The 120,888-nt window shown below is 37.5% G+C and overlaps 4 protein-coding genes across 4 annotated transcripts; 2 read left to right on the top strand and 2 right to left on the bottom strand.

The window, feature by feature from the left end:
• Positions 1-15,860: 15,860 nt before the first annotated feature.
• On the top strand, positions 15,861-78,344 carry LOC117915346 (protein NO VEIN). The gene is made up of 13 exons (XM_034830903.1): positions 15,861-16,388; positions 19,030-19,367; positions 22,244-22,928; positions 24,755-24,859; positions 36,329-36,506; positions 38,855-40,629; positions 44,998-45,210; positions 58,424-60,691; positions 73,632-73,744; positions 74,829-75,231; positions 75,318-75,635; positions 75,868-76,125; positions 76,660-78,344. The coding sequence occupies exons 1-13, from the start codon at positions 15,864-15,866 to the stop codon at positions 77,761-77,763; spliced, it is 8,283 nt and encodes a 2,760-aa protein (XP_034686794.1). The 5' UTR covers positions 15,861-15,863; the 3' UTR covers positions 77,764-78,344.
• Positions 78,345-78,808: 464 nt separating this feature from the next.
• On the top strand, positions 78,809-84,548 carry LOC117914932 (translation initiation factor IF-2). Its single transcript, XM_034830452.1, has 2 exons — positions 78,809-79,249; positions 84,205-84,548. Exons 1-2 carry the CDS (start codon positions 78,830-78,832, stop codon positions 84,373-84,375), a joined length of 591 nt encoding a protein of 196 aa, XP_034686343.1. The 5' UTR covers positions 78,809-78,829; the 3' UTR covers positions 84,376-84,548.
• A 317-nt stretch (positions 84,549-84,865) lies between these two features.
• Positions 84,866-93,924, bottom strand: LOC117914931 (alkaline ceramidase-like). Its single transcript, XM_034830451.1, has 3 exons — positions 93,752-93,924; positions 93,386-93,548; positions 84,866-85,732 (listed from the first exon to the last, which is right to left on the bottom strand). Exons 1-3 carry the CDS (start codon positions 93,765-93,767, stop codon positions 85,219-85,221), a joined length of 693 nt encoding a protein of 230 aa, XP_034686342.1. The 5' UTR covers positions 93,768-93,924; the 3' UTR covers positions 84,866-85,218.
• A 1,602-nt stretch (positions 93,925-95,526) lies between these two features.
• LOC117914244 (probable methionine--tRNA ligase) lies at positions 95,527-120,398 on the bottom strand. Its single transcript, XM_034829488.1, has 17 exons — positions 120,142-120,398; positions 118,389-118,533; positions 116,554-116,707; positions 116,223-116,378; positions 115,682-115,912; positions 115,388-115,531; positions 110,704-110,794; positions 110,358-110,464; positions 110,143-110,257; positions 100,029-100,147; positions 99,862-99,927; positions 99,591-99,719; positions 99,333-99,476; positions 99,115-99,235; positions 96,653-96,885; positions 96,444-96,545; positions 95,527-95,963 (listed from the first exon to the last, which is right to left on the bottom strand). The coding sequence occupies exons 1-17, from the start codon at positions 120,275-120,277 to the stop codon at positions 95,733-95,735; spliced, it is 2,424 nt and encodes an 807-aa protein (XP_034685379.1). The 5' UTR covers positions 120,278-120,398; the 3' UTR covers positions 95,527-95,732.
• Positions 120,399-120,888: the final 490 nt, after the last annotated feature.

The following is a 120,888-nucleotide window of genomic DNA, read 5'->3' as shown; positions in this document are numbered from 1 at the left end:
TTGTGCAAACCCGTGAGCATCTAAGTGTCACATCAGTTTAATTCTCAGACTTTAGGACACAGGGACACTACTAAATATCTTACTTTTCAATTCCTCCCAATATATTTCATAGGCCAAACAGAAGGTTTTTCAATTTTTGATGGGTAAACTTTTGCGTTGGGACTCAAATCTGAAACCTCCCACAAACCCTTCACCATTTGAGTCAAGCCTCTAGGCAGGCCAAACTGCAGTAATGACTAAGATAGAATGTCAGTTACAAGTCTAAGCTTATGATTAGATAGCGGTTTGTTCTTCTGCTCCATTGACATACTTGTCAGTTCCATATTCATATCCAATGCAAGTTCTCACATATTTCAAAGTGTTTATGTAACATAAATGACCACAAATTGCATTGTTGATACCAAAGGGAAATGTCAGGTCTATTAACCTCACCATGCAAGATATTTACCTGGCCAACATTTAATGCTAGGTGTTGAGTTATTATCAAAAGGACATGGCATCTTACAAACTTTATAGTTAAATAATTTGTGATGAGATATAATCAAATTAGAAAAATAAGAACCAAACAAGCAACTTGAAGGCAAAAAAAAAAGACCAAGAAAATTGCCAAAACCATAACAGATCTGCCCTTGATCCCGAGACCTTAGCTTGGGGCCACATTAGCATAGTTCCAAGAGATATTATAAAGTATTCAAATTATGATACAAAAATGTGATAATTTTTTTATGGAAATCTATACGTGTCATATCTTATAAGTATATCTTCGGACACATATATCAGATACATGATACACAAATATGCGATACTATGATACAATGATTGATATATGTATATATATATATATAGAACTATTTTCATAGTTTTTAAGAGAAAATCAAATTTTAAAAAAAAAATCTTAAAAGGTTTATTATATTAATTATTTAAAATGAACTTTAAGGTTAGAGATTGATCATAAAATAAATGGTCAGGGAGAGGGAGAGGGAGAAAGAGAGAGTGAGGGAGGGAGGGAGGGAGAGAGTGAGAGGGAGGGAAAGGTAAAATAATTCTACATAAGAAAGATTCATATTTGTTGTCAAAGGCACACAAGAAATGTTGAAGGTTAAATAAATTTATTCTTGAATGAATATTAGAGAATTGTCATTTGACTTATTAGAATATTGACAATAAAAATGATGATGATTGATGATAAAAAACTTTCGATTAACATATTTTGCCTTTTGCATTTACTTTTTTCAATGAGAGAAATGATCAGAAATATGGAAACTTGGAACATGGAGCTGACACACAACACATAAATACATATGCCTAGCTACAATTTGGAACCAGAACTCAAAAAATAAAAATTGATGCCACTATAAGAACAAGGGAAAAGGCTAAAACCAGCATTGATTTGATGTAAACGAAGAAATCATAGCCAACAATTTTACAAATATTGTGCATACAAGCAAAGTTGACATAAGACTTTACTGGGTTGAAAATTATTCCTCTCCCCTCCCCTGGTAGATGAATCAGTTTTATTAGGTTATTTTCCTTGGAAAATAGTTTGATACAATTTCTAGTGTGTCATCTTAAGGCTAATGGTTCATCAAAAAAAGAAGGCTGTATAAGATTTTATAACATGATATAGTATAGTGCAGCAACAAAAATAAAGCCGTGATATCAATCAACTTGGAAGAGAATGAAATAATTTTGACGTAAGACAAATAACAGATCATTTTGAACCATCCAGAACCAAGAATTTTCAGATACCAACAAGTCCAAGATATATGGAATCAAACCCACCTGAAAGACAAACCTCTCATCCATACCCTGAACAGAAAGGAGACCTTTCATCCGATATATATCTTCACTACGTTCCAACAACAATGTACCCAACCATATGTTAACCTGAAAAACAAATAAGGAACCAACTCATCAGTCCAATATTATCAATATGCTATGCCCTGAGATAAGTAAAATCTGAATTGGAAAAAATGCTCCTCGAAGGAGCTTCCATAGAAAAGGAATAAATGATTTCTCATCATTCATAAACTGACATAGATCAGGTCAAGGATATAAAAAATTTGGACCATAATTTTAGATGCAGTTATGAAGAAACTTGCATATAAACTGCCTGCAAAAACACTAAAACCAACCTTCTCAAGGTCCAAGCTCCCTTCACAAACTATGTTGACTGAAGAAACACCTGGGTCATGAGTATGATCATGGGAATGGTGATCATTGTGCTCTGCATGTCAATGTTGAAAACATCAATATTTTATTATTACTCATTTCTGACATTAGAAGTATAAGAGCCATAGAGATTTGTTGAATTAAGAACCCAACAATAGACCAGATATTCAGAATGCTATTTGTTCTTCCTTGTGGGAGTAGCCAAGGTGTGAGAGCAGAATGTGGAGGAAGATTGTTGGAACCCTAAGTTCACAAGACATTCACAATTAGGAGTTGGGTGAGGTGGAGACTTTTTTTAAGAGATACAAGCGTAAACGACATTAGGGATATAGAGGATAATATGATCTGGGAAATTCAAAGTGTGTCAAATTCACAATTAAATATCTATATTCCTTCTTCTCAAAGGGAGTAACGGAGGCTTTCCCCTCCTGCAGTATTTGGAATCCACAGGTCCCATTATGTAGCGAAGAATATTGACATTGGATCAACTTAGAAAGAAGGGTTGGAGGATGCTGAATAGATGCTACCTATGTAAAGGGGAAGAAAAAAATGAATTATCACATCCTTCTTCATTGTTTTAAAGTAGTTATACTACAACAGTTAAAGTCTTTGTATGGGGCCTTACAGCCGGTTTCTCTTATTTCTTCCCCTTCGAAGATTATTTGGAACTCTTGTGTGCAACCCAAATTAAGTTTCTTTGCTTGGAAGGCTTCGTGGGGAAGAGTTCTAACTTTGGACCATTTGCAAAAGAGGGGTTAGGCTTTGGCTAATAGATGTTTTTTGTACCAAACGTTTGAGGAGTCGATTGATCACCTCCTTCTTCATTGTGAAAAAAATAAGGGAAGTGTGGATGTTGCTCCTTTCTTTATTTGGAGTATCTTGGGTGTTTCGGTAAAGGAAACCCTTTTAGGATGGAGGGGCTCTTTTTGGGTAAGAAGAGGAAGGAGGTGTGGCAAGTGGGACCATTATGCTTGTTGGGTCATTTGGAAGGCAAGGAATAAAATTGCTTTTGAAGATAGCGTGTTATCCATCCAAAGGCTGAAAGCTTCTTTTGTGTATTTACTTTGGTCAGAAATCAAATTGTGGATAAAAGATGGTCCTTCGACCCTAATAGGTTTTGTAGATTGGGTGGGTTCACGATGAGGGAAGGTTTTTTGTTTTTCCTTGTTGTTTTGAGTCCAATTGTAAGGGGGTGGGTATCTCTATTTGTAATTATGTGGGTCACTATTTTAGCGCCTCTTTGCAATACAATTTTTTTCCGTATTGATCAAAAAAAAGAAAAAAAAAACAGTTAACATATGCTCTTTTCGGAGTGTAGTGGGTGATGATGTTCTCAGTTAGAGATGCCCTTTTATGTTGACATGGATCCTTTGTTGGGAAGAGGAAGAACACTTGGAAAGCAACTTCTATGTATTATTTTGGGCAATATGAAATGAGAAAAATAGGAGAGCATTTGAAAAATAAAAAATACGAATCAAGCAATCATTTATATCTAATTTTTTGGAGTAGGTTAAAGCATACATATACAATTGCTGATTATCAATGGTAAACTTCATTTATTAATTGAGCTCTAAGCAAGGTGAGAGTGTTATTTTTTGCGTAACCCTTTGTTGTGTTTGGCATTTTGGCAACTTGTATGCACCATGTATGCTTTCATGCGCCCTTTTGTTAGGAGCTATTAATATAATTGATCTTTTCCTATCAAAGAAATAAAAGAGAAGAAGACCACTGTTGATATTTATCAGTTAAAAGATGAGTTTCTCCTCTTAGAAGCAGTCTATTTATTGCTTTCATTGCCTACATGACAATATTGGAACATCAAATTTTTTATGGATATGCCTCTCTCATTGACTTAGTATTTAAAAATTTAAGACATTTTTTTGTATCAAGACCAGCTTGGGGAAAGTGGATATTCTTTCCCTGCCATCCAAAAGCCAAAATGGATAATAGCATGTGTTTGCCAGCATTAAGCAACCATTCTCCACAGTTAAATGTGTTTCATGAAACTCACGGACCATATCATCATGTGGACTTTTAAGTGAACTTTTCTCTTATCACACCTCTTCAAATAGATTTCATTTTTATGACTGATGTTAGCTGATTCAATTTTCAAGCATAATTAGATAGGTACAATCTTATTCTAAATTTTAGAAAATTCCTCACAGGAAAAAAATTAAATTATTTCAAATAGTTAGGAATTTTTTTTTTTTTTTGAAAAACCTTAATGCAATAACTTGATTCATTCATTAGATCGTCTCATTCTAGTTTAAAAAACAACAAATTTCAATATCAACATCCATGCCCATCCAGTATGCATATAAACAAAACAGAGCAAGCTTTACAAGAGCAAAAATAGAAACAAGAGAGAATCCAAAAAATTCTAACAGGCAAGAAATCAGAAACTACCTGTGTCATGGACTATCTAATCTTTGCCAACAGATAACAGGAAGCCATCATTCACACACATTAAAAGCAGTAAGAAAACTAAATATAAATCACAATTGCTACAAAAAAACATGGCTGAAATCAAGAAGGCAAAACTGGGTGGCATGCAAGAACAAACATCTTTTGCCTGGATACTGAAAAAATATTTAGAGTTCCCTGTCCGTGGTCATGTTCATGATGATGATGATCATGGTGATCATGGTCATGATCATCATCGTGGCTGTGAGTGGCATGATCTTCCTTCACACCTTCTGAATTGACAACACTCTCAATCCTGGCAAGGTTCCTCCAGATGTTAGCTTACAACCCCAAGTCACAAAAAATGCTCAAAAGGCCAGAAAGAGAGTAAAGAAGTCTTCATGAAGCCAAACAGTAAAGTACTCCATCTGTCAAGAGCATAGAACCATTTCTTCTTTGTTGTTTCATTGTCCCTTTTTCATGGGTAAATCCTAATGCCAAAGGTAAATACATGAGGCCATAAGTAGACCAAAAAAAGAAAAAAAAAATAAACAAAACAAAACATAAGAGAGGAACTCTCCAACCTTTTTTTCTTTTTGCTTTTTTTGATAGGCACTCTCCGATCTTTACTCTCATTCTTTTTCAAGAACTTTCTTTGCCACCAAGCAAGAACATTTTTACTAAGTCATGGTACACTCATATGGTCTGCTTCAATTGGCCATGGAAAGGATTTTACCCCAAGTTGCTTCTCACTCAAAAAAATTAATTCGGAAGGAACAGCTGCCAACCAAACCTCAATAACATATTCCTGAAAAGCATATTAACAGAATCTTCTATCCGTATTGAGCTTCCAACTTATAGTATCTTTTCTGGCTCTGCCCACCAATATCTCATATAGCAGACTCATAAACTCAACCAACTCCTCTAGCTACCAGCCCTTAAACCTCCAAATGATAATAAGGGGCTACTGATCGCCAGTCCAACCCTCACCAAATAATCACACATCATGTGTCCTCATTCGGCACAATACTAAACAAGTCCTGAAAAAAATACATCAAGGTAGTATCCCCACATGAAAAATTACAACAGTATCTGGCTCTTCTCCCATCAACTATTCAGAACTGAGTGAAACTGAGAATATCAACTAAAACATCATTTCTATTCAAAAAGTTAGGAAATAAAATAAAATAAAATAAAATCCTATGTTCCATGGGAACTTAATAAGGCCAGGGAACTATGATATGCAGAGAGAATTATGAACCTAATAAGAATCCAGATCAGGAGTTCTTTCAAGCATCAACAAGCTACTAAAGCTCTATAGAGGACAGAAAACAGGGTAGATCCCTTGTTTAGCCAAAATGGGATACCACCAAAAAATATCCAAAATTGTTATGACATCCTGCCAAATTCTCCAAAGAAGCACCACCTAGGAGGCACAAGTGAGCCCATTGGATATAATTGTCCAAGAGAGGCATGTTTTTGTTCCTTTCAAGCTCCCACATCTGCTCGACAGCTTTTACCTTCATTTTGAAACTGATTTACCAATACCAAGCTGGAGAGTGGCACAAACTGTTATGAGGAACAGAGTAACTAGAGTCTGCATCCATCTGCCGAAATACATTGTAGATGAAAATGGCGTTAACCAACTTCACTTCTCACCATAATGACAAATGTTAGATGACAAGCATCCCCTTTGCCTTGCAAAAGGTTTTTTTTTTTTGATAAGTAAAAGATAGAATATATTAAAAAGCGCTAACACAACGGCAAGGCAACGTACACATGGAGTATACCGTACAGGCCATAAGGCTAGAAAGAGAGAGGGGGGAAAATACCTACCCCCTAAAACAACCCAAAGCTTAAAAACACTGCTCAAACCATAAAAGACCCCAAAAGCTTAACAAAAATCCGCATAAACCTCCAGTATCCCAATCCCTGCAGAATTTAGGAATTAGGATAATTTAGCTCATTTGAATACTTTAGTATTTTCCATAATCTTTCCAACTCTTCCTTTACAATCCATTTGCTATATGTTAATGGTAGGTCCAAGTTCAGTCTGAGTTTTTAGAAGATGAGCTACTGTCTGTTGTTATAATGAAGGTAGGCTTTTTTTTTTAACTTTTAAGCATTGGGTTCTTCTAACTCCTCTGGTTGTATCAAATGATATGTTTGTGTTATATTTGTTTGTCTCGCAACATACATTGCATGTGAATTCTTATTTTCCAACTAAAAAAATCATATATGTTGCACTTGCTAAACGTTCTTATCAGTAGTTATTTACAATCATCTATGTAATAATTTTGTTAAAATACTTCTTCAATTTTTTTTCTATCTCTTTCTCTCTTTCTTTCATTTTTCTTTTTTGTGTTGGTGGTAAGGGTTGAGAGAGTAAAGGAAATGAATATTATTATTGAGCAAGGTTGACAGAAGAGAAAAAAAAGAAAGGATACTAAAGTTCTACTTGCATCACATTTGCCACTAAAATATTGCATCCATATTGGTATTCTTTTTGGCCAAGAAAATCTCCTTTGATGAATTATGGTTCTTGATGATAAGTTAGTTCTTCAACCTCTCTTAAGCAAACTAGAGTCACCATTAGCATGAGATAAAAGTCATTAAAACTCAGTGAGTCACCTTAGAAGATTTGCTCTTATGAAGGATTGGCTTCAAGCTTTCTTGGTCATCTTTTTAACCGTTGTAATATAAGGGAGATCAGCATTAACCTGCTAAGCTGGAAAAAAAGTAGTTCCATATGGATCCCTACTACAAACTCAAACTTTTAAGACCCATCTGACCTGAATTATCCAATTGTAAGTTGTAAATAAAGTTCTCCCAAAGCTTTAGTTCCAAGTCTTTCTCAGTCATCTTGTTGACATCCCCTATTTGAAGAGAAGAAGCTCAGCATGACATGGCATCCATTTACCAGCTACAGCAGAAAGGACAGAGCTGGATGGCACCATCGTTATTCCAGCACCAGCTTTCAACTTCCAAATTCAGAGCTGGATGGCATTTTGCTGGCCATCCTCTTTTTTCTTAGGCCATCCTCTTTACCAGCCATCCATAATAATCTTAAGAATTCAAAGGTGCAAACTTGGCTATTTGGCCAAAGAAAGGAACATCGCAAAATTTATCCTTGCTCTTGGTTTAGGTGATGTGGCATGAAGGGACACTCAGATTTTCAAGGAAAGTTTAACATCGGTGGTAGAGATTTTGAATTGAAATTTTTTTCCTTATCTTCATAAATGTGGTGCAGATGGTTGAGACATTAAAAACAACTCCTTTCATTCTCATCAGTTGAGTTAAGACAGGAAGGTGAAGCTTTTGCGGATATCTTACTAAATGAGTTAGCTTGTAGACTAGTCTGTTAGGCCAGGGGAAGATATGAGAATGATATACAGATCAGTAAGGAAGTGGATTTTTTGTTGAAAAGGGGAGCCTAGCCTTTAGTGATCATCCTTATCCTCCTTGAAGGTGAGGGGTTTGGTTTTGGTCCTCGGTTTGTGTTTCAATTCTTTTAATTTCTTGGTTCTAGGAGGTGCATTTCTTGTGCAACCCTTTTTGGTTTCATTTCTTTTTTCTTTTTTCTTAAATTGATTCTCATTTTTTTTATTGCATTACTTTTTCGTGGTTTTCAATATTTTTTTTTTCTTATTAGAAAAAAGAGGGAACTTAACGGCCTTTATTTTTTTTTTTCCTTTTTTTTTTTGAAGTGAGCTAATATAATTTCAATAGAAAAACCTTAGTTTGTGTTCGAAATTAAGAAATGTAAGGGAAAGTAGAGTAAAATCTTATTAAGCTCAAACATATTTTTTATTTTCCTTAACCTTTTCTATTATGTTTTTCATTATACTTTGCTGCATTTGGAGAGATGGAGTGAGGAGGCGGGATGCTCGCGCTTAGGAAGTTCAGCAAAAGGAGTGTGGGTGACGGTGGTGGGTCTCCCGCTTCACTGTTGGAGTGGGGAGGTGTTTAAAAAATTGGTGACTACTGTGAAGGTTTCGTTGTAGATGAAAAAACAAAAAGGTTTTCTCAAGTCCAATGGGCCAGAATGAATTTTGGTGAAGACAGTGGGGGAAGATTTTCCGAGGATGATGCATTTGATGGTGAATTCTTATTGTTATGCAGTCCAATTGTGGTGGGATGTGCCGCCGAGGGTTTCTACAGTGGTGTCAATGAATTAATTGAAAGGGAGTGAGGGGGAAAAGGTTAGGGAAGAGAGGGAAGTGGGTTCATGCGGGGAGTAGTGGTGGTATGAGGAAGGATATTTGGTGTGCAATAGAGGGTGATGGGGCATGTTCAATTAGAAAGACCAGGGGTGAAAAGAAAGGTGATGGAGACGGGACAGCAAAAATCGTTGATGGTTGTTTAAGCTTTGAGAAGGGGATTGGAGAGAAGAGATGTGTAGGGGTGGGCTTAAGAGAGAATAGGGGGTTAGCTGTGTTTAATGAATGTAGGCCCATTTGTTTGGATGCTCAGGCCCAAGAGAATGTAAGCCTATTATTTGAAGGCCTTGTAAACCTTTTAAGTTTTGGGCTGGGTTGTGCTTTAAAGGAAGATGAAAAGTACAGGCCCAAGTCATTTTGGGAGGTAGGGTAGTCCAGTAAGGTAGCGGAGCGGATTTTGGATCCAAATAGGGTTTTCTTGGGCGAGCCTTTAAAAATGGTAGGGCATTGGGATTTCGAATGCTTTCTAAGGGGTGGATTGCAGAAGAAGATTTGGTCGGGGGAAAGGGTTTTAAAGAGGCAGAAGGGGTTTTAGGTAGGTTTTCTCCAGCTAACGCGTGCCTTATGGAGAAAGCTTCCAGGTACTCCATCTTTTCGCCTCCTTTTGTTTGTGTTTGGGAGGGACGAGACTTTTTTTCTTCTCCTTTCTCTGGAATGGAGGGGGCTTTGATCGAGGTAGAGGAGGGCCATGATGTTGTTTGTCAATCCGTTGAGGGTGTTGTTGGTGGAAGAAATAGAATTTGAGAAGGGTGGTGGCAAGTCTTTCCCGATAAGGGATGGGAGGGATAAGAGGGTTAAGGAATAAGAAGGGGAGGGATGGGAGGGTTGAGGAAGAGGGAGGAGATGTGGATTCTTGGAGATATAATTGCTTGGCAAAAATTTTTCATTGTTTCGGAATGCCCACTAAGGGATTTGAAGGAGAGATTCTGAAGCTTCTTAATAGAATGAAGAAAAAAAAGAGAAGGATTTGAGAGGGTAAGCGGAAAAAAGAGGAAATGATGGAGATCCTCCATATTTGACCAAGAGCTAAAGAAACTTGAATGTTCGGTAAATTACAGTGGGTCAAGAAGGGATCGGGGTCAATCGGAGTGTGTTAGATGAAGCTTCAAATCCATTCGTGGAATGTAAGAAGGGCAAATGATAGAGACAAGAGAAAATTGATAAAGGATGTTATTAAAACTTAGAAGGTGGATTTAGTGTGCTTTTAGGAAACAAAAATTCAGAAGATGACTAGTGGGATTATGAGAAGTCTCGGGATAAGAAGATGTTTGGAGTGGGGGGCTGTGAATTCAAGGGGTGAGTGGGGAGGGGGGTGGTGGTTTCTAGGATAACAGGATGTTACAGATGGTGGAGATGGAAGTAGGCAAATTTTCAGTCTCTTGTCTCTTCAAGAATTATGAAGACGATTTTTGTTAGATTTTCATAGGAGTGTATGGACCCACTCTAAAGGTGGATAGAGAAGATTTTTTGAGTGAGCTGGGGGCCATTAGAGGTTTGTGGAGTGAGCTTTGGTGCATAGAGGGAGATTTTAACATGACAAGATTCCTCTCTGAGTGTAGTAGAGGAGGTTGTCTGTCCTCGGCAATGAGGAGATTCTTAGAGGTGATTGAGGACTTAGAGCTAAGGGACTTGCCTATTCGAGGGGGTTGTTCACTTTGAGTGGAGGATTTAATAATCGGTTAAAGTCGAGAATTGATTGGTTTCTTATTTCTGAAGATTGGGAAGTTCATTTTCAGGGGGTCATTCAAGTTGTTCTGGCTAGGCTGGTTTCTGATCACTCTCCGATTCTTCTTGATGGAGGAGAGATGGGAAGAGGGCTCACGCCATTTAGATTTGAAAACATATGGCTAAAGAAGGAGGGCTTTAAGGAGGTGTTGAGAAAATGGTGGGAGAGGGGAGGGGGATTCAAGTTAGCAAGTCAGCCAACTTCATTTTGGCTGAAAAGTTGAAGGCCTTGAAATCGATTATGAGAAGTTGGAATAAAGAGGTTTTTGGTAAGGTTGAAACTAAGAAATAGAGTGCTTGGAATCTGGTGGATTTTTGGGACAAGGAAGAGAGTGCTCGCTCACTATCCATGGAAGAAGGGGAAGCTAGGAATGAGGCAAGAAACATTTATAAAAGGTAGGTCCTTTTAGAAGAAGCGTCGTGGAGGCAGACGTCTAGAGAAATTTGGTTGAAGGAGGGGGATAAAAATACAAGGTTCTTTCATCAGATGGCTAATGCTCATAGAAGAATGAATCAACTAACTAGAGTAAAAGTCAATAGGAGGTGGTTCATTGAGGAAAGTGAAATTAAAGAGGAAGTGAGCAGAGCTTTCCAAGGTCTGTTGTTAGATTCTGGTGGATGGAAGCCCAGTATAAATGGTTTGATTTTTGAGAGGCTGGAAGAACTGGACGTGGAAGGGTTGGAGAAGCCTTTCTCGGAAGAGGAGGTCTTTGGTGGGTTGTCAAGTTTCTATGGGGAGAAAACGCCAGGCCCTGACAGTTTCTCAATGGCTTTTTGGCAGTATTCTTGGGACTTTGTAAAGGTGGATGTAATGAACTTTTTTAGACAGTTCCATGAGTTTGGGAGCTTTGTAAGGAGTCTTAATGCAACTTTTCTAGTGTTGATTCCTAAGAAAGGGGGGGTTGAAGACTTGAAGGATTTTAGGCTAATTAGCTTGGTGGGAAGGTTGTACAAGTGGTTAACCAAGGTGTTGGCTAACAGATTGAAAGGGGTGTTAGCTAAGGTGATCTCAACGTCTCAAAATGCGTTTGTGGAGGGGCGGTGGATTATGGATGCAGTGTTGATTGCTGATGAAACAATAAACTCAATTTTGAAAAGCAATAAATGGGCGATTCTTTGCAAATTGGACATTGAGAAAGCCTATGATCATGTGGATTGGTCTTTTTCTTTTAGCGGTGTTGGAGAAGATGGGGTTTGGGGAAAAGTGGCGTAGATTAAATCTGGCTGTCAGTAATTTGTCTACCTCATCCTGCATGATTCTTTGTCTATCTAGATGAAACTGTCGTACCTTATGACGGATAGGTCTTGAGGATGGCAGGATGTTAAGTCGGTGGGAGGCAATTGACGGGTGAATCCCGGGCATGTTAGAGTGTGTCCATGCAAAGACATCTTTGTTTCGCTGAAATGTCCCTTCAAGGTGTCGTGCCTCGTTTAGTTCTAAGAGGGAACTTGCGTAAGTAAAGTGATCATCGTCTTTTGAGATCTGAATGGTTTGCAAGGGGTCGCCCACCGGGGGATCCTTCTCCACCGGGTACTGTAATTGCTATTGATCGGTCATGCTTGCACGTTCGGGAGGAAGCTCACGATCATTGTTGGATTCGGCTTCCCGCACCACTTGGTAGCACTGTTGGGCTGCTAGCTGGCTACCATAGAGATCAATCTGTCCATTTTCGGTGAGATAACTCATCATCTAAAGATATGTAGAAGGGATGACTTTCATGCCATGTAGCCAGGCGCACCCTAATATGGCGTTGAATGGGGATAGATCCTCTACTACTGAGAACTGCATGTTCAGGGTAACAGGGTCGACTTGGACGGGCAACACGATGTCACCCAGAGACGTTGTAGAAGCTCCATTGAATCCTGACAATATATGCCCGGGATTTTCCATATTCGAGGGCAAAAACCCCATTTGCTTAATCACAGATTCCTGTAAGAGGTCGGTTGAGCTACCCAAATCAACCAAGATCCGTCTTACATTGTACGTAACCAAATTATAAGATTTATGGACCTTGATTTGTCTTGGAAAATGCGAGATTTCATAAATTCAAATCCTTGAATATGTCTTGTGTAATGAGCATGGTATGAAAAGAATTTAGCCTTGTTGTTTCTTCCTTCAGAATTTGATGAAATGATTTTTCACGATAAGGTATTTTTTAAAAAAAAAAACAAAAAATGGCAGCATGAATTGGATTTTTGTTCTTAAGTGGTGTTTTATTTATTTATTTTTAACTTAATGCTGAATATAATTTACTTTCAAATTTTAAATGATTTATTTTTAACTTATGTGTTTACTTATTATTTATTTATTTTTAAATCTATTAAATAAAAAATACTAAAATATTTAACTTTTTATTGAATGTTAAAAATAAATTTTTAAAACAACCAAAAATACAACTTAATATGACTCTTACCCTATTAAAACTTAGTACTTAACAAAAATAAAATAATAATAAAATAAATAATTTAATCATTAATACTATTAAATTATATTTAAAGTTAAGTTAAATTAAGTTATATTTAAATTCAAGTAAAAAAAAACAAACATTACATTAGTTTTGTTCAAATAATTTGAAGGCAAAGGCGAATTGGAGGGATTCTTGCTAATTCCGTCAACCTGATTGATACATGCATCTTTGGATTTTAACATTGGATTCTTGGAATTCCATTTTGATTAGATTTGGGCCGACATTTTCTAAAAATCTTTTGAAAAATAAATGAATAAATCTTGAAGGCCTTACTGAGATTGATGTCCTTTATATAATTCAATTCATGCAATTCCTATACTTTTCTTTCCATTTGTGACCCACTGTATGCATTTTATTACTTTCTTTTTCAGATTTGTGCTTATCAATTAATTGATAGATTATTAAGAGTGCTTCAATTATTTAGTATAGACCTATTTGATTTCGGGTTTAATGGGCTAAAACTCTTCCACTAAGCAACCTAATTCTCAAACCTATATTTGATATGTAGACTTTACCTTCTCTTTATTTTATTTTTTTCTTTATTTTTTTCTTTTTTTTAAGGAGTAAGTGAGAGAAAGCATCAATCAGTGCAGAGGAAATTTGGTGATTCCAAGAGTACTCAACACGCAGACTTAAGTGGTGTTTGTTTTTTTTACTTAATTCTAAATAGAACCTTAATATTTAATAGTGTTAAATATTAGGTTGTTTGTTTTTGTAGTATTTTATTTCTATTAAGTATTAAAAAGTAAAAAAAAAAATTAATATGTTATTTTTTTTATTTAGAAAAATTTACATATTTTGACTTTTTATATTTAGTAAAAAGTTTATAATAAGTTATGAAAAAGTAGAAAAACAAACAATCTAAATTCTGAAAACAAATTGCTTTCAGGAAAAAACAAAAAAAACAAACACTACCTTAGTCAACATTGACTTGTCCCTTTCCTTGTCCCTTTTAGGCGAACCTAGCTAACTATTATCTTCTCCTTGGTCGAGGGTATTGAGCATTCATTCCCTACTTTTCACTTGGGATCCTTAGGATTTCATCCACTTAAATTTTATTTTTTTTATTATGTTTTTATTAAAATAAATAAATAAAAGAAGTGGCCTTCAAATGGATAAAAAAAATCATTTTTTAAATAAATAATAAATCCAAAAATGGTTTGCCATAACATGGATGCACAAAAAAAAAAAAAAAAAAAAAAAATTACAAATCTACAAAGTGCATTATCAACAAAATGATAGTTTTTCAAAAGGTTATGTATGTGAAACAATTGAACCTTCAAAGTAACTTTAAATATCACTTTGATAAGAGCCTACACTTTACGATGGATCAATTTGGTTCAATTCTAAACTAAAGGAAGATTAAGAAAGAGTTATAAAAAGAGGTTTTACACAATATAATTGATTGTGGAGGATCATAGAACTTACAAGACAATAACATTGTAATTTTGATTGATTATAGTATAATATTTTATCGAGAAGAAGACTAACTTCACCTAGCAAAAAGATTTTTCATGTAAAAAATCGTGGCGACTTATTTGTATATGTCTTATATTTTTTAACACATCGCAACACTTCACTTAAGACATAGACCGTAAAATCTTATTGCGAAAATTAGATCTTAGACAAGTAATTAAATGGGTAACTTATGTGGAACCTAAAGGAACTATATGAGTTATTAAGATAATTAAATCATAAGGATTCAATAGTTTAGTCACAATGACTTAAACAACATCCAAATAACTTTCCTAGGGACATAACCTTAATCACTCATCCTAAGGTGGGTTTTCTCAACATCTCTTCATCAATTTAGGTTTGAGGCTACTCCAAATTGATTGCATCATTCATAGTCTTGAAAATATACGCAAAGATACAATGCTTGTACAATAATGGTTTTAATAAACATTTATCAAAAAATAGTTTTTAAAAACAATTTTTTATGTTTTATAAAATAAAAGTCTATTAAAAAACTTAAAATATTCTCACTTATTTTTCATGTTTTCAAATATTTTATTGTTTTATTTTAATCATTCTTCATATTTATGTAATTATATTTTAAAACAATTTTAAAAAACACAAGTGAAATTAACTTAAAATAATTTAAATATATTATAAAAAATGCGCTATTTTAAAAAAAAGTTCTCAAAACATTGTTTTTTGTTAAAAAAAAATTATTAAACCTATTTTTGAATATGGAAAATAATTTTATAGTTTTAGAAAAAAAAACTTTTAAAAACAATTTCCAAACTGACTCTCTCTTTATATATATTGTGAAGACAAAAAGCTAGTAGAATGATATCGGGTTTTGACTTAAAGACTTAAGTTATTGGTTAATAATGGACTAATATTATGTTTTACATTAATTGGGTAAACCTTAAAAGCATTTGTTTTATTTATTAAATTTTAAATTCATAAATTATTTTTATATATTATTTTAAATTTATTTTATTTATTTATCATCCTCTTAAAATTTATATAATTAAAAAATACATAGATTTTTAATTAATTTTAATTATATTTGATTATTTTTAATATTTTCACTATAAAATCAAATATGAAAAAGTAAGTTTTTTTAATTATTATTTTTCCTTTCTTAACACATTTCAAATGAAACATAACTTATGTCTTTAAATAGACTAATATTAATGAAAAATGTATAGAAGAATATAAAAACAAATTTATAATTTAAATAATTTCAAATTTTGAATAGTTTTTAATCAATGTTATTTAATAAAAGAAATTAGTAAGAAAAAAAAGAAGTAAAATTGGCTCAACATAGCAACTTTTCTTTTTGCTGACGTGGCGAGATTCCAGTGAATATATATATTCAAAATACCCCGCTTAATGTTTTCCTTTCTCTTCAACTGATTTCGCCATGTACGGACACAACCCTCCTGGCCACCGCCCTGCCGCCGCCGGCGGTGGCAGCGGTCGAGGTGGGGCAGTGCCGCCACTACAAGCACTACCTCCGACTCCTAATTATTTCATCCAGAACGTAAATCCCTACTTCCAAAATCCTACTTTCCAGGCCAACCTCGGCCTCCCATACCTCCAAAACCCTACTTTGCCAACGCAAAACCCTACTTTGCCATTGCAAAACCCTAATTTGCCAATGCAAAACGCTAGTTTTCCATTACAAAACCCTAGTTTTGCAATCCAAAACACTAATTTCACGGGGTTCAGGCCTCAACCCCCAAAGCGGAACAAAGAGGCTTTGGACAGGGTCGACGGCGCCGTTGTCAAGGCTCGCCGAGACGTTATTGCCGCCGGTGAAAGCGTGTCGGCGTGGAAGGTGTCTCAATCAGCGTTGTTGGCGCTACAGGTTGATTCCTGGGAATCGTTGGGGTTTCCGATGCAGGAGGTTCCGTCTCTTCACAGCCTTATAGTCATAGAGGGAAAGGTAATGCAAGTTTTTTTTTTTTTTTTGTTTTTCTTTTTGGTTGCTAAGAAAGTATAGGAAAAGTAACCAACTAATATTTGAAAACTAAGAGGTTGTTGGGTTCTCCAAACTATTAAACTGAGTAAAGATTAGTTAAATTGTTGAGCAGTTGTAGGAAAAGCAACAACCAATTTTGAAAGCAAACTTATATTGAGGATTATGGATAATAAAGCCTCTGCTACATTGAGCTGACTTAAGTTTTATCGTTCAAGAAACCAAAAAATTTGATCCATCAGTATTTTTTTTTTGATAAGTAAAAAGTAAGTATATTAATCAAAAAGAGGAAACACCAAAAAATCAGTGCTCTTGAAGTATACAGGGAGTATACCCACCGCCTTCCCTTACTAAGAGCCTATCCAATCTAAAAAACTTACAAGAGAAGAAGGGCTCTCTACTAAGGAAACCCTGACCCAAGACCAAAGATTACATACAAAAGAATATTTCAATATTTGAAACGAGAGTTCCTCATTCCCAAAAGTTAGTCTATTTCTCGCCTTCTAGATTGACCAAAATATACATAAAGGAGCCATTTGCCAAGCCCTCTTGCGTCTTTTCCCCACAAACACTTCATTCCATCCAAGAAGGGTTGCCTTCACTGTACACGAAAGAGTCCAAGATACACCAAAAAGGGAGAAAAGAAGGTTCCACAGGACCCGCGTCTTAACACAATGAAGTAAGAGATGATCCACCGTTTCTGCTTCGGAAAGACAAAGAAAGCACCTGTTTGCCAAAGAGAACCCCCTCCTTTGAAGATTCTCCAAAGTTAAGACTTTACCCCAGGAAGCCTCCCAAGCAAAGAAAGCTACCTTTGGAGGCACTTTTACCCTCCAAATTCTTTCGCTAGGGAACATAGAAGAACCCCCTTGCTCCAACATAGAATAAAGAGACTTAACTGAGAAAACACCGTCATTTGAAGCTTACCAGATCACTCTATCTTCCTCCTCCCTTTGAACCCTAAAGGCATGGATCTTCTGCAACAAATGCTCCACCAAATCGATCTCCCAATCTTTAAATGCCCTTGCAAAAAGAGGAGTCCAACCATCCCCATCTCCAACGGGACTCCAAACCTCCGAGACCTAAGCATTTTTAGACATGGAAATGGAGAAAAGAGAGGAGAAGGACTCACAAAGTGGCCCATCTCCGCACCACTTGTCTTTCCAGAATCTCACTCTTTGCCCATTACCCACATGGTAAGCTACCCTACCATCTAACAGCCACCACTTCTTCCTGATTGCTTTCCAAAGCCCAACACCGTTTCTCCCAATTACATCCCGAGTACGCCATCCCCCTTCCTCTTCGCCATACTTGAGGTTAATTACACGCCTCCACAATGCCTCTCTTTCATTAGCATACCTCCAATTCCATTTGCACAAAAGAGCACTATTCATCAAAGCTAAATTTCTCACACCTAGCCCACTTTTCTTTTTTTCCAAGCAAACCAAGTTCCATCTGACAAGGTGAGGTTTTTGGACAAGAGCTCCCCCACCCCACAGAAAATCCCTTTGGTCAATGAAAGAACATATTTAATTAGTTTCTATTTATTCCCTTCGTTTTCTTGGCAACGAAGTAGAGGGTGAAGTTGTGTTTGGTTGTTGAGGAAGTTTAGAACAAGAAAATAAATTAAAATATAGGAAGTGAGTGTTTTGTGAGGAAATTATAAAGAGAGTGACAAAGGTTCTGTTTCGTTGCTTAAGAGATGTAGGTTAAGGAAAGAAACGTAAAATTTTATGCTAGAGCTTTTAATGTCTTGCCTTTTACAGAACTATGAACTCTCGCCCAACTTTGTGGCATTCAAATCTGGCTTAGTTGAATAAGTTCTTCAGTTTCTGGAAGCCAAAACAACAGAAAACATAATACTATTCTTTTGTTTTCCCCAGTTTTCTAGCATGCAAACTTGAGGTTAACCTTGGTTGGCAGTGAAAAATGAATTTATTGGATTGGACGAACAGTAGTTAGAATTTTGAATTTGTCTTCATTGTTTTGGAGATGAGCACAAAGAGAGAAAATGAATGAGGCTGTTTGTATACAACGTGTATACCTTTTCATGCTCTCTTATTAGGTGCTTTTAAAATTTTCTTTCTTTGACCTATCAAAAAAGAAAAGAAAAGAAAGAGTGAGAGAGAGAGTTTGGAGATGAGCACAAGGAGAAAAAATGAGGTTGTTTGTATACAACGTGTATACCTTTTTGCACTCTCTTATTAGGCACTTTTAATATGTTCTTTCATTGACCTATCAGAGAGAGAGAGAGAGAGACTGATAAAGCCGTATGTAGGGAAATATTCAAGAATCCTGGTCCAGCAAAGATAAGTTGGACCCTGCAAAAATGTTCTTGCATTGTGTCACAAATGTTATACACAACACTTCTTTTGAAACACTGCATAAACTTGATTGGTTGTGTGACTCAGACTACCAAATGTACATGATCCTTACGCATTTTTAAATGTGTCTTTATTTTTTAGAAATGAAAGCAAAAGAAGATAAGAATCAAAATTCTGCGGTCAAAATTTTCTTTCTTTTTTAAGCAATCAAGTGAAAATTTTCTCATGTTAACATTCTTTCATCCTCTTTATTTACTGTTTGATTTTTTTATTGTGTAATTTAGATCAATTCATTTATCCACTGCTTTGTTGGGGTTCGAAGAATTACTTCATTGTATGATTTGGAAATGGCAATCTGCAAGAATGAGGGGGTTGAGCAGTTTGAAGATCTTGAATTGGGTCCTTTGGTACGGCATCCACTTATCATGCATTATTTTTCGATCAGTTCTGATGCATCAGGAGTATTTAAGATAACTAGCGCAGAGATAATATCTTGTCTTGATGAGTTTATGGAAGCTTGCAAAGATAAACATATTATTATTGAAGAATTCCTGGAGTACATTGCCAAGAAGCGATCCCTCACAGGGAGGGAAAGGCTTGGTGTGCGAATTCAAAGCTTGGGGTATGCAATACATTTCTTACTATTGCTACATTTTGATATAAATAACACATTTTTTGAGAAAGTTTGGTAGCAGCATTAATAGAGTTTAGTCATTTATGGTGTTAGTGTTTCTCATTGTGGCATTACAGCTAATGGTTCAATTTCCTTGTAACTGTTCCACAAAATATTTGAAGCATTTAAAAAAAGAAATACTTTGGAGTTGGTTGTTGTAAAGCGCTGGAAGCAGTAGTGAAGGGTAAATGAAACTACCGACAACTCCATAAGCATACCCTATAAGTTAGATCAGTCTACATATGTATTCTTTAAGTGTATGGTATTTTATATTTAATGACATGTTTAAAGAAAAGAGAGTCATTCCCTTTCCCTCCATTCCAAGTGTTTACTTAAACTTGGAATCAGTGAAAGGTGTGGGATTGACCTAATCTTAAAGAGTCTCATTCTTCAAAGTGGAGTAAGGGTTTCCTTGAAGCTCCTTAAGGAAATTCCTATTTCCTCATGAATGAAAATTGGACAAAAATTCCCTTGAGATTAATGTAATTACATATTTAATTATGTTAAACTTATATATTAATTTGACATGATAACATACTAAAAACAATAAAATATTTTCTAAAAAATTAAAAATAATAGCATAACAACTAAAGATAAAAAATTATTTTAATTAATTTTAATTGAGATAATAACATTTTTTTTGATAAATAAAGACTTAAATTAGAGAAAAGAGCCACCAGAAAAACGACCCAAAGGTATACAAGAAAACAAACCTCCCTTCATCATCAAAGCTCAACCAACAGAGTATAGAAAGAACCTTAACAATCTCGACAAGTACCCAACCATTCAAAAAAACCTATGGAAGTCAATGGTCACTTTTCTAGAAACATCTTAGACTTAGACCACAGAAAACAAACAAACTCCCTCTTCAACTTTTGAAGAGAAAAAATCTCATTAAAGAAAGTAATGTTGTTCCTGGCCTTCCACAATTCCAAAATAGACACAAAGAGCTTGATTGCCAAACCTTTTTTCACTTTTTGCCCACAAAAGAACCATGCTAACCTAACAAAGCATCTTTAACCGGCGAAGAAAACACCTAAGACACTCCAAAAAATACAAAAATTATCTTCCATAAAACCTTTGTCATTTCACAATGGAGCAACAAATGATCAATAGATTCTTCATGTCCAAGGCATAAGAAACACCGATTTGCTAAAGACCAGCCTCGTCTCTGAAGTTGATCCAAGGTTAGAAATTCACCCCACACTGCGCCCCAAGCAAAAAAACAAACTTTTGGTTGGACCCACGAAATCCAAATTCCACTCATTGGAAAAGATCCATCGAAGTCTGGTTCCAAAACATTGTAAAAGGACTTAATTGTAAACTTGCCACTCTGTCACTGACTAAATCAAAGAATTTTCCACATCCCTACAAACTCGTTGCCCTTACAAACAAACCAAAAAACTCTCTATGTAATCCACCTCCCAATCATTACAAGATCTAGAGAAACAAAGATTCCAAGCCTCGCCCCCCTTTCAGTAGAAGAATTCCAAACATCCATAACCCACACATCCTTAGAGACAAACAAAGCAAATAACGAAGGAAACAACACACACAATAGGTTATCCCTGCAACACCAATCTTTCCAAAAAAGTACACTTCGCCCATTATCCACCACAAAGGAATTCCTAAAACTCACAATCCTCCGATCCTTCCTTATTGCTTTCTACAACCCAATCCCATATCCCTTCTTTACCTCTTGATTTGCCCACCCCCTTCTTGCTTTCCCATACTTACCACGGATATATATGTGTGTGTGGTTCTATTGGTTATGTCCTTTTTTTGGTTCTATTGGTTGTTTCAGCTTATGTTATATTGTGTATATATATATGTGTGTGTGTGTGTGTGTATGTATATTAAGGGAGGGGGGTATTTTTTGTAAGGGTTATTTGATTCAAAGGGATGAAATCATCCCCACCTTGTAAACTAACCCTCTGCTTTTTTTCACCCTAAAAAATACCCATTTTGAATAAAAATGTCCTCATTTTTGTCTTGCAAAAATAACCTTTTCTTTTAAAACACACATGTAAATAATGGAAGTGTTGAAGGTATTTATGTTAAAAATGGGTTACACTTCAAGTTTTAAAAATGGGAGAGGTTAGTTTTACAAATTTGGGATGATTTAATCCCTTTTAATCAATTAATCCTTTTTGTAATCCCACCTTGATTGCTCCTTGGCTCATTTTTTGTTGTTGTTTTCTTAGGCGCACTTTGTATACTTTTGGTGTGCTTTGTTGTGCTCTTGCTTTTTAATGAATTACTAATTTACGTATCAAATATATATATAGGTAAATTTTTTTTTCCCCATTGGGACTTGAACTTGGAACCACTTGAGCCAGGCCTTAAGGGCTCAACTTATATTTTTTTTACATGTTCTTTTTCTTTTATTCATGTGCGTAAAAATACCCACACCTAGTAGTAAAACTAGTCACCAACCCCTTATGAATCATACTTTTTCAATGCATTGGCCATATTTTTCCTAATTTTTATGTACCAAATTCTGTATCTATATATGATGTCCATGTCTAATTTAACAGCTAAAAGGATAGGACTTTCATTTTCAAAAATGGATTGCTTCTGCAAATTTTATCTTTTTATGATTTGAATTTCATAGTTTAGTTAAGTTTCTTATGGTATTGTAGTTTTTGAGAACAGAACTTGCAGTGGATCAGAATGCAACCTCTTATGCCTTTTTTTTTGAGCATTGGTGGTGTTGTTCATTGTATGTGCTGGTGCACTTGTGTTCATCATCTGCCATAATGAGTGCAAACTCAAAATTATTCAAATATTGGTTATCTAATTGAATTACTACTTTTTGATCATAGGATGCATATTAGTTTCATCCGTGAAGCTAGGAAGCTAGAACATGTGACTTTAAAGAAGAGTCAAGGGTCACTTAAACAGATTCCTGATAAGAAAATCAGGGAACACCCTCTTCGGTCTTCAGAGAAAAAGAAGTTAGATGAACGCTTCAGTGCCATGTCCCAGCGTGTCAAGTCATTTGCCTCAGCACACGACGATTTTGGTGGTAAACACACAATATTTGTTTCATCATGTTCAGAGGAGGATGGTAGTGATGATCATAAATATGAAGAGAGTGAGGAAGACATTGATGGGTGCAGCAATAGCAAGTTTTCATCACCAAATTCCAAAACTCGTGACAGAGTGAGTAGCTGCCCCTACCCATCAGCAATTGAAGAGATGACCCGACTTGGATTGAAAGGTGAAACAGAGGGAAACCCTTCTGCTAGTGGCAGTTCAATGCACAGTGAGAATACTGGGCCCTTTAAAAGGAAAAGAAAGTCCAGCAACCGAAGTTGCACTGTTTCAAAATACCTCAAATTGCCTAAAAGAAATAAATTAGAACTAGTTCCTCTTTCAGTGGACCATGAGAATGAGAAAAAGGAGCTTAACAATCTGAATGAAGCGGATTTTTTGCTTGCTAATGATTCTATGAGGATGTTCATCACAACCTGGAAGGAGGCATGTCGAGAGCACACCATAGCTGAGGTTTGTTCATGCTCCTACACTCAAGTATGAATTAATGGCCAGACTATATTTTCAATTAATTTGCATCATCTCTTTCTTTGTAGCTTTGTATTTCTTTTGGCACTATGCTTCTCTTGATCTTATGTTTATAAATATTAACGAAGGCATCTATTAGTTCAAGTAGTCTTGTGTAAAACTGATAGCATGAAAATCCAAAAGCTCCATCTGTAGAGGGTTTGATAGTTGTGGCTTCTAGTGAACTAGTTCTTTGTATATATCTGTGCAAAAGAATACCTTCCTATTTGATGTAGTAAAATGTAAAAATAAAACTTTAAGTTTGAAATCTGCTTTGAGCTCTTCTGCAAAAGAACTTGCCTCCAACTGTTTGGAATGGGCTTTTAAGCTCCAAATATCTTCTACTAAAGTACTTTATGCTTCGAGGGCTTTAACAGTCAAGAAAAGCTTGTAGACTATGAGAAGCTTGTCAAATGGAGCTTAGTTATTGAGTTTTGATATATGTCCTCTTGAAGTTAAAAGATAAAGATACCTACATAGATGTGATCTTGCATTTTAAAAGGCACGCATAGCTGACGGTGCTACTATAACCTAAAGACCTTTATACTCCTCCAAGCTAGAAAGCCATGGTGTCATGAATATGTGAGGCTGCATGCCCTTTGGCTTGCAAGAGAAGGTGGTGCTCTTTTATTTTTCTTTTGATACCTGCCTACAAGTGATGGAGCCTAAGGATCTTAGTCTAGCTTTTAGCTTTTTGACAGCTAGCATATACTGAATTAAGGGTGGTAAAGTTTGATATGATTTGCCAACATAACTTAGATCTAACATGCTTTTTGTGGGTTTGGATCGAGTATAATTGGGTTTGGGTCAAATTTGTGTCGACCTGCATAACTCGTTTAATAAATAGGTAGTTTTTGTGTCAACTTGTATAACATGAATTTGACCTGAATTGACCCATTTAATAATCCCGTTAATTAACTTAATTATAACTTTAGACCATTTAACCCATATTTGATTCATTTTAAAGTTTGTTTTTAGATAAATAGGTCAATTGATCCATAAAAATGTTTAGTTGAGATATTAATCATATAGACTTCTATAAGACTTAACCAAACCTAATTATCAAATAGGACTTGATAATAAAGGGGTTACATGATGTGTTACTTGTTTAATAATAGGTAGCATTTGGGTTTGTGTTTTTGACAAAATTATTATTCGTGTCGGTTTTAGGTTAAACTATGTAGTAGAATACCCAGGTTTTGACACAACATGAACATGACCTGCCAACATGAATTGCACCCCCGTATTGAATGGTGCATTCTTGGTGTTTGGATTAGGTAAGGGACATATCTCACTCCTTATTTTGGTGTTGCATTGAAACATCCAAGGAATAGGAGATTGGAACAATATCCTAGGTGTAACCTAATTGATAACTAGTGTGTGTCTTTCCTCTCTAGCTGCTAGTATCCGTTTGAGGTAAGGGATGTGCTTAATTCCTAATTTTGATATTGCCTGCTTCAGCTCCTAAATAGAAACTAAAACAATATCCCATGTAAAATCTAAGTGATTGGTTAGGCGTGAATTTTTGACATTTTTTTACTTGTATTATGTCTTTTTCATTGTGGTTTTTTAAGGTAAACATTTCATTTTCTAATTTATTATATCTTTTTGTTATTTATTGTTTCCTGTTTACTATTTTTTTTTTCTTTTGATAAGGAACCTAGTTAAGGTACATAAGCACAGGCTACAGCTGGATGCTTCATATTTGTGCAACTTTTGTCCTTTGAAAGATGAGATGCTATTTCTCAATGGATGTCTTCTTGTACTTGTAGGTTCTTGAGAGGATGCTTCAGTTCCACGGCACACAAACTAAACAAAGAAAGATAATGAAATCAATGCTTTCATCTTACCCATTTGTTGGGTTGCTAAATGTTGCTGTAAGTTGATTGGACATTATTACGTTGTAGTAAGGGTCATGCTATTCACTCTTGTTTCTCTAAATGAATATGTTTTGACTAATAGAAATACGTAAGACTATTATATACTTTGTTTTGTTGGATGATCGTAAATTCATTTTTTCTGCATCTCCTTTTGCCTAATTTTTTCCTGTTTATATGATCTTGCATATGTGGTGGTTCACTCAAAACTTACGAAGCATTATGACATTACTTATGGGCTAAAAACAACAAAATAATGTGGTAGTTGTAAAGTACTGCTAAAAAGTTCACTAATGCTCTTGGGCTAATAGGATGTCATTTGAAGTTTCTTATATCATGAACAGGAGCTATGCTTTAGCACTATGATATGTTGTCTCTTTACGAGTTACAATATTGAAAAGTGTATGGAGGATTAGTGGATGAAACTTATTATTATTTTTTTTTGATAGGTATTAGTGGAAGAAACTTATGCCAAGCTAAGATATGGGTAGGAGCCAGATTGTCATGGTCTGACAATTCCCTGCAGTGGAGAGAAATCTTTTTGATATTAAAGAAGAAAATGGTGGTGGAGACTTGGCTCCCCATCGCAGAGAGGAGTTGTGAGGCATTGATTACACTAGGCTTCAAGAAGGATGAGATTTCTTGGCTCAATAGCATCTAGAAAGGAAAAAGCAATGTTTTTTGGGTAGATTCTTGGTTTCTATTGGAAGTTTAAATGTAAATCTAGGGTCATTTACTTGAAACTTGTTGTAAGGTGTGGAAGGTAAATTTGAGGGAGTTTTAGATGAATGAATAGGAGACTCTTTTCCATGGTATTATTGAAGGGGTCCAACTGTAGTGGCTGGACAATTTTTTAAGAAGGATGAACAGTAAACTGGCAAAAATGGCATTTGAAGGTTGAATAGTATGCCTTTTCTTCTAGCACATATGGGAGTATGGTTCACAAGGAGGGTCTAAGCAATGGAGGAGCCAAGCTGCTGTGTGCATATGAGCGGGAGCAGTGATCTGCAAAATTCTAAGCACAACAGGAGAGTCGGTTTCAGCTGCATGAATGATGCAGAGGCAGCATGTAGGATATGGTGTGCATCACACCATTTTTCACCATTTAAGCAAATATTTATTGATTTATTGAATAACGCATATCTTTTTGTGTGGGATTGGGTTGCCGGTGTTAGATAGTCAGGTTCATTTTTGGAGATAGCTGTTAAAACTAGTAAGTTCCTGGAGCACTTAAAGCTGGGTTAATCAGATGGCCCATTGTTGAAGCCTGTAAATATTTCTTGAGGGAGCGTCAAGGGGAGTTATTTCAAAATCTCTTGCTGATGTCTGTTGGAGTTGCACTTAGGGCATGGATAGAAGGAAATTGTTCTTGACCCGAGTGTGTTGCACTTAGGGCATGAATAGACACAAATCGTTCTTGAGCTGAGTGTATTGCACTTAGGGCATGAATAGAAGGAAATTGTTCTTGAGCCGAGTGTACTTGATAGGTTAATGTACTTAACTCATTCCCTCTTGGTGTTCATAGGGGAGGAAAAATTGGTTCAACGTTAGGAAATTTGATGGAGTGTGGATGAGTGGTAGGAAGGTAGACATATTAGAAAACCAGCTGTCCTTGACCTAAATCTACTTGAATTAGATTCAAAATGTTGATTGCCCAATCTCAAATGTTATTGGAATTAACCTAGCCTGTGATTAAGGCCCAAATATTTGAAGCAAGGTCTTACAGACTCAAAGATGCTCAATTGCCCTCTCAAAGAATTGAGTTCATAGCAAGCCACTTTTAACTAGGAATTATACTTGTCGTTGTTATAAGTAAAACAAACATATGAAAACAAAGACTATGAAAAACCACCAGGACTTCTCAACCACCAAACTTAAGGGAGTATGAGATCCCAATGAAGTCCACAAAAGATTAGCTCCTTATTTGGTCAACTTATCAGCTTCCAAGTTTGTTGGTCTAGATCTCCTGAGGCTTAGGTGCAAGGTGTAACCTAAGGCAAGCTTAAGCGAAGTGTGACAAAACTTAGAGAGCATGTGCAGTATTGTACATGCTAACATTTGTCATTGATTCATATATCACTAAGTAACAAAAATTAGTTTTTATGGTCACCAAAGTCAATGCAACTGAAGCTAGTAGGTAGAGATGTAAAAATGGGGCAAATTGCTGGCACGGGGTTGAATCAAAATCCTTTGAGATTTCGAAGGAGATGGTTAAATGCAGGGAAGTTGACATGATTGTGGAGGAAGGGCAAGGCCTCTCCTCTTGGATCAGATTGGCGAGAGGGGCCTATCTATGTTGTTGGAGGGCGCTGAAGTTTGGTGTGTTGGTAAATTAGAAAGCCTTTAAGGATGGAGTGGAAAGATTGTGGAAGAGTTTATTAATTGGAACTTTGTAGTTTATTGCTACGTTTTGTTTTGTTTGCAAAGGGGAAAAGATTCTCCTTAATCTTTTAAAAGGAAGGGGCTTTCTAGGGGGATGGAGGACCCTAGCTAGTAAATTGAAGAGTATTGGTGTTTTCCAATTGCCTAAACCTACAAAGGAGCCTACAGAAGATGATTGTGAACTACGGGAGTGTGTAGAAGAATCCCCTCACAAAGGGGTCTTTTATGCGGAATTTGAGAACACTAAAGATGTTGAGAGGTTGTGGCATATAGGTTTTGGCTCTTTCGAAGGAAAGGGATTGCAATTGGATTAATGGAGGTTAGAAACTCAAGCTGGGTGTTTAAGGGAAGGGGTTTGTGCAAAAGAAATTTGGGTCAGAGTGGTTGGGTTGTCATTGTACTTGTGGGAAAAAAAATTCTTTAAGATGGTGGGTGATGTGTGTGGAGGATTTGTGGCTATGGATATGGATACAATGGAGACTCCATCTGCAATGGGCTAGAATCCTAGTAAGTTCTGATAGGAGGAGGGTTCTTGCATGTGGCAGCCAAGACTTTAGTCTACGTTGTTCAATTATGGTGGGAGATCCGACATGGATGTTGATGGTTTCTCTGAAGGAGGATTCTAGGATGTAGGAGGTTAGGAATGACAGTGAGGGTAGGCCATGCGTGGATGGGTTAGAGGATGGGAAGCGTGTCAAAGTAAAAAGGTATGTGGCACTCTCGAAGTCAAGGCGTGGTGTCCAAGAGGGGCGGGACTAGCCTTTTTTGCTTGCAGTAGAGATGTGGCATTAAGTGGGCTAAGTGGGGGAATGGCCTCTAAGCTTCTATTTATGGTTCCTGGTGGGCCAGTGGCCTAACTTCTAGCCCTTTTTCTCTTTTGTTGCCCTATCCCAGTCCCCATCAATGGGCTTTTCCTCTCTCATTGAAGGTGAGCCCCTCGTTGCATTGGGCTTGGCCTTGACAGCCGAGGACTCTTGCAGGCCTGGAAAATTATGGTGTGGGCTAGCTTAGAGCCGTCTTTGATAGACCTATTTTGCTGTGTGGTTATGGAAGCTTGGGCGTCCAGAAGCTTCTCCTTGGTCTCTGCATCTTGCAAGAGCTAGGTGGACAGAATGCCATCTACTAGTGCGACTCTCTTGTTCAAAGCAGATAGTTTTGTAGGTAAGCTATTGTCAATTGCTCTTTCGACAGCCTCCTATTTCTTCTCCTTCTTTCTCCAACGATGGGGGCTCATCACTGGTGATTCCAATTGCTTGGTTCTGTGGAGGGAGCAAGATGAGGGGTTTCCAGTAGATTGCAAGGGTGGTGGTTATGATCCTTTGTGAGTGATTTCTCATGAGGGTTTAGTTGTGGACTTCTGGGAGCATCAGTCTAAAGATTCCAAGAGTGTAGAACTAAAAATGAGTTGTGAGGAGGTGGCTTTAAGAAATGGTAGTCCCAGTTGGGATGTTATGGGAGATGGGGGAATCTTTTGGATCTATCTTTTGGGACTTTTGTCTCTTTAACAAGTTTTTGGGATTACCAGTGGATGGTTATGAAAATAAAATTGTGTCCTTGTTGATGAAGATGGAAGCCAAAAAAGGTTGTAGGGTGGCAACCTTTGAGCAAGAAGAGGATGCCTTTCTCTGCCTCTTGTTTTGACAGGGAGCCGTGGAAGCTAGAGGGCTTGGTTAATTACAGTCAATCAAGAGGAAAAGAGAGGAGTTGGAAGTGTGGTTGGAAAATAATTTCTCAGTGTTCATGAAGTCTCGGTTTTTTGGAGAGCCTTTAGTGGATTAAGAGGTGAAGACTTTGGTTCTCCTTAGATATATGAAGGCTAGAAAAGAGGTGAGGGACCAGGAAGGTGGGAAGAGAAGGAGGTTTTTGGATTGGAATTGCTTGTAGACTAATTTGAACAAAATCCCTAATACTGAATACTAAAGTTTCAAAGACAAAGTCTATATAGCATGATGATAAAGGCAAAGTCGATATAGCATGATAATAATTATATTTGGAATTTTAGAGCTTGAAATTTAGTAATGGATGCATATATAGCATCTTAGAAAATTGTTATGTTTATTGTAGAACCCATGCACCAACTGAAATAAATTAAAATATTGGATGGAAAATTTCCCCTTTTTGTAAATTTGAAAAAGAGGACATGCATGAACAGCATAAAGTAGTACTGCTACATTAAATTAGCCAAAAAAGATTCAAAAAGAGAAAGAGGACATGCATGAACAAAATAAAGTACTGCTACATTGAGTTATCCAAAAAAAGAATCAGAGCTAGAGAGAGAGAGAGAGAGGAAACAAATTTAATAGAATCAGGAAGCTTGAAATTAAATATTTAAATATTAAGAAAGATGACTGCCAAAATTAGTTCATAAATTGTGTAATTCAGGAAATTTCTATCAACAAAGTAAACATTTATAAATAGATTTGAAAATTAAAATCATGACCCCAGTCAAGTGTAATGCTTTTATGAGTAGTATTGAATTGGAAATTTGGGTTCAAGCAAGCAGTCCTAGTTGAGATGAGGCAAGATGGAAAAGAATTTGGAGCTGTGTGAACTAAAGAAAAAAAGCACAAAACATGGATAAAATTAGAATTTTGGATTTTGGAAAATTATGAGAAGGTTCTACCATATGGTTTTTCACTAAATTAGCCAAGAATTTGTATAACATTTTAAGTAAAGTAAGATTAGTTATTTGGAATGCTAAAAAAAATGTCAAGATGCTGTAATTATTCATTGATCCAGTAGTTTAAGCTAGTTCCATAAGTTTTGTCTTTGAGTGTAAATCCTGTATGGTACCAATTTTATGGTTATCTTAGGAATTGATAGGGATTTTTTTTTGGATAGGAAACAACAAAGAGATATATTGATAGAAAAAGAAGTACAAGAGAAGGATGAGAAATCCTCCCACCAAAGAAAACTAAATTACAAGAATACAAACACAAGAAAGTGCGCAGTAAAACAAGCGAACACTCTAGGTTAGACCAATCCTTAGGGATTACACACCACTAACCAGTCAAGTTATAACACATTAAGGGGAGTCGTAACAGAAAGCCCAAAGAGAAGTAAGGAAAAAAATAGAATCCCAAAGATACTCTGAATTCCTTGTTTTATCTTAAAAAATCCTCGCGTTTCTTTCCCGCCACACAACCCGAATTAAAGCGATACTCTCAGCTTGCCACAAAATTATCCCCCTCATAGATTAACCAAACCATTAAATTTGATGGACATCATGTCAAAGATGCTCCTCGGGAGAACCCAATCCATCTTGGCTAACTGAAATAATCTGTGCCACAACCCCATCGTCAGAGAGCAATGTAGGAAAAGATGATCTGCTGATTTCCCATGCTTCATGCACAGAATACAAATATCAGGAGTAAGAGCTTTGTAGGGTCTTCTCAATTGTAACATGTCATTAGTATTTACCTTCTTGTGCGCCACTAACCAGACAAAGGACTTCACTTTGAAAGGGACTTGAGATTTCCAAATGAACTTAGAAGGAAAACCTGAGGAGAACCAAAAAATTGGGATAAGGCTAGAAAGAAATATTTGACTGAAAAAAGCGCTGAAGGAGATAAAGGCCAAGATCTAGCATCTAAAACCGGAGGTGATAGATGCAAACCATCAAGTGACCGCATGAGGCCTTCTAAGTCTTCTATCTCAGAATCTGAAAGGTTACAGAGGAAATTAAAGTTCCAAGAGAAAGGACGAGTAGAACCGAGAATTGAAGAAATAGGAATATTTTTATCCAAGACTACTCTAAATAGTCTTGGATATTGGGATCCCAAAGGTTGGTCCATCCACCACAAATCTTCCCAGAAACGAATTCTTTCCCCATTTCCTACCACAAACTGAATAAACATGGTAAACTCTTGAAAGACTTGTGTAATAGCCTTCCAAGGACAACAATGTGACCATTTAACTAAAGTGTTAGCATCCCAACCATTAGAGTGTGATCCATGAATGCTTAAGATGACCTGATGCCATAGAGTTGAACCCTTTCTAGGGTACCTCCACAACCATTTCCCTAAAAGAGCGAGATTCCTTAGAGATATCTTCCCAAAACCCAATCCCCCTTTTGCCTTCGGTTTACACACTACATCCCAACTAACTAAATGATCTTTTTTGTCTTCCCCAATCCCTGACCATAAAATATCCCTTTGCAACCTCTCAATTTTTGCAGCCACTGAGGCGGGTATCTTAAACAAGGAGAGGAAGTAATAGGGCATGTGGGTGAGGCAAGATTAGATAAGAGTTATGCTTCCTTTGAAAGATAAGTAAGTCTTTTGCCACCCATCTAATATTCTTGAAATTCTCTCAATTACTGGATCCCAAAAGCCACACGCCTTGGGATTCCCTCCCAAAGGAAGGCCCAAATAGAGTATAGGCCAACCAGAAGCCTTGCAATCAAGTAACTCAGCCAATCCAGAAAGATGATTCTGATCAAGATTGATGCCATAAATATTGCTCTTGTCAAGGTTGACCTTGAGCCCAGAAATATGCCCAAACACTAGCAAAAGACTCTTGAGAGTCTGCAGTTCTTCCTCCTTAGTGTTAGAAAAGAATATGGTATCATCTGCAAATTGCAGATGGGACACCCTAGTTCTGTTTCTACCCACTCTGAAACCCTCCAACAAATTTCTTTCCTCTACTCTCAATAGCATCCTGCTCAGTACATCTGCGACTAAAGTAAACAAAAAAGGGGATAAAGAGTCTCCTTGTCTTAAGCCTCTAGATGCCTTAACCCACCCTTTAGTGTTTCCATTCACCAAGACTGCATAAGAAACCGAGGACAAACAACCACTCATCCATTTCCTCCATTTAGGACTGAACCCTTTCTTCTCCAACACATGATCCAAAAAATCCCAACTCACATGATCGTAAGCCTTTTCGAAGTCAATTTTGAAGACGACACCTTCCTCCCCTAATCGTTTTCTCTCATCCACTATCTCATTGGCTATGAGAACCGCATCCAAAATTTCTCTCCCTTGAACAAAAGCGCCTTGAGTAGAGTGAATGGTTTCATGTAGAACCCCTCTTAGACGTCCTGAAAGCACTTTGACTATTATCTTGTAGAGGCTAGTGATCAAACTAATGGGTCTAAAATTTGAGATTTTCTTTGTCAAATTCCTTTTGGGTAATAGAACTATGAAGGAGGCATTAGTGCTTTGATTGGTAATTCCGCTCTTGTGAAACTCTGCAAACACTCTCACTAAATCCTCCTTGATCACATTCCAACAATATTGAAATACTGCAATGGTAAAGCCATCAAGCCCCGACGCCTTATCCCTATCCAACTGAAAAATGGCCTTAGAAATCTCTTCTTCAGTGAAAGGAGAATCCAACCTAGATGCGTTCTCTTCTGAAATAGGGGACCAATCTAATCCTTTAACACTCCAAGACTCTCCTGTAGGACTCGCGTAGAGCTTTTCAAAGTAAAGTAAAATCTCCTTTATGATACTCTCGGCATTATTCAACACTAATCCCCTTTCATTCTCCAACACCTTGATAAATTTCCTATTTTGCCTGTCATTAGCCATTTTATGAAAAAACTTTGAGTTATAATCCCCTTCCTTAACCCATTTCACCCTAGCTTTTTGTCTCCAATGAATTTCTTCCCTCAAAATGAATTCCTCTAGCTCCCCTTTTCTTAAGGCTCTTTGAACTAAAAGATCAGAAGTGAGACCCACACTTGCTCAATGGCATCAAAGTTAGCTAAATCATTGAGGATGCTTTTTTTCCTTTCCTTTAGCTCTCCAAAAGAAACCTTATTCCACTCTTTCAAATTGGTTTTAACAAATTGTAATCTCCTCATGAACTTGTGACCTTCCCACCCATTTCCTTGAAAACCTCTCCACCAATTTCTAAAGTTCTCCTTGAAACTAGGATGTTGCAACCACATATTCTCAAACCTAAAAGGTGTTGGGCCCCACTTGAACGGGTTGGTATCCAAAACAATTGGCCAATGATCCGATGTCTTTCTAGGAAGGGCTTCTTGAAGGCCTTGGGGAAAGAGCTGCCCCCATTCATTTGAGTAAAGAAAACGATCTAATCTCTTACACACGGAAGACTCTTGGAAGTTTGACCAAGTGAATGATGCATTCTGTAAAGGTGGATCAAGCAATTCACATTCTCTTATAAAACTATCAAAGTCCTTCATGCTTGAAGTTAGACTAGAACCCCCCAATTTTTCTGAACTTCTCCTTATGACATTAAAATCACCGCCCACACACCATAACGGAAAAGATAGGCCAAAAATGTCTAAAAGTTTCACCCAAAAATCCTTCCTAAGTGAGGGGCTGTTTGGGCCATAAACTGCGGATATCCAAAGAGGTCTGCAACCATCCAAAGCAAACTTGATTGAGACGGAGAAGGATCTTATTACCACCTCCTCACTACGCAGTTTTTTAGAGTCCCAAATGATCAAAATCCCACCTGAAGCCTCACACGCCGGAAGAGCAGCCCAATCCTTATTTCTGACCGTCTAGACACTACCCATAAACCTTCTGTCACACTTCTCCTTTTTTGTTTCCTGAATCATCACAACATCCGGATTCTCTGACCTTAGAAAATCTTTAACCACCCTTCGCTTATTCCTTGATCCCAAACCCCTGGTGTTCCAATTGATAATTTTCATGGAGAAACTCACAGACCCTAAACCACCAAACCAGTGCCAACAGGTCTCAACTACCTGTGGAGCATCTGTTCTTCCTCCTGGAATAAACCTTAATATCCAGAGAGCATAAAACCTCTCGCACTTTAGCCATTTTCCTGGGGGACAGGCCATCTATATGGAACTCGCCCGATGGGGAGACCACAGTATCACCCTGGCTACCTGTAACCAGGTTGGAAACCTCCTTAGGCAAGCTGGGTTTAGACTTACTGGGGGTAAAACTCTCGGACATCTGGTTTGATAAAGCAAACTGTTTCTCCTCCTCATCACGGACAGGAATGCCAACATAATTTTGAAAAACAGTGCCAACAACGTCTTTTTTAGAAAAAATTTCAGAAATTACTCGATTTTCCATAGGAGACTAAGAAAGAGAGACTGAACTAGGAAGATCTGAACCAAGGGGACTTGGCAAAGGAAGTGCCAGACCACAAGAAGGGATAGAAGAAGACTCGGGTGGCTGAGAAGGTGAAGACAGACATACCTCCAAGTTTTCCACTCCCGGTATTTCACAAATCCCCTCAAAGATGAGCCCTTTACCTTTGATTTCTGGACTAGAAGGTGAATCCGTGACTGATGAACCACGAAGATCAGACCCCACTCGGCCCAAAAAACCTTCTATGTCTTTTTCGAAATGGGGATTGCGCAAAGTCGCTTCGCCTCTTGACGACGAGGTCCCTTCCCCCGAACACCGTTTTCGATTCCTTGAGAAATGACAGTGAAAGAGAGGACTCGCTCTGAATCCTCGTTCCATCTGAGATCCTGTCCCGATATCCTCTTCCAATAGATGAACTTCGCTAACTGACGATGACTTCCCAAGGAAAAGAGGCTCGCTACGACTCCGAAGTCCTTGTCGGCGATCGAAACTTGGAGGGAAGAGGGTGATCCACATCTTCTTTGAAACTACCTTCTCTTCCTTCTGCGCAGAGCCTCTCGTCTGAACCTCAGAAGCTTTCCCCTTTCTCACTGCATCATCTTCTTCCCTTTGAGACCAACCTTTCTTAACAGAGGACATCGTTCCTCCTATTCTTTGGCCCAACCACAACGGGCCTTTAAAAATACAGCCCACGATTGCGTCTGAAGGTGGGCTAGGGTTGGGAAGAGACAGGGCCTTTATCTCAAAGGCCCGAGCATCCTCTCCAGAGAAAGCCTCGTCGCCGACCCTAACTTCGACTGGACCTTGAGAGCGTGCAACCAACGGGACCGCCATTGCAGAAGATCCAACTCGCTGGAGTGTTGAAGACGACATCGCTATAGTCTCGTGGGCTTGAAAAACAACTGGGCTAGCAGTTGCCTATCCCTGTTCATGCATTCATAAATATTCTTTCCATTTTTCTTTCGGGTCTGTGGTTTTTATTTTTTTATTTTATCAATTTTTTTATTATAAACAAGAGATGTGTGTATTAATGTTAAAGAAAACATAAGAAGGATGAGAAGTCCTCCGCACAATTACAAAAAATCTGATCAAAATATGATTGAACTCCTCCGCTGTACAAGGAGTCTATACAAAAGGTTTAGACTACAACACAATATACAAAGATGTTTTTTCTCCTGAAATTCTGACTAAGCTCCTCTCAATAATGTCAAAAGCCTTTTGATTTACACATTGAATGCCAATTGAGTTGAATAACACTGAGAGGAATGCCTTTAAAGCTTTGGTGCATGAGGATGAGGCTCAAAAAGAGGAATAGAAGTGAAGTAAAGTCCACAACCTCTCTACTTGAAAAAATTTGGCATTCTCTTGCCACTCAATCCAAGCAAAGTGAGACAAACAATTTGCCAAAGGGTCTTTCCTCTAATGGAGTCCCCAAACCCTTATATGAAATGAACATCATATCACATATACTCCTTGGTGGAACCTATTCAATCCTTACTTTTGTGAATAGATAGTACCAAAGCCTAAAGTTATCAGACAATTTTGTTATTTTACCATAGCTACGACCTTTTACCACAATGGTAATTGTTAAAATATTACCCTTGGCTATTCGTAGACATTGTACAGTATGAAAATAGCTACATGAACTCCTTGCAAATCTTGTTTGTTAACCACTGAACCTGCATTCAGAATGATGATATTGTATTGTCAATAATTCTTGTTTAATTACCTATACCCAGCATTCCAAGCTCACATTTTCTCTTGACAATGGGATCTTGATGAAACGTTATCCTTTTATGGAAGGGCACTGTTTATTCTTCTTTTGTATGGCGAAGTATGGCCTTCAAAAATCAGTTTATGTGTTTCCAAAGACTAGAGTGCTTATGTAATTACTAAACTTTGCTTATGCTTATTTGGTTCTCTGCTTTATTGATTGTCACAAATGTTTTTTATCTATATTTTGTATTAACTGACCGTTGCTGTTTTAGTTGATTGTGATGTGGCTATTTGTGAACACAAATGATAAGTTGCTTGTTACATATTGCAGGTGACATCTATTAAAAGTGGAATGTGGGATAGCATCTATGATACTTTCCAAGCCATCAGTCAAGATGAATTAACTAACAAACTTCCTGATAAGCATTCTGAATATGAAAGCATAGATGTTGAGCCAAGCGAAAATGATACAGTTGCCATCACTGACTGCATTTTGGAACATAGACACAGTGAGTACTCTTTAGTTTGTAAATCAGGGTTTACTGAGTTATATAATTTATGTTCACTATCTCAAAATATAAGGTTGTATCACCATTCAGCTTCTTATGCAATCATTACTAGCAGAAAAGGACTTAGGATAGACAAAGTAGGAAAGTTGAATTGCAGTTGTGGAGAGGATAAAAAGTTTGGCCTCATATAGGATGGAAGCTACCATTGGGAGACCTCTTTGACATGTTTCTGTTCATGTCCATATTTGTATCCCTTGAGATGATATAGAAGTTTGCTGCTAATTCTTTAACACCAATTTTGAACCTAAAATTTCTGTAAGTGTGCGACTGGTGTCAACATGCCCCTTGCTTTCTGCTACAAGAGAAAACCAACTTGGTGGCAGCTTCAAAATTATTGTGCCTGATAAGAAAAAAAAATAAAAAAAATCCTGCACTGCACTGCAGCTCATACAGCTTGATTAAACCGAAAACTGGTCAACCAAGGTTTGGGTTTCTCAAACTGTAGCAGAACTTGTCAACCGAGTATTTTCTGTGTTATAGGATTTATTTATTTATAAGCAATGAAATATGTATAGATACAAAAGGAAAGATGTACACTAGAATACACAGGCCATATACAACTGGCACAAAGCAACAAATCCACAAAAGAGAATCAGAAACCAACTCTCTCTCTCTCTCTCTCTCACACACACACACACACCATGATCCTAACTCATCAACAAAATCAATCAATGGCATTGAACATATGCATCCTAACCTAAGCTAATAATAGAGTACTTAGGAACAACCATTTCAACTTATTCTTAGACTAATCTTCATTTCCAAACTTTCCATGGTTTCTCTCCTTCCATGAAGTCTAAAAATGTATAGAGGAGTCACTCACCAAAACTTCTTCTGTTTTCTCTGTATAAAAGAGCCTTGCTAGCTTAAAAAAGTTTGTTTGACAGTAGAAGGAAGCACCCATAATTCACCAAGTAGGGAGAACAACAATTGTCATAGAACCCTTGACATGGTGCAATGAAAAAGAATGTGATAAGTTGATTCTCGTTTGATTTTACGCAGATAGTGTTTGTTTGCTAGCGGTCATCGTCGTCTTTGAAGCTAATCTAATGTCACAACTTTTCTCCAACTTGCTTCCCAAGAAAAAAAAGCTCCCTTTAGTCAAGAGCCAAGAATTTCAAATAATGCCCAAAGTGAAGGGGTTTGACACTTTTGAGGGTTCCACCCTGCACCATGTGTCCTCTCAAAACTTCACCCTTCTACCATCACCCACTTCAAAAGCAACCCTACTATCAAGGAGGTCCCACCCTTCTTGATAGCTTTCCACATTTTGACCCCATACCCATCTCTCACGTTGCAAGACTTCTAACTCCCTCTTTCCTCCCTACCTATCAAAAAAAAAAAAAAAAAAAAAAAACCCTCTTTCCTCCCCATACTTACCCTTCTACAACTTGTTTCCAAAAAATCTTCCCCTTTTGAAGTGAATCTCCAACTCCACTTTTCAAGAAGAGCATGATTAAGAAATGAAATACTTATGATGCCTAGCCCCGCTTATTCCTATCCATACACACAAATCTCATCTTACAAGATGCAACTTATTCTCCAAAGCCCCACCTCCTCAAAGAAAATCTCTTTGCAATTTTTCTAGTCTTTTGTGAGACCTCTCTTTCATCCTATTCCCATGCTGATTTTGATTTGAAAGGGGCACCCAATGGTAGACCTAGGTAAGAATAAAGAATCTCTCCCACCTACAATACAACTCCATCACCAAATGAATGTGAGAATTTCTGGGTTTCCCAAAAAGCCCAAAAATAAATGTGGAAGGTGATGGGGGCGAAGGAGGGGGAGAAGGAAGAAGGAAGGGTCCTAGAACTGGTCAGCCATGTTTTCAGGTATCACAAACAGCTGTAGGAGTTGGGATTTACTAATTGATATGCCAAGTTTTTGGGTACCACATACAGCCGTGTGAGTTAGGATTTTTATTAAATGAATGTGAGAGGTTTGTGTATTTCCTAAATGACCAAAAATGAGCGTGGATAGAGGGAGGGGCCACCAAAAGGGCTTTTGTATGGTAAGGAAATCATTAGTCGAGGAATGAGAAATAAAGGTGATTGGTAGGTTTTGGGATGGGAAAAGAGCCATAACAGAAGAGATGGATGGTGTTTTTCTTTTTCTTTGTAAGATGATATACAACACGATCCACTTTCTGCACTTTCACTCCTAAATGAACAGAACAAAATCACCATGCACATTTGGGGTTTATTTTTATTTTATTTTCTATTCTCTTTCTCTGTTTACCTCATTGATCTTCTATATCTTGACACATACTTCTCTAATGCATCTCACAGGTGTCACTGTTGAAGATGTTATGAGGAATTTAGTTACATTTTTTGAGCTTGATCATGATATTTCACACAGTGGAAAATCACCGCTTGAAAAGAAGTTTCTCCTCTTGAGGCAGCTTTCGAATTGTGAGTTTTGGCTTGCAGAAAAATTTTCTGTTAAGGAATTTAAGTCCCTTGGTTTCGGAGATTTTTTCACATTCCTAGAAAAACATGCCTCTATACTGCCTAATGAACTGCACAAGTGCTTGACCAGTGACACATATGAGAAGTCACCTTTGGAGGTTTGCATGCTCCAAAAACAGTTGGTTGTATTGTTATCACAAGCTTCAAATAGTTTATGGGAGAATGAAACTTTAACCAAACAGAAGATTTCAATGCTCCTTAAGAGGCAATTTCCATCAGTAGGTTTCAAAATATTGGAAAATGGTTGCATGGACGATTTTCTAGATATTGTGAGAGAGCAAAAGAGCTGTGTGGTTTCCACCTGTGTCTTGTTTTCTTCAACACTTTTAGGCACATATTCTATCAAAGACTCGTCGGTTCATAATGAGGAGTCATTGGAAAACGCAGGTACCAGTACTGACATAGGCCAGAAAGCAGGAATACTCGGTCCTGTTACAACTAAGGATGCAATTGAAATCTTAATTAGGGCACCCATGTTGTCTGATCTAAATTCATGGTCACATTGGGACCTTATATTTGCTCCCTCTCTTGGTCCTCTTGTATGGTGGTTGTTGAATGAAGTCAATACCAAAGAGTTGTTGTGTCTGGTGACAAAAGATGGTAAAGTAATGCGAATTGATCATTCAGCTACTGTGGATTCGTTTTTGGAAGCTTCACTTCAAGGATCTTCTTTCCGAACTGCAGTGCAACTTTTATCTTTGTTTTCATTATTTGGGGGAAAAAGACACGTTCCATTCTCACTTTTAAAATGCCATGCACGTCAAGCATTTGAGGTCATTTTAAGGAATTCAGTGGAAAATATGGAAGTAAATGAGAGTCAGGACTCTCTGATGCATGGAAAACCTTTATTCCAACGGGAAATGCTTGATATAGATGCTACTAGTAATTTGAGCAGTGGATCACAGAGAAACATGAGCAGAACAAGTAAAGCGGTTCCTGTTGCATCGAGGTTTCTCCTTGATTGTCTTGGTTATTTACCTTCAGAGTTTCGAAGTTTTGCTGCTGATATATTGCTCTCAGGGCTGCAACCTTTTACAATAAATGGCCCTTCAGCCATTCTGGATGAATGCAATCAAATGGACCAGCGAGTCATGCTTCATGAAGTAGGTTTATCTCTTGGTGTAATGCAGTGGATTGATGATTATCATGCATTTTCTTCTGCTGCTGCTACCAACTCCTTCGTGTCCTCTGGGGCTTTGTGCTTGCAAGCTGCAAGTTCTGAGCTCAGAAGAGGGACAAAGTTTACTCAAAATGCATTGGCTAAGTTTCCCTCATGTGAAGGGGAAATGATAATTTCTGATGGTGCATGTGGGCATAATGAAGAACATAGTGAAATTTGTCAGACGACTGGTAGTGAGGGAGTTTCTGTTGATAGGTCTGGACATGGTTGCATACTATATGCACCTGAGCTTAATGAGCACAAGGATGCAACCCTAGTTATTGAATCTATTAGGCGAGATGAGTTTGGTTTGGATCCAACTCTCTCAAGCATGGAGAGCAGCATGTTGAAGAAACAGCATGCTCGATTGGGGAGAGCACTCCATTGTCTTTCACAGGAATTATATTCTCAGGATTCACATTTTCTTCTTGAGCTGGTAAGTGCACTATTATCGTTTTCTTAATAATGACATGTAGGTTTAAAATAGCTAATAAAGAAGGACCGTCATTGTGGATCACTGGCTATCATGCTTCTTATTTTGTTTAGAACTTGAAAAATATGATCTGTTGGCATTATTATATAATTTCCACTTACTGATTTGGTCCATCTTTGGTAGCATGATACATGGTTATGATCTAAGGTTTCTGTATATTTCTGCAAAGTTGTTTCTGGTGCCTAAATATTGCTGAACTTGGTAATATTAGTAATCGTTGTAGTATTATCTGTAGTAGTGTTTGTGTTTTTTTTTTTTTTTTTTTTACCTTCTCCTTTTTGCTTATTCCTTATTCCTTATTCCTTTACCATTGAGAAGTAGCTTGTGCATTGTACTTTTTGTGGAAATCGCTTGGAGTAGTCTGAAATACAGCATAAGATTTAAAATATCACCAAATCATGTTCCTTTGTGTTCATATTTTGGGAGACAGTTGGAAGCAAGTTCAATGCCATTGAGATATATGCCTTAGGAGGAAAACAGTGGCGATGGAGTCTGGTTCACCATCGTAGGAAGAAGCCATGGTGCCTCCATATTGCTCAGGTTTGAGCAGCATATTGCATAGCTCATGAAGTAGCCAAAGTGGTTCTGTTGGTTAGGAAAAGGATTTAGGTTTCATCAAAAGGTTGAGATAAGCCTTGACTAGAATGGGAGGTTCATTGCAATTTCAGAGTTCTTGCTGAATAGAAGAATTCTCTTTTTGCTGATCCCTAGGAAGCTTCTTCGTTTGTTCTTATTTTTGCTTCTTTGGGGCTTGTTCTTTGGATGGGCTTGGTCCAACAATCTGGGCCATTGTTGTGAAAGGTGTTCCTAAAGTGCGCCTAAGCTCAAGGTGGCGCGATGCCATGCTCCAGTGCCTCGCTTAACTCTAGGCGCCACTCATTGAAGGAGGCACCAACCATTTGAATGCATGGGCCATAGTTGTGAAAGGCGTGCTTAAAGCATGCTCAAGCTCAAGGTGGCACAACATGCTCTACTGTGGCGTGCCTAGGCATGATGCGATGCTTCGGCGCCTCGCCTAACTCCAAGCGCCACTCGTTGAAGGAGGTGATTCTTCTTCTCTTCTTCTCTGACATGAATGAGTTGCAAAGGTGAGATTAGGGTGGTTTTTTTATTTTTTATTTTTATTTTAAAAAAAAAGAAAAAAAGGAAAAAAGGGTGAACACGGTGTTGTTTTGCAAAAGGGCATGAGCCAACCTAACACCGGCCCTTTAAATGATTTATTAACCCTAAACTCCATATCAATCTCTAATATTTTTAAGAAGTATCCTACCCTTGGAGATTCTCTTAACCCTAGTTGATAGGGAGTCCTACCCATGTTAAGGTCTAGAGGTGGCAAAAAGTGCCTTGATCCATGTAATAATCTTCCATGGTTAGGCTTCTCAGGGAGGATTGAGGTTCCATCTCCAAGAGCTGTAGACAGAGGATATCTCAACCAATATTTTAAAAACAGAACTGGACCAGTCGGTTCGATTGGTCAAGTTGTTGACTAGACCTTGGTCCTGTTCGATTCATTGTTTGGGCTGAGAAGGACTTTGAACTAGCCTTGAATCGCACTGACCGATGGTTGGACCCTAAGTTGGTGAACTGGTTACTAGGTTCTGGATTGGCAAAATTGGCAAGCCCATTACATTGGGTTGATTGGTCATCATGGGCCACTTGGGCCTTAAGCATCATAGCATATTATGCTTGAATCAGAGTAATTAAAGCTTCTTTAGTCCTTTAGTTTTGATGTGGGATTGACGCTAGATGATTTCAAACAAAATCATCATAAATGATGGATGAGGGCTTGGCATTGAGACTTTAGATTAAAGGAGTGAGAAAGATACCACTAGGCTACTAATGCTATATTGTTTAAATTTGCAGACTAATAAAAAAATGACATAATTCATTTAAATTTATTTTGTAAAAATAAATATATAAATGATATATGTAAATAATATAATATTTAAAAAAAATTATAAAATCATAGAATATATAATTATATAACTTCCAATATATAAGAAAAATTAAATAATAGAAATTTTCTTTCATTTCAATATATATATTTTCACATTTAAATATTATATTTATTTTATTTAATAGCATTTAAAATATTCATACATTTAAATTGATAATATTAAAGATAAAAAATAAATATTATTGATTTTTAATTTCTTTATTTATATACATATAAATTAATTTTTTATAATTATTTTTAATTTTAATAATGTAAAAAATAATATATTTATAATATTACCGGTTCAACCATGGTTTAACTACCAATCTTAACCATTAAAACATGAATCGATAGCTTCTCTGATTCAATCATCGGTTCGGTTTTTAAAACATTGGTCTTGATTAACAATGTCAGGTTGGCCTAAACTTGCCCTGATATATGATACAGGGTCTCAGTTAGCCGCATGATATTTCTTCTACTTTGGCATTGATTAGGGTGGATGAGCTGGAGCTCATAGCTCATCAAGGACAGTTATCGTGGTGACAGAACCCAGTTGGGACATTGGTCAAGAAGGTGGATCTTTTTTAGGATAGCACATGGGCCAAGACTTTCTTAAAATCACACCCTTTTCATTTGACAGTCTAGATAGTGCCTCCTAAACTCACTACCTCATAGTAGATCTTGATTTATTTGATTCTAGAACTCTGAAGCTGAGTTGGATGAGAATGGACAGTTTAGGAATTTCTTCTTCTAATTTCTATCTGTGTTGTTAACCTCTCTGCTTTGGAATTTGAGACAACCATTTATACCACTTGCATCACTTTCTCCTCCCTCATTTTGGGATTCAAGACCTCAATTTTGGCAGTTCTATTGCAAGGACAATGGTGGAACCTCAAGTTCTAGTAACCCTATGGTGCACATTGTCACTTCTAGGTTTCTCTCCAATGTTGCTAAGGCAGCTCTTTCCTCTAGATTCTATCCTCTAGATTCTATCCTATAGATCCTAACCTTTCTTCCCCCGAAGGCCTGCCCACTGAGGGTCTTGTTCCCAATAAGATTTTTGATGTTGTATCTCTTCTGCCTTCTGTGAACCTCAGCCTTATCAACTGCAGGGATAAAGCACATGCTTTGGGCCATGGGGCTAGGATGTATTCTAGGATAGGCTGGATCTAAATCCTTAAGTTCTATGTTGCTTATTAGCTGAATCGTATGCAGGTTAGGGTATAGGAGTAAGAGGAGTATTTAGGAACTTTCACAAGGAGTTTAGAGGAGTTCCTAAGTGTTTTACAACTCAACTGGATTGTGGTTTGCGCTTCAAAAGTTTGAAGAATGTTGGGGTTTCTCTTTGTTTTTAGATTTCTATTGTTGGGAGTTTTCTCTTTTGTTCAGTTTGTGTAGGAAGGACCTCTCATCCTTCCCTTGGTTTCTTTTCTCCTGTATATTTTCTTCTATTAATATATTTTTCTTCGTTTCTGATCAAAAAAAAAAAAAAGGAGATCCTGAATGTTGTATTGTTCAAGAAACTAAGATGTAATTGATTGATAGGAAGCTAATAGAAGTGTATTGGAGGCTAAGAATAATGAGCAGATAGATTTATTGCCTTGACATCATGGAGGTTTTTGCTCTATCTTCAGTTCTTTCCTGAATAGTTTGAGGCTTAAGTCCAAGGGAGAACCTTTTTGGCCTGACATACCCAGCATGATATATGGGAGATACTTTAATTTCATCAGAAGCAGTTCGGAGAAATCTGGATATTCTTTTTTACCCTGAGTATGAGGGATTTTGATAGTCATTATGATTGTGATTTTTGTAGTAAAGGTGAAACATAACTACTCTATCTAAGCCATAATGCTTTGCTAAATGCATGTAGAATGGTTTTCAAATGCTAGGGTGCTTGTATTTAGTTCATATGTTGTCTTTCATGTAATTATGTGATATTTTTGAATGGGGTTGCAGAAGTAGTTTTGTGATAAAAAATTCCATTTATATGGCTAATGCTTACCACGGCTTGTTGCAGCCGTGAAGCTGTCTTCCTTTGTTGGGGATCAAGTTATGCTACCTTAAAAAATTTCCATTTTGCTTCATTTGAAAAATGTGGCCTCTTATTTCTAGTCTGTTTGTTCTTACTTATATGGAAAAATGAGTCATTCAATCATGAATTCTTAGATGATGAAACATGTGCAATCCTTACATACAAGGCCTAGGATATAAAAGCCAAAGTAATACTGCTGAGGCCAAAAAGAGAGGAAGGCTTATGACTTAAGATAGATGGAATATACTATGATTCCAATTCCTGAACTTCTTTATATTCTTTTTTTATGTGGATAATATTGCAATATTTTAAGTGCATCTAACCTTGTATCATATTGCTTCAGGTTCAGAATGCTGATGATAACATCTATCCAGAAAACGTTGAACCAACTCTAACGTTCATTCTTCAAGACAGGGGTATCATTGTTCTAAATAATGAGCAAGGTTTTTCTGCTCAGAATATTAGAGCACTTTGTGATGTTGGAAATTCAACCAAAAAGGGTTCTAAGGCTGGATATATAGGCCAGAAAGGCATTGGCTTCAAATCAGTGTTTCGGGTATGATGAAAGACTCATTGCTTCTGTTGTTGGTATATATATGCTTTTTAATTATAAAATTACAGAAGACGTTTTTGTCAAATAACAGAAAGGAACCAGAAATCCAAAAAAGCCACCAGAAAAAGAAAAAAAAAAAAATCCAGTCTAGCTATCAGTGGTTTCAATTAGTACATAGGGTCTATCTCCTTGCTCCTCTAAACTGAGGAACATAATAAACCATTATTTTGTTGAAACTTGCACTGTTTTCAGGTCAGTTCACTATTTTTATCTTCTCCTTATTTTGGGGTTGGAACAGATGATTATGTTAAACGGAAAAAAGATAAAATAGTACAAGGAAGGATGATGGACTTGTCCAAATGATTATTTGAAGATAAATGAAGGGGAGCCTAGGAATAAGTTGGTTCTTAACATGAAACATCCCAGAACACTTAATGAAGATAAAAATTTCTAAGAATCTCTTTTGGTCTTTGTGTTGGGTGGGGGAGGGGTGGGGGGAGATTTCTGCCAAACTTTTTAGTAGAATGTCATTTTCATGGTTATGCAACCGTAGACTTCCACTCAAAGAAGCAGCTTAAACTTCTTGATAGGTCATCAATTTGTAGCATCTACTAGTCATACATCTTGGGCCTCTCCTACCTTAAGACATCCAGGATAAAACAACCATAGAATTCCCCTTGACAATGAGGTTTCTACTCCAATTATAGAAACCTCTTTTAATCCTTAAATAAGTCTAACATCTCAACTGAATGGCCAATTCTGTACCTACAAGCTGGGTGGTAGCCCTGATAAGCCCACCTCTATGATTTTTGAATCAACCCCCATACCCTTCTACCCTAGTTTACCCACATTAAATTGAGCTTGAGATGTCCCATTAACCGGGGAATCCACTTAGCATTGATAACTTCTCTCCTTCAATGAGTTAGAAATTAATGTATCCAAAATCATTCTTAAGCCCACAAAGTGGGCTAATAAGGTATCATGATAGAAACTAGACCACCTTGCATCAAGTTCCTCAAAACCTTGCAAAGAGATGATCATCTTGGATTAAGATGCCCCTTGCAAAGCTTGAGACGTTCACACACAAATATTAATGGTTCAATTTTATGGAAATATTGATGTAGATATCAATATTTGTCAAGGCCACCCTCCGTGACTCTACCAAAAGAGCAACTAAAGACCTCCATAACTAAAAGAAATAAGTAGGGGAGAACATGTGATATCCCACATTGAATAGGGAAAAAGTTAATTGATACTATATATGTATGAGCTCTTCTTGACCGTATAGACTCGTTTTAAAGCCATGAAGGTCTATTGGGCCTAAAATGGATAATATCCACGTGGGAGGGAGTGGGTCATTACAGAATGGTATCAGAGTCGAATCTTGACTCAGGTATGGAAGTTTGTTTGGTCTCAAGTGTCTGTTTGTTTGACCCTGCAATCCCATTGGACACAATGAGGACATTGTGCCCATATGTGGGGGTGGTTGATTGTGATATCCCACATTGAATAGGGAAAAAAGTTTCTGACATCATACATGTATGAGCTCCTCTTAACTTTGTAGATACATTTTAAAGCCGTGAGGACCCTTTAAAGCTTAGAACGGACAACATCTACACGGTTGGGAAGGGTCGTTTTCAATTAAAAGATCTAAAACATTTATTTATTTTTGGCTAAAAACCCAAAAGATCTTTTCAATTAATTAAAAAGATCTAGAAGGATGAGCCATCCTTCCACAAAATACAAATTTAGATCAAAACAAGGGACTGGATACCATTACATGGTTCCATTTTTGCACCTCTTCATAATATAAATACTCTTCTTTGCTTATAAAAAATAAACAAACAAACAAGAGAAATTACAGAAAGCTAAACAATAATTGAAACAAACATAAGATAGACTCAAGGAGGCACATAATCTCCAACAAAAGACATCAATTCCTTTGCTTCTCTTTAAGTTACCCCATTTGCAACTTGATTAGCTAAGTGAGGAACCCATCGAATGATGCATCCCAACTCTGTAAAGATATAAAAAATTTGGCATAGTAATGTATCATCTACATGAACCTCTTTCCTTTTTAGCAACCCATTAGATAACAACAACAAAGTCCCCTTTCACCACAAAATAGTACAAACCCAAATTTGCTTGCTCAAGGCCCTTCAAAAGTGTTGCAACCTCGGTCTCAATAGCAAAATCACCTACTAGTTTAGAGTATACTTTGATTACTAAACCTTGATGATCTCTAATCAAACTACCAATCCCAAGTTTTTTTGGGGTGCCTAAGGCACGTCCATCAAAATTCAGTTAACTGCTCCTTCAATTGGTGTTGACCATGCATGTGAGGTATTTGTAAGCAACCTCCTTGACTTGCATACAAGTTGTCAATCTAACAATATAAGACTCAAGGGGGTGCCTTTATAGGCTTGACTATTATAGTCAGAAAGGGAGAAAAAAGAGTAAAATAGGTCCCAATCTTTGTCCTTATGCTATCTTAAAAAATTTTTGCATTCCTCTTTTGCCAAATTGACCAAATCATACTAAGGCTTGCAATGTCCTATAGAACCTTTGCTTTTTCATGATTCCTAAAGCCTTTGAAGAAAATAGTCATCTCCACCATCGAACATGGTGGTACCTAATCTATTCTCAGAAGGCTGAATAGTTCATTCCATAAGCTTAAAGCTATTGAACAATGAAGAAAAAAATGATTAATTGATTCATTGCTCTCCTTGAAATAATACAACTCTTTGGATTAAGAGCCTTGAGAGGCCTCCATTTCTGGAGCATACCATTGGTATTTTTTTTTTTTTTTTTTTATTGGTAAAGAAAATTTCATATATAAAAAGAGACGCCAAAAAGGCGACTCAAGGTATACAATACCCATACACCCACCTCTAATAAGGCCTAAAAGACCCTAGATGGCCCAAAAAACAACCCTACTTAGAGCCCAATCAATCAATAAAATTAGCTATAGTCAGAGGGCATTCAACTATGAACAACTTAGCCTCAGACCAAAAAGAAAGAATAAAAGAGTATTTCAGTCTCTGTATTGACAACATATCATCCTTGAATGTCAATCTATTTCTAGTCTTCCAAACCGTCCAAAAAATGTGAAAAGGAGTAGCTCTCCGCATCTTCTTGCGCTTTTTGCCCACAAAAGAACCATGTCAGCTTAGAAGAGTCTTTCTAACTGAAGAAGGCAACACCCAAGACACCCCTAAATAAAGTAAGAGTAAATCCCATAAAACCCTTGTTTTTGAACAATGTAGGAGAAGATGGTCTATGGTCTCCTCTTTCTCAAGACACATAAAGCATCTCTTTGCCAATGCCTGTCCTCTTTTCTGGATCATATCCAAGGTTAAGGCTTTGCCCCACATAGCCTCCCACGCAAAGAAACTAATCTTGGGTTGCACATTCACATTCCAAATGCAGCTGGAAGGAAACAGAGACGAACAACCCGCTTCGAGAGCAAAGTAGAGAGACTTGACCTAGAATTTTCCAGTCTTTGTTTCAGTCCATGACACCATATCATTCACATCTTCAAGTACTCTCTTACCATGCAGCCGCTCAAAAAATCTTTCCGCCTCTTCTACCTCCCAATCATTGAAGGCTCTTGAAAAACAAGGGTTCCAACCCCCCCAACCCCCTCTATCTTCCACATACTTCCCTCTAATCACTTGATTCCACAAAGCCTCTCTCTTATTTGCGAAACGCCAATTCCATTTAGCAAGAAGAGCCTTATTGAGAATGGAAAGGCATTTGACCCCCAAATCCCCTTTCTTCTTACTTAAGCACACCAACTCTAATCTTACTAAATGAGGCTTTCGCTCCAAATTGCCACCACCCCAAAAGAAGTCCCTTTGGATTTTCTCTAATCTCCGTCTGACTGAGCTTGGTAAGCACAACAGTGACATAAGATAGATAGGTAAATTCGATAATGTGCTTCGAATTAGAGTCGCCCTCCCTCCCTTGGATAAATATTGTCTCTTCCACATGGCTAACCTTCTTCGGAAACGCTCTTCCACTCCATCCCACATTATTACTGACTTAAACGGAGCACCCAAGGGCATGCCCAAATAAGCGGACGGTAGACTACCCACTTTACAACCAAAATCCCAAGCAAGATCATCAATATTCTCTACCCTCCCTACTGGAATGAGTTCACATTTTTCCAAGTTTATTCTCAATCCCGACACGACCTCAAACCACATAAGTAACCAATTGAGATAAGTCAAATGGTCTAGAGAAGCTTTGCAGAACACCAAAGTATCATCAGCAAACAACAAATGGGAAATTAGAACCCCTTCTTCACTCCTACCCTTCACCCTACAACCCGATATAAAACCTCCCTCCATAGCCCTTTTAAGAAGAGCACTACAGACCTCCATAGCAATCACAAAGAGATAAGGAGAAAGAGGATCGCCCTGCCTCAAACCCCTTGAGCTTTGGAAGAAGTCCGTAGGGGTTCCATTGACCAACATAGAGAAACTTGCAGTGGATATGCACCACTTTATCCACCTGATCCATTTCTCCCCAAAACCCATTTTATGCATAACTGTGAGAATGAAAGACCAGTCCATATTGTCGTACGCCTTCTCTATATCCAATTTGCACAAAATGTCATTCTCATTATTCTTGAGGGCCAAATCAATAGCTTCATTAGCTATCAACACTGCATCTATACCTTCCACAAAAGCCCCTTGAGCCTTAGAGACCACCTTTCCAACCACCTTTTTTAGCCTATTGGCTAAAACCTTGGCTAGCCACTTGTACAAACTTATAGGGCTAAAATCCCCTAAAACTTCAGCTCCTGCTTTTTTTGGAATTAAAACCATAAAAGTTGCATTTAGGCTTTTAACAAATTTGTCGTTTTCATATTAACAAATTTGCCGTTTTCATAGAATTCCTTAAAGAAACTCATCACATCAACCTTCACGAAATCCCAAGCAAACTACCAGAAAACCATAGAGAAGCCATCTAGCCCCGAAGCTTTATCCCCATTACATCCCAACAGTGCATCAAATACCTCATCTTTCGTAAAAGGCATCTCCAAGGCACAAGCATCCATATGCTCCAAAGTCTCATACTACAACCTAGAAACAGAAGGGCGCCAATCCCCTGGATTGGACAACAACGACCTAAAGGCATTGACTATCCCTTCCTTAATTCCATTCTCCTCCGTAAGCCAAACACCATTAATCCTAATTTTGTCCACATTGTTCCTTCTCTTGTGAGCATTGGCCATCTTGCGGAAGAAACTCGTATTTCTATCACCCTCTTTTAGCCACACTTCCCTAGATTTTTGCCTCCACGTAATCTCTTCAAGTAAAACCCATTTTTTATATTCTTCCCTCGCTTCTTTTCTAGCTTCCAGCTCTTCCAAGGACAGTCTGCTAATCTTCTCCTTAGCATCCCAAAACTCCACCTGCTCCAATGCCAAATCCTTCCCATATTCAACCTTGCCAAAGATGTCTCTGTTCCACTCTTTCAACTTAGCCTTTAGAACCTTTAGTTTTTCTGCCAAAATAAAACTTGAGGAGCCACTAAAGCTATCTCCCTCCCACCAAGACTTCAAGAGGTCCTTAAAACCCTCCACTTTTAGCCACATATTCTCAAATCTAAAAGGGGAAGGATCTCTTCTCAGACCCCCTCCGTCCAAAAGAAGCGGAAAATGATCGGACACAGGTCTTGGTAGGACACACTGCCTCGTATCACCAAAACGACAGTCTCACCCCTCATTAACCAAGAACCGATCTAGCCTTGAAAAAGACCAATTATTCACCCCTCTATTCCAAGTAAAAGGACCCCCAACCAGAGCAGATCCTTTAACTCTAAATTTTCTATAACTTCTGAGAACCTTCTCATGTTTGAATTCAGGCTCCCTCCTCTGTTGTGCTCTTCTGGACTTAAGATGGCATTAAAATCCCCAGCAACACACCACGACCCATTGCAAAGCCCCTTTATGGCTCCCAACTCCTCCCAAAAACACTCCCTGTCTCTCCTCATGGTTGGGCCATAAACCCCTGTAAAAGTTCACATGAAACCGTCCTCGCAATTCTTTAAAATGCAAGAAATTGAGAACATTCCTTTTTGCAGGTCAACCAAATCCAACACCCGATTATCCCAAAACACCACTATACCACCAGTAGCGCCCCTTGAATCTACAGTTCCCCATTCAAGAAATCTTCCCACTCCTAAACTACGGATAATACCCCTTGACATTTCCTGGATCTTGGTTTCCTGTAACCAAACCAAATCCACCCTATTCTTTTTTATCAAAGTTTTGATCACCTTCCTCTTATTGCAATTATTAGCCCCTCTTACATTCCAGGAAAGCAGTCGGAGCTTCATTTAGACCTGCAAGTACTTCTCCCCCCTTCTCCTCCTCCTCCAAGATAGTTCACTGTCCATTCCAATTTTCACAATTCTCTTTCGAATTTTGACGACTCCAATTTTTTCCTTTTTCTACCATTCAACTTTCCTTTATGAAGTTTCCTCTCTTTCATTCTTTTGAGTAAAAACAAAATCTCCCCTTCGAAACCCTCCGTCGGAATTCCATGATAATGGCTAAACTTAGCCAAGCTACTGGAATGCCAACACGGTTCACCCTCTTCGTCCCTCTCCTCCACATCCTTTTGGGAAGCCCTTTTCGAAACCCCCTTTAACGCCTCCTCAAAAGCCCCAAACGCCCTACCCGCCAAATCAAAGACCTCCGCCTCCCTCCCATCTGCCAAAATCACCCTTAAAGGGCCCAAAACTGCTCCCCCGACTGCTTCTGAACCACTGCCCCAATCAGAATCCCTAGCATTGGCAACACTTACCCCATCCCGCCCAGAAGGAGTAGAAGATAGAGAGATATCCTGCTTCCTCAAAGAAAACAAAGAGCAAGTATAGTGATCTGTGTACCTGGAAGCCTCCTCCATCAAAGCTTCGTCGGTGATCACCGTAAGATTTAAGGCCGGTGAAGACGACTCCAACTGAGAACCAAAAATTTCCCCCTCTTGTTCTCCACAGTCACGAAGACCCCCGCCGCCTGCCCTAACTCCATTTAACATTTCAATAGTGGGTTGTTCCACCACCATTGGGCCTTTTAAAGGCACCGTCATGGGCCGGCCCACTTCCACAAGTTCTTTAAAAGCTCCACTCACTTGGCCCTCCTTAGTGGGCCTTCTCTCCATAACCATCTCCCTTACTCGGCCCAACGATACTTGGGTTACAGGCCCGAAATTTGTAGTCTCCTCCCAAACAGTCTGTTGGCTTCCTCTGGTCACATCAATCTCTACTCGTCTTGCCGACACAAGGTCAGAGGGCTCAACCTTCCTATCTTTTCTGCAGCCTCCTTCACCAACTTCGCACGACATGACCACTTTTGCAGGCTGCCTATGCGTCTGTACCTTCTCCATTTTGAAATCGGTGAAGTTGGCATCCCAACCATTAGAATGTGGCCCATAGATACTCAAAATGACCTTGTGCAATAATGCGTTGTTCTCCCTAGGAAACCTCTACAACTTCTTTCCTAAGAGGGCTTTATTTCTCAAAAGGATCCTGCTTACACCTAAACCCCCCTCCTTTTTAGGATTACACTCTAAGTCTCACCCAATAAGATTATCTCTATTACCTCCCCCCACCTTAGCCAAAGAAATGTCTCTGCAATTGTGCCATCCAATTAGCTACCTTGTAAGGATAAGGGACAAGCATGAGATTGCTAGAGTTATTCTGCCTCCAAAAGATAGGAATGCTTTCTTCCAACCATCTAATTGTTTGAAGATCCTATCTATGACTGAGTCCCAAAAGGACACTGCCCTTGGATTTCCCTCTAAGAGGAGACCCAAATAGGTAATAGGCCATTCAAACACCCCAGAATTTTTTAGTAAGGAAGCTAAAGCCTGGTTCATATTGATACCCAACAAAGTGCCCTTGTTTAAGTTAATCTTTAGCCACGAGATCCACCCAAAAACCATCAAAATTAATTTTAGCTTTTGCAAGTCTAGTGGTCTGTGGAAGGTTGGTTATGTGGAAAAGACAATATATTTCTAAAGGAGGGAGGACGACCCTAATTTGAAGCATATTGTCGAATTTACCCATTTATTTTATGTCACTATTGGGCATGCCAAGCTTAGTTAGACAAAGACTAGAGCATATTCAAAGGAATTTCCTTTGGGGAGGTTGAAATTAACCTCATTTAGTAAGATGGGAGTTGGTGTGCTTAAGTAAAAAGAAAGGGGGTTTGGGAATCAAGTGTCTTTCCACACTCAATAAGGCTCTTCTTTGTAAATGGAATTGACGGTTTGCGAATGAGAAAGAGGCTTTGTGGAATCAAATGATTAGAGGGAAGTACGGGGAAGAAAGAGGGGGATGGTGTTCTCGGGAAGTGAGAGAGGCGTATGGTGTTGGGTTATGGAAAGGGATAAAGATGGACTAGTATATTGTGGGTACTAGGATTTTCTTCTTTGTAGGTAATGAGCAGAGGGTGAGGTTTTGGAGGGACAGGTGGTGTGGGGATTCTCCTTTGTGTGTGTGTTTTCCCATCCTTGTTTGGTTTAGCTGTTGATAAAGAGGCATCGGTGGTGGTTATTTGGGACCCCTTGGCAGAGGGGGTTTAGGGGTGGAACCCTTGTTTCTCAAGATCCTTTAATGATTAGGAGGTGTCAAGCTTCTTGGGGCGGCTACATGGGAAGAGAGTGCAGTGATGTGGAAGACATGGTGTTTTGGACTAAAACAAAGAGTGGAAAGTTCTCAGTCAAATCCCTCTACAATGCTTTAGATTCGGGCAACCATTCTTTGTTTTCCTCAAGTTGCATTTGGAACATGCAGCCCAAGATTAGCTTTTTTGCTGGGGAGGCTACATGGGGCAAAACTTTAACTTTGGATTTAATTCAAAAAAGAGGGTGGGCCCTGGCAAATAGATGCTTTTTGTGCCATGAGAAGGAAGAGACTATAGACCACCTTCTTCTTCGTTGTACTAAAACAGGGGTCTTGCGGGAATTGTTTTTTACATTGGTTGGGGTGTCATGGGTACTGCCCTCTTCAGTTAGAGAGACTCTCCTCAGTTGGCATGGTTCATTTGTGGGCAAAAAGCGTACGAAGGTGTGGAGAGCAGCTCCTCTATACATCTTTTGGACGGTTTGGAAGACGAGAAATAGATTGACCTTCAATGATGATGTGCTTTCTATCCAGAGACTCGAATACTTTTTTGTTTTTTCTCTTTGGTTAGAGGCAAAGTTGTTTATAGCCGATCGCCCTCTAAATTTAGTTAAATTTATTGATTGATTAGGCTCTAGTTAAGATTGTTTTTTGACCCGATTGGGCCTTTGTTTACTTGGTACTTTTTGGCTGGTTTGGCGGTGGGTGTATAGGTATTGTATACCTTAAGTTGCTCTTTTGGTGCCTCTTTTCAATAAATCTTTTCTTTACCTATAAAAAAAAAATCTAGTGTCTGACTTGTGAAAAAATGATGATATAATTCACAAGTCTAAGGGGAGAACAAGATTTTTGCCCATATGAGTTAAGAAAAAAAACACACCAGTTGGATTTCCATTAAATAGCACGGGCCCTCACCAATTATTTTTGCCTGAACCCATTCTATCCATGGTTGACAACAAGAAATCCCAATTAATGTAGTTGTATGCCTTCGCAATTCCAGCTTTCAAGCCACACCTAGAGTGGAAATTTTCACCATAGAATCAGTTACTTTGTTAACAATAAGAATCACATCAAGGATCTGCCTCCACTTCAATACCACCTTACCTATGAATTTTCTTAATCAACTGACCAAAATTTTTGTTATAAGCTTGTACAAACCTCCAGCCAAACTAATTGGCCAAAAGCCCTATGGTATACTCAGTCCTGCCTTTCTTGGAAACCAACACCAAGAATGATCCATTCAAGCTTCTTTTGGAAGAACCCAGAATCCTCCTCATGAAAGTTCCCAAAGAAGCTCAACCTTGTTTTGAACTGTGCGCCAGCATTCTTTTTAGGATGTCATTTTGAAGCCATCTGGATGCAGGGCCTTGTCACCTCGAATTTGGAAAGAGCTGGTAATGAGTCCTCCCTAAATGCCCCTTTTAGAAATAATATATGTGCTCCATCTGACATTCATTCCCCCAAGCTAGAGCAGCTCCAGCATCCAAGACAAGTGCTTAAAAATTGGAAATTCCTAAAATGATTTGTTTTAGCATGGAAATTCTGTGAGAAAGAACACAAGCTATAAATGAACCAAAAGCATGGAAAGACCTTTAGTTTTTATCAGCTAGTGTCCCTGATATGTTCGATTCCTTTCTTTTTGAGCACTATGAAATAGTGGGATAGGAATTACAGTCATAAACTGCTGACTTTGGAAGGGGTCGGTGTATTATGTTAGACTTAGTAGATGGAGGGTCAAGAGATTGAATAATTGCCTACATGCTAGACTTAAGAGGAACGATATTAGATTGAACTAGCATGGTTTTTCTCCTCAAATGTTTGATTGGAGAATCTCATGATGATTCCGTTGCCAACATGAACTTGTACCTTCCAAGTATAGAATGCATATTTTCAGGCACTAGTGAAATGCTAATCTGAAACTACAGTAGCTCAAAGAAGGATGTCATTTGGGAAGTCCTGATATCATCAAACTACAGCTTGGTGGTTTAGGGTTTGGATCTGGGGTACTGTTTTTTATGGCAAGAGAATAAACTGCAGAGTCCTGTGAGGTGGGAGAGATCTCATGTTTCACTGTTTGGCATCAAATATGTTGTTGAATGTTTAGACCATGATTGGAACTCGTCAAATTATAAAATGTTACATTTGTTTCATGTGGTCTATCTACATGTCAAAATTTTGGCCTATTTACAATTTTTTTTTTTCTCTCACCTCCAATAAAGATTTACTCTGAAATTTTGACCCATAAGGTGATCCTGTGAGGAATGTAATTTTGACTCCATAGGGCTCATGACAATCAATCAGTTCTGGTCAAACATGTAGGCAATTGTTGCTTTTTTAAAAACATTAAACCCCACCCCACCCTCCCCCACCATCCATCCACCCAAAATATAATGAGTTGTTGTAGGTTGGATGCATGATTATCAGCTTGTTCTGCATTAAATCTCTTAAGATTTTACTGGTATTTTTAGTGAAAACCACCTGCTAGTGATAACACTTCTTGAAAATTGAGCCACTTAGATGAATTTTTTGTGCTATAACTATGATTATTTAGTTTATAAGCATTAATCATGAAATAAATTTAATGTCTAGTATTGATATATGTTAAAGAGCATGATATGCATATTGTACCCAAATCCTATAAGCTTAAACTTTTAGGAAAATTAGTCGTTCAATGTGGTATCAGAACTTGGTTTAGTGGGAGGTCTCATGTTTGAGCTGCCTCTCTGTAATTTGTATATTTGTTTCCTCATTTGCTTATTTATAAGTCTAAGAAAAAAGGGTTTTTTGCATTTGTTTGCCTACGGGCTTGTTTGTCTCTCCATCTACGGGTATGAGGCCATACGTGAGAGATGGTATTAAAGAGCATGATATGCATATTGAACCAAAATCTTGTAAGGTTAAGCTTTTAGGAAAATTGGTAGTTCAACAATATAAAAAAACTATCTAGAGGGGACATGAATAAGTGGTCCTTAAATTAATCCTTAAATTAAAACTTTGTGTTACCTACTTTAGTGAGAGCAAAAATTTCATGCACCGATAAATAAAATTGATTCCCACAATTCATAAGGTATAACATGGAAAAACCACTTAGCAACCTATTAGGTGTAAAAAAAACCACAGGTGGTCTCTGAATCGCTAAATAATCTTTTAACTATGAAGAAGTGGAACACATTTTTTTATGTACTTGAATGCATCTATTCCATATGGTTTTATATCATCAGCATCTACACTGCTTTTCCATGTCACCAATGCAACACTCTCTTGTACTCTTTAGTGGATCCCTTGAAACACTTATTGAAGTTTCATGATGAGATCTCTGACCTTTATTTTAGTCAAATGTACTTTCAAGCCAAATCTTGAAGGCTTTAAAGGGTCATGCTTTTGATGAATGATTGTACTCTCTTAGAGTTCATGAAAGTTCATTCCTTTTCAATAAAACATCTCTATTTATACTTGTAAAACTCTTTTTATAATTATGAAGAGTTTCTTAATCCTAAAACATTTCAAAAATCTTTTTTAGAATCAAAAATCAATTTAGAGATAAATATAATTTTAAAACTTACCAAAAACAATTTTTAGACTTAAAAAACATCGTAGAAACCGAATTAGGAAATAGAAAGTATTCCCTTCCTAATTTCTTGCATTAGTAATTTCAAAAACTTTACCAACCATAAATACATACTTACCTGAAATTTTACATTTACCTACGTGAATGCATCTATTCCATGGGGTTTTATATTGTTAGCACCTACACTGCTTTTCCATGTCACCAATGCAACACTCTCTTGTACTCTCTAGTGGATACCTCAAAACCCTTGTTGAAGTTTCATGATCAGATCTCTGATCTTTATTTTAGCTAAATATACTTTCAAGACAAATCTTGAAAGGCTTTAAAGGGTCATGCTTTTGATGAATGATTGTACTCTCTTAGGGTTCATGAAAGTTCATTCTGTTTCAATAAAACATCTCTATTTATACTTGTAAAACCCTTTTTATAATTATGAAGAGTTTCTTAATGCTAAAACATTTCAAAAATCTTTGTTAGAATCAAAAATCAATTTAGAGATAAGTATAATTTTAAAACTTACCAAAAACAATTTTTAGACTTAAAAAACATAATAGAAACCGAATTAGGAAATAGAAAGTATTCCCTTCCTAATTTCTTGTATTAGTAATTTCAAATGCTTTACCAACCATAAATACATACTTATCTTAAATTTTACAACTCCAAACAACCCGAATCTGAATGTGATGATGTCCGAAGCTGTTTTGAGACGGATAAGATCCAAGTAAGTAAGTCGCATCTAATTAGTAAGAAAAAAACAAATTTTCCAACTAAATAACATACACTAACAAATCATTCTAGTACTACATTGTTTCAACAAGATGTCTCAACCTATGAAAAAAAAGTACTGCTTCATTTTGGGTAGCTTTCATATCCAATTCCTTGTTTACTAGTATTCATTTTGGTATGCAAGAAGATTGTTGGTTCTTCCATTGTTCTTTTAACATTGCATGATTTGTCATGTTCTTTTAAGATTTGGCTGTCATGAATTTGGAGTTGGCCTTTTTGTAGGTCACGGATGCTCCAGAGATTCATTCCAATGGGTTTCATGTCAAGTTTGATATAAGTGAGGGTCAGATTGGTTTTGTCTTGCCAACTGTTATACCTCCTTGCAATGTTGACTTGTTCAGGAGGCTGGCATCTTCTGACACTGACCAAGAGGATACTGACTCCTGGAATACTTGCATTGTGCTTCCTTTCAGAATGAAGTTATCAAAGGGAACTGGAATGAGCAACATTATTTCTATGTTTTCAGATCTTCATCCATCTTTATTACTCTTTCTTCATCATCTCCGTTGTATCAAGTTTAAAAACATGGTCAATGATTCACTCATCATCATGAGAAAAGAAATTGTTGGAGATGGTATCATAAAGGTTTCACATGGAAGAGAGAAAATGACTTGGTTTGTAATATCTCAGAAGTTACGAGCTGATGTCATTCGACCTGATGTGCAAACAACAGAAATTGCCATAGCATTTACACTTCAAGAATCAGATAATGGGGAATATAGCCCACATTTTGACCAACAGCCTGTTTTTGCTTTTCTCCCCCTAAGGACATATGGTCTGAAATTTATTCTTCAGGGTGATTTTGTTCTTCCATCATCTAGAGAGGAAGTTGATGGAGATAGTCCCTGGAATCAGTGGTTATTGTCAGAGTTTCCTGGTTTGTTTGTCACGGCTGAGAGGTCTTTCTGTGCCCTTCCCTGCTTTAGGGAAAATCCAGGAAAATCTGTAGCAGCATATATGAGCTTTGTTCCACTTGTTGGGGAAGTGCATGGGTTTTTTTCTAGTCTTCCTCGAATGATAATCTCTAAGTTACGCATGTCGAACTGCTTGCTTCTTGAAGGAGACAATAATGAATGGGTTCCTCCATGCAAGGTTCTGAGAAGTTGGAATGAACAGGCTCGTAGCCTTTTACCTGATAGTTTGCTTCGTAAGCACCTTGGTCTTGGGTTCTTAGATAAAAATATACATTTGTCTGATCCACTAGCAAGGGCACTGGGTATTCAGGAGTATGGGCCCAAAATCCTTCTTCAAATTATATCTTCCTTATGTCACACAGAAGATGGCCTTAAATCGATGGGCCTGGCCTGGTTATCCTCTTGGTTAAATGCTCTTTATACTATGCCTCTCCATTATTCTGGGCAAAGTTCATTAAACTCTAACATGGAGTCAGATCTGATTTATGACCTCAAAAAAATTCCATTCATTCCTCTCTCAGATGGTAATTATGGCTCTTTGGATGAAGGCACAATTTGGTTGCATTCCGATTCATTAAGCACTGAATTAGATGGTGAGCATGGGTTGGGTGCTTTCCCCAACTTATATGCTAAACTTCGAATTGTAAATCCTGCGCTCCTTTCTGCAGCTTCTGTTGATATTCCATGCATGGACATGACTTTAGCAGAAAATGTTACTAGGATGCTTCACAGAATTGGTGTCCAACAGCTGTCTGCCCATGAAATTGTACAGGTGCACATCCTACCAGCTATGTCCGATGAAGGAATCACAAATAGGGAGAAAAATTTGATGATAGAATACCTATCCTTTGTAATGGTCCACCTACAATCTAGTTGCACCAATTGTCGTGTTGAAAGGGAGTACATTATCTCAGAAATCTGTAATAAAGCTTTTATTCTAACAAATCATGGCTACAAACGGCCTGTTGAGGTACCAATTCATTTCAGTAAAGAATTTGGAAATACTATAGATGTAAACCGATTTATTAATGCTACAAATATGACATGGCATGTGGTTGACATCGCCTATTTGAAACATCCAATCACTGAATCATTGTCATGTGGACTGATGAAGTGGAGGGGATTTTTCCAGGCATTAGGTGTTACAGATTTTGTACAAATAGTTCAAGTAGAGAAGAATGTTTCTGATATATCTCACATGATTCTCAAGAATGAGATGTGGGATAGAGACCTAATCTCCCATGGGACTATTGCTAAAGATTGGGAATCACCTGAGTTGGTCCAGTTATTGTCTATATTGTCCAAAACTGGTGACCAGGAAAGCTGTAAGAATCTCTTAGATGTTCTTGATACATTATGGGATGATTGTTTTAGTGACAAAGTCACCGGCTACTGCAATTTCAAATCCAGTGGGGATAGAAAACCTTTCAAGTCTTCATTAATGACTAGCATCTGTGATTTTCAGTGGATTGCTTCTAGTATGGATGATGAACTTCACTATCCTAAAGATTTATTCTATGATTCTGATGAAGTGCACTTGGTTCTGGGTTCTTCTGCTCCATATGCTCTTCCAAAGGTTAGTTTACTAAATTTGTATGCTGGAATTATTCCTTTAGTCATGATGATAGAAGTTATAGCTGACTGCTGTAAGGCCAATACCATCTATTCAATATTTGTTTGATAAGATGAAGTTGTTTCGGTAGTTAATTCTCTTTTCCACCTTATTCCTATTCTTTCTTCTTCTCAATTTTCATTTCCTTTTGAATGAGACCCTCCCCCATTCATACTGTTTTGCTTCTCTTAGCAAAATAATTTTTAAGAGAACATGTTGTGAACATTTTAGATGTTAATGGTTTAAGGTGGAATGTCATCTGTTGTTTGAACTGTTCTATTTGTTGTGTGGATGACCCAGGAGTTGGTTTTCATGCAGGGATGAATCCTAGCATTATCTTTCTTCCACATGTCCACTTATAATAGGGATAATATAATATTATTCAAAACTTTCTAATTTGGTCTAAGAAAAAGGTTTAAGTTAGAGAAGGATAAGCAAATATACATTCAGCCAGTCCAAAGCTTGATTAGATTTATTATGATCTAATAAAATCTTCAAACTTTAATTTGGCTTTAAAATAATAATTTTGAATCTAGAGAATGATGAACAAAAGTACCATGGTTTTAGTGTTAATATGATACTATAAGGTTCTAACAGATTTTTATTATCTTGTAAAATTCTCTTTTGGATTTTATTACCTAGCTTCCCTATATTCTTTCACAAGTCAATTCTGTGATCTATATTCTTGCAAAAAGGAATTTGCAATCTGTTGGTAGGGGCAGTTTGATTGTTTGCCTTTTTCATGATTTAATTTCTTCATTTTCTTGTGTTTAGACCTTAGTGTCAGGCTTTGTTAATTATAATGGTTCCTATTTGAGCTGGGGATCAGTTGGTGTGTGGAATATGATGCAACTTGGAGCTTCATGAGCAAAAGTGATACATGAATCTGAAACTAGCACAAACCTCTCACAATTCTGTTATAATTTTTATCTTGAAAGAATTGAGAGAATTAAGCCAGATGTCTCGTGGACAACGTTAGGGGAAGGGAGAAAGATATTTTATAGGTTGCAAGGGCATAGGCCGAAGTGTGAATGGATTGAATTGGGGAAGAGTTTATTTGGGCAAAAATCCTTTCCAAATGGCTCTAGAGATTTCTTAGTGAAGTGGTGTTTTCTGGCACAAGGTTATCAAAAGCACCTATAAGGAACGTTTCAATCCATGGGATGCTAATATTCCAGTTAGGTGGATGCATTGTTGTCCTTCAAAAGCAATTGAACATTGTTTTTCCCTGTTTTTTTCATTTTCAATCATATTTCACAGGGAGATGGTACTAGAACTCATTTGAAAAGATTCATGGTGAAGTGACTAGCCCCCGTGTCTTTAAACCCTAATGTCTTTTTTTACTTGAAATCCCATCTCTCTCATGCTAGATCATTGCTTTCTCTCCATATTGTGGAACTCTAACTTTAGAAGAAATTTGACCAACGAAGAAATTAATGTTCTCTCTTCTTTAGTGCCTTTTGTTGCCTATAACCTTCATGGGGAAGAAGTGAAAGAAATCTTGGAGGGTCTTTCCCTTGTGCTTGATTTTGACTTTACGAAGGGAAAGAAATAGGAGGCCATTTCAAGATGCAAAAGAATCGGATCAAGCATTCAAATCTTCTTTATGTGTAATTTTTGGACATGGGTTAGAGCATACATAGATGACTATTCTATGAACATGATATGTTTTTTTTTATATAGGTATGATCAACTAATATATATATATATATATATATATATATATATATATATATATATATATATATATATATATATATATATATATAAATATATATAGAAAAAGAGGCACCAAAACATCATCCCAAAGTATACAGGAAGTATACACTGGCCGCCCAATGGCTCACCCAGGAGAGGGGGAGAAACAAAAAACATCACCTACCCTCACTTAGAACCTAGCCAATCAATAAAGCTAACAAGGGAAATAGGTCTCATATCTATAGACGCCCTAGACCAAGACCACAAATTATATACAAAAGAACTTTTTACTCTATGGATCGAAATTGTCGTATTATCAAACACTAACAAGTTCCTTTCTTTCCACACCGTCCAAAAGATACATAGGAGGGCCACCTTCCAAGCCTTCTTATGGGCTTTAACCACAAAGGAACCATGCCACCTAAGTAATGTCTCCTTAAACGAGAAGGAGAGAGCCCAAGCTACACCAAAGAGAGAAAGAGCAACTGTCATAGGATCTAAGTCTTTGCACAGTGAAGAAGAATGTGATCAACAATTTCTTCTTCAAAGTGGCAAAGAAAACTCCCTCCTTTGGACTTTACCCAAAGTTAAGATTCTCCCCCATGTTGCCTCCCACACGAAAAAAAGCCACCTTAGGTGGTGCACAATATCTCCAAATGATGCTTCTTGGGAACAATAGAGGGTCACCGGGCTCCAAAGCATGGTAAAGAGATTTAACTGAAAAGTTCCTGTTCCTCGATCCTATCCACACCAACCTGTCATCCTCATCCCTATACACCCTTCTTCCTTGGAGCTCATCAGAAAGCGCTCCACACTTTCCACCTCTCAATCATTAAATGACATAGAGAAACAAGGAGCCCATCCACCCCCTTCACTTTTAGAGTTCCAAACATCTATCACCCATTCCTCCTTAGAAATGGCTAAGGTGAACGAGGAAGAGAAGAAAACACAAAGTGGCTTGTATTCACACCACTTGTCCTTCTAGAATCTCACTTTTTGACCATTTCTCACTGAGAAAGAAATTCTGCTGCTCAACAGACCCCACTCCTTTCTTATGGTTTTCCAAAGGCCAACACCATAATTGTCTCTCACCTCACCGTATCTCTACCCCCCCTTCATCTTCACCGTAGTTTTGACCAATGACTGGCTTCCAAAGTGCCCTTCTTTCAATGGCAAAATGTCTACTCCATTTACAAAGGAGAGCTTTGTTCATCACTGAAAGACACCTCACACCCAATCCCCTCTCATTTCTCTCCGAACAAACTATTTTTCATCTTACTAAATGAGGTTTTTGCACAAGCACCCACCACCACAAAGAAAGTCCCTCTGAATCTTCTCCAATCTCAATCTAACTTGCCTTGTTATGCAGAAGAGAGACATGACATAGATAGGCATGCTAGAGAGAGTACTTTGAATCAAAGTGAGTCTCCCTCCTTTCGAGATGTCTCGTCTTTTCCACATGGCTAGCCTTTTGTGAAATCTCTCTTTCACCCCATCCCAAATTGCCACAGATTTAAAAGGGGCCACCAAAGGAAGACCCAAATAAGTGGAGGGTAGTCCACCCACTTTATAACCCATCTCCTCGGTCAAATTGTCTATATTGTCCACTCCCCACAGGAATTAACTCACTTTTTTCCACATCAATTCTCAATTTAGAACAAGCCTCAAACCACATAAGTAACCAACACAGATAAGTCATCTGATCCTGTGACACCTCATAGAATATGAGAGTATCATCAACAAATAATAAGTGAGAAATCTAAATCTCATCCCTTCTTCTGGCCCTCACCTCCCAACTAGAATGATATCCACCACTCACTGCCCTTTTCAAGAGACAACTAAAAACATTCATAATTATCACAAATAAATATGGAGAGAGGTCCCCCTATCTCAAACCCCTAGAACTTAAAAAAAAAAAAAAAAAACCGATTGGGGATCCATTGACAAGAATGGAAAACTTTGCTATTGAGATGCTCCAATTTATCCACCTCTCCCCAACGCCCATCTTTCTTAAAACCAAAAGCAAGAAATCCCAGTTTACATGATCATACGTCTTTTCGATATCAAGCTTACAAAGAACACCACATTCTCATTACTTTTCAACCTTGAGTCTATTGCCTCATTAGCAATCAAAATTGCATCTAAAATCTGTCTACCCTCAACAAAAGCATTTTGGGATTTAGAGATCATTTTTCCCATATCCTTCTTAAATCTATTGGCTAAAACTTTAGCCAACGGCTTATAGAGGCCGCCCACAAGACTAATTGGCCTAAAATCTCTCAAATCATCAACACCACCTTTTTTTAGAATTAGAACTATAAAAGTAGCATTAAATGACTTAACAAATTTGCCCCCCTCATGGAAATCACTAAAAGAACCCATCACTTCTTCCTTCACAATCTCCTAACAAAAAAAGCTAAAACACCATAGTGTACCCATCAGGACTTGGTGCTTTCTCCTTGCCTAGAAAGAACAACAAAAACCTCCTCTTCCGAGAATGAGAACTTTAGCCTTGCAACCTCATAGCCTTCTAGACTCTCAAAAGTCATACCATCAATACTGGGCCTCTACTCCCCTTTCTCAGTCTACAGGTTTTGAAAAGCCCCAACCGCACCCACTTTTATAGCATCCTCCTCAATCAGCCAATTACCATTCACTTTCGCCTTGGCCACCCTCTTTTTGTGGGCATTTTCCATCTTATGGAAAAACCCAGTGTTCCTGTCACCCTCCTTCAACTACACGTCCCTTGATTTCTACTGCCAAGAAATTTCCTCCTCCCTTACCTCATTTCTAACATTAACCTCTTCTAAAGACAAGGCTGTAACCCTCTCCTTATCATGCTAAAACGCCACTTGGTTGAGAGTCGCTCCCTTTCTAGCTTCAATTATGCCAAACACCTCTTTATTCTAGGTTTTCAAGACTGCTTTTAAGGCCCTTAGTATAGCAACCAGAACAAAACTATAGGACCCAATAAAATTAAGACCCACCCACCAGTTTTTCAGCAACTCTTTGAAACCCTCCTCCTCCAATCACATATTCTCAAATTTGAATGAAGAGGATCCTCTCCGCAGTCCACCCCCATCTAGCAAAATGGGAAAGTGATAAGAAACTAGTTTAGGTAAAACACACTGTTGAATAGGTTATCTCAATCTTCTAACACCAAGAATTGATCAAGTCTAGAATGGGATTGATTATTCAACCCGCCACTCCAAGTGAATGGGCCCCCTTGCAAAGGGATATCTCTCAGCTCCAGCTGCTTTATAACCTCTGAAAATCTCCTCATATATGGGGAAAGGCCGCCTCCCCTACTACGCTCCCTAAGGAACCTAATCATGCTGAAATCTCCTACAGTGCACCAAGGATCATTCCATAGGCCCCTAATTGCCCTAAGCTCATCCTAGAAACTCTCTTTGTTCCTCCTACACATCGGGCCATACACCCTAATAAAAATCCACAAACCACCATCTTCCCAATTCTTAAAATGACATGAAATCGAGTAAACCTCCGCTTCCAACCCAACAAACTTAAGCACCCTTTTATCCTAGAAAACCATAATTCCACTTGCTGCTCCCCTCAAATTGACAACACTCCACTTTAAACATCTACCCACCTCAAGGCTACGAACAAGCCCACCAAACATCTCCTGAATTTTAGTTTCTTACAAACAAACCACATCCACCCTTTGTGACTTGACGAAGGATTTATTGATCTTCCTTTTGCCACTCTCGTTTGCTCCTCTCATGTTACAGGACATGATTCTTATCTTCATTTGCATCTTGAAATAGAGGCACCACCAGATTTTCCCAACCCACTACCAGTGCTTGCTTGAACCCTTATAATTCAATGTCCATTCAAGCTTCTTGAGTTCCCTTTCAAACCTAGAGGGCAAGGAAATCGTCCTTCTATTAGTCCCCGCCTGACCCCTTTGGTCAATTCTCGTTTTTGTTCTCTTGAGAAGGTATAAAATCTCTTCTTTAAAACCCTCTATTGGCATGCTTAAGCACCGACTAAACTTAGTCAGGCAACTAGAGGACCACCCTTTTGGCAGCTCCCCTTTGTCCTCTTGAGAACTAGCATTCACCTCCAAAGCCTTTTGGGAATCCACCCATTCGGGACAAGTGCAAGCCCTATTGCAAAAGTGCAGTCCACCAAACTGAGGATTTGCTCCTCTAGGCTCTCATTACCCAAGGCACTCTCGTTGGCCAAGACTACTCGTAGAGGATCATAGTCGTTGCCCCCTAATGAATCCTCCAAACGACAAACAGCACTGGATCCCCCCTCTCACTCACCCAAGGGTTGAGCAGACAAGAAGAAACGAGTAGAAGAGAGAACCTATAACCCCAAAGAAAAGAGAGGACGAGAAAGAGGAATGTGGTACCTGAATGCCTTATCCATAAGAGCCTCATCGATGATTTCTGGACGACTTGCTACTAGTCCTTCAACATGTGATTCCATCGATTGGCACCTTCTTAGTCCTCCAATCTCCATCGACGAAGGGATCTGCAATTGCCTTAACCTTTTTTGAGATAAGGGGTAGTCCACTATCCTCTTTTGAGAGAGGGGGGTAGTCCACTATCCTCTTTTGAGAGAGGGGGCAGTCCACTAGCATCTTTAAGTGAAAGGCCCACTGAGAGCTCAGACCCAAACTTACCAACCAACATCTTTGCCGTCCCTACGCCCTTCTCTCCTAGGCTTTAGAACCCTCAGCCCAAAACACTCAGTCTAGGGGCTTCATGGGGCTGAACGTCTCCTTGGCCCAACTCTTCACCCCTCCACACCACCATGTTGCCATCTGTCTCGCCACAATTGTCACCTTTCTCTAACCCACTTGCAGTACCCTTTGCAAGTCTGTCCCCTACACTATCTGCAAACCCCTTACTTCCTCCACAATCAAGCAGCCCATCAGTGTCAACAATCTACAGAAATGGCTGTCTTTCTGTCACGCATACACCGGCACATGAACTATCCTCACCTTCATCCCTAACCTCCAACCCAAAGCTCCCACACAACCTGATCATCAGAACCACCTAAGAGACCCAAGGTGGTGCTTCCCACCATAAATGAGCGACAAAGCAAGATGATCCTACCACCACTTGTAGCGATCCAGACAGATCCTTCCCTTCGGATTTCACCAATATTCGGGCCCACTATAGTTGAGAAAAACAGGAAGTCTCTTCATCCACCACCATAAAGCCACCACAACTATCCCCAAGCTTCTTAAACACCTCTTTACTCCAAAAATGAAGTGGGAGTCCAACCACCCTCACCTAAACTTCCTTGGCATGGTTGCCATTCCAGAAGCATCCCACCTCAGCAACTGCAACACCTTCCCCATAAAACTCTCAACCCCTCTTAATTACACCCTGTCTGCCTCACATTTATTCTCAAACCCAAAGAGATGAAGAGCCCCACCCAACCTAGCAACTCTTAGCCCTTTTCAAAGCACATTGGGAAGAAGCCCAACCTCTCAAGGATGACAACACAGGAACCGAATATGAGGACTCTCTAAAGCGACCAACCAAACATCAGTCCAACTGCTCAGCCCTACACTAAACCTCTTTATCCCCTAAATGCAGCCAAATAGTCTCACCTATACCCCCCAACTTCACCTTCGCAGCATCTACATAAGTCCCTTTCATGCTCCTTAGAGCTGCAAACTTACTTCGCAGAGTAGGTGGCAACGGGAACAGAGAAGACTTTACTGTCTACAGGGGTAGACACTCCTAGAGGCCACAACTTCTCAGCCAACAAAGCTCATCCCCCAAGGATTCCCTTGCTCTCAGGGAAAACTAGGCAAAATTTCATGGCCTCCAAATCCCGCACAAAGTAAAGCAAGTACCTACCAACCTCATTTGATTGAAACTCTAGTCTAAACTTCTGTCCCCCATCTTCCCAAACTTTTAAACACCTTAGCCTTAACTCCCCACTACAACAGGCTTCCACTCTTTCACGCAAACAACACAAACTCAACTCTCCGAATCTTATCCAAGAAGAGAAACCGCTACTCCTCTCCAGAACAACCCCTCTAAGTTTCTCTCCAACTACTTCAGTCGAGATTTCAAACGTCTTTGACTCCACCGCAAACCAGCAACTTCCTCCTCTCAAACCTCCTCTTGACTTAGCAGTCATCTCTCCCCTTCCCATGCAAGCATCATGTCATACGACAAACACTGGAAATCCTTATTACTCAAATAATCTAGACACCTAGAAGAGTGCTAGATATGAGCAGAACTCTAAAAAGTTCCTAGCATAACTCAAAGGTTGCTTAACACTCTCTGGTAAACGATGCTGTAATTCTTGAGTAGGGATTTGAAGGATTCTCCATTTACAGAAACCATTTTGATTTCTATGAACATGATACGTTTGTAAATTGGTTAAGCTTTAAGTAAAGAGAGAGTGGTTTTTGTTTTCTCTTCTTTTTTGTTTGCCCATTGGCACCTATTGTATTCATCATGTGTCCTTTGATACACCCTTTCTTAGGTGCTATATGTATATTTTCTGTTTTCACTTATCAAAAAAATAAAATAAAAAATTAACAAGAGGGTAGTTTGGTCATGGACTACCTTAGGTTTATTTTTCAGTTATTCCTTCTTTTAAGCTTAAACCCAATGCCATTTTTGTTTTTGTTTTCTTTTTTCATCAGTTAATTTTATTTGAGTTCAAAGCTTCACCTAAGGTTATGACTTTTATTCCCTTGTGGCTAATAAGAAGGTCAATACCAAATGATAAATTGCAGCTGAGACTTCATAGAGCACTTCCTTGCTCATCATGCGATAGATAAAGGGGTCATCTTTTCTTTCAATTTCCAGTAGCATTGGCTTATGGCATAAACATTTTCAGACTCGTGGGTTTGTATTGGGTTCCCCTAAAGAGGTAGCCCATATCTTATGTGTTGGATGTACTTCTATTTCTACTATTTTTAGAAAGAAAGAACTTACATGTCTCTTTATGAGTACATGATATATATATATACAAAGGAAGCCGCATCGAAGTACAAAGGAAGCACAAATATAAAAAGATAAGGTTAGAGGAAGTAAACTCAGATTTTATAGTGGTTCGGCACCCCTTGCCTATATTCACTCTCCTCAGGCTCCTAACCGAGTGAGGGTTCCACTATATTTGAAGTTTCAACCAAGCTTCCAACACCTTTGCACTTGATTTTCAGCTCCAATGGGCTCCTACACAATCTCTTCAAGTCTTTGCTCACTTGAAACTTTTAACACTCAAATAACAAGCTTTAATCTCTTAACCTAACAAGGGATCAAATACAACCTAAATGCTAGGAAGAATCACAAGGGTGCACTAAGGAATATGCAAATAGAGATTTAACGCACCAAGAAAAGAATGAGAGCTTTTGAGTCAAGAATAAGTAGGTAGACAAATAAATACAGGTGTTCTCTAGCTCATAAATGAAGTGGAGCTCTCAATTTATAGGTTTCTAGCATCGGAAGCCAAAAATGTCAAAAAGAAGTCTTGACCGGTCGAGTTGGGGGTCGACGAGTTGACTAGCTATTGGGCAATAAATGCATGGCAAGTGATCGTTAGGCCTTAATCGGTCCTCGACTAGGAAGACATATACCTCGATCAGGAATGCAAGGTTATTGAAAGAGAGAGAAGGTTTTTAGCATCTCTCGATCGGTGACACCAGACCTTGACTAGGAAGGTGTAACCAGTCGACCAGTACCCGAGCTGGTTTAGCTGGTTGGCCAGTGCCTTGACTAGTTCACTATTTTTTGCCCGAAAACCCATCTTTTTTTGTTTTTTTCCCTTCTAACACTTAGACAAGGTCTTTAGGTAAACTAATATGCCAAATTTGAAATGATTTGCCTGAGGTTTATTTGATAAAACTTGGGTTTTGATGGAAATGTGACTTGAATGCATAAACCGAGTTTCTAAAGATGCATGAAAAGATGTGAAAATCCTATGTGCTCTCATGCATTCATTTTACATATATTTCCTATGATTAAAGAGTCTTCCAATTGTCTTGATCTTGCATCCATCGGGTCTTTTGATGAATTTCTAATCTAACACCTGAAATTCTTTTTAAATTCAAAACGATTAGCAACTTAACCATGGTTTGCTATCATCAAAACGTGATTAGGAGAACCCTTGGGCTAACACTCCCCTTGTTCTTGAAACTTACCAATGATAACCCGTTTCCCTGCCCCACTTGCCCAAACGACCAATTAACTAGATGAGATTTTTTATCAAAAGCTCCACCCCTCCATAGGAAGACTCTTTGGATCTTCTCAAGTCTTAAACTAACCCTTCTTGAAATCACTAATAAGAACATGCAATAGATTGGTATGCTAGACATGGTGCTTTTGATTGAAGTGAGTCTCTCCCTTTTCAATAGATATTGTCTCTTCCACAAGGACAACCTTTTTTTTCAAATCTCTCCTCCACCACTTCTTCATTCCAACTCAGTAGCCAATACTTCCACATTATCTACCCTTCCAATTGGGATAAACTCACTCTTCTCTATATTGATATGCAACCCAAAAATTGCTTCAAACCACATGAGAATCTGATTCAGGAAAATCGATTGCTCCTAGCTAGTCTCATAGAAAATAATAGTGCTGTAAGCATACACCAAGTGAGTCATCTCAACACCCTTGTAATCCCTCCTTCTAACCTTAAAGCCAAATATGAAATCTCCTTCCCTATTCTTCATTAATAAACAACTAAGAGCCTCCATGGCCAAAATAAATAAATAAGAGAAGAGAGGATCCCTTGCCTCAGTCCTTAGAGCTTTGAAAAATATTTGTGTGAATCTCATTAATCGGAACAAAGAAATTCGATGAACATATACATTATTTTATCCATCCCACTCCCTTTTGACTAAAACCTATTTTATCCATAACTACTAGTAAGAAACTTCAATTTACATGGTCGTAAGCTTTCTCAATATTGAGTTTGCAAATAACCTTAGGGGAGTTACTTTTCAGCCTTTAGTCTATGGTCTCATTTGCTATAAGAGTTGCATCCAAGATTTGTTTACCCTTAACAAAAGCATGTTGAACATCAAAAAGAAATTTGCCCACCACCCTCTTCAACCTATTCACTAACATCTTAGCAGATAACTTGTATAACCTTCCTACCAAACTAATGGGTCTGAAGTCTTTCACATCCATTTCAGGCCCTATGTTTGGGATTAAAACCAAGAAAGTAACATTTAAACTTCTACAAAGGAGTCATCCTTGAAAACCTCATTGACAAATCCCATCACCTCAAACTTAACAAATTTCCATCAATGCTACCAAAAAGCCATAGTGAACCCATCTGGCCTGAGAGCTTTAATCCCACTCAAGTTGAACAAGGTAGAAAACACTCCCTCTTCTAAGAAAGGAACCTCCAAACTCCTTGAATCTGCATTCTATGGAAGAGCAAATGACATCCCATTGATACTAAGCTTCTAGTCTCCTTCCTCAAAAAGTAAACTTGGAAAGGCATTTGCAACCCCCTCTTTTATATCTGCATCCTTGAAGAGCCAAGTCCCATTCACCTAACTGCAAACATGAAGTTCCTTCTTCTACGAGAATCAACCATTTTGTGAAAGAGCTAGCATTCTTATCTCACTCCCTTAACCAAAGCTCTCCTGATTTTTGCCTCCAAGAGATTTCTTCCATTATCACCCAACTTCCACAACCAACCATCTAGCTTCAATTGCTTGTAGAAAGGGTGGTGTCCCTCTTAAACTACCATAAGCCAATCTCCTTCAAAGCTTTGCTTTCCTAAATGAGACATTCCTGGACACCTCCTTATTCCACACTTTTATGTCCTCCTTTAACTGTTTCAACATCCAAGCTAGGAGGGCCTCTTGACACAATAGCCTGTTCACCAGACTTTAAGCTGCTCTATAAATCCCTCTGCTTTAGGCCATATGATTTCAAACTTGTATGGGGTTTTGCCCTTCCTCATCACTCCGTCTAATAAAATTAGAGCATGATCAGACACTAGCCTTGCCAGAACACTTTGAAGATCCCTAAAATGACTCCAATCTTCCAAAACAAGGAATCGGTCCAACCTTGATGCAAATTGATTATTTAAACCTTAACACCAGCTATAGGGGCCTCTCATTAGAGGCAGAATATGTTTGTAATTTTTATAAATTTTAAACATGTTTATGGTTTAAATTTTATTTTTAGTTTAAAAACAAAAAATAGAGACATATTTGGTAACCATATAAGAAGTAGAAAAAAGATTTTTTGTTAAATTTCCAACAAATTTTCGATGATTTTTTATGGTTTTTGGATGTTCATAATAGGCCACTGATATAGTCCTTCTAGTAAAGAATAATAAGATGAAGGTGAGTTGTAGGTGTTAATTTCTCATTTTAAAATTAGTTTTAAAATTTTGCCAAATAAAAAAATTTATGATGCCTTTTTTTTTTGAAAAAAAATTGCTATTAAATTTTAAAAATAAAAAGTTAATACAGGTTATGAAACATGATTTAAAAATTTTTTAATTTTGAATGCAAAATTGGAAACACAAAAGTGCAACCAAACATACCCTAAGTGATTTTTTCCTCGAATTTGGCAGCTGCACTTAGAGCAAGGTGCTGTGGTGGGTGCCTTCACTCTCTTCTTGGTGCAAAGGATCTCAGACATCTCTACTGAGATGGTTTGCTACTCCTTGTGTATTAAATGCTCAGTTAATAACTTAGTGAATATGTTGGCTAATTTTACTGGAGTTTTTGCCTAAATGTTTGTGCTTTTGTTTTCATTTACTGTGGTTCTCTGGGTGCTTTATTTTGTGTACTCTTCAATTTTTTTTCCCCCTGTTGTTTGGCTCTTCTTTATGTGCTTGGTCTTGTTGCCTTTGAAGGATTGTCCATTTTCTTGTACTTAGATTATTGAATTATGAAATTGTTGTTTCTAATTAGAAAAAATGTAAATGGATTAAGATTTAGTGAAAAGAGGATGCTTTGCAATTGTCAATCCCTTACATGAATACTAGATGTCTTGTACAACCACCCCAAAATAAATTGAGCTTATTTGAAATGGTGCAGCATGCTAAAATTGAAGTATCTGTAACATTTTTGCAAGCGACATCTTATTTATTTCTTTATTTCTACACATTTCATTGTACTTACAACTTCAACGGTCTTACTGTATTAAATTATCGCTTAGTCCTATGAAATGGAGGAATTTAGCTGGATGGCATAGATTTCTAATATTTTGATGTGTTTTCCTTATTGAAATAGGTAAGGAGTGGAAAGTTAGCTTGTGATATTGGGTTTAAGACTAAGGTTACACTTGATGACATTTTGGGAATTCTTCAAGAGTGGAGAAGGTCTGAGACCCCTTTCAAGGCCAGGTATTATTGCATTTTTTCATATGTTTAGATCCTTGTCATGCTTATTTTTACTCTCTGACCATGCCTCTCACAAAAATAAATAAATAATCATCTTTACCCTCTGACTATAGGATTCTTTAATTAACCCTTTCTTTTATATTGGTTATTTTATTTGCAAAAGAAGCTAATATAGTCTGGGCTTCATAGGTAGAGTATTTATGCTGTATGAATGTTTTTCTTTTTTTCTGTTTTTCTTTTTTTTTTCATGCATTATTATTACATGGAAGTACTGTGCCTTTCCATTTTAGGGCAGAAAAGTCATTCTTGACTAAATACTCTAGATCTAGTACCCCTAGGCCTTGGCCCAGGTGGTAAAGCCGTGGATTGGGGTGAATCCCTACTCCAGTCTCTTGCATATGTGCAAACAATTCTACTTATATTGTCTTTGGCTATGTGTTATGGTTCAAGCTGAACTTGGGATTGCATTTGCAGCATGGTTTTAACTTTTTATCAGCATATGTATTACTCCCTTTTTTTTTTTTAGCATTTAATATTTTTGCTTGTATGAGATTTTTCATTTTTTCTTGCAAATTTTGTTTTACTTAAGAGATATCTTTACTAAATTTCAAATAATTTGAAGCCCCATTCTGTGTATGTTCATTTTTGAACTGACTATTTTTAACAATTTTTTTCATTTGTGCCTCATCCATGATAAGGCATTCCTATATATTTTTTTGAGTGCTTCCAGAAGGAAGAAATTTTATTCATTGCTTAAATGGTAGTGTGGACATTGTCGGCTACCTATCTTGTTGCTATTATTGAGCATGTTGATTGGGGAGTGTATAGCATTTTCTGTAACAGTACCATATGTTTATTGCCTTTTTTCAGTTTGCTCTGTATTTATTATTTTAATATCTTGCACCCTTCATTGTTGTAGATTTCTTTCATTGTTTTTTGTTAATTGGAACTTGACATGCTCAGTTAAGCCACCCTTGATTTTTTTCCTCCTCATTTTGTAGATTTCTTTCATTGTTTTTTGTTAATTGGAACCTGACATGCTCGGTTAAACCACCCTTGATTTTTTTTCCCCCTTTTTTCTTTTCAGCATAGCACAAATGTCCAAATTTTACACATTCATTTGGAATGAAACTGGTACTTCCAGTCAGAAAATTGCAAAGGAGTTCCTTTCAGGGCCTTTTATATTTGTTCCGTGTGCATCTGGCTCTAGGCATGAGGATGTTGTATCTGGTATGCTTTTGTCTGTTGAAGATGTGTATTGGCATGATTCAACTGGTTCTGTGGACCGAATGAAGGAGATTCTTCCTCGGTGTGACTCAGTAGGTGTGATAGATCACCCTCTAAGCAAGATGCTATGCAATGTTTATCCAGGCCATCATGATTTCTTTGTTAATGGATGTGGAGTGCATGAAATCCCTTCTCTCCATAGCTACATTGAGATTTTGGTGCAGTTATCAGCCGTTGCATTGCCTTCACAGGCAGCCAATGCAGTAAGTGATGAAATAAGAAGCTATCTAACTTGCAATTTTTAAGAGGTCTTGCTTCCATCTAAAGTTTTTCTTTTTCCATCTCTCAGGTTTTCCGAGTTTTTCTAAAGTGGACTGAAGGATTGAAATCTAAAACATTGAGTTCAGAAGATATTGTTTACTTGAAAGAATGTCTTTTAAAATTGGAATTTACAGTGCTTCCTACTGTACAAGATAAGTGGGTTTCCCTGCATCCCTCATTTGGGCTTGTGTGTTGGTGTGATGATGAGAAATTAAGGAAGGAATTTAAGCATTCAGATAATTTAGATTTTCTGTACTTTGGTAATCTTAGCGATGATGAAAAAGAAAGGCTTCAGGCAAAAGTATCTGTCCTAATGCAAACTTTAGGGATTCCTTCTCTTTCAGAGGTAAAAACTCTCTCCCTCTCTCTTTCATATATATACACACATGTATATCCTTCTCTCTGTGTGGTTTTAATTGTTGCCATCGATCCTGTATTAAATTATCTCAGTGTTGTTGTCATTTTGATTAAGTTCTTTCTACAGTATTTTGTGCTACACTCAAATCAACCTGGGTTTATATCTTTATGATGGTATAAAGTTGGTTTTCATCTTCCCTCATAATAATGCTTTCTTGCAGGTCATAACTCAAGAAGTGATATATTATGGTCCAACAGACTCTAGCTTCAAAGCTTCATTAGTGAATTGGGCTCTTCCTTATGCTCAGCGTTACATCTACAAGAGACATCCTAAAAAATATCGTCAGTTCAAGCAATCTGGATTTGGAACACTGAATCGTCTGCGAGTAGTTGTTGTAGAAAAGTTGTTCTATAGGAATATCATAAAAAGATGTGAGAGTGCATCTAAGAAGCGGTTCGAAGCTAGCTGTCTTTTGCAGGTACCCACTCTTGATGGCATCCTTGGTTCTGTGTTTCATTGTTCTGTTTAATATCACACTTAGCCAACAAACGAATTTCTGGTGAAATTGATATTTTGACTGATGGAATATGGTTACTACTTTGTTCATAACTGAGGATATGCAATTTATCAAGGATTGTGAAACCTAAGCATCCTTATAAAACCTATATTTGGTAGAGCATTGCATTGCTTGCAATGTTATGTGGCATATATACAAGTATAATTCCTTGCATACTCTTCATATCGACAGTTCATAGTTTCTTTTATTTGAATTGGAAAACTTAACAGCTCTTTTAAAGAGAGAAATTACTATTTTCTTGTTGGTTCTTTGAAGCATTAACTTGTCTCTCCAGTGTGGAAAACTATATCTGGTTAGAATAAGTGTTGTTTTGTCAACTGAATTTCAATTTGAGGAGATCTTTTTTCAAGCTCTCTATGATTCATATAATTTAAAATATGAATTCCATGTCTTGTCCTTCGTAATTCTGAATCCTTTTTAACTCAATTTTTACAGGATAACATCCTGTACACAACCCAGGAATCTGACTCTCACTCTGTATTCATGGAGCTTTCTCGTTTGTTATTTGATGGCACTCCTGAACTTCATTTGGCAAATTTTCTTCACATGATCACAACCATGGCAGAATCAGGTTCCAATGAAGAGCAGACTGAATTTTTCATCTTGAACAGCCAAAAGGTGCCAAAACTTCCTGATGAAGAATCTGTATGGTCCCTTTCATCTTTGATCTCCCAAGCAGAGAACGAGGCACCAAGTAGTAATGCATCAACGATGATTGATGAGCAAAGCACTTCAAAAACCAAGGAGAAATCAAGAGTCCACTCAAACTGGCCACCTGTGGACTGGAAAACTGCACCAGGTTTTAGTTTTGCCCGTGCAAATGGTTTTAGGACACGGGCAGCAGCATCACAGCCAAGCAGCAGCTGGCAGAAGAGAGACAATAATGATTTTGAAGGCACTAGTACACAAGTGGATCGAATGGTTTCAATGGAGATTAATGCCAATTGGAGCACCGAAGATGATTCAGCACCATCTACAGCGGCATTGCTTTTTCCAGAATCAGAAACCATGGAATATCAGTTTGATCAGACTAGTAATTATATGGCATCTGAGCATGTTAATTTAGCTCCTGTGACTGACAGTCCAGGATCAAGTTTGTCTAAATTTAGCAGGAGAGATCAGCTTATTACTGGCATTCCCAATGCACACCAAGCAATGCTAACCGGCAGACTAGGAGAGCTCGTAGCTTTCAATTACTTGTCTGGGAAAGTTGGTGACACGACTGTGAAGTGGGTGAATCAAGAGAGTGAGACTGGGTTACCCTACGATATTGTGATCGGGGAGAAGGAAACCAGCAGGGAATTCATAGAAGTTAAAGCAACGAAATCTTCAAGGAAGGACTGGTTCATCATATCTACAAGAGAGTGGCAATTTGCCGTTGAAAAAGGTGATTCTTTCAGCATTGCACATGTTGTTCTATCAGGTAATAACGCAGCGAGGATCACAATGTTCAAGAATCCAGTAAAACTATGCCAGCTGGGGCAGCTGCAATTAGCAGTTATGATTCCAAGGCAGCAGAAGGAAGTTTCTGTTGCCTAATGACACCACTACCCCATTTTATTCTGAATGTGTAAGCTGGTCTCTCTTGATGCCAAGAAGATCAACTGTGACTGGCTTTGTTACTTCATACTGGGAGTTGATTGATTGCCCCCTCCCTCAGATGGTTTTGGTACTGAGAATGAGAAATTTTTGGTGCATGGCAACACTACCCTGTTTAAATAAGGCTCTGTTTCTGCAGGCGTTTGTGTACAATTTTGAGATGCTCCTAATTGATTCTCTCTTTTTTCTTATACAAAGCATACCCTAGGATTAACTTATAATACCAAACACCCTGCTGGAATTTCCTTGTAACAGAGCAAACATGTTATACCATAGTCTTTTTTTTTTTTTCTTTTTTCGCCCCCTCTCTTCTTATATTTGGATTAGATGTGGGGAGATGAGTAGATCATTCCATAAGCAAATCTGGGTTTTGAGGGATGAGGCTTAAGCTGTGGAAAGGCTTTGTACAGTCTGTTTTTCCTTGAAACTCATGGTTGAACTGATTTTGTATATACTTGCTAGTTGCAATTTTGTGATGAATATGGATGTGGGGCCTGTTTTAGTTCTCACTTTCTTGCTCATATATCCTTGGACAGTGAATTCAAATCAACTGACATTCACTAATCATCCTCCATTTTTTTTTTCTTTTGCTGATGTATGTCATTTGAGAGAAGATAGATTTCTTTTTTCTTTTTCCATTTTCAATTTTTTTCAAAAAATAAGGTAAATTTATATAAAAATATATAATTATTTTTTTATTGTAAAAAAAAAATAAAAATAAGATTATTTGAAAATTTTATAAGATAAAAAAATTTAAAAAAAAAGTGAAATTATATTTGCATCCATCAAATTATGTTTGCATGTATCCCTTTTACACATCCATTTAAAAATAATAATTTTATTAATACATCAACACACCGAAAATGAAAATTTAAAGTTAAATTTTGTTGTTAAAAAATGCTTTTTATTTTGATGTGGAAATGAAGGGCACATTTGTAATTGCATACCCCTCAACATCTACAAGAAAGCCCAGACTGCATTTACTTCTACCCTATTTCCTACGATCATGGCGGTGGCAGCGTCTCGGAACACCCTCCACCGATATTCGGCCGAAATTCTCAAACCTACACTCACTCAAACTCTCTCACTCCGATTTAACTCAACATCAACCCACTCAACTCATCAAGACCATACGTATACAGACCCCAACTCCTTCATTGGAAGCTGGAAGGCTCCTGCCGATCCCAAGGTTGCGCAGGCCAAGCTGGCGGGACTCCGCCGCGACTACGCCAAGAAGGTCAAGGAGCTTCGGTTGCAGTACATCCACGAGGTGGAGTTGCAGAGGGAGGACAAGCGCCGTAAGGACGAGGCCAAGCGCGAAGCAGCTCGCCGTGCCCAAGCCGAGATCAAGGCCTCCAAAGCCGCCGCCGCCCAGGCCAGAGCCGCCGAGCGCAAGGTTTTCGAGGAGGAGTTCCGCCAAACCCTGGTACGTGTTTCTCTATTCTTGATCCCCTCTTTTTATTTTTTATTTATTTTTATTTTTTTATCTATATTTTATGTTTCCCGTTGTTGTTAATTGGTTCTGTTTGGTTGCTGAGAATGTGAAGGAAAATGGAAGAAAGTTTTGGCTTTTTTCCCCCTCCGCACTGGTTTTTTTACTTTCCTGTTATTTTATTTGGATTCCCGGAGGAAAAACAAAGGTTATTGGTGTTTGGGTGGAAAGTAGGTTTTTTTTTTTTTCTCTCTCTTTTTACAAGAAAAAAATATATATATTATAGGGTTTACTTTCCTATTCCTCTTTCTATCTCTTACCGATGATTTTCCAGGAATCCTGAATTGAAAAATTTTAGAACTATTTAAAAATTCTTGAGAATACGAAAGAAAGATGAACTTATCCAACAACGCACAGACAAAATTACCAGAACAAATGAAACATAGGCACGACAGGGGGAAAAAAAATTCAATTTCAAAAAGCAAAGTGCCCGCTAGTGACCCCAATGTCTATGTGGGCATTTGTGTGAGCTAACAGCTTCACCAAATTTAGTGAAACAGGAATGCTACTGTAGTTCATGCCAAATAGGCGCAAGAGAATTTTTTAGTTCGACATGAGATGCAGCACCAACAATAAAATTAAAACAGATTAAAGTTGATTATCAGATCTTTTGTAGGGAAGAAGCAGAAAAAAGCTTGAAAGGCTGCTCCAATTGTGCTTGTTTTGAACTCTTTGAAGGGACAGGAACAAGGGATTGTTTAATGATGTTGAGCAGTCAAACCAAGCAATCAAATTAATTCATACTTTTGCGAATTGGGCTAGGGTGTATATAGAGGACCATTCTATGTCTATGATAGATCATGTGGATTGGCAGTGCTTCAAGTAAAGAGAGAGTGCCTTTTTGTTTGTCCTCATCATGCTTAGATTAGACGTCTTTTGAATATATCATTGTACTTTGGTGAGTCTCCTTTTATGTGCTTTTAATATTATTTCTCATTTACCTATATAAAAAATAAAAGATTTAAATGCCTGGTGAACATCAAATGCCAGTAGCTAATAGCAGTCAGACCAAGCAATTAAATCTAATTCATACTTTTGTGAATTCGGTTAGGGTGTATATAGAGGACCACTCTATGTCTATGATAGATCATGTGGATTGGTTGTGCTTCAAGTAAGGAGAGAGTGCCTTTTTGTTTGTCCTCCCTGAAATGAGCCACTAAGCTATCAGACTTAAAGGGAAAAAAGGTTTAACAACTAAGCCAAATTTATATCTTTATGTCACATTGGCCCTCCTGAAATGAATTTTTTCTATTTTGCCTCTTTGCCCTACATTCTGGCTTTGCTAGTGCTTCAACATATCCAAACTAAATACATTATCATTGGTGTGGAAGGCGAGAAATAGAATTGCCATTGTTATACCTTTTGTTTTTCCTTTAGTATACAACTTGTGTACCTTGTTGTATAGCTCCTTTCATTAACTAATTAATTAATGTGTGTGTGTGTGTGCTTATATATACATATGCATGTATGTTTGTATGTATGTATTAATTCTAAGACCGCCTCAAATGCTAGAAGAATGTAGTTAAGATATATCTTTTGGTTTCATTAATTTCTCAAAACACCACAATTGCCATTCTCTTGCAATAGATGAGAAATTAACTTCCACCTTCCATCCGCCCTTTTTGATGCAGGAGCATTGAAAGGGCTTATTGAGGCCAAACACAACCACACTTTATTTTAGATTTTATAATCGGTGTTGGTGTAAGGTCTTTTAAAGTTGCTAGAAGGCATTAGCAGTTTTTGTTAATTTGGAGTTTGATATATATACATGGTGGATTTTGAGTCTGTTTAATTAGGAGTATGCATTACATGCACATATGCATGCACAACTCTCTTGTTATGAGATTATAATTTCTTCAATAAATTTAAGGGAGAACTATGCTTCCATGCATTGGTTGGAAAAACTATACTTTTTAAAAAAAAAATAAAAAACATAGTTGTATTAAAACAAATAAAAGTACATGGGAAGGATGAGGAGTCCTCCATATAGTTACAAAAACTGATTAAAAAAAGGCTAAACTCTACCACAATACAAGGAGACCAGCCAACTGGTATGGTTTTTCAAAAAAAAAAAAAAAACAGAAATACAAAAGCGCCCCTAGTAATCCATAGAAAACTCCTCTCATTGTCATTCAACCCTTTTTGTTTCTACACAGCAAGGACCAATCAAGTTGAACATTATTGGGAGGAATGTCTTTGAAAGTAGAAAGAGGAATAGAAGTGGATTAGATCCCAGTATCTTTGCCTTCCTCCACTTATCCTCAAAGACTCTTAACATTTCTAAAGCATACTTTTTAGGAATTTCAACTTTCACATTTCATCTCAACCGTAAAATGGATAAAATTATTCCTAAGATATGCCCTTGAATAGAAATCAAATGAAAATTCCAAAATTGCTCTTTTTTTAAATCTTTGATATGACTAGTCATAATTGAAAATGTACTCTTTGCTTGACACCTTTTGTTTCTTTTTTTTCCTTTTTTTCTCTCCTCTACATCACCTTCTCCACGCCTTTGAGAGAAAGTGTAGTCATGTCAATATATATATATATATATGGATGGATATATAGATATGGAAAAAATAAAAGGTGTCTAAGGCATGGAGAAGGTCATGTAGAGGAGAAAAAAAAAAGGGAAAGAAAATGTGTCAGACAAAGGGTACTCTTTCAGTTATGACTTATCATATCAAAGATCTTTAAAATGGGCAATTTTGGAATTTTTATTAAATTACGATTCAAGTGCATATATTGGGAATAATTTTATCCATTATATGGTTAGGATGAAAGTTGAAATTCTTAGAAGGTATATTTTTTTCAATCAGTACATGGAAGCATATTTCTCCCTAAATTTAATTCACTCTCTATGGATTCTCTTTCAGATCTCTACTTTTCCTAATTTGTTGTTCCATCACTTTCACTTTAAGACACTCTAACCCTCCCTATCTTAGTATCATCTGCTAAATCATCCAGCAAGACCGATAGGGGAGAGAGGAACTCTTTTGCTGCATCCCTTTCAGCTTTGAAAACTAGATAATGTTCCTTCAACATAGAAAACCTGATTATGAAGATCAACAAAAAAATCATCACCTCCGGCTCTATGTCACGTCCATATGGCTTAGGATGTAATTTCAAGCTTGTGCCAAAGACGACTGATTCTGCCTCTAATTCTGGAATCTCTCTTCATTTGTTACAATCACTTTTCCAGACCCCCTCAATCACATCCTGCAACATAGAACCACTTTGCCAATGTATCAACATCTTTGTGATGAGCATAGAAAAAGAACATGCTGATCTGATGACCTTAAATCCTAAAGGCCCTTTTTCCCTGACAATTCCCACTTTCCTGGAAGGCATTAAAGGTCCTCACAACAGGGTCCTTACACCTAGTCACAACCAGTATCTCGATGGGGTGCCATGGTAAACCATGTAATTCTTTATCTTTAAAAAGAAGAAATGGAAAGCCATGTACAAATATATACTAATAAGAAGTGATAGGGTGAATGTGATCTTTATGACACAATCACGTAAAATCACCATAATCCTAAAAGTTTTACCCCAACTCTCTTCACCTGGCTCCATTTTTCCAAATTCTCTTCAACTTTTTAATGACATAGTCTTACATTTATTTTTCATTTTATTTTATTTTATTTTTTCAGTCCATCTTCATATTTTCAATCCCTTTGAGATTTTAAATCTTGAGGTTCTTCATGCGTCCCTGTGATCTCTTATAGGAGATCCAATCAATTTATCTATTTATATCATATATATATATATATAGATGGAAACACCAGAACCCAAGCCTTGCACTTTTTCAATTTTTCAATTCACCCAGTATTATCCCCCTTCCCCACAGGAATATTAGCTCCTAGATAGACACCCATAAAAGATAGAAATTCAAGTTTTTCTATTCCACAAAAGAAAAAAGAAAATGAAAATAAATTGAGAAAAAGTGGATTGAGATACAAGAATGTACAAAAAAATATTGGTAATCCTACTTTAAAATTAACAACCATCTGTAAATGGTCAATATAATAGTGAAAACAAATTAGAATACATGCATGCATGCGTGTGCACACGCACATGCACAGATACTGATGGTGATGGTAAATATATTGATGATATGATACACAAGCTGCATAAGTACACATGTGCTGGTTATGCAGCTATATGAGTTGGATACATATCATCAGTATATTACGTGTATTTATGCATACATACATATCAGTTGACATTTAAATAGTGACCCTTTGTACAGGAATGGTGTTTTATCCTCTCTTTATACCCAAAAAAGGATTTCTGGATATCATTCTAAAAGCCCTAGGACCGTAAACAAAGCAATAGCTGCATTCAATCCTTTAATATTGGTCGTGTCTGAAGCCAACGTGCCCTTTGAAATGACTGATAAATTTTTGGTATCACAATGATATCTTATTATGATTTCATTTGTCTATTTCATTTATCTAAAGTGTTGAACTGCCTACAACATGGTCACATTTCCAGTACAATTGATTTAGTTTTTAAAGCATTGGACTGGATCGGATGACATGAATATATGGATAAACTTATCTGGATTTGTTGGCATGTTCTTTATGCTTATCTACTATTAAAATCTGATATCTATAAATCCATGACATTAGTGCTTGATGCAATCCCCAGGAACATAACCGTGTTTGTAAACTATTTTGGTGATAAATCATCTCTACCATGTAAAGACTTGCTTGTGGCATCCTAAATTTGATCATCAATCTCCTTCATTGAAATGTTTCATTTCTGGCTTCGGATCATTCCCTCTGTTTTTGTTTTTATTTTATTTTATTTTTTTCCTTCTGTCTTTTTTGTTGTGTTGGCAAGGCATCTTTACCGACTGAGGTATTTCCATTTGTCAAATACAGTTGAAAGAGAGAACAGAGAAGCTTGAAAATTGGAGAATGAAAGAAAATATGATGGATGAGAAGAGAAAGGAAAAGAATGAGCTTTTGCGGCGGCAAAGTTCCATTTGGATTGATGAACGTGATCTAGAGAAGAAGATACTGGAAGCCATTGTTGATACAACTCACCTCTAAGCCCACTCCATCCAAAGTTCAGGAACTGCTTTGGAATATGTTCTTGATGCTGGAGAGCCTGGATGTTTAGTTGAATAAAAACACTTCAAAAACTTTAGTTCACAGCTCAAAATTTTCTGGAACTGGCAAATTTTCAAAATCAAGTTTAATTTTTTAGTTATTTGTTTGTGGTTATCAATAATCATCTAAACCCTATTTGATGCATCGTTTCTCTAGGGTTGGGAAAGAAAAATTGTGTCAAGTATAGCAACAGCTATTATAGAGTGGGGTATAAATCTGGCAGTTGGGACATGTCCTGAGCTGTAGGGTCAGAACAGGTTAGGCAGGCACGAATGCCATTTTTCCAACCCATGGTTCCTTCCAAATAGAAAGCAGCCCTTTAGAAATTCATGCATGTACATCTGCAGTTGACTATGATGAGAAAGCCCCACTGCCAACAAAATCAACAACACATAATCCAATAGAAATGGTGGCCATGCCCTAAAAAGAATACATCCAAGGCTAACAATCATGGATTCAAATCACTGCACATCTCCAGTATCAGATGGAAAAGGGTGTTCCTTCCAACACCAATTCCAAACATGTCTTTACTAATAAACTATCCCATTGTGAGCCAGAAGTGCATAAATATGCCATTTTTGACCAATATCCCAACAACTACAACCATGTTGAATCATCATTTACATCCAAATTTGGAAAAGATGGGAAATTTTATATTATGGCATAAAAAAAAACAAAAAAACAAAAATTGAACTGTTACAGATTCCCTGTGCTCACCTGTTCAAAACCATACACTCATCTCAGAATCAATAAAGGAGACTTATATCTCCTTGCACAAAATTCTCACTGTATCTTTGGTTTCTGAATCTTCACGTATGGAAGAAGACCCAGAAAGTGAACTACTTTTGGATTCCACTCCCGTTGCTGAGCACGACAGAACATCAGAAATGCGTTCGCAAAATATGAATTAAACCCCATCAAGACATGCCATAAAGCATGACCTTGGAGGCTGAAATACCAGTGCGAGCTATCCTTGTGGGACAATCGATGAGAAAGCCAACAGAGACTCCCTATGAATAAAGTACCTAAATGTAATTTTGCAAGCCGCTTTGCAGACATATCTTGTGTGTGGATGTAGTACTTGTACATCCGAGGAATACAGAGAAGACACAGAATCACATAATGTATCTTGAAGCCAATTCCAAAGTGAACCTGTGAATGGACAATGGCAAATGCCGCTCCGTATAGGAACAAGAAGGTGGGCATTGTACTCTGGTAGTGCCAGTCCGGTGAGTGGAGAATGTAGATGTATAGGAGCATTTCCCATACCATTGGCGTTTCATCACTTTGCTGTTGCCTGAAAAAGAAATTAAAAATTATCCACCACATTAGATTGCAATGGTAAACAATCACATTTTTTTTTTAATCAAAAACACACTATATCTTTTATATTAATTAGAATTATCAAGAAGGCCGAGACATCCTTCCACAATATACAAACTCTGATCAAGACAAGAGAAGGAAATCCTTAACAAAGAGTCTTACAAACTGTACAACCAATGCGAAACAATCACATGGATTAGACCAGCAATATAATTATAACAGTTTCAAAAGAAATAAGGCTTCTGCTAAGGTCTGCATTTTCTCTGATATAAGAAGGATGTTTGATGTGTTCATGCAAATAATTCCAGTACCTAAAACAAATTCCACTCTCAGATTTAACACAAATCAATTTAGCAATCACATTCTAAAAACTTCTTTGATTTAGAGCACATGCCTCAACTCAAAACTGACTTTTCATGCAAAGAAGCTTAGAAACCAACTTGCTTTGATGTGTTGCCACTCATCATCACCACAATAAACCTTAGTTGAGGAATAAACAAGTCATGAGTAATCTGGTAAAAGGCAGCTAGTCATGACTGGTCCTGCTAGCTATTTTGCCACAGTCATGAGTCATGACTAATTATCTAGATCTCTTATAGGATCGCATTCTCCAATAGACCCTATCTGAAAAGTTCCTCACTCGTGGGAATGTTTCATTTGCATTTCTGAATACATCAACAACTTAGTTTACCTTCTTTTAGTTGAAGTTGAGTAGTAGTAACTAAGCGATTGGCAACTGGCCCAAGTGAAAAGACTTAATTCATCCATAGACAAGGCCTAAATAAGTTTCTTTAATCCAACCAAACCTGCATTTTACTGCAAGCTCAGGAATTGAAATAATATAATTTACTAATGCCTTTCTAACTTCGAGTCTTAATGGAGTTCAGGTGGTTTTTGATAAATTTTTACTTATGTAAAAAGTTTCTACTTTTGGGTTGGAGGGATTCAATAACTAAGCTTCAATTTTGAGTAAAGAGTTACAAAGACAACTAAACAGGAAATGAATTAATGAATAAGAATTCTCTGGCTTTCTTGCATTCTTTAATAGTGAGACTCCATAGATTTCTCTTTCAGGTGAGACTGATACAAGGCTATACTTAATGGGATTGTATGATTATCTATCCTATTCTTCTTCTCTTTCTTCTTCATTCAGTCTCTGTTTGACTGCTAAACAACAACTAGCTACTCCCTTCCTCTTAACCCCAGTTTTACATCCCTAAAACCCAACCTTTTGACTTAAAATCTAACCATTTCTCACCCCTTAGAAGAACTTAAGTTTTACATCTAGTTTCCCTTTTTGCCCAGAAATTCTAGCAAGCGTTTTCCCTTAATTTCAACCCATAAACCTGTTGAACGTCATATGGTTATTCAATTGATAAACTTATTTCCATCTTCCTATCCCTAGAACCTAAATAATCAAAGCCCTAGCCAACCATTAGTTGATTGTAGCTATAAGCACTGAAAAGGTTGTCGCATATCACCTTCTAATATCATAAAAGAATTTTTTACGATTCAAAAGTGCATGCAACTAAGTATTTTTTTTTTAATGAGAAACAACAATATAATATATTAAATAACAATCAAAAGGTACAAAGGAAGGAAGGATGAGAAATCCTCCCAAAACAAAGACTTAAACAATTGGGACCTCCAAAATACTAAATAAACCTATACATTGTAAAGAAAGTACACAAAACAACCTATACTAGCTAGCCTACACACTGACAACCAATCAAGTTGAATCACATTAAGGGGAATGACCTTAAAAGTTGTGGTGCAAGAGGCCCTAAAAGGAAGCAGGGAAATAAATGGTATCCCAAAGAACCTTTGATGTCCTTGTTGCATCCTAAAAAAATCTGACATTTCTTTCCCGTCACACAATCCAAATCAAAGTCAAACAAGCATATTGCCATAGTACTAATCCTCTATCGGAGTTTTCTAATCCCTTATATGCAATGATCATCATGTCACAAATACTCCTAAGAAAAACCTAATACAGCTTAGACAATCCAAATAATTTGTGTCACAACCGCATAGTCAAAGAGCAACGCAAAAAAAGATGATCTACCCATTCTCCATGGTCCATGCACAACATACAAACATCTAGACCGGTGGCTTTGTAAAATCTTCCCAACTATAGCACGTCATTGGTATTCACCTTCTTGTGTGCCACTAACCAAGCAAAGGCTAAACCTTAAGAGGGATTTGAGATTTCCAAACAAAATTAGTAGGGAGGAAAGGAACTAGGTCAAAATGATTAGACAAGGTTACAAAGAGTAGTAGATAAACCTGAAGAAGACAAAGACCAAGCTCTCGCATCTAGAGCGGAGGGAAATAAATGCAAGCAAGAGAGAGCATTAGTCTTTCTAGATCTTTTATTTCAAAATCAAAGAGATTACAACAGAAGTTAAAATTCCAAGAGAAAGGATAAGAAAACCCAAGATTGATGAGATAGGAAGGTTTTTAACAGTGACAATTCTGAATGGACCTGGGAATTGAGAATCCAAAGGTTTATCCCCCCACCATAAGTCTTCCCAAAAAACGAATTCTCGCCCCATCTCCCACCACAAACCAAGTGTATTTGGTAAAATCCTGAAAGACCTGTTGCAACCAAGTATTTGGATGGTTTAAAGAAGCACAAGTTCAAAAATTGACACCCATAAATGATAAATCAAGAAGCTTCTAAGGCATAACTGAAGATGTTCTTAGGCATAATTACTTCCCACTATACAAACACTGTATGTATAAGAATCACTGAACTATTTAAGTCATCTAGAAGAGGAAGTAAAGCTCTTGAAGAAGGGTCTAGGTAAATGACCACTTGATCAAGAAGATGAAAACCATTGCACAAGACAACCTATTATAATATCCACAAGCAAGACGGGAATTTCTCTGTGGCAATCAAGCGATAGACATGGTGGAAGAGGTTCATTGTGGTGTGGGTTTTCAAATGTTCAAAATTTTTGGACAAATAGATGATTTGATAAGAAAGGGTATGCAATCAAATTGATGATGGAACCTACTAATCCATCAAGCAAACTTTTCGTCTGTATATACGGCTCAATAGGCATAACATATGATTTCTGAAAAAATTTCATGCATCTTATGTTGGAAAAATAACATAATACATAATTTAATTGGATTTAATAGACTAAGTGGTAACATAATGTATATCAAAGAAATGCAATACAAACACTTCTCAATAACTGAAGCACAACAGTTGCAGGCTCCAGACAAATAACATTCTAGAGAAACCCAGCATAACAGACATTTCTTTCATCTTTGTTCAGTAAAAGAACACACACAAAAAAAATCCTCCATACTTCATTAATCATAAAGCAAGGGAAAACCTCTCAAAAACCACTATACCATTGGATGCATAAAAAATTTTGACATGAAAGTAACCAATTGAGTAGATGAAAGTTAGAATCCCTATAGCTCTGCCTTCCGACCAGTCAACAGGTAATTTCTAAAAAAAATTCCCAGCACAAACCCAACATGGTAAAAGTAACCAAGCTAGCTCAATGTCAAACACACTGACACCACCTTTATGGAAAATATACCCAGGGAAATCTCCCATCAAAATAAAAATAAAAGGATATACCTTCTAATCCATCCCCGAAAGGAAATTTCATAGTAAGCATTTAACAATACGACAAGTGATCCTTAAATTCACATTGCTAACACTCTCTTAAGTTGGAAATCTCAAGTTAACAAAATTAAGGTTGTAAAAATCTATCTTTACCTATCAAAAAAAAAAAAATTAAACAAGTTTCCTCAATGTTGCCTATGTAAGGGTCTATCAAAAAAATATTGCCTATGTAAGGAAGCCAACCTTCAAGAACAAGACTACAAAGACAAATGCTTATAGCAGAGACAACAGAAGTCACTTCGGCAACTACTGCAAAACCACAACAAACATTGTTGAAGAAATGTCTAGATATTTGTTCTGAACAAGCCACCTTATTGCATAGTTAATGTACTATTACCAAGGAGATGCACCTGTTATTGCTTGAGGCTAAAAGCAGAACTAGCAGCAAAACCTTTAGCAGTGGATTATACCTATCATAGAGGTGGTTTACCCCGCCACTAATAGTCCTTTTATAGCATATTAATTGGGCTTCTAATTCTGAAGAATTTATTACATGACCCCACCAAAGTTAGATGAATTTCATTTTGGGACCCTCGATGTTGAATATATTTTTATAGTTGCCTAAATTATATACTTATGAAAGCTATAAGACATTATTTATATGGCTTCTGTTCATCTTTATCATGTTTCAGCCTTTTTTTAGAACAGTATCCTAAATTTTTGTCAGCAGAGGTACTGGCTCAAATAGACTTTTATTCTGATGCCAGTTTAAAGCAGGAAAATAACCTCAATTGGAAGTTAAAACCAAGAGAAACAGACAATCTAAAGGTCAGAGACATTGTCTTCTGCACTAATGAACCAATAGCTAAAAGTTCAATTTAAATAAATGACTCCAAATTTTGTTCTGAACTAGAGAAAGAAGAAAGCATGATATAGATATTGCCTTTTATTAGCCATTATATAACTGAATTGAAAAAGAGAAAAGAAGAATATTTTCCAAGTTTTGGAAAAATTGATGGCAAAATTCCTTTTTTCTTTCTTTTATATGATAACAAAAAAACGCAAGGGTTTGCCACCTTTTATTCTAGTGGTGTGTGAATATTAATTAGCTTTTACCTATTTTTAAATACTCTTCATCCATATCAGTGGTTTCTTAAATTGTATCACTAAAAAAATAAAATTGATTTTTCATCATCTTCTTCTACTTCTTCTTCTTCTTTTTATTTGATAACCAAGGAACCTTCCATGGCTAACCTCTTTGAACTCTCCATGGGGACCCAAACCTTAGGTGCTGACCATGCTTGGAATAACTAATACCGGGTAATCCACAACACTAAACCAATGGTAGGAATCAAACCTAGGACCTGCGCCTCTACCACACATCCTAACATTCACCCTAACCAACTGGGTACCTTGACAAGCAATTTTTCATGTTCTTTGGTAGGCAAAGAAACTAAATAATAAGAAAGATTTTTAATCTTGTACCTCATCTCAACACTCTAGTTTATAAAGATTTTGTCTTGTTTTCCTCCCAGCTTCATATAGAAAGTCCAACCCTCTCCCCACACAAGAAGGAAAAAAAAGAACAGAAAGAAAATCTCAAGTCCACGCGACTTGACGCAAATTTAACCAGAAGGCAAAGAAGCACTAAATGGCTATGAAAAAGCAGAGTTCCATTTCACAACTTCTTTGTTACCATAATGACCATCTTGAATTTCCAATTTTTTTCTCATGAACAGTGAACTTCACTTTCGCAACTTCTTTATCACCATAATGAATATTTTGAATTTCTGATTATTTGTTTAAGAAAAAGGGTAGCTCTCTCAGCTGCCTTTCAAATATTCATCAACAAGAGAATCTATTGAAACTATGAGAAATCAACATTCAACCAACCTCACTACTGTATCAGATCATGCAGCCACCCCTGATTCTGAAAGTTTAGCACATATTTTGTAGTTCTAGCTAAGTTGCCAACAGCCAACCATAATCATTACCATGATGACATGGGATGTGAAGAGGAATGAACTTGAGAAATAAAGAAAAAAGTAAACTCGAGGTTAGAGAATAAAAGTGAAGAACCTTGATGGGAACCTTTGGGCTGGTAGAGTTATAACTAAGAAAAAAGTAAAGAAAAATCATCAACAGAAAAAATAAAAAAGGAAGAAGAATGACAACAACAACAATAAAGGGATAGAATCTATAAATTAACTCACCAAGGAACTAAGGACAACTCCTACTTGAATAAGGAGAACTAAACCTACTAGACCTATACCAATAGGGCATAGCCTCCAAAGAATCAGACCTAATGAAGAAAGGAAACTAACATACAAGAATCATCCTAAACCGGCAAAGAAAAGCATCATACTGAAGAGGGATAAATCTGTGAATCACAAAATAGTTAGAAAATTCTGTATGGAGTTCATTCATTTTTTGATGGATAAAGAAATAATAAATTAAAGTACCAATTCTATACTCATTTTTCTTCATTATTTCCTTCTCAAATTCATACAAGTTCCCTTATAGAATAGCTTGCAACTCCATGGAAATGCATTAGAAGGGTAAAAAAGGTTCTTAATACTCTTCTAGATACTACTTTAATTGACTATTACTACTCTCATAAATGCACAGAACTAATATTCCAGATAGCAATTTAATTTAGATCTATTCTTTCATCACCTCTCTGAATTTGCCAAAATCAAACCATTTTTGCCCTCTCCAAATCAGGGTGATCAAACCAAGTCTTGCACATCCAATCAAGCATGAACCCTAGATTTAAGATGATGAATGCTGAATGATTAGTGGCTTGAGAACAGACTTCTTTGCCCATAATTGTGATCCCCTTTGAATAGTCATGATCAAAACTCTCCTTTCAAGGACACTGACATTAAATGTACTAAAATTCCAATTCATGCCACAGGGACCATGGTCGTATTGCTTGAATTTATCAAAAAAAGAAAAATATTGATATCAGTGTCAGGATCGTGGACACTAATACAGCTTTGTATCAGACATTCTGATCCTTAACAAGTAGGGCTTCTAAAATTTGAAAAGACTGAAATGATAAATAAGAGGAAACATGTGTTTAAACAATAAAATAACTAAAACAAAAATTAATACCCATCTTAAGGTTCCAAAGGTTATTAAAGGGATTTAGAACTAGCCTGCAAAGATGTCTGTCATCCTTGAATATTAGAATGAATGGGTTGATTTCCCACTCCAGATATTTTTTTATCCACCCCATTGTTAATTTTTCATGCACCATTAAGATCCCATGGCATGAAGCAGATGTTGAAGAAACATAACCAATTCATAAGTGTATAAAATATATATAATCAGAACTCCTCAAAAACCAATCTAAACCATGGATTTGCTCCAAAAATACTGGCACTACCATATAATTAGACTTGATATGGCAAGTATTGCTTTTGGATTCAATAGATTTCCCATTTCTCAAAGCAAAGATTTAAGGAAATAATAAACAAATAAACTAGTCAAATATCTAATGGATTACACCAAAAAAAAAAAAAAAAAAAAGGAACCCACTGTCAATAAAATCATTTGCAATCAGCATATTCCTGTAAGTACATCCAACATTCAGTCCAGACTTCTTCACTTTTTTTCCTTCTACAGGGCTTGTTCATCGCCTAAAAACTGTTTTATTGACCTCTGTCCAACATACCCAATTCCCCCATATTCTTGTCTGAAATCCAGCACTGTCATTTACATAATAACCACATGCATAAATGCCTATCTTACAGTGCAATTGGGGTGAACATCCATCAATATCTCCATCAACTGATATGGACATTTTATGAAACATCCATCAAAACCCAAAAACTAAATGGATGGCTCCACTGAGTTTAACAGTGCAATGGATTGCATAAAATCCACCCTCCAAATGGGCCATTACAGAAAATTGGACCCATCATTATAATCACCAAATCCCTATCAACATTTTAAGGATCTCCATCAAAACCCACAAACTAAATGAAAAAAAAAAAAAAAAAAACACGAAAGGCAGATAGTAGTAGTACTCACAGGCGTTGCAGGGATGAATGGTGCAAGATGCTTCCAATGGCAAGTATGATATTGGAAATATGAAGCACACTAAACCGCTTCTCAAACCCTTGTCTCAATGCATTTATCAGCCCAAATAGCCCCAACACAATGCCAGGCACATTCGATACTGTGTTGAGAAACTCTGAAATTTTCAACAAAAACATTACACATAAAATCCATTCCCATAGTTCATAAATCCACCCAACCCCATCCTTCCACACATTCATACAAAACAATTCAATTCAATGTACCCCCTAAAAAACGTAGAATCAGAAGCATGGAAGAACGCAAAGAAATTCAATAATAACACCACTTTTTTATGAAACATGGATGTATTGAGCTTACTGATGTTTGAGATCATCCTCTACTTGCTAGGGTTTTTGCTCCCTTCTGCTTCCCCTCTGTATTTTCTGAAACCAAAGGCAAGAGGCTGGGCTCTAAATTTTTGCGCCACCTCTAGATCCTCTGCGCCGAGGTTCATATGGTTACCGTGGCTCCCAATAGTGGGTCCCACCGCCGAGTAGAGTGGGCCCAGTTTCCACCTGAAGGAAAGTGGGTTTGATTTTATACCCTATAAAAAATTTTCCACACTTTCAAATATAGCATTTAGACGTAGTTAGTCCAATCGTCTTCATCTATGCTATTAGAATCACTTTATGATAAAATAAAAAAATAAAAAAATAAAAACAGACTAAAAAAAATAGCTCTTTAATTTAAAAAATTAAATAAATAAATAAAATATTTAATATAATATAATATAAATATTTAATATAGCTTTAAAAAAAATACAATTTTCTCTCCTAACGACTTTATATCCTAGATAGTTTTTTTATCCAAATAATTTCATTTAGAGTCATCATAAGATAATTCCTTTTTATCGGGATGGTGAGCTCTTTTATGTTAGAGAAAAATGTTTTATTTATTTAAAAAAATAAATTAATTAAAAGAGAAAACTCTATACGATTTCAATAATGGAAAAACAAATTTGTGAACCATCGATGGAGTCTCACGTCACTTAGGAAAGTGTTAAACACCTTGCTATACTTAGAAATAAATTTTGTTTCTATTAGGTATGTCGGGAAAACTTTGACATTTTATTAATTAATTCATGGATACAATATAGTATGAAATATACAATACAACTATGAAAATAAATACCAACAAGGAATGGTGGATGTTGGATGTTAATCTACAATAGAATACATGAAATGCATGGTTGGGCAACATAAATGAGACTTAAGTTCAAGCCATGAAAGAGAAGGATTTTCAATGGAAGTAATGTCAGAGGATCTGTTTAGGACATGAAAATGAGGAGCTATGAATGTCATTAAGGTGGGTTCAGGACGGGCACCCTTGTCCCAACCCTACCTCTGAAAAAAACCTCATCCCTAGAGTGAACTTCTGACAAGTCATAGATGGTACCATCAATATGTCTCTAACATATGAATCGACTAAGTCACACCCTTCATTGGCAATGTTTTATGGTGAACCTTCTTTTAAGTTGAAATTCTAAAAAAAATTATTGAGTTGTCATATGGAGGTATGTCAATCTTCTCAAATGATAAAGAAAGCCTAACGAAAAAACAATCCAAACACATTAATAAAAGAGAATGAAATTGATTTTTCATCCTCATTATCCACATTAGTATTCCAAACATGGCCTGAATAAAACCTTGGCAGAGGAAATAGATATCAGTGGACAAAGATCCTTTAAATATGTTTCCCCTTGAGTCAATATGAATAAAGTTTCTTCTATCAATGGGTTGAATAAATTTGGTAACTTGGCCCTTGAAAAGGGTTTTGGAATTCGTGCAAGGTGACCTGGGTGAAATGTGCTTGATCCCATCATATATATAACTATATGATCCAACACAAGTACCTTGAAAGTATGCCATCAGTCTGCAGATCTAATAATCTATACTCAAAAAAGGCCTATAAAAGTTCCTTTTCCTTATGAATCCTTTTAAGAATGATGTTGTAAGTTATGCACTTCAAAAACTACTTTCTGAGGGACTGTAAAAGTCAGCTTCATACAAACCATTTCTTAAGGATTAACCAGAAAATCCTGAAATCCTGAGGCTGAGTCATATCACATAAATTTTTTTGTCAGTAACAGGCAATGGAAGCAACAAGCACAAGCAGCAATAATTTAATTTTTCATCTATCCAACAATACATTCAGCATTTATTGTGCAATTAACGATCATTTTACACCTTTCATGTCGTGAAAAATGCTTGTTTTTTCCACTTTAAATAGATAACACTTTGCCCAACGATAAAAAAAATGAGTCAAAATCTTGGATCTGTTCACCATTAGGCTAGTAAATCTACCGTATTGATCCATCACAAATTGAGGGAACTTTGCAAATACCGGCTGTTGTAGTGAAGGGCACATCTTTGTAGAGAGCCACCAGTTCCGAGTCAGTGCGAAGATCCACTTGCAGTGTCTCCCAGACCTTCTTCTTAGGGTTGAGAACATCATCAGGTTCACCCTCAAACCCAGGAAATGTCACTCGTTCTCCAACAGCGGCAGATTGGGGTGGTTCAACCAATTCAACCTGAAATTCCACCATAATGAATGATGCTTGGTCATCATGCTTTGAACTTAATCCTCTTTTGTATCAACTAATCAAATTCAAGTGTACACTATATCTCTGATCCATCTATGCTTATAGAAATAAATGTATTAACTACTAAAATCAGTCGCTAAAACCACAGGAAGAGTTTTTGCTATACCTAGGAAAGGGGGTATGGTTAAGTGAGTCTAAAATGCATCTTCTTCCCAGGTAAGGTATTAATGATCTAAACAAATGTCAATACCTCCAATGTCTAAAAACCAGCAAGTAGCTCAAAATCTATATCCATGAAAATATATTCAACTAAGTCAGCATATCTCTCTTGCTTCGAGATTGTTTTACAAGCATATTTAGTGACAAAGATCATCCTCATTTCTAGAGATGATCACTTTCAAAAGTGACTGAAAAGAACCACCAGAAAAAATGCAAAGGACAACTAAAACGATCTTCAGTTCACTTTACCTTGGTATGGTCACTGTTGGAAGCAGCAAGGACCATTGCTTGAGATTTAATACCCCGCATTGTGGCTGGCTTCAGGTTGCAAAGAACACATACCTTGCGGTTCTGCCAAACAAATTATCATTGTGAAGAAAGTGGTGTATTGGATGGTACTTTAAAATCGAGAGAGCACACTCCAATATTATGAAAGTTATGAACAACCAAAGGAATACCTGCATCTCTTCAAGTGGTATAAACTTGACAAGGCCACTAACCACAGTCCGAGTCGACCCTTCACCCACATCAATCTCTTCAACATATAGGGAATCAGCATCAGGATGCTTCTGAACTTTCGTTATAAGACCAACACGGATATCAAGTCTACTAATAGAAATTTCTGCCTCTGCTGCAGCCTTAGGTTTAGCTTCGGCAGATTTTGTTGGTCGTTGTTTCTTTCCATTCCCATCTGTTACAAACAATGGCATACCATATATTAGCAACAATTTGAAATCTCATCAGTCATTACCACCACATTGCATGAATTTTATCCCAAAAAAAAAAACAAAACAAAAAGGCTGGCAATGTAAGTACCTGTTACAAAAGCTCGTGCATCAAATACATACTAATAGTACACTAGAGAAAAGAACTGGAATCCCAAAGAAAGGATAAGCATTGGCTAGACTCAGGAGGGGCAAGTGCTCCCCCTGAAATTAAATTAAAAAAAAAAAAAAAAAGTTGACACTAGGGGGATTTGAACCCCTTACCAAAGAAAAGGAAAAAATGTCACATTATAAGTTCATTCATCTATGCCCCCTCTGAAATATATTCTCATATTTTGCCCCCTCTCAGTTCATTTCCTAGCTCTGCCACTGGCTAGACTAGTCATGAATAACTCCCAAAACATGCATTACAATTGGCAGCTGTAGCCTTTACTTACAGAAACTAACTGAAATACTTTGCATTAGCATAATCAGTACAAAAAAGGTATGGGGCCAAAACACATGATACCCGGAATTCTTCAACTTCACCTAATACACCCGTGTCAACACAGTAAGTCATGCCTGTGGGGTAGGATCCTAGTCAAATATTCCTAATGATATGTCTATTTGATTTTGATTGAATTCCCTCTGAAAAAAATTCAATCTATTTGTTATTCTTGGGTAAATCAGTTGTTAATGTTTTTCTAGAATACCCTATAACTGTTTTACTTCTATGAGAAAATGTTAAATTTTGAAAAGATTTTTTGACTCTTATTCAAAAGGTCTAATAACATATGTATATTGGACCTTTTGAGGCAATTCTAGATCCTCGGAGGCAATTCTAATTGATCAAAAAAAATATAACACTATTTCTTTTTTTGTTTTTCCCTAGTTTAGCCAACATTCTAAATGTAAAACCCCGACACTCTCCCACCAAAATGAGAGTTAGCAATTTCATTTTATAAGAATATTTAGGGATAAGGGGGAAAAGAATAGAGATAAAAGAGAAACAAAAGGGAGTTATTATCAAAGATAGCTTTCCTTTCAAATTTTATTTTTTTTCCTGTTCTTTCCTCTTATCTTATTGTATCCAAGTGTCTATATCTATCATTAAGATCTTTTTAGTTGAGCTGTTGTAACCTAAAACTTGTATTTGTGAAGGATCAGACAAATAGAAGCATGCATGTACCCAACAACCACACCAACCCATGCACCATTGCCAAGAACAAAGGAATCAGAGTCAGCTAAAAGGGCCAAAAAGAAGGCTAGTGGAAAGCACTAAATATGATTTGTAAAATAGGCAACGTCATCAAGTTTCAAGTTAGAATATGGACTATGGATTTACAAAATGTAAAGGCTAAAAATGTGCACACAAGCCAAAGATGGCTCTGCTTTGATGACAATGGTAAGGCACTGCAAATGATGACAATGGCATTGGTATATCTTGGTCTAGATTATGTTCAAATGTATGATCAACACTCTAATCTTATTTGTTTTTTCTAAGTCTTGTTTTCAGACATTCTGCCTGAATATAAAAAGTCAAACCAACCCTCACCTAAGTTGTGTATGCGCACACGCTAACATCATCAAATTATGGATTCTATCAGTACCATGTTGCATCCCCCAGTTATGCCTTTAAGCACATCTTTATCAGAAAATCAAAGTATCATCTACCCATTGAAATCTTTCAATGTCAAGGCTAATGATGCTTAGTCTCGGAAGATTAGAAGCAAAATACTTGTTTGCCAAAACAATGTAAGCTTGAACCTCTCGTTCACTTTTATTCTATTTGGTGTTCCTTTTCTAATTGCTTTCAATTACTTGACCTATCCAGTGTTGCATTTACCATTGTGATTACATAGCATGAAGGAGCTCATGCTAAGGCTGGCCTTTACATGATGCAATGCAGTGGCAATTTCAGAAACACTTTGATTGTCACTCGTCTTTGCACATCAAAGACAACTCATGAGATAAAACAAGAGGAGAAAGCAGTTAACTAGTGGGCATATTCTCAAAAGAGAAAGAAAAGAATCAAATTAGAATATTTTCCTTAGAGAATAACAAATGGAAATTTCCCAAACTGACTTAAGATACTTAAACCATCCAACATGAAGCAAATAATAGTTGGATGTGCAAAGCACTATGACCAGCCACTTAGTAATACTAAAAAATTAAAATTATAGGGGGAGAGAGAGAGAGGGAAAGATGAAAATAACCTGAAACTTTTGTTTTTTTCAGTTGCTCGGCAATTTTCTTTGCTTCAGCTTCTGCCTTCACAATCCTATCAGCTTGACTCCCGGCAAACTTCTCCCTGAAGAACTCGACATCTTCATCTTTCTGCACATAAAACAAGACTCATTAAATGAGTCAGAATCAACCAAGTGGCTTTTTTCACAACAAATTGCTCTAAAATTACAACAAAAAAACAATATACCAATTCCTTGAACAATGGCTCTGGAGTCCCAATTCTGTGGCCAGCAGGTACAATCTCCCAAGGTCTCTTTGCCCTTTCAATGTCTCCTTTTTCATCACAGAGCAAAAATGATGTTTCAGGAGGCATATTAAGCTGCTTGAGTACCTTTAGTCCATCAAAAGCATAAAATGTCTCAGAATGGCAAGCCTAATAAGTAACTTTCAAACAATGGACAATGCTTAAAATTGCTACAAATAGAACATAACTCGACCAATCTACCTCAAGAGAGAAGGAAGGCATAAAAGGTTCTAACAGACATGCAAGAAGATGCACAAGACCCACTGAGGTTTTCACAACAATTGAACAAGAAGGCTGGTCTTCCTTGTAAAGCTTCCAGAATTGACTCTCCTACAGAAAAAAAATCATCAATACAGCAAGTCTTGAGCTGCAATGTAGCCTCACAATGTTCGTTATTCAATTAAAATATTGTATATCATATAAATGAGCAAGCATCCAGATCAGAGAGCCAAAGAAAATGCAGCAGGCTTACTTGCAGATATGCATTTCCCTCGCTAGAAATGCTCATTGCAGTTTTAAGTCCTTGCTTTAGTTTAACCTATGCCAGATTTCAAACAGGGAGGTCATTCTAATGTAAAAGCATGTTACAAGTTGCAGCAGTAAGAAAAATAATATATTAGTCAGTATGGCATCAACCACCTTCTCCATGGCTTCCACATATTGTTCCACGAATCTACCAACTTTTTCCGCTAATGTTTTTGTTAATTGATGCAATTCTGCACCCGGAGCATCAGGAATAACAGAACCATATCCTAGACCTGTGGATGAGTGGAAAACTATTAAGAGATGCAACATCATTGAAAAAATTACATGGACTTGGCAGACAAGCATGATCTCTAGAAATAAATCCACAATCAACATTTATCTTGTTTATGGGAATCAAAATGTAACATTAGAAGGATACTTGGCATCTGATTAACTCCACAACAGGGATAATTTTCTTGTTAAGTCTCTATCAAGGGCATAATTAGTAAAAAGAAAATCTAAATATATACAACTTGTGAAGAGAAACAATGCAAAAATGCACAACAATTAAAGCAGCCACCAAATATGTTTTCCTTGGTCCAAAAGAAAAGGATGCACTAAGTGGTCCTCAGGCCTAGCTTAAGTGGCAAGGAGTAGGGGTAGTTACAGGGGTCATTTAAGGTTCAATTGCATGTGATAGCAAAAAGGAAAAGACAAAAGAGCATCACCTATCAAAAAAACCAAAAAAATAAATAAAAAAGGCACTAAATGAATAACAGTTCCAGTTAAAGGTTCCAGTGCCTTTATTTAGCATCAACATGGGAAGGGAGGAGATAGGAAAGGGGAAATCACAAGGCACATTGAGGCGCATGTCAGCCACAAGGCACAGAGGGCAGTGTCAGGCGTGTGGCAATATCAAGTGCAAGGCGCAGAAAAGCACATTCAGGAGCAAGGCGCAGAGAAGCACATTCAGGCGCAGCAAAGCACATGTCAGGGGCAAGGTGCTGCGAGGCGCACTTCAGGGGCAAGGTGCATCTCAGGGGCAAGGCCCAGCAAGGTGCATCTCAGGGCGAGGCCCAGCAAGGTGCATCTCAGGGGCAAGGCACAGCAAGGTGCATCTCAGGGGCAAGGCGCAACGAGGTCCATCTCAGGGGCAAGGCCCAGCAAGGCTCATGTCAGGGGCAAGGTGCAGCAAGGCACATGTCAGGGCCAGGTGCAGCAAGGCACATGTCAGGGCCAGGTGCAGCAAGGCACATGTCAGGGCAAGACCCAGCAAGGCACATGTCAGGGCAAGACACAAGGCACATGTCATGGGCAAGACACAATGAGGCACATGTCATGGGCAAGACACAATGAGGCACATGTCACGGGCAAGGTGCAGAGAGGTACACGAGCGGCACTTAACTTTGGTTCAGGTGAAAGAAGCCTTTTTTTCAGCTCAAGGCACACGCATTGGACCTGGTTCAACATGTACCAAAGACTCATCTTTCAGTTATATTGTTTTTAGGGCAAGACCCAGCAAGGCGCATGCCAGGGCAAGACACAACAAGGCACATGTCAGGGCAAGACACAAGGCACATGTCATGGGCAAGACGCAATGACGCACATGTCACGGGCAAGGTGCAGAGAGGTACACAAGCAGCACTTAACTTTGGTTCAGGTGAAAGGAGCCTTTTTTTCAGCTCAAGGCGCACGCATTGGACCTAGTTCAACATGTACCAAAGACTCATCTTTCAGTTATATTGTTTTTTCTTTCAAGTCTTACCAAGAGATGGGGCACTTTTTACCATTGGATGGACCATTACAGTGGTCATGTTTTTCAGCAAAACATCAGAACATTTTTAACATCAAAAAAAGACATATCCCTTTCAGCCTCTAGCAATTCCTTTTTCTTTCATGTGATTACTTTTCCCCATCATGCAATCTCTGCTCGGTCTCTATGTATTGCACAATCTCCTTTGAGCCTCTCCCTGACTTTGAAAACTCTAGGTCTTTTTCTGTGTCTTTGCCCAACTAAGGCTTACCAAAACCCTATATGTATATTTCGATTCATCTCTCCATTTAAGGCAAACCACTTCCCAGATTCCAAGTTCTCTCCTCTACCATGAAGCTTCACTGTGACAAAACTTTTAACACAAGATTCTTTGGCCACTCTATTCTGCAAGATGAAATCCTTCTCTTGTTTACATTTGATACTCAAAAGCCTTAAATTGTCTCATATAACTTTTTCTCTTAACTTTTCCTCTCCATTCATGTGTTTTTCAGGACCTCAGGACAAAGAGGATGATTGGTTCATGGCATGAGGAAGATGGATTATATTATCCAGATCTTGATAAACCTCTTTCATCCATATCGAGTGTTACTATCCCTACTCTTTAATGTCATTTTCATTTGAGCCATCCACCTTTAACAAAGTTGTCTTGAGTTGTGCTCATGTTGAGTCATGTGTCTTGTTTAGAACGTAAAGTTTGTGAAGCATCATCCTTGTTCCTTCATAAAAAGTAGTCATAGTCATAGATCTGAATCTTTTAATGTGGTCAACACATATATTTGGGGTTAACCTCAAACTCCAATTTGAATGAATTTCTTTACTTTGTCATATTATATTTGTTGATGATTTCCCTTGAATGACAACATTATTCTTAATGAAAAAGTGACCTATATTACCTCATGTTATCTCTAAATTCTACAATGAATTCTTGCTCAATTTGGTAAATGACATCAAAGATATTTGAGCGGATAATGCACTAGAGTGTACACAATCAATCACAAGTAGGGGTGGCAATTCGTGTTGGTGGGTCGTATTCGTGTCGTGTCAAAGCCTAGGTATTCTATTACATAGGCCAACCCAAACCCGATACAAATAATAATCATATCATTAAATACTACATAATTATTAAACAGATAACAGATTGTGTAACCCATTTAATAATCAAATCTTATTTAATAATCAAGTTAAGTTAGATCTTGCATAAGTTTATATGATTAATGCCTCAACCAAACATATTTATGACTCAATTGACCTATTTATTTAAAAACAAATTTAAATGAGTCAAATATGAATTAAATATTTCATAGTTATAATTAGGTTAATCAATAGGAAAAGTGAGACAATGTTGGTGGTTTCTCTTGGAGGTAAGTGTTGGTTCAATGTTGAATCGAAGGCCTTTGAGGTTTCAATTAAGGAAACCAAAGGGAAGGTGATTAGCAAGATTTACGAAAAGGGTCCAAACTTCTCATCACAAATTAGATTCAGTGGTAAGGGCTTGGCTTTGCTAGTGGAAGGGGCTGAGACCTGCAATGTTCTTAAAGATGGGGAGACGATACTTGCTGGAGTTACGTACTAACAAAGTAGAGCAGTATTTGTTTTGTACTGTCTAGGATGTGGAAGGAAAGAGGTTCTCCTTGGTGTTTCCTGAAGAAAGAGGATTCATAGCGGGGTGGAAAATCCTATCCAGCAAGTTAAGAAGCCTTGGTGTTTCCCGAAAAAGATGAGTGGAGGAGCCCAAAGCTACCTCTAGGAAGGTGTTAAGGGCTCGATAGCAAAGGCTATGTGACCTTTGGCTCTTCTGAACATTGTAATGTTGTGTGGATTGAAATTGAAAATGAGGTGATCAAAAAAATGAGTAAGTCTTGAACAAAAGTCTTGTGGGAAGATGGGGAGGGGGGGGACATTCTGACTAGCTCCTAGACTTCATCTCTCTAAGGAACTAGGCTCAAGTCAATTGGAAGTTGAAAGGAAACTTCACTTGGCTTTGTTGGGAGGATCCCTTATCCTTTTCAAGTTTGAAGATGTAGGTGAAGCTGAGAGGGTGTTCCACTTAGGGGTGAAGTGGTTTAATGGAAAAAGTCTCCTACTGGAGTGGTGGATTCCTCTATCGACTGCCTCACAAAGGAGAAAGACATTCATAAAGTGTGGGTAAGGATTTTGGGCCTTCCCTTGCATCTTTAGGGAAAAAGTTTGTTCAAAGATTTGGGGAAGCTTGTGGGAGGTTTGTGGTGGTCAAGGAGGACATGGCAAAGCGTCGGAATTTGAAATGGGCCAAAATTCTCGTTGGGATTAGAGAGTGGAAGTTTCCTAGTTCTTTGCAAGCAGTGATGGGATCCTCTTGCTTTGCAATTCAGTTGTGGTGGGGAGATTTTTGCATGGAAGAGCGAGGTGTAGCCTTCTCGGTGTTACAAAGAAAGGTTGGAAGGAAAAGAGGGTGAGGTTAAGTCACGTGCCAACTTGAGAGTGGAAGGTGGACTTTCTAAACAGGTGGAAGCCCAAGAATCATTGTTAGACTCGTGCTTTGCAAAAGGAAGAGGAGGTATTGTCCATGAAACGATGGGGATTGATGGGTTTGCAGAAACCCATCCCTCCCCCTACGTCGCTGGGTGTGAGCCTAGTGGGGCGGTTGATGAGGACTTGGGCCTATCTAATGGGCTATGGGTCAATTTGGGCTTCCTAGAGGTTGGGGGTTCACAAGGCCTATGTTAAATAAGGCCCAAGTTCCTTTGGAAGTGGGTCAAGTGCACTTTAAAAAGGGAGTGGAGAAGGGTCTTGAGGCTACTACCTTTGGGTCTACTCCTTTCATTCTCTCTAGAAAAGATAGAAGTTGTCGAAGCCTTAGCAACTTGTTGATCGCGTCAGAGAACGTAGAAGCTTCATATCCTTGTGCATTAAAGTTGTCCTTCTCAGAGGCGATGACAAAGCCTGTAGCCGACAAAGCTATTTTAGACAAAGCTCTTGGGTTCCAAGGAATGCTCTCTTGGACTCAATTCTCTTGGGGGGAAAGGCCTTCCTCTTCTACTCCTTTCTGGGTTGCGAAAAACTCCGATTAGGGAGGAAACCATAGAGAGACTATGGGTAATGAGCTGGGAGGGGAAGGTTTTTCTAAGTTGGGAGGGAAAGTGTCGGAAAATGTGTCTCACGCTGTGAAAGGGCCTCTACCAATGGTTTTTCATGACAGTTCAGCAGCTGTCTTCCCATAAAATTTCTCTCATTCAAGAGAGTAGGGTTGTGTTGGAGGGCAACGGTGCTTCAGCCTCAAATCAAGAGGGGGGTTTCAATGGTCTGGATTGTGAGGATTCACTTTTAGACAATGACTTTACCAAGCTAGCAGAATTTAGCAAATTTTTGGGAATGCCAATCGAGGGGTTTGAAGAGGAAATTTGGGCTTTGCTGAGGAAATTAAGGAAGAAACTTAGACGTGGGACCCAAGTAAAGGGCAAAAGAAGATACCTTTGTCCTCCTCTCTTTTTGAAAGGGAGCTAAGGAGATTGAACTATTCAGTCAGTTGTGGAGGTTCTTCTCTTTTGTTTAGAAGGAGCGGCAAGAACAATTGGGAGTTGGTTCTAGTCAATTGATGAAGATAAAGATCCTTTTCGGGAATGTAAGTGGGCTCAATGATGGCGAGAAGAGGAAGTTGATTAAGTTAGTGGTTAGGCCCCAAAAGGCAGACCTGGTTTGCCTTCTTGAGACTAAGGTGCAAGAGATGTCTTTACAAATGGTAAGAAGCTTGGGTGTTGGAAGGTTTTTGAATTGGGGTGCAATTGATGCCAAAGGAGAGCCAAGAGACATTTTGATTTTTTGGGACAGTAGAGTTTTGGACCTGATGGAGTTGGAGTGTGGAGGATTCTCCATTTCAAGTCGCTTTAGAAATGTTGAAGATGGTTTTGTTTAGCTGTTCATAGAAGTGTATGGACCAATGTTAAAGAGGGAGTAAGAGGATTTTTGTCATGAACTGGGAGCTATTAGAGGTTTGTGGGATGATCCCTAATGCATAGGAGGGGATTTCAACTCTATTAGATTTCCAGGGGAAAGAAGGATGAATTCAGATTCACGGCATATATGAAGAGGTTCTCAAATGTTATAGAGGAGTTGAGGTTGAAGAACCTTCCACTTTCTGGAGGCCCGTTTTCGTGGTGTGGAGGTTTAAATTCTCAGGCAGCTTCAAGGTTGGACTGCTTCTTAGTCTTTGATGAGTGGGAGGACCATTTTTCAGGTATTTCTCATTTTGTCCTTCCTAGGCCCTCTTTTGACCATTGCCTCATTATTCTCAAGGGTGAAGGGGTCAAAAAGATGAGATCCTTATTAGATTTGAGAATATGTGGCTTATGAGTGATGGATTCTAAGAGCTCATGAGAAACTAGTGGACTGGGTATATTATTACTGGTACTAGCAGTCATTGCCTTGCTGAGAAATTAAAGGCTCTTAAGAAGGATCTTGGAATGTGGAACAAAGAAGTTTTTGGCAATGTCTCCTCTAACAAACCAAAAGCCTTTTCTCGCATTCACTTTTGGGAATTTAAGGAGAGAGAACACCCTCTTTCTCTTGAAGAGACAAAGGCTAGAGGGGGCCTTAGAGGATTATAAGAAGTGGGCTTTATTAGAAGAAACTTCATGGAGACAAAAATCTAGGGAAATCTGGTTAAGGGAAGGAGACAAGAACACCAAGTTTTTTCACAAGATATGACCTCGCCTATCTAAAATCCAGTAGTTGGCCTATGATTCGTTCAAAGAACATCTCGAGATTCAAGCGATTGGCCGATGCTTGTGCAAGAAGGAACTTGTTAACTAAAGTGAGAGTCGATGAGGTTACTTTGATTGTTGATGAAGAGATTAAGGTTGGGGTGTGTAGGACTTATCATACTCTTATCTCGGAAACGGGGGATTGGAGACCGAGCATAAGGGGTTTACACTTCAAAGCATTGGGGGAAGATAGGTCTAAAAGTCTAGTGGTGTTGTTTTCAGAGGAAGTTTTTGAAGCCCTGAGTAGTCTTTCTGATGATAAAGCTCTAGGTCCATACAATTTTACCATGGCTTTTTAGCATTTTTGTTGGGATTTTACCAAATCAGAGATTATGGCTTTCTTTGGAGAATTCTTCCTTCATGATACTTTTCAAAGAAGCTTAAATTCCACTTTTCTTATTTTGATTCCAAAGAAAGGGGGAGCTAAAGTTTTGAAGACTTTAGGCCGATCAATTTGGTAGGCGGTTTCTACAAGTTGCTTGCAAAAGTATTGGCAAACAGGCTTAAAACAGTAGTGGGGAAGGTGGTTTCAGATACTCAGCATGCCTTTTCTCAAGGCAGACATATTTTGAACGCAATGCTCATTGCTAGTGAGACAGTTAATTCTAGGTTAAAGAGCAACAGACCCGACCTTCTTTTAAAAATGGACATTGAAAAAGCTTAAGATCATGTCCACTGGGATTTCCTTATGTCGGTCATGACTAAAATGGGGTTTGGGCACACGTGGATAAGTTGGATAAAATGGTGTATTTCCATAACAAGCTTTTCTATTCTCATCAACAGAACTCCTTCAAGCTTTTTCCACAACTCTAGGGGCTTGAGGCAAGGTGATCCATTATCCTCCTATCTATTCATTTTTTTTTTTTTTTTTAATCAGAAACGAAGAAGATTAAATTAATAAAGAACAAATACAAGAGAGAAAAAAGAGACAATAGAAAGAGAAAAAAACCAAGGGAAGGATGAGAGGTCCTTCCTACACAAATTGAACAAGGGAAAAAACTCCCAACAATAGAACTCTAAGAACAAAGAGAAACCCCAACAATCTTCAAACTTTTGAAACGCAAACCCCAATCTAATTGAGTTGTAGAATGTTTAAAGGAACTCCTCTAAAAGCTTCAGTGCAAGAAGCCCATAGAGAAGAATAAAATCGAATCAAATCTCAAACCATCTCTTCCATTCTCCCTTTATCCTCAAAGATCCTATTGTTTCTTTCTTGCCACACCATCCAAATCAAAGTAAGGCAAGCAATTTGCCTAAGTGTCTTGCCTCTTAATGAGTTCCCCAAGCCTTTAAAAGTAATAACCAGCATGTCCTTAGTCATTATTCATTTTGGCCATCGAGGCTCTTAGTCGTTTTTCAAAGCCAGATGTGGCAACTTCATCTCTAGATTTAAGGTGGGAAAAAGTAATGAAGAGGGGTGGATGTGTCCCATCTTTTGTTTACTGACGACACACAAATCTTTTGTGAGGCCAACAGTGATTTGCGAGGCCAATAGTGATCAATTGAGATATCTGAGTTGGGTGTTTATGTGGTTTGAGGCATTCTCTTGGTTAAAAGTGAATATAGAGAAAAGTAAGGTTATTCTTGCAGGATGGGGGGTAGAGACACTAGAGGATGTTGCTTCGATGTTAGGGTGTAGAGTAGATAAGCTACCCACTTCCTACTTGGGTCTTCCTTCGGGTGCCTCTTTTAAATCTTCCAGGATGTGGGATGCGATGGAAGAGAGATTTCGAAAAAGATCTGATCAAAAGCACCTTATCAAGTCCCCCGATTTATTTCATGTCTCTTTTTGTTATTCTTAGAAAGGTGAGTTCAAGACTCGAAAAAATCCAAAGGAATTTTTTATGAGGTGACGATGCCCTAGAGAAAAAGCCTCATTTAGTGAATTGGAATTTAGTTTGTGAAGATAAGGAGGGAGGCCTTAGAATTCGTAGTCTTGTGGCCCTAAACAAAGCTTTGCTTGGAAAGTGAAGTTGGAGATTTGCAAAAGAGAGGGAGCCCCTTTGGAAACAAATCATCATTGGGAAGTTTGGAGTAAAGGAGGGGGGATGGTGTTCAAGAGAAGTGAAAGGAGGTTATGGTGTGGGGGTGTAAAAAGCCATTAGAAATGAATGGAAGGGTATAAGAAGTAGATTCCTCTTTATTCTTTATAGTTGGGAATGTGAGAAGAGTTAAGTTTTGGAAAGACTTGTGGTGCGAGAACCAAACTTTGAAAGAAATTTTCCCTAACTTATGTCTATTGGCAGTAAATAAAGAAGATTGGGTGTTAGAAGCATGGGAGGGTGGGGATTTGGGTAGTTGGAGCCAGCTTAATGATTAAGAGATGGGAGTTGGGAGAAGTGGAGACTTTGTTTCGAAAACTATAACCCTTGGCTATGAGAAGAGAAATGGAGGACATTTTGAGTTGGAGAGAAAGCAAGAATGGCAAATTTTCAGTTGCATCCCTTTATTGCTCCTACACAAGGGCTTCTAGTGATCTTTTTCCATGAGTATTATTTGTAGTAAAATTTTGACTCTTGACCAGCTGAAAAGGACAAGATGGAATATCCTGAATAGGTGTTACTTGTGCAAAGAAGAGGAGGTATCTATTAATCACCTTCTTCTGTTTTCTGGCAAGGCTAAAATGTTGTGGAACTTGATCTATTCCCTTTTTGGTGTTCAATGGGTTAATCTTGGCACTGTTCACCAAACTAGTTGTGCCCACACCTCTCAATAAAATGGCATTTCTAAGTGTTACTAAATATTGATCATACGCTATCATTTTTGGGATAATGTTGTTCTTACAACATGCCACCACATTAAACGTTTGCCCTCCATTGTCATGAATAATTAGACTCTGTTTTCCCTTTTATTTCCAAGTTTCTCACCTTTTCAACTCACTTTGCACACATTTGATTGTGTTGCTGTTGTTCATAATGAGGATCCCAGCCATAACAAACTTTTTCCTCATAATTGTTTTTCTTTAGGTATTTTCATGAGCCTTCAAGACACTTTACAAGTGCAGATGTTGAATTTTTCAACAATTACTCCATTGTTTTCATCATTTGCTAAAAATAAGTCAATAGATCTCACGTCTACTCACGAGGGGAAGCACTCATCGTCTAATTCTTCACATTCCACCAGCCCCACCTCCCAAGTCTGCATTATAGGTCTAGCAGTGATCAAGAAATCCACAAGTTACCCAAAAGCTACTTTCCCTTTATCATCCCTTTTTTGTTCCTAATGATTTACCAATTGAACTAAATCGAGGTAAACAAACTTGGAACGTCTTCATTGTCTTTGAAAAGAATGTAGTCGATCATCTTTAGTTACATAAATGAGGAAGTGAGTGTTATTCACAAGAATCAAACTAGGGAGCTTACTTCATTGTCTTTGAAAAGAATGTAGTCGATTATCTTTAGCTACAAATTATAAAGTACTTTCATGATGGTTCTATGGAACGTCTTGAGGCATATTTTAGTGGCAAAAGCATATATGCATATTATGGAGTTGATTGCTTGGAGATAATTTATCCTGTTACTCATTTAATTATGTAAGGGTTCTTTTATCTGTGTGGCAGTTTACTTTCATAGGCAAGGATGACTTCCTAGGTTCCAAGAGGCACTTGTAAGGGTGCTTTTAGCCTTTAATAATTAAGATACACATGAAAAAAATCATTTGAACACTAATTTACAAGATATAGTCAGATATGCATACTATATTATAAGACTTAAAATTTGCTGAACAGCCTCTAAATTCAGAGTGAAAGCTCCATTCTCAAAAGTAGCTGACTGACCTGCAGGTTTAGCAATGAAGCTCAAGACTCGGTTTATAAAATTGCCTAAATTATTCAGCAATTCACTGTTGAGTTTTGCTTGCAAGTCCACCCATGTAAATAGCGTGTCAGATACCTAATTAATCCATTAAAATTAGAAACTGAACACAACTAACAGCAACCACCATGTGTCCTTACTAGGTATCAAAAAAGAACAGATTCAGTAACATAATTACCTCTGGCCTATTAGTTAGCAAGTAATATCTCCACACTTCTACTGGAATATTTGTATCTTTTGCATCATTTCCAAAAACACCCACTCCCTTACTCTTTGAGAATTTCCCTGCAAAAATCCAATATAAAGGTCAAATAGCTCCAGAACAAAATTTCAAAACCAAAAAAAAAAAAAAAGGGAAGAAGACAGAAAGAAAGCAGAAGAAGAAAAAACATGAGATGGAAATGTTAGGAAAACACTTTCCCAACCATTAAACATTGGGTAAACCAGGAACAGATTGTTAACTAACCTGCACCGTAGCCCCACTTTACCTATTAGATAAACCATGTATAAAGAGTTTAACTAACCTGCTTCATAGTTCAAGTATTCAGTGACACTGATAGTCTTCATCAAAGTCCAGTTTTCACTAGTTCCAAGTAGTGTGGACGGAAACATCACCTAATATTATAATACATTTACATTCAATCAACTCAAGATGCATAAAATTAAAAATCAAAACCCAGAATGATAAAGCAACCGTCAAAAACCACAAAGTACTAGTACCCATAGGTTTTGGGAAGTTCAGAGACAACAAAAATATGTCTAATCAGATATTAGGAAACATAACAGTCACATGCATGGCCATACACATGAAAAGAGAAAATAGCAATCTAAGAAATATGCTTTCTACAACATCTGAGGGTATGACCAGTACATGGTCCCTTTCCATCTAGGTGAACAAGGATAACTACCAATGGAAGCATTTTCAAAAGGATGTCAATTCTATCCTTCCAAAGCTTCAATACAACCTAACAGATTAGCAAACTACCACACAAATTATAGGACCAGATAGTAAGAAGGACCAAGTAGTTCCTAGTAAATGAAAAGACTAAATAACCCTTCTGCCAGGGTGGCACACATGCCACAAGGAATAATTGACTTCCAGTTCTAGACATGGCAATCTTTGATAAGAATGACAAGAAGTCGTCCTGAAATAACCCATAGACAACCCCTCCCTGAACCCACCGCCACCCAAAAAAAGGAAACTGTTTATTTATGAGGAATTATCTTGGAGTTTGGGATAATTTACATCTTGGAGCAAACCTAAAAATATTGAAACTCAATCAAAGGGGCAAGATGGATCCAACTTGAACCTTGCCTCTAAAGCACTCTGTAATACCCCATACCCACCAAAAGAAACACACATACACACAGATATTGCAAGTTAATTTAGCACTTTTTTCTCTTTTTATAGCTAAATTTTTTTCCCCATTGGGTCTTAAACTTCTTTTTTTTTTTCTTTTTTTCGATAGGTAAAATAGAGTGTATTAAAAAGAGAAAAGTATGCCCAGTGTATACAAAGAGACCCAAAAATCAAAAAGGCAGAAAGGCCCAAAAAACTGCAACCGCACTTTACATAAAGCCTAACCAATCTACAAAGTCTATCAACACCATGGATCCAGCCCCACTATACAGTCTAACCCACAAACCCTTCCAACCCTTTAGCACTTAAGCCAAGCCTCAAGGAATTTGGGAATTAATTACCTTTACAATTTATTTTTTTGGTAATTATCTTGGAATTTGGGATAGTTTATATTTTGGAGCAAACCTATAAATCTTGAAACTCCAGAATGAGTTATGAATGATTAATATTGACATAAAAACCAGAAGTTATAGATGGATAGGTAGATAATAAATAGAGAGAGAGAGAGAGAGAGAGAGAGAGAGATGTGGCATAGAGCAGAAGCGAAAAGGTAGGTCGCCACACATGTCAGCCACCTCTGCCATGGCCCAGCTTTCCACCACTGAAGCACCTGTATGCTTTACCATCACAATCACCCACAAACCTGGCCAGTGACCAATAGCACCTCTGTAGAGAAGCGACATATTTCTTTTTTTTTTTTTTTTTTTTTTTTGATAAGTAAGCACAGAATATATTGATAAGAGGCCAAAAAGCCACACGTATACAGGGGGTATACAAATTAGCTAAGCCTCACCACCAAAAAGACAACAAAAAAACCCACCAGCCCTTAAGTGGATGCTATCCACTCCAACGAGCCTATAAGAGACAGCGACCTCTCTCCACTATACATTCTCGCCCAACACCATAAATTACAAACAAAAGAATTTTTAAGTTTCTGAATATCAATCATCCCTCCCCTAAAAGCAAGCCTATTTCTTTCCTTCCAAAGGGTCCAAAAAATGTACAACGGTATAGACTTCCATATCTTTTTCCTTTTTTTCCCTACAAAAGAGTCCCTCCAGCTTAACAAGACCTCCTTTACAGTTTCTGGAAAGACCCACTGAACACCAACCAAAGCACATATCATATCCCATAGGACTTTTGCCACTATACAATGTATGAGGATGTGATTTACAGTCTCCTCTTCGCAACCACACAAGAAGCACCGATTAGGGAGGTGCCACCCTCTTTTCTGAAGCCTATCAAGCGTAACCACCTTACCCCAAGTAGCTTCCCAAGCAAAAAACAGAATTTTTGTTAGGACTTTATCCACCCAAATGTTGCTCTTCGGAAAATTATTAGCCACGGTATTTACCACCAAGTTGTATGCTTCTTTTACTTTAAACTGTCCGTTTCTCCCCCCTTTCCAAAAAACAGCATCCTCTTCTAAAGTAGGCTTGAACCCCCTCAAAAAATGGAGCATATTACCTACCATTTCCAACTCCCAATCATTGAAACCCCTCACAAATCTTAAATCCCAATCACCATGGCCCACAATCTGATCCCACATTTCTTCTACTGTGCCATTCCTATTAGCAGCCATCTCATAAAGGTGAGGAAACCTTTGGGACAGCACTGTACAACCGCACCAAGGGTCATTCCAAAAGCTGATTTTGGAACCATTCCCCATATTAAACGCCATGTTTTCCCAACACCAATCTTTTTCCTTCATAATTTCCTTCCAAACCCCTACTCCAAACGCCCCATTAGCCTTTTTGGTCATCCAACCAAGACCCTCTTGCCCGTATTTCGCCAAAAGCACTTGTTTCCACAGATTTTCCTTTTCACAAGCAAACCTCCAAATCCATTTTCCCAACAAAGCCTTATTCAGCGGGGTTAGCTTCCTTAGGCCAAGCCCCCCCTTTTCCTTCTCCGTACACACAACCTCCCAATTAACAAGGTGCACTTTCCTTTCCAAGTTTCCTCCTCCCCAAAGAAAATCCCTTTGCACTTTTTCAAGCCTTCTCGCAACCGACTTTGGCATACGAAAGAGAGACATTTGATACAATGGTATACCAGCCATTGTGCTCTTAATAAGAATAAGTCTCCCACCTTTGGAGATATATTGACGCTTCCAATGCGCAAGTCTTCTTCTCATCTTCTCTTCCACCCCATCCCACACGGCAGCACTCTTGTTAGGAGCCCCCAAAGGCAGCCCTAGATACACCGAAGGCAAAGAGCCCACCTTGCAGCCCAATTCCGCAGCCATCTCCTCCATCTCTTCCACCTCTCCAACCGGGATTATTTCACTTTTATCCAGATTTATCCTTAACCCTGAAGCGACTTCAAACCAAAATAGAATCCAACTCAAATAAGTTAGGAACTCCTTCTTGGCTTCACAAAAAACTATAGTATCATCCGCAAAAAGCAGATGGGAAACATGCACAGGCTGCCTTCCTCCTCCTCGGATCCTACATCCCGACAAAAACCCCCCTTCAACAGCCCTCCTAATAAGATTGCTCAACACCTCCATCCCCATCACAAAAAGGTAAGGGGAAAGGGGATCTCCTTGCCTCAACCCCTTAGAACTTGGAAAGAACCCAGCCGACACTCAATTCACCAACACCGAAAACTTGGCTGTGGAGATGCAACTCCACATCCAACCCATCCACTTAGGACCGAACCCCATCTTTCTCATGACTTTCATCAAAAATTGCCAATTTAAACTGTCGTAGGTTTTCTCTATGTCCAGCTTACAGATAAGACCTCTCTCACCCCTTTTTTGCCATGCATCAATTACTTCATTTGCAATTAAGGAGGCATCAAGGATCTGCCTCCCCATTACAAAAGCATTCTGATCAGTTGATACCACTCTCCCTATCACTTTTTTGAGTCTATTGGCTAATACCTTGGCCAAGAGTTTGTACAGCCCCCCCAGGAGACTGATTGGCCTGAAATCCGCAAGATCCTCTGCCCCCCCCCCCCCCCCCTTCTTGGGAATCAAAACCAGAAACGTATTGTTAATGCTCTTGATGAAGGCCCCTTGCTCATAGAACTCTTTGAAAAATTCCAGCACCTCCTCTTTAACCAGGCCCCAGCATCTTTGCCAAAAAGCCATAGTAAAGCCGTCCGGTCCCGGGGCTTTGTCCCCATTCATCTCCAACAGAGAAGCGACATATTTCACCATCCATCAGTCTTCATCTTTTCGTCTTGTAAGTATGGATGCTTATGGGTGTGGATTTGTTGATGCCTCTGATCTGGGAATTCTTACGTGGGACTATAATCTTGGAAGTGTATATTGATTTACCCATTTGGGTCCCACAATCTTGTAGAAATTGAGTTAGAAGCTTTGTAATGATTGAGGATTTAATCTTGGAAGGATTGTCCATCCTTTGCATTTACCATTCAATGAACAAATATGCTTGTTTCTGATTAAAAAAAATTATTGAGGATTTAAATTTTGAGGGTTTGAGGGGTTTTGCTTGAAATTTGGGAACTCTAGATTGTTGGTGCTAGACCTGGATTAATGTTTGGAATTGAGGAGTTGTTTGACATTGGATTTCTCCACTGTGCAACTTTTAGGTATTTTGAATGGCGTAGTTTAGGTTTGATTTCAAAGTTGGATTTGATTTCTGAGATGGGTTTAATTTCAAGGTTTAAAAAAGCCATGAGCTAGGAATTTCTCTGGCACTGATCTTAGTAGGGACTGGGTTCAGCTCCTAAAAATAATATGCCCAACAACCATATGATATTTGATTAATCATTCCATCATTCCATGAGAATCTCATATGCACATACAACAAGATCCTATATAAATTGAATAAATAATAATAAGTTTTAACAGGCAAAAACACATGTAGGAAACTCACAGTATGGAATGGCACATTATCCTTGCCCATAAACTGATACAGCTCAACATTTTCAGGATTCTTCCACCACTTCTCCCAATCAGGTGTATAGCATGAAGTAATTGAGACATATCCAATCGGCGCATCAAACCAGACATAGAAAACCTACCAATCACATGATTGAACAAAAATAATCAAATTTTTAATATTAAAAACCACAGGATGGATCCAGCATGCACTTTATCAAAACCAATGAGCAAAAACAATCCAAAGAAAATCTATAAGACATAGTAAATCCAATCAACACCATCCAACCTTATCCTTGAATTTCTCATGTGGAACAGGAACCCCCCATTTTAGATCTCTTGTAATACATCGTGGTTTCAGTCCTTCTTTAAGCCAAGCATGTGTAGCTTGAATAGCATTCTGGCTCCAAGATCCAGCCACAGACATGTAATTGATATATTCTTCCAGTTTGTCCTTCAGCAAAGGGAGCTCAAGAAACAAGTGGTTTGTATCACGGATGTGTGGAGTTGAATGACAGAACTGAACACCAGACCGGCCAGGTATTAAATACAAGAAGTTAGAAACAGAAGCATATTTCCACCACATTCTCTATTACCCCATTCACTTATGTGAGCAAGAAAGCTCTGGCATTCATTTTTTCACTTTGGCTTATATAAAATTTAATTGAGGATGGAAATGATGTTGAGAACCATGAAACAAGTTTCCAGTCGACAAAAGGTCCTAACAACCTAACAAGGAACTATTTTCATCCAAAAAGTAGACTGTCTATATTGCCTTATTCAACCAAGAAATAAAATGAGACATAAACCATTAAGAAAACATGGTATACCTTGCATCTAGGATCTTTTAGTTCAATTGGATTCAAAAGCTTTCCACACTTTTCACACTGATCTCCTCGTGCAGAATCATAATTACAATCTTGAGTAGGGCAAATGCCTTCCACAAGCCGGTCAGCTAAGAACTTTTGGCATTTATCACAATAAAGCTGTATAATAGTTGGAATCCAAGTTCAACAAAACATCAATATATATATATATATATGATGAAATATAACTCATAGCACAAGCTTAACTAAATTTCCACCATTTAAAATCTCGCACAGAAATAAGTATATATTAATTAAGTACAAATTAATTTCACAGAAAGAGTTAACCCTGCACCTGCTGCATAACGTTTTCAGAAAGCCAATTGTTCTCCATCAATTTCTTGAAAATTGCTTGGCAAACTTCGGTCTGCTGTGGGCTTGATGTACGCCCAAATTCATCAAAACTTATATTGAACCATTTATAAACTTCCTTATGAATTGCATGATATCTACAAACTCAAGACAAACGAAAACATATCATTGATCTCTGACCATGGAGTTGACATGGAATTGGAAAGCAGCATAGATTTGCTTAACAAATATATTAGCTTCCAGAGAAGCACTACAGCAGAGAGAATATTCTACGACATTATACCCACCTCATCAAGATTATATTCCATTCTTCTGCATATGATAAACCAATAATCAGTTAAAATTAACAATTATAGTTGGTGCAGACCAATATGTCAAAAGACTCATTAAATTAGGTTGTTCCTTTGCAAGAATTTTGTATGGTTAAAATTGATCTAAAAAGCAAAAGAAAAAGAAAATTGCTATACTATCCATGTGGAATACCTAAATTTTTTATTTTTATAGGCAAATATTTATTATATTAACAGTGCCTTACCAAGGGAGCACCAAAGCATACATAGTGCGTACAAAGACACAAAAAGGCCATATAAAGTGGAGGGAAACAACAAAAAGAACTCCCACAGAGTTCATCCAATCAATAAAGTTAATCATAGACAAGGAGGAAACTCCTGTGCACGCTCTAACCTACTTTGGAAAGAAGGCAACCAACATGCAGTGGGGAAGGCTCTTATGCCTTCCCTGATACAATCCACAATTTTTATTTTTTATTTTTAATAACAGAGGAACAGGAACCTTCTATGGCCTAGCCCTTAGAACTCTTCATAGGGATCCAAACTTCAGGGTGTTGACCACCCCACAACAACCAACACCAAGTAAATTTAAGGTATCATCAATGGTAAGATTCGAACTCAGGACCATATACCACTTACTAGGACTACACTTCTCAGTGTTTGCCCTAACCAATTGGGCTACTTCCTTGGTGGGTCCTAATAAAATCCACAATTATTGAAATTTCATGAGTAACCTTTTTTGTATAAGTGTGAGCCTTTATGGGCTTTTGTATATATTTTATAAGAGGTTTAAGCCAATAATATTCAATAGTTTTAATGAGCTGTGCTTTTGCGAGGCTTTAGTGTAGATTTGTAAGTTTTGTCTTGCATCCAATACTAGATTTAAACCATTTTAAAAACAGGGGTTTAGTTAGCTATCAATTAACCCTTTAAATGGAAAGCAAAAAAAGAGATTGAGAAGAAGAAATAAAGGAATTATTTGCCACTATTGTGACTAAGCTTATATACAATAATTATTTTATTATCAGACCAAAAAAGAATCATTATCTTACTATTGATAAAGAAAAAAGGAAATGGCTATAAAAAAAAGATAGATAAGAGCAAAAAGATAACTATAATTAGATGAAGAAGAAGACTGAATGGACATTAACATAAATGGACAGGATAATAGACCAATTGAATATAATTATGTCTTATTGGAGGAACCTACAAGTAATAGTGATGGTAATGTTGAAGATTATTCAGATAGAGTTGAATTTTAGAAGAGAGAAAGAGAAACTAAATCAAAAACTATTGACAAAGACACACAACTAATTTGATTACATGATTGTATGGTTTTCTCATTATTTATTTTTTAGTATTTATTTATTTATTCTTTTCTTTGCCTCACCTCGAGGCCTACCTTTGCCTCATTTGGTCAAAATGCCTCAAGAGCCTTTGGCTTTTTAAAGCATTGCTTTTGATGGCTTTAAGAGCATAAGTCAATGCATATATTCATTAAAATATGAAACTTCGATTGAAACATTACTTGTCACAGATCTGCTGAGGGGTGCATTTCTCCTCCATGGCTTTGGTTTCTGTTGCTGTCCCATACTCATCAGTTCCACATATGTATATTGCATTATAACCACGAAGACGACAATATCGAGCAAAGACATCTGCACTCAATACACCTATAACACAAAAACCAAAAGGCAAATATAACCAAATTCAACACTAAAAATCCAAAATTTTGTATAATTTCAGAAAAAGTTAACAATCCCACAACAACAACAACAACCATAATAAGACCAAACTACCCATTATTTCAGATGAATCATAGCTTACTCTAGCATTAAAGATTGTCAAATCTCCTCTCGCTAGTCACTACCTTGAGCAAGTTCTTTTTGGTCTTCCTCCTCCTTTGAGCACCTTCATCTTTAATCAAATCAGTCCTCACTGGTATATTCACTGGTCTCCAGTGCACATATTTGACCCATCTCAAACAGTTGCCATCCATCTTCAGACCCAAACACCAAAGGAAAAAAACTTGTCCTTCATCTTTTACTTCATCGTGCTACCTCTAGCCTCCTATAGATACATTCATTTGCATTATCTTTTCTTGTATTTCCACTCATCCATCTTGGTTTCCTCAGAAGGACCTCTCTAACTAAAGAGTGCATCAACTACTGGATACCAAAAAGCACAAAAATCAACTGCCACAATAGGCAAGCAGCCATCAACCCTATAATGTCCCCATCCCAACCCCAAACCTTGCCATCTAAGCCTGGTCTCAGCAGCCATCAATGGTTCTCATACTAGTTATCATTCCATCATGCATAACCTTGGTCGCATTAGTACATTTGTTTAGTGGCCTTTCTTTTCTCATACATTCATTCCTAGTTCAATTCAATTACCATCTCCCATAGTTTCATAGGACAGCTCATAAGTTTGATTTCAAGGCAGTTTCCACATCTTTCACTACCTCCTATTTTTCTTTTATATTGATACCACAATGTGCTTCCTCCATTGTTTGATCATTTTTCTGTTCAACCATACTACCTCATTATCCGCATTCTACCATATCTCAAAGATATTGGATAAGGTTTACACTCTTCCCATTATCATCCCTTCAAAGCATCTTTAACTTCGATATCAAACTTCAAATTTTAGAAAATATCAATCATTACTAGCTTCAACCAAATAATTCAGTACTGAACACTTCATTAAATATCTTTAAAAATAACTCCCCACTTTCCTTTTTTTCATTTGGACGCTAAGAAAATGTAGGAAAATAAACAAACCAAAGTCCTAAACCTTACACTCACTATTTCAAACACATTACAAACTAACTAATGCAATATTTTTGCAAATAGAAAACAAAATCCAAACGAATCCAAATTTTCAAAAGACATCAATCCTTTTAGCCTCAACCAAATAATTCAGTTCTGACCTTTTCATTAAATTGCTCAAAGATAATAAAAATAAAAATAAAATAATTAAAATTTAAACTAAAAAACAAAAACATTTTCTTCTCCCTTTAATGGCCAAGAAAATACAGGAAAATAAATAATGAAAGGCTAAACCCTAAATTTCAGTATGTTGAACAGGTTAGAAGGTAAGAAACACAATTGGTTGTTTCCCTTGGAACAGTTTTCCATTATGGGAGACAAAGAACGACAAAAATCAAAAGACTGAAAATATCGCTATAATTCAATTTTCAGCCTTTCTGGGCAAACAAACAGACGTCGCACATACGAAGAGAAAAAGGAAAGAGAAAGGGGGAGGGAGAGGGAAAGTACAGCCGATGATGTTGCCGAGATGAGGGACGTTGTTGACGTAAGGCAACGCGCTGGTAATGAGGATGTTGCGCTTCCCTTGGATCGGAAGTTTTGGCGCCGTCCGACCATGTACGGCGTCGTTTGAGGGATCCGTCATTGTTAGGTATTAGGGTTTGTGATACCGTGAAAACGGCGGCTTTGGCTTTTTTCCCTGATTGGTATGGTTTTCTTCAGTTTAGAAAGAGTCGCAGAGGACTCACGAACGAAGAGTCATGCCACTATACTCTTTGATTTTTCCAGCCTATTAGGGCAAAGAGGTGGCAATTGTAATTGCCCTTGCACATTCTGTTAATCACATATACTACCCTTTCATACTGTTTGCCTGGAAAACACTTCGAGGCAAAAATGAAATTTTCTAGGAATAGGGTTTTAAGGCTTTGTTTGGGAAGTGTTTCTCCAAAAAAAAAAAAAAAAAGGTTTTTTAGCATAATTTTTTAAAATTATTCTAAAATGTTTTGTGGAATAAAAATTTGTTTGGGAATTTAAAATAGTTCTAATCTATTTTTTTTATATTTTTAAATATATTTTAAAAAAAACTTTTATATGTAATCAATGTTTTATTTTTAATTATTCTTCATATTAGTATAATTATTTTTTAAATAATCCTCCTTAAATAAATAAAAATAACTAAAATCAATTAAAAGATATTTTCTAAAAACATCACATTTTATGTTTTTAAGAATATAAAATTCTATTTTTTTTTTCAAA

The sequence above is a fragment of the Vitis riparia genome, chromosome 5 (genome assembly GCF_004353265.1).
Source record: "Vitis riparia cultivar Riparia Gloire de Montpellier isolate 1030 chromosome 5, EGFV_Vit.rip_1.0, whole genome shotgun sequence".
NCBI lineage: Eukaryota > Viridiplantae > Streptophyta > Magnoliopsida > Vitales > Vitaceae > Vitis > Vitis riparia.
Note: the sequence above shows the minus strand (reverse complement) of the source record. Positions and strands in the feature narration are given on the sequence as shown.

Bases quoted from the DNA above. Each gene is read 5' to 3' on its own strand.
- LOC117915346 (XM_034830903.1), top strand. From the start codon at position 15,864: ATGTACGGACACAACCCTCCTGGCCACCGCCCTGCCGCCGCCGGCGGT. The intron at 24,860-36,328 runs GTAAGTTGATTG...TACATATTGCAG, and splicing joins TTGGGTTGCTAAATGTTGCT to GTGACATCTATTAAAAGTGG. The intron at 75,636-75,867 runs GTAAAAACTCTC...GCTTTCTTGCAG, and splicing joins GGATTCCTTCTCTTTCAGAG to GTCATAACTCAAGAAGTGAT.
- LOC117914932 (XM_034830452.1), top strand. From the start codon at position 78,830: ATGGCGGTGGCAGCGTCTCGGAACACCCTCCACCGATATTCGGCCGAA. The intron at 79,250-84,204 runs GTACGTGTTTCT...TGTCAAATACAG, and splicing joins AGGAGTTCCGCCAAACCCTG to TTGAAAGAGAGAACAGAGAA.
- LOC117914931 (XM_034830451.1), bottom strand. The intron at 85,733-93,385 runs GTGAGTACTACT...TTTCTTTTTCAG, and splicing joins CATTCATCCCTGCAACGCCT to GCAACAGCAAAGTGATGAAA.
- LOC117914244 (XM_034829488.1), bottom strand. From the start codon at position 120,277: ATGACGGATCCCTCAAACGACGCCGTACATGGTCGGACGGCGCCAAAA. The intron at 99,236-99,332 runs GTATATTGTTTT...TTTTATGTGCAG, and splicing joins AGCCATTGTTCAAGGAATTG to AAAGATGAAGATGTCGAGTT. The intron at 96,886-99,114 runs GTTATTTTCATC...TGTTTGTAACAG, and splicing joins GAAAAAAACAAAAGTTTCAG to ATGGGAATGGAAAGAAACAA.